General features: G+C 33.4%; 6 protein-coding genes and 5 non-coding genes across 18 annotated transcripts in view; 7 read left to right on the forward strand and 4 right to left on the reverse strand.

The window, feature by feature from the left end:
* Window positions 1-4511, forward strand: part of LOC123700670 — a 5417-nt gene extending 906 nt beyond the window's left edge. Inside the window, exons 3-5 of the mRNA XM_045647946.1 lie at window positions 1994-2124; window positions 3026-3181; window positions 3428-4511. Of these exons, the coding sequence (XP_045503902.1) occupies window positions 1994-2124; window positions 3026-3181; window positions 3428-3609 (469 nt within the window). The 3' untranslated portion in view covers window positions 3610-4511. The remainder of the gene's footprint in view (window positions 1-1993; window positions 2125-3025; window positions 3182-3427) is intronic.
* A 9262-nt stretch (window positions 4512-13773) lies between these two features.
* Window positions 13774-46623, reverse strand: LOC123700672 (chromatin-remodeling ATPase INO80). Its single transcript, XM_045647948.1, has 29 exons — window positions 46499-46623; window positions 46067-46312; window positions 45161-45366; window positions 44525-44719; window positions 43602-43693; window positions 43159-43354; window positions 42577-42714; window positions 42061-42257; window positions 39510-39708; window positions 38325-38504; window positions 37665-37920; window positions 37215-37361; window positions 36797-36937; window positions 36590-36711; window positions 35829-36121; window positions 35178-35395; window positions 34626-34732; window positions 33821-33982; window positions 33044-33203; window positions 32603-32730; window positions 29877-29966; window positions 29327-29404; window positions 28458-28616; window positions 27656-27758; window positions 27325-27407; window positions 19895-20009; window positions 15741-15875; window positions 14923-15102; window positions 13774-14093 (listed from the first exon to the last, which is right to left on the reverse strand). The coding sequence occupies exons 2-28, from the start codon at window positions 46302-46304 to the stop codon at window positions 14924-14926; spliced, it is 4317 nt and encodes a 1438-aa protein (XP_045503904.1). The 5' UTR covers window positions 46305-46312; window positions 46499-46623; the 3' UTR covers window positions 13774-14093; window position 14923.
* On the forward strand, window positions 20746-27066 carry LOC123700669. The gene is made up of 2 exons (XM_045647945.1): window positions 20746-21476; window positions 26167-27066. Exons 1-2 carry the CDS (start codon window positions 21179-21181, stop codon window positions 26979-26981), a joined length of 1113 nt encoding a protein of 370 aa, XP_045503901.1. The 5' UTR covers window positions 20746-21178; the 3' UTR covers window positions 26982-27066.
* A 3424-nt stretch (window positions 46624-50047) lies between the features above and the next one.
* On the forward strand, window positions 50048-65430 carry LOC123700664 (zinc finger MYM-type protein 3). The gene is made up of 20 exons (XM_045647924.1): window positions 50048-50310; window positions 50820-51283; window positions 51563-51804; window positions 52117-52294; window positions 52489-52629; window positions 52923-53093; window positions 53387-54655; window positions 54866-55142; window positions 55324-55432; window positions 55689-55797; window positions 56204-56839; window positions 57623-57787; window positions 59407-59648; window positions 60919-61129; window positions 61496-61621; window positions 62204-62325; window positions 62649-62787; window positions 63235-63334; window positions 63664-63839; window positions 64840-65430. Exons 2-19 carry the CDS (start codon window positions 50869-50871, stop codon window positions 63836-63838), a joined length of 4827 nt encoding a protein of 1608 aa, XP_045503880.1. The 5' UTR covers window positions 50048-50310; window positions 50820-50868; the 3' UTR covers window position 63839; window positions 64840-65430.
* Window positions 65431-72865: 7435 nt separating this feature from the next.
* Window positions 72866-97224, forward strand: LOC123700665 (tubulin monoglutamylase TTLL4-like). 8 transcript variants are annotated; one of them, XM_045647931.1, is made up of 17 exons: window positions 72868-73555; window positions 73684-74034; window positions 74619-74871; window positions 81631-81797; window positions 83194-83387; window positions 85158-85235; window positions 86098-86346; window positions 86639-86913; window positions 87327-87534; window positions 87818-87944; window positions 88311-88530; window positions 89286-89435; window positions 90592-90690; window positions 91329-91536; window positions 92045-92112; window positions 93372-93429; window positions 95754-95877. In XM_045647931.1, the coding sequence occupies exons 1-17, from the start codon at window positions 73179-73181 to the stop codon at window positions 95756-95758; spliced, it is 3087 nt and encodes a 1028-aa protein (XP_045503887.1). In that variant the 5' UTR covers window positions 72868-73178; the 3' UTR covers window positions 95759-95877. The 8 variants fall into 8 exon arrangements, with proteins under 8 accessions (XP_045503881.1, XP_045503883.1, XP_045503886.1 ...); XM_045647927.1 differs by lacking the exon at window positions 93372-93429 and having other exon boundaries at window positions 72867-73555; window positions 95719-97224; XM_045647930.1 differs by lacking the exon at window positions 93372-93429 and having other exon boundaries at window positions 72867-73555; window positions 95754-97224.
* A 984-nt stretch (window positions 97225-98208) lies between these two features.
* Trnaa-ugc lies at window positions 98209-98280 on the reverse strand. Its single transcript has one exon. It is a non-coding gene; the product is annotated as a tRNA-Ala (tRNA).
* A 1425-nt stretch (window positions 98281-99705) lies between these two features.
* Window positions 99706-100886, reverse strand: LOC123700671 (3-oxoacyl-[acyl-carrier-protein] reductase FabG-like). Its single transcript, XM_045647947.1, has one exon. It carries the CDS (start codon window positions 100771-100773, stop codon window positions 100012-100014), a length of 762 nt encoding a protein of 253 aa, XP_045503903.1. The 5' UTR covers window positions 100774-100886; the 3' UTR covers window positions 99706-100011.
* A 3815-nt stretch (window positions 100887-104701) lies between these two features.
* On the forward strand, window positions 104702-104773 carry Trnaa-ugc. The gene has a single exon. It is a non-coding gene; the product is annotated as a tRNA-Ala (tRNA).
* A 2156-nt stretch (window positions 104774-106929) lies between these two features.
* Window positions 106930-107001, reverse strand: Trnaa-ugc. The gene has a single exon. It is a non-coding gene; the product is annotated as a tRNA-Ala (tRNA).
* Window positions 107002-116258: 9257 nt separating this feature from the next.
* Window positions 116259-116330, forward strand: Trnaa-ugc. Its single transcript has one exon. It is a non-coding gene; the product is annotated as a tRNA-Ala (tRNA).
* An 881-nt stretch (window positions 116331-117211) lies between these two features.
* On the forward strand, window positions 117212-117283 carry Trnaa-ugc. Its single transcript has one exon. It is a non-coding gene; the product is annotated as a tRNA-Ala (tRNA).
* The last annotated feature ends 26896 nt before the right edge of the window (window positions 117284-144179 follow it).

The raw sequence follows: 144179 nt of genomic DNA on the forward strand, positions 1-144179 counted from the left end.
TAAGTAAATTTCGTTTTTGCGAAGTACTTTGTATGAAGTTTAATCTAGTTAGTACTAATCCTGCATAATATAATAAGCCGCTTATAAATTCAGGTTGCTGGGCTGAATTGAGGAAATCGATAAATTAGGGAAGTGACATGTGAAATAATTTATTTTAACCAAATAGTAGGTATGTTCTGCATCTATACTTCATTCCCAAAACTAAAATCTGTCTTGCCGCTAAAGTTTAATATAATAATCTAAAATTATCTCTTTCATCGCATAAGTGCAAACTATAGTAATTTATCTAAAAAACAAATAGCGTAGTTAGTCTCTACATCTCTATAAATTAGAACAAAAAGAAATTCACCAATTTTTATACACACAAAGAATCACTAGATAATATAAAAATGTGTTGTACACGCAATATTTTAAACATTTGTAGATCGTTAATAGTCAGGTAGTGTAGATAAACAAAGTACAATACATGACAGCTAGGTCAACAGGTTGGTACGGTGGGTCAACAATTTGCTCTAGAAGGTTCTAGAACTTTGAACTTTCTTACGTACTTTTATAATGTACTAGCGAACTATTATAGTAACGTATACGATAGATATACTTACTGATAGATATAGAGATAGATAAAATTAATATTGCAAAGTTATAATAATGGGGGAGTAAAAATTTAACGTTGCAATCTATGTAGAGGTAATAAGTAAACTAGGTTTATGAGTTTAGTTTGTTTTTACAAACTAACTAGTTTGTAGAAAGTGATTTCTGGACGTGATGTACTGATTTTAACATTATTTTACAAATATAAAGTGATATTTTTCCTTAATGACATTTTAGATTTTTTAATTAATTCTCGGACGTAGCTGGAGCAAGCGTTTAAATTTATGGAGATTGAAGGTACACGCTATCTGCTATGACTAAAAAAAATGAGTCATCCAATATAATGGCATCTAACTATATTCTATATTAATATTCCTAATTCAGATGTCACTAAAATTAATCTACTTATGGTGTCAAAACAAACAACTCGCGTCTTACATAACATTAGTGTTGCCACAATAAACCAGTTCTTAGTATTGAGGCCTGTACGATTAGTAAACATTTTAATATATTATTTGTTAATTCTAACGCATCGGTTTTATACTTTAACAGGTGACACTAATTTTCTAAGAACGTAAAAAACAAATAAAATAAAATATGTATTTTTATGTGATTCATTAAATTTGATTTGACAAATGGCGGTAGTAAAACAGACGTTTTAAAATATGTATGTTTATAAATTGTGCAAAACCTAATTAGACATTAAATATATTCAAAATGTAGACATACTGACAATTGTGAGATACGGAACCTCAATTTTAAACAATTTCTCCTTGAATACGTATGTATTAATCATAGGAACTAAGTAAATTTGGAAAATTGCTACTAATGTTTCGCAAGTAGGTGGCAGATATGATGATTGTTATCCTGTAAACATTTACCTACAAAACGATAAAATATCTAGCCAATTAGAAATCCACTCAGCATTATTAACTAAATTGGGTTAAGGGCTGCCTTATTACATCAGTCTTAAAAAAATTCTACATAATGAATTTTACTGATATCTCATTCGAATTTATGCCGACTTAGTATTTAAGACTATTAGCTTATCTTATTCTTATGTTTTATGCCATCGTGCTATTGTGGTTTTAAACAAATAAACTATGTAAAATCAATTTGCATAAATTTAAATAAAATACAAATTCATAAATATTGCAAATATTTTAAGTTTGGCTGTGAATCTACTAAGCTAATAAATTATTAGCTGATTAATAATAATAATTAATCATGCAATTTTCGATTTATTAGTAATAATAATTAATCATGCAATTTTCGATTTATTAATCGAGCGAAGCAATGCGGGTGAAACCGCGGGAGACAGCTAGTTGTTGTTTATAAGTAGGTAATACAATGTAGTTTAGTATTAACAGTAAAATATAATTTATATAATATATTTTCTCAGATCCCGTCGTGAAAAGCGAACCTTTGTATTTGACATGCACTGCAATTTCACAATCCGAGGTCAATACAGTATAATGGGCAGGATCTTACTCTTCAACCTCAACACTGATGGCAACGCTAAAATCAAAATCTGTAAGTAAATGCACATATTTTATCTACTAAAATTATGAAACTTAAGCAATTACCCTTTAAAATATTGTTACATATGAAAGTGTGAAATCAGGTAAGAGTAATAAATGACTTAAACATTATGAGTACATGGTCAGTGGTCAATGGTCATATTATTATGTACTTTTTTGGTTATATTGTTGTTGCATGGATTGGAATATTTTGATTATTTCAATAAAATTAAAACGTGCGAAAGATAATGTTCAATAACATAATACAGAAATAGCCTTAGAGATTAAAATTTAATTTCCAAGAAGAGAATAAAAAAAAATTGGGCAGGTACTCCAATGACTAATACATATTATATTAATTCGCAAAAAAATATTTGCTTCGGGTCATTATTAGCGAAAAGCAAACAGTATTCAAATAAATCAATATTACCATATTTGATGATAGTAAAAACGTAGAATATGGTGTGACTTAGCCTTGACTTTGCGTAAATGAAAAGAATAGTACCTACTTATTCATTATTTTATTTCTGCAGTTCTAAGAATAGAATTAGTTATATATTAAAATAAATTATTAAAAAACCTTTAAGTATATCATATCTATTTATAAAACAGCCTTTTTGCCGTCTATTGATATTATATATTTTAATATTTTTTTGAAGTAATACTTTTTTGGCGCGATGGAGAAAAATGATGAGAGTGAATTTTTACGATGTGCGCGCACACCAACACCTAAATTTAACAGCGTGAAGTTAGTTCTAGGTGGTATGAAAATTGATAACTATGTTCAAGTTGTATATTCTCGTATCTTTTCCATACGCCAAAGAAGTATAACTTCTAACGCGTGTAGGTACATAAGTACACACACTCTTTATTTTATTTTTTGTTGATGTATTAAACTTAAATTAATATTACAGGGAACCAACGTATCCGTCTAGAAGTATTCGAGAAAGTAGTAAAAGACGATAAAGGCGAAGGACATTATAAGATCAACTCATACAAGTACAAAGCTGACTATGGAAGCGATCTGAAATTGAACCTTACCAACCTGTTTAGAGGCAGCCCTGAAATCAGTAAGTTAAAAAAATGTTTATTTTAAGATTCGCAAAAGTCTAATTCTATTTAAAATTTTTAAATTAAAAAAAATACGTTCATTCAAAATAACATCTATCATTTTTAAATTGAGAAAAAAAATTAAAATAGTCCTATCTCTTCATTACGATCTGGACGAAGACAAAAATTAAAAATAAATTGTACGAAAGTGTAAGTTGCCAGCATTAAATTCTTTTTAATTTCTTTTTTTTTTTTTCACTATCTAGGCGCCAACATCCTCGAGGTTCTAAATTCAAATTCGCAGCTAGTCGCCCAAGAGTTCGGCGGGCCTATTCTGGACTACGCCATAGACTACGCAATGAACGTCACACAACGATTCTTCAGCACGTACACATACGACCAACTCTCACATGTGCCGCTCACAGATGAATTCTTCGAGAAAAGTTAATTTGAATTTAGATTTAGATTTAAGATTCGCTGTAGCCATGGATGAGCTTTGAATTTTTTGTTCTTAAATTTAGGTGACAATGTGGCGAATTGGTCAAAGAAGGTTAATGTCACAGATAAAAAATCTAGAAAGGCATTCTTTATTTTGAACTGTAATTTAATGAAGTAGTAAGTATTGATGATAATTTATTGTTAAAGCAATCGTTAAATTAAAATAGCAATAATTCACAATATCTATTGCACACAGTGTCAACGCATCTTTAACCCAAAAAGTCAACACACTTATGCCACACATTGCTTTGAAAGTGGAAGTTACAAAATAGCGTACAATCGTTTTGTAATATTGTTGTGATATAGGTATTCGACTAATAATAATATTGTTATTATTTCGTATGCAAGTGCAGCTGCAAAAATTAGCAATATTTGTGACACTGATGATGTTATAAAATACAAACGACGTTTTTTGTAATCTGTGGACAAATATGCATATTGCATAGACAATAGATCATGACAAATATGGAATGACAAAATTATCTCTCTACTAATAAATAAATAAATTATAATTGTTTTTTTTTTCTGAGTTATGAAATACTCTACAATTTATTTAAACATTCCATAGATTTATTTAAGTAGTTTTAGATAGAGCAAACGATCTTACTTCTTCGGTAAAACCATAATATCATCATAGAATATTCTCGAATATTCTACACCAAAGCAGAAGCCCTTTGTCCTACAAAAAACAAACCTCAATACAAGTAACGCAAGCGTATGACATAACTATTATTGCATACCGTTTGTATGAAGAACGCAACGCCTTGCGAAACAATGTCAAATGTTCATAGCTATCCAGTTCTGTAGTCCTGGTATTAGTTACTATTTAAGTATTAAAATATTAAAAATTAACTGTGTTTTATTTTATCAAGCACCTTTCTCCTAACCTCATCTTTAATCATTTTGAAACATTTATTTTGAGATATTCAAATATTAAGTCTAGGATATCATCTCTTCTAAAAATGTGACGTAAGTTTTTCCTCCAAAGTTTTCCACGGTGAGCCATTTTGAGTTTTCTTTATTTAATTGATGACTCTCCAAAAAGACGTTAAAAGAAGCCTTCTAAAACAAATATTGTACTTAAGTTAATAGTACAGATAACCTTGAGTAACTTCGCCTTGGGTAAGTAGGTACATGTTCAGGTAATATATTGGTGTGACATTTTTGGTAAAGTATACATAACCAAAAATGTCACAAATACAAAGTTTTCCGTCACATGATTGACGTATTAAGACTACATTACCTTAATCCTTGGAATTGGAGTTTGGAATTCATTAAAACTATCTTTAGTTTTCTATAAAGGGTCTCCCAAACCAATTATAAATACTTCGTCAATGTCAAGCAACTATTTAATCAACGGAAAACATTCAGGAACTAGGCTACGATTAGCACTTGCATGTTTTCATAACAAATGTCATTTGCCTCCGTTTGTCCGCCCACAGGGCGCTTTCGATATGAAAGTCTTGTGAAATATGTTTAGGAGACCTTTGAAATATCTTTAAGTTAGTAAATAAAAGACCTTACAAATCTATACTAATATTATAAAGCTGAAGAGTTTGTTTGTTTGAACGCGCTAATCTCAGGAACTACTGGTCCGATTTGAAAAATTATTTTTGCGTTAGATAGCCCATTCATCGAGGAAGGCTATAGGCTATAATATATCATCACGCTGAGATCAACAGGAGCGGAGCTACGCGAGTGTAACCGCGGAGCGCACCTAGTATTTTATAGTACCTACTCACGACACGAATACAAATTTCAAATCAAAAATCAACTAAAAATTTTAGGTTACACTTTCAACGGCAAAACTAAATAGATATCTCTCTTACACTTACAAATAATAAGAGATTCTACTTTACTTTACAGATCGCTCGTTTGAGTGTTCTTGATACTTGAGACCTTTGACCATTTTAAAAATGCATCAAAGTTATTGCCATATACTGATATACCTACGTACCTACATATTTATCTTTCTCATCTCGATTGTCATCTTAATGATTACTCATAGGTACTCCAGTACGGAAGTATACTATTTACCTACTTATAAGTTCACAAACACAACTTTATCAACCTTTCTGAAACTTTAACTGTAGTTTTTTCATTTACAATTAACTATAATAGGTATAATCATGCATCTAAATCAATATACGATATCTAACTCCGAAGTATGTCAAACACCAATAACCTTATTGCATATCCAATACATTTGCATATACCATAAATCGGAAATCCATTTCTTCAATAAAAAGCATCAAGCATTCCATTCCTCAGTACTTTTATTTAGGCTAACCGTAAATCAAATGAAATAAGCAATTTTCGTGACAAAACTCTGTCCTGACATAAATACGATCCAGATTGTAATGCCAACTTTTCTACCATCTTTTCGATTGTATTTGCTAGCAATCTGTTCCTGTCATCCGGGCAGCTAGTGCACGCGAGTTACCGATATCGTCTGTTAACTTTGATTGTGTATTTATTTTATGACTTTGTTTTTGACTAATAAGTCTTCTAGGAATGCTGGTGAACTTTTCTACAATAGATTGTGGAAATAGGTTGAATTTTGGCTTTGGCTAGCGAGCAAGCGTGACTTGTTTACTGATGAATTTTTATTCTACCTATATTTTTCAATTACATTATGTTTTCCGCAATTATAATAAACGAATAGTCGTACTCAGTATGTTTAAATCCTTATAATATTATTTGTTTGTTTGTTAGTCCTTCACGCAAAAACTACTGAACCCATTTTCGATGGGGGTAAAAGCTAGTTAGTACCTTTGATAAGTTTTAGATTTTCGGGCGAAAAAATAGTATTGTAATAAAATACGAGAAAATAGGTAAGTGTACACTTCATATCATTTTCAATAGAAAAAAATTGCAGAATTAGTCATCAACGAATAGTTATAACAAATCTAGAACAAATGTGACCATAATTATATATTATTTATATATTATATTTATTTATCATATGTGACCATAATTAAATAAAATATATAAAACTTATATATTTTATTTCCGAGACAAGCAAGCTCGGTATAAGCTGTACTATAGCTGGGTAATTAATTTGGAGAGTCTAATTAATTAGCAGGACGTGCACTGGACTATTATGCTGAAATACATCCATTTGTAGCAACGTATCTTCGCGTAGAACAGTGATTTATAAAATCTAAGTAATTAATTATTTTTGTACGCACTGTATAAAATTGTACGTATATTTTATTCACATAATATCAGAAAATAACTAGGAATCACAATTTAACTACCTAATCAAAAAAACGACTGTACCCTGTATGTATTTTGTTGCATTTCTTTATTAAAATGATTAATTATTAAGTACAAGTAGGTAACTATAAAGTAAAATCGAATGTAGAACCGTAGATATCTGAATCATCATCAAACCAAAATTTTCCGCATTCTTACGATAGTTGAGTTTGCCTACAAGCTTAATTGAAAATGGGATGAATGTTATCTAATACTATATGGGCTATGTGGCCTGAAATAAATGAATTTTATTTATTTATTATTTATTTATTCTATCTATACTATAATAAAGGCTAATATTATAAAGCTGAAGAGTTTGTTTGTTAGATCGCGCTAATCTCACGAACTACTGGTCCAATTTGAAAAATTCTTTCGGTGTTAGATAGCCCATTTATCGAGGAAGGCTATAGGCTATATATCATCACGCTAAGATCAACAGGAGTAGAGAACTGCGGGTAAAACCGCAGGGCACAGCTAGTCATTAATAACCATAAACAAAATCACTACATAGTAGGTATAAAACAAAGTGCTTTTTCTGTCTCTATGACCGCCCTATGTCCCTTTGTATGCTTAAATCTTTAAAACTACGCACAGGATTTTGATAAGATTTTTTTTAATAGATGGAGTGATTCAAAAGGAAGGTTTTAGTTTATAATTTATTTGGTTTTAGACAAAGCGGACGAAGGCGCGGGCGGTAAGCTAGTAGACAATAAAGCGCACCATGCACTTTCCCGCGCGATCTTCCAAAAGCCATTATGCAGTCCAGACCATATAATATTGATCCAGCTAAATTTACACTACATATTATCAATATTACAACAGTTTGCGGGGCTAATGGAAAATCTATAGGTAATGACCGCGCTTTGCATAATGTACGCAAATATATCAAACGTCTACGAGCGTCGCGACGGCTTTTTCAACGATACCGGTATAGAGAAAATGTTTTGTAATAAATTATAAGGCATTTTAATAGAGTTGCAGCAGAAAAGGGTTCAAACTTAAGAATTTATATGAAATAATACACATAATAATGAACATATTTAAGTATATTTGCAATAGTTTAGTAGGTAGTTAGAAATATTACAATGTAACAAATAAAACTGTTTAATTTTCCATACAATTAAATTATAATTTACAAACGTTATTTAATTATGAATACATCATGCTAATTAACTTGTTATTACATTTATTTCTTATTTAATGGGTAAATAAGTTATAAATAGATACTGATGAATATCTAAATAAATATCCACTTTTAAAAACCATTCATCGCTGGCTCCATCAACGTACATTTTTTCTATTTCGCATAATGAGGTTTAAATTGTTTTATCTCCAGGGCAGTTTTTTAGGTCTTCAACATTAATATATCAACATATGGCCATTAATCACCAGTCCCTCCCTCTGCATGAATATATCATCACTTTCGCACCCCTGACTAAAACTGACGTTATAAGACCCTTCGGATGTACCTCTCAAATCCTTGTCCATTATAATGTATAGTGATTTTTGAGGAAAGAACCGCACTGATTGTAGTTTTTTTACTTTATGTAGAGTTCTGTTAACTCTTGTTTAAAAAAATATAAGTAATAATAATCGTATGTGGATGAACATTTTGATAAAAGTATATCTATTATTTCCAATTGATAATAATTAAATATTTATTCAAAGGATGGATGGAAATAATATGCCGTTCGTTGTACCTACGTGGCTACGTAGTACATTACTAGTTCGATCTATAAGCAGTGAACGATTTTCATTACTAACACAGGCTTTAGCTTATCCAAATATATTATTTATTTGTATAAATTTTAAGTTTTCAGTAAAGTAATTCAATTAATAAGACACAACTTGGACACAACGAAAGAAGTCTGTTTACAAAAGAACGCTTTGCATAAAAAGTGATGTGAGTTCTTCCTAAAAATTTTATCGGAAATGACACATTACACCCCCGTAATTCGGGGCCATTTTAACGAGAGCTTCAAACATGTTTTTATACACAAGAAATCTTATGGAACCCTCGAGAAATGGAGATGCGAGTAAAACGGCGGAGGTTGAGTAGCGCGCTTAAAAACATAAGAGTCGGTAAGTCAGCAAAGCGTGGAATGACGGATGTCTTTACAAGCTAGCTGAGATGTCGCGCGAGCTGAGGGCTGAGGTGCTTAAAGTTTACTGTATTTTGCATATGTTTAATGTTTACCTAATTCCTATAATTTTAAATATAAAAAACCATACATAGCAATAAAAGTTTTATACTACTAAGCATATTTTAGTATGAAGAAGATGATTAAATTTAATTATATTGTCCAGCTATATGAAGATCCGCTTTGACATCTGAAATCACATGATAGAAACTTCAACAGTGAAAATTTTCCCCACAAATTAATAACAGAACAACAAATAATAAGTATCAATCATCATTTTATTAACTTTTGACTATATAAAAACGTTTAAACAAACTGCACGGTAACTAATTACCCAAGTTTGAGAACCCTATGCTTGTGCATGATAACATATCGTCAGCGCGAAAGATAAGTATCCTCTACACCCCAACGTTTTTTACACCTCAAATTAAAACCTCAGCAAAAAACGTATCCAATTGCACCCCACAATATGGAAATAACGCTAAAACGTGTGTTTCATTTACGTGACGATTTTGTTATGACTGATATTCCTTATGGCAAAGAGGGATAGTTAAAATAGATGCAATTGGATAGTTTTAACTTTCAAAAATGATATGTATCAATATACTATCAATGTAGATACATAAAAATAGATGTAAAGACTTCAACGCATGCATGCAACGTGTACATACACTCTACATAATATAAACAATTGAACAATTTCCTTAAATACTTACAAGTTACAATCATAAAATATTTTTTTTTCGGAATAAGTCCTGCTGATATAACATGTATAACCTTCGGCCTTCCTTATTTTTAATTATCACATTAATTGAATTTTCAAATATTACGTAAGATAGAGCATTGAATTGTTCTCGAATAAGATTAACTAGTGTACATTTTACATATCTCATGATAGTATAACATGGATCCTGGACTCATGGAGATATTTATAATAGTTATTGGAATTATACAAAAAGTTGTGTACCTACATTAATATAATTATTAGGTAAGTACTTAGATAATACTAAAACATAACTATAGATTAGAAAAATTTTCATGTACACATGTCACATAATATAACAAGATTGTGATTTATCTGAATTAAAAAATAATTATTCGAGCAATTTTCCATACTTCAGAAAAAAAAACTCAACCTAAAATTAGTATACTTAGGTACCTACCATACATTGTCATAAATGACCCGAACAGTCCTAAAATTAAACGGTTCATTAAACAAATGATCCTCCAGTCATCCACTAACAAGGTACAGGAATGTATAGAAAAACCTGGAATCCTCTGAACATCGATAGCTCGATGATCGAATGCAAGGGCGGTGTGATGATGCATTGCTGCAAAAACATTCATACTTTGTAACTGTCAACACGTGATGAATGTGACGAGGTGCTGAGGTGGAAAATCGCATCATTTGATTTATGCTAATGGTGTTTATAAATAGATAATGTTAAGCTAAATGGAACTCCTGATTTTGAAAGATTTTTTTTCAGGTTATCTTTAGAATAATACCTAAACTTGATATTCGTAGTCATCGTAAGGTATTATAAGCTATAAGAAATTTGATCGCGTCAGAAAATCAGTGATGAAATGATATTTGCACAGGTTACTTTAATGCAGAAGTTCAAAATACTTAGGCTATTATGTAAGACGTTTTAACTTTTACCCACATTACAAATTTTTTTGGAAGAAATTGATCCAGAATCCAGATTGTTATCAGTTATTTTGATTTGATTTACCGAAACGTTTTATACAACATGATTTTTAAACATTTATAAAAAGTGTTAATTCTTTTTTTATAATATTCCTTGCAGTTCGAGGATGGTTCTTATGTAGAGAAAACGTGATATACCACGGGCGAAGCCGGGGCGGACCGCTAGTTGTCCATACAAACGAACACATTACAATCATGTTTAATGAATACTAAACCTTATTAATCAATATTCCCACTCTAGCCTAGCATGAAGCATCATACCTTTGGCCAATTATATTCCACTTCTACGAAATTTGAATACGAAGCACAGCTATCCTTACAATGGCAGGTGTCATTAAAAGTTGCTAACGGGCTATTAAATATGAAATCGCATACCAATGTAGGAAACCTTGAACTTCCTGTTATTCTATTATGTATGGTTCATTCAAGGAATCACTTGCGACACGACTAATTTGTATGTAGGCAGTGCTTGGTGATAATGACCGCCATGTGACTGCGTGTGATACGTAACCACGGCTAAAATACATGGAAAAACATTTTTCTAGCAGATACTAATAATATTATCAAAATATCCACACTAATATTATAAATGCGAAAGTAACTCTGTTTGTCTGTCTGTTACTCAATCACGCCTTAACTACTGAACCAATTTGCATGAAATTTGGTATAGAGATGTTTTGATACCCGACAAAGGACATAGGCTACTTTTTACCCCGAGACATAGAATAGATTTTATTCCGGAAATCCCACGGGATCGGGAACTATGCGAGTTTTTCTTTGACTGCGCGGGCGATGCCGCGGGTGGAAAGCTATACTTACTTATAGAATAAAATATATAGGACAATATATTAAGGGCACATTTATTTTAATCTTCATCCGATATGGAGCACTCATCTCTGGCTTTGATTATTATGAGGTATTATTAGTTAATTCTTTAATGAATCAAAGTATCGGATAGAGAATATTATGAATGCTTTGCTTAATTTCTAAAATGAAACTAGATTTGATTTAAACTTTAAAGAACATAATTAGAATACCTAACTTAAAACGCAGCCTATACTTTGCCTGCTTGTTTCTGATGATTATAACGTAGACCTCTTAACTAATTCATATTAAGATTAATATAAAACGTTATAGTATCTTAAGGTATCCGGTATCAGCGTTCTGACCATCATTTTTCTTCATCTCTTGTCATTGCGTACTAAGACCCCTGTAGAACCCCCATCCTGTTACAAATGACCCACAAAATTTCGGGTCACGTTTTATATTAGAGAATCTTAACATAAAATATTATAGTATCTTCACCGTGTGTGACGCGCTTTATTCTATAAATTATATTACTACCGGTGCAAATCCTGTAAAATATTGTTCAGCTGTTTCAAGATTAACTAAATGAAACAGCTTAAAAATAATATGATTAAAGTAATGACCGCCGCCCCTTTTTAAATCATCTAATAAAAACAAAAATCTTTCAACCGCTACTATTTTTTAATTTTTGCACATATAAAAGCGTACTCCACACTAGCCAACACTATCACGTCGATAGAGCCGTTAAGGAGGTCATCTCATTAGGCGCTCATTCACATGCGACCCCACGCCTTCGGTTCACTGAAACAACGCATTCCCACATAATAACTCAATATACCTGTAATTGATGCTTTTACGTATCTAATCAGTGGTCTACATTGCACATGTAGACTACTACCTACTTGATTATGTTTACGTGTAAATGTTTATCCTATAAACGTTCTGAAAATTACTCTGATACTGATTTTATTCATTTCGTGTAATAAATAAGGAGACTTAAAGTATTTGGAAAAAGTATTCCATCAATACTTACAATCCGTACTTTACGTCACTTATTACATGACAAAAAAACGTAATATTTTAAGCTCAGGTGCTAAGGGGCAAAAATAGAAAAAAATGGAAATTTACATGTTAAAATGCCTTAGTCTTTGAGAAGAAAAAGTCTATAATTATTTATTATTTGTAACAGCTATTGCTTGTGAAATTGTGATTCCGAGCGGCCCGATCGGACCACGGCACAATAAATTTTCTATTGTGTCTGTGATTCCGGGGGCTGAGTTATTAAATTGTTTTAAGTCCCGAATAATAATGTCTAGAATGGAGCTTGAATGAAAATCAATGAGTGAAACGGATGTAGGTACTTTTATTTGCCCTATTAACACCCCAACAGCATATTTTATTTTAATTTAATTAATGAATTAGTCAAACAGATCGCCAAAGAATCGCGGAAGTATGTCGTGACGCAGAATTTGCGAGCAGGCGCCGAAGTGTGCGCGACGCATGCTAAAATATGCGTGTACTATTTGATTGCCTCTAAATCATTTCAATATATCGAGATGTATTCATATAATAAGTACACTACATATCTTAAGTGAGGCTATGTTCTTTGAGTTATATTTTAAAATTATTGAGGATTGTTTTTAACGGACTGAAAAATTTTAGAGGCTCACGAAAATCGTATTTGTAGGTTGTAGTTTGAGTTAAGAGCATTATATCAAGAAAACTTACTTCTAATTATTAAGGTTATCTAATAATAAAATAGAATACTGTATGAATGAGTTTAGATTGTACTTGCTTTTGCTCGTGTCTTCGCATGCATCGAATTATAAGAAAAAAACTCAAGAGTCAAGACTTAGGAGCAGTAGTAACAAAGACGCACAAAAGAAATAGATATTATATAAAGTGTGATATAAAGATTTTATAGAATATAGACAATAGAACGGCTCATTGTCACGCTCAATTACTAAAAACCAACCCAAAAACTTACAAAACTGTTAAATTTTTTTTCAGATATGTAAAAAAACTAAACAAATATAAGCTCTTAATGCGTTTCTTTCATAAATTGCAATTCTTATAATATATAATCTATACATAAGTAAGGGGTAAGGTATAAATAAAATCACATTTGAGTTCATATCATAACTTTATTATAATAAATTGGCAGTTGTTTACATCTTTCAATGCATCGTTCTTTGTTCTTAATTATCAAGTATCGACAGATCAAAATTGATTGATAAATATACTAATGTATAAAACGGTTACAATAATTTGAAACAAACATAAATGCGAAAAAATGGTTTTAAACCAAATGAATTTTACGTCCAACTTAAGATAATTCCTAACTAAATGATTTACAATTAATGTCGTTTAATAAATATAACAAAGTTAAACTTCGCCAGCTAATGTTGTAAATGAAAAAAATATGTACATTATTTATATTGTCATCTTTTTGTGTAAAATTAAAATCAAATTGCACTACAGGTGGGTTTCTGCTTCCACAGCATCTGACATCGCCACAATCTGTAAAAGATGAATTGATATGGTTAAAATCGATTAAATATATTAACATATTGCGCATACTTCATATAAGATAAGAAATGTGTGCGTGAAAATTTATCTACTACGGGAAGTCCGCAGATAATTTTTTCAAATGTCGTTTTTTAAGGTAAAAACGCCAGAACTATTTCTAAAAAGTATCAAGAACTATATAATAGAACTCGACTGCACGCGGTAAGAACTCACATAATTTTTTTGATCTGCTAAGTTCACTAACATTGATTACCCACCTTATGGCGGAGGTGCGACCGGCACAAGTAGGGGCTCCCTAGGCCTGCACGGTCGTCTCGCGGGAGCCCGGGGCGCTGCGCCCCGCAGGGATTTACACCTTACAGTATCTGCTTATAGACGTTACACACGCGTCGTTATGTTGCAGCCCACCACTCCACTACACCGATCTACCGCACACTCTTTTCACAGAGGGTAAATCTTGCATAGTTACTCCCCGGGTAAATCTTGCATAGTTACTCCCCGGGTAAATCTTGCATAGTTACTCCCCGGGTAAATCTTGCATAGTTACTCCCTAGCTTCCGGAGATGGGTAAAGTGTGAAGTCCTATGTCCCCGTAGTGGGGTAAGGGGCAGATGCATTATGCATACATCTGTTTCATTGATCGATTTTTCTTTAGGGACAAGTAGGTGATCAGTTTTCTGTGTCCTACCAGACCGAGACATTTTTTTTTTCTTCGTCTCCACCGGGAATCGAATCCAGGATCTCTCGGTTCTACGCTCACGCGTCCACCACTGTACCAAGGATTCCGGAGATGGAGCTGTAGTTATATCAGATTACCCACCTCAGGGCGGAGGCGCCAGCGGCACCAGCAGGGGCTCCCGGGGCCTGCGCGGTCGCCGTACGGGAGCCCGGGGTGCTGCGCCCCGCAGGCGCGGCCGGCCGGGCCCGCGCCGCCCGCGGGACGGGCACCCGCCCCTCTCCACTATCTCGAGAGGCATGTCCGACTCTAATAGCAATGCACCTGCGGATAGGAAATACAATTATTTATATTTCGTTATCATCAAATTGCGAAATTACTCGTATTACATTGATAAACTCAAACTCAAACATTTATTAAACTTATTATCGCCTAAGAAACTCGAGCCCGCGGCGCTGCGGGCATCCGCGCGACTCGTTCGAGCTTTTCATGCGATAATAAGTATTATGGTAATGAAATTAAAGTTAAAATTCATATGGCACTGAAACTGCGCTCCGCTTTGCTGCGCTTCGCCGCTCTTTTGGTGTGAGTTGACCCTAAGCGCGAGGTATGGGCGACTTAGAATGTAAATATCAGTTCAAGAAAAGTAATTTTTAAATAAATTGATATCTGAATAATTCATACCTCATTAAATAAACTTTTTTTCCTCATATTTCGAATTTATTTTTAAATTCCTTAGAGAAATAAAAAAATATTTTTCTTTGTCATTTTTTACAAACTGCGTATTTTTAAAAATTTTTATGATCATTAAATGAATGGCTTACATTATGATAAAACTTCATGCAAAGTTCTAGAGTGGTCATCGCAGTACTTTAAAATCTACATGTATTATAATGGCGAAGCGCGGCAATATCCCCAATGCCCCATTGGTTAAATTAAACCAAAATCAAGTGCGCACATACCCGCAGCAACAGCGGACGCGTTGTCCGGGGGCGCAGGCTCGGGGCGCCGCGCTACGTGTCTTGAACCACGTGGACGGCCCCGCCGCCCGCCTCGGGCTGCACGGCCCCATGTACCGCGGGAACTGCTTGTATATGCTAGAAATAAAGAGTGACATGATCAAAATGAATGTATCATTTGATGTTAAAATATGGCCTACTAGATTCCCGCCCGCGGCTTCGCCCGCGTTTGCAAAGGAAAACCCGCATAGTTCCCGTTCCCGTGAGATTTCCGGGATAAAAACTATCCTGTGTTAATCCAAGTTACCCTCTATATGTGTGCTAAATTTCATTGTAATCGGTTCAGTAGTTTTTACGTGAAAAAGTAACAAACATCCATACATCCATACTTACAAACTTTCGCCTTTATAATATACAGTGGTGGACGTTTAATTAGAAACAGTAACACAATGGAGTAGTCATCAAGTTTATTTAACATTTGTGTATTAACGTATTAGAGATTAAGCACTATTTCATATTTAATGGAACACCCGTTTATCTAGTTTTATAAGAAATTGCTTAATTTTAATCAAACGTTAGCTTAAATTAATAAAATTAAAGAACTTTGAGTGCAGTCTGATTTCCGAGTATTTTCAGTCTGAACAACAAATTAGAAACAGCATGTTTCGAGTGTTCTAAAGTCAAAACCTATTAAAATGTCGTTAATATTTTTTTCTTCTACAAATACTTGCACCATTTTTTAACCATTCTGTCTAAAAGTTTCTGAAAATTAATTATCTTTGCAGCAAAAATGGATAAAAGTAGAATGTGACCCATCAACAATAAAAATAATTTTAAGTTTACATTTTGACAAAAACTGGAGTTACACGACAATTGCAAATCATTTAGAGTGTTTGATAAAAATATATTCAATGCTATAGTTTGTTTCAAAGAGCATGGTACTTCTGATTAAGTGCCTAGAAAAGCTCGACCATGAAAAACTACTGCTCGCGAGGATACGCAAATTATTCTTCTTGCAAAGATGGATCCATTTAAGGGTTCCAATTCTATTAGGAAATATGTTTTTGCAAACGTGTGACAATCTCATACAATCTAAGCTTCGACGTTGTAAAGCCGTTGTTGTCTATAAATATTATAACAATCTAAAAACAACCCCATACTATACCTATACAGCCTTACTTATAAAAACTGACTGATCTGTTGCTTAAACACCTCTCAGTTAAACAACTCTCAACTCCTTAAACAATGATTAAAATAATCTTACTTATAAACCTCTCTCAGCAGTCTCTCAACTAAGTAACGTCAATATATTTTTTTCTAGTAACATTATCGAAATTAAACCCGCTATTCACTAAAAACTTGACTAAAAATGTACTTTTTGACAAATATGAATGGTAGACTTTATTTTGTATGACATTTAACTGCGAATAAACTTTCAAAATATAATTATGTCATTTCTTTGTTATTTAATTTATTATTTAGCAATTGTTGTACAGCTGTGATTTATGTAAAATTATGTTTAATGTTTATCATATTTGTACAGTGAAAAATCAAATAACTGAAAATGAGCATCAATTATTATTAATCCTCCTTGCAAAAAAGCAGGGAAGAACTTATGAAGCAACAACAAGAGTTGCATGAAATTACAATCCAACAGGAAAGGGAGACTCATGAAAAAAGGCTCTAAATACTTACTTTGGAAGAGGAATATTATAAGAAAACAATAATAAATTTACAAATATATGAAAATATTTATTTAATTATAAAAATAAGTTTCAATATGGCTGTGTTGATGTTTTCCCTTGTTTTTCGCATTCATCTTATTATTCTTCTACATTATTAGGGACAGTTGGATTTGTTAATTGATTTTCAATGCCTGTAGGATCTAGAAAGAAACAAAAAAAAAGAATTAAAATATGGATAGGTAGCATTTATGTATTGGCATTATTAAATATACTTTGTTTGCATATGAAAGTATTTTGCGTAAATACCTACCTTGATTTAAAATAGACTCATTAATTATTATTAGTATTGTTAAATTGTGCAAAACTGCACCAGCAATAATCGTGATCTTGATCACGTGGAGGAATCCTCACAACGTTTCATTGAGAATGCGGAATCTTTGCTTCCACACCCCGAAGCAACGCTCGACAGTTATAGTAATTATTCCTCGTTCGCATGTGACTCAGATCGTACAATATGCTTCCCAAAACTACGACCGGAATTCTTCTTCTTTCAGGTCCAGAGAATTCACGCTCTGAATATAAATTTTTTTTTTGACGCCTACGAATTCTAAAATCACGAAGCACCTGCACATCATTCGTAAAATCTTTACTCAAACTATCAATATCCATTTTACCAGAGTTATTTTACTGCGAAGTGAATAAAAACACCACAAAAACACAAATAATATACTCTTGGCAACTACAAAACGTCAAATGTTTGACAATATATCCGCCATGATGTCTCTCAAATAGATTTAAAACAGGGTCGGACGTTTCTTAAATTTTGACATTATTTAACTGTTACTTAAACACCTCTCAACACTGAATTGGGTTTATAAGTGAAAAAAACGTTGATCAACAGCTAAGAGGGGCTCTTAAATTTGAGAGACGTTTATAAGTAAAGCTGCTAATGTTTCCTCCATGCTTAACTGTTGATTTATTATTATGTATGGTTAACTGGACGACGCAATGAACGAATCCTTTGCCATCAGAATTGATTAAATTAATTTGTTTCGTCCCAAAATAAAACTTTTTCACTGGCGGACTGTCCACAAGCTTTCTTAGAAAAAATTTAGCAAAATCGTCGTTCCCTGTACTGCCTAATAAGAAGCTGTACTTTCCTGGCGTCTCTCACAAACAATTTTACCACCTGCAAATTGATCTCATCGACACATGGCGTGGTTTATCTTCGGAAAAAAATAATTTTATAATAGAATTTGAGCTTTTAAATGGATCCATCTTTGCCAAAAGAATCATTTGCCTATCCTCGTGAGCAGTGATTTTTCATGGTCGAACTTTTCTAGACACTTGATCAGAAGTACCATGCTTTTTGAAATAGACTATAACATTGAATATCTTTTTATCGAACACTCTAAATGATTTGCAATTTTCCTGTAACTCCAGCTTTTGTCAAAATGTAAACTTAAGAGTATTTTTCTTGTTGATGGGTCACAAATCTTACTTTTACCCATTTTTATTAGAAAGTTAATTAATTTTCAGAAACTTTTTTTAAGAATGTTTAAAAAACGGTGCAAAATGCAAATATAGCAAAGAAGAAAAAAATATTGGCGGCATTGCAACAGGTTTTGACTTTGGAGTACTCGAACCATGCTGTTTCTAATTTGTTGTCCAGACTGAATATACTCGGAAATTAGACTTCACATAAAGTTGTTTAATTTTATTAATTTAAGCTAACGTTTGATTAAAATTAAGCAATTTCTTATAAAGCTAGATAAACGGGTGTTCTATTACATATGAAATAATGCTTAATCTCTAATACATTATTATACACAAATGTCAAATGAATTTGATGACTACTTCATTGTGTTACGTGTTTCTAATTAAAGGTCCACCACTGTATATTAAATACTTTTGGAATATAAATCGCGATGTGCCTTACTTTCTCATATTTAGCCATATAAGCTATAAATTATTGCAAACCGCACCTTCCAAAGACGGTTTTCATTTCAATTAGTAGTCATCGATCAAACAATAATAAAACAAATATGTACATCTTTCTATTTATATGGAACTAGTGGTCAGCCCCGGCTTCGCCCGTGGTACATATTTCGCAATAAAAGGTAGCCTATGTCCTTCCTCGGATATCAAAATACCTCCATACCAAATTTCATGCAAATTGATTCAGTACTTTAAACGTGATTGAGTAACAGACAGACAGACAGAGTTACTTTCGCATTTATAATATTAAACCTAAATTAAAACTAAACTACTGAACCAATTTTCATGAAATTTGGCATGGAGATATTTTGATACCCGAGAAAGGACATAGGCTTTTTTTATCCCGGCAAAATGACGCAATCCCGGAAATCCCACGGGGACGGGAACTATGCGGGTTTTTCTTTGACTGCGCGGGCGAACCCGCGGGCGGAAACCTAGTTTTAAATATAAACATTAATTAAATACAATACTCACACGTCGGCATGCTGTGCGACACGTCCACCATGAGGTCAGCTTCATCATCAACTTGCAGCGGACTGCCCGGTTCCGACGCTGACTCTCGAGCACGTTTCGATTCTGTGGCTGCCGGCTATGACAAACATATACATTTTTAAGTCAATAAGGGCTGATTTTTCAATCCTTGGTTAACCAAACTTATTCATCGAATAACGTATTAAACTACCATTTCAAAAATGTATTCTAATTGTCCGTATATGACAGTTTACAGGTGACATCTTAAAATGTTCGTATAATACTTTATTGGACGGATAAATTCTAACCAAGGATTGAAAAATCGGCCCTAAAGGAAATAACTCTTCCTATAATACAGTTGAAGTACACAAAACAGTAAATAATTTCAATAATTTTAATACATTCCCCCCGCGCGCTTGCAAGGGTTAAACGCATTCGCTCAGCTGTTACTTTAAAAAATAAAATCTGTGAATATGTCGTACAAAACTTTGGAAAATGTTATTCGTGAGTTGAATAAGACTGTGTTACATCTGCAAGATAAAGTAACTTCACTAGAAACGCTTATTCTTGAACAGAATTTGATTATAAAAGATTTTGTTGAAAGTAAACAAATGCGAGATCCGACGGTACATTTGAGTTCACCAAATAAAAAGTGTGATGAGGAAGAGGGTAACTCTAAGCTGCGGCCACTTCGCGATGCTCGTCTTCGTGCGCTTACGACTATCAACGTCGCGAAGCCCAAGGTGCGAGCAGGGAAGAAGACATTGCCGCTCGCATCTCCGTCCCCACCGAGCGGCACTGACGGCGAGATCACCCCTACTACGTGTGCTACGCAAGTCACGCTGAAATCGCAAGACGCGTTCGTGGATGCCGATGGTCCGGACGACCGTAACGGAGTCGGGGCTACAACGGATTGGGTCGACGTGAGGCGGCGTCGAGTTCGACGTGAGGCGAGAAATGTAGCTCGTGGTACGGCCGCGCCCGGTTCGACGTCATTGGAGGCGTCCGAACGTAAAAGTTACTTGCATATCTATTATTTAAAAAAAGGTACTACAGTCGAACAAATTATAAAACATTTGTTATGTATTTGCCCAAATGATAAATGTTTGGTGGAACAATTGAATTCGCGTGGTGACTATGCATCCTTTAAGTTGACAGTTCCCACAAAAAATTTGGACACTTATATGTCGCCTATTCATTGGGCGGAGGATGTGCACATAAAACCATGGCGTAGTGGATTTCGCAACCGTAAAACGACACAAAACCCCTAAATTAAAAACTATTTGTATGTTTTATCAAAACGTGCGTGGTTTGCGCTCAAAATTAGATGTATGTAAGAATTCTATATTAAGTGAACAATACGATGTTTATGCTTTAACTGAAACATTTTTAAATAGTAGTGTGTGTGACTCAGAGTTGTTTCCTAACGATTATGTTGTATTGCGTAAAGATCGGTGTAATGATTCAGGTTGGGGTGGTGTATTGTTAGCTATTCGAAATTGTTATGATATAAAAAATATTTGTATTAAAAATTACTTAAGTAGTTGTACTGATTGTCTCGAAATTACAGTAGCCACGGTCAAACGCAATGGCATTAATATGTTATTATGTGTGTTGTATATGTTACAGTCAAAACCCTGAACCAGTCAATAACGTTATTGACCGGTAAAATCAGTTAATAAGGATATTGACTAAGGGCGTCGGTTAATATCCTTATTAACTGATTTTATCTGATTAAACCAGTTAATAACGTTATTGACTAAGGGCATCGGTCAATATCCTTATTAACTGATTTTAAGTCGAGAAATCTAGTCAATATAGGTTTTAACCGACGTGCCCAGTCAAAACTCATAAAAAGTTAAGGACGTTAGTGAAATTATACTAGAAAATCATTTAAAAAGGTTCATAAAACTTTTTAAAGTGCAATATTTAAGAGTTTTATGTTTTATTAATTAATTCGGGGTATTGTTTGTAAACTGCAACCGCGCGAGAATACGTGCCCCAAAATATTTTTGAAGATGGCAATTGTGTTTTAATAACAACTAGGTTTCCGCCCGCAGCTTCGCCCGCGCAGTCAAAGTAAAACCGCATAGTTCCCGTTCCCGTGGGATTTCCGGGATTGCGTTAGTTTCTGATTTGATGGAGTGACCTGCAGGTGTACTTCGAAGACTGCTACTGGATCTAATAGACGAGTAGAGCTAGGTGTGCCGAGTTTGGGCTTGTTTTGTTAGTTATGTTGAGACCTTACCTCCGGACTTGATGGAGTGACCTGCAGGTGTACTTCGAAGACTGCTACTGGAACTAATAGACGAGTAGAGCTAGGTGTGCCGAGTTTGGGCTCGTTTTGTTAGTTATGTCGAGACCTTACCTCCTGACTTGATGGAGTGACTTGCAGGTGTACTACGAAGACTGCTACTGGAACTATTATACGAGTAGAGCTAGGTGTGCCGAGTTTGGGCTCGTTTTGTTAGTTATGTTGAGACCTTACCTCCGGACTTGATGAAGTGACCTGCAGGTGTACTTCGAAGACTGCTACTGGAAATAATAGACGAGTAGAGCTATGTGTGCCGAGTTTGGGCTCGTTTTGTTAGTAACGTTGAGACCTTACCTCCGGAATTGATGGAATGACCTGCAGGTGTACTTCGAAGACTGCTACTGGAACTATTATACGAGTAGAGCTAGGTGTGCCGAGTTTGGGCTCGTTTTGTTAGTTATGTTGAGACCTTACCTCCGAACTTGATGGAGTGACCTGCAGGTGTACTTCGAAGACTGCTACTGGAACTAATAGACGAGTAGAGCTAGGTGTGCCGAGTTTGGGCTCGTTTTGTTAGTTACGTTGAGATCTTACCTCCGGACTTGATGGAGTGACCTGCAGGTGTACTTCGAAGACTGCTACTAGAACTAACAGACAAGCAGAGCTAGATTTACCGAGTTTGGGCACGTTTTGTTAGTTATGTTGAAACCTTACCTCCGGACTTGATGGAGTGACCAGCAGGTACTAACAAAACGAGCCTAAACTCGGCACACCTAGCTCTACTCGTATAATAGTTCCAGTAGCAGTCTTCGAAATACACCTGCAGGTCACTCCATCAAGTCCGGAGGTAAGGTCTCAACATAACTAACAAAACGAGCCCAAACTCGGCACACCTAGCTCTACTCGTATAAAAGTTCAAGTAGCAGTCTTCGAAGTACACCTGCAGGTCATTCCATCAATTCCGGAGGTAAGATCTCAACGTAACTAACAAAACGAGCCCAAACTCGGCACACATAGCTCTACTCGTCTATTAGTTCCAGTAGCAGTCTTCGAAGTACACCTGCAGGTCACTCCATCAAGTCCGGAGGTAAGGTCTCAACGTAACTAACAAAACGAGCCCAAACTCGGCACACCTAGCTCTACTCGTCTATTAGTTCCAGTAGCAGTCTTCGAAGTACACCTGCAGGTCACTCCATCAAGTTCGGAGGTAAGGTCTCAACATAACTAACAAAACGAGCCCAAACTCGGCACACCTAGCTCTACTCGTCTATTAGTTCCAGTAGCAGTCTTCGAAGTACACCTGCAGGTCACTCCATCAAGTTCGGAGGTAAGGTCTCAACATAACTAACAAAACGAGCCCAAACTCGGCACACCTAGCTCTACTCGTATAATAGTTCCAGTAGCAGTCTTCGAAGTACACCTGCAGGTCACTCCATCAAGTTCGGAGGTAAGGTCTCAACGTAACTAACAAAACGAGCCCAAACTCGGCACACCTAGCTCTACTCGTCTATTAGTTCCAGTAGCAGTCTTCGAAGTACACCTGCAGGTCACTCCATCAAGTTCGGAGGTAAGGTCTCAACATAACTAACAAAACGAGCCCAAACTCGGCACACCTAGCTCTACTCGTCTATTAGTTCCAGTAGCAGTCTTCGAAGTACACCTGCAGGTCACTCCATCAAGTTCGGAGGTAAGGTCTCAACATAACTAACAAAACGAGCCCAAACTCGGCACACCTAGCTCTACTCGTCTATTAGATCCAGTAGCAGTCTTCGAAGTACACCTGCGGTCACTCCATCAAATCAGAAACTAACGCAATCCCGGAAATCCCACGGGAACGGGAACTATGCGGTTTTTCTTTGACTGCGCGGGCGAAGCTGCGGGCGGAAATCTAGTTGTTATTAAAACACAATTGCCATCTTCAAAAATATTTTGGGGCACGTATTCTCGCGCGGTTGCAGTTTACAAACAATACCCCGAATTAATTAATAAAACATAAAACTCTTAAATATTGCACTTTAAAAAGTTTTATGAACCTTTTTAAATGATTTTCTAGTATAATTTCACTAACGTCCTTAACTTTTTATGAGTTTTGACTGGGCACGTCGGTTAAAACCTATATTGACTAGATGTCTCGACTTAAAATCAGTTAATAAGGATATTGACCGATGCCCTTAGTCAATAACGTTATTAACTGGTTTAATCAGATAAAATCAGTTAATAAGGATATTAACCGACGCCCTTAGTCAATATCCTTATTAACTGATTTTACCGGTCAATAACGTTATTGACTGGTTCAGGGTTTTGACTGTAACATATATACCACCTGGTTCTAAGGATGACTTATATTATGATATTTTTAAAATATTAGAAGAATTAAGTACACGTTTCTCATCATATAAAATTGTAATATTTGGCGATTTTAACTTAAATTCAGCTTCAAAAAATGTTATTTACAAATATAATAATATGATTTCCTTCAGTAAGTTGCATCAGTATAATACTATTACGAATAAGATGGGTGGAATTCTTGACCTTGTATTAAGTAATGCCAGTAGCAGGGAATTACAGGTAAGTAGTGACACACCACCACTTGTCCCCATTGACAGTTATCATCCGTCTTTGTTGGTGAAATTAGCATATTTAAGGACTTACAATAAAAAAATTTCATGTGTACGGTCTCGCAGTAAACTAAATGAATGGAATTTTCGTAAAGCAGATTATAATGAATTATATGCGTGCATACAATCATTGCGTTGGGATGACGTTTATTCCTGTACTAGTGTAAATAGTGCCGTAGATAGTTTGTACACACAATTATCTAATTGTTTCAATAAATGCGTCCCAAAAAAGAGACATTCTATGAATAGTTCACGATATACTTATCCGACGTGGTTCACTACGGAAGTTGTAACTAATATAAAAATTAAATATTTTAATTTAAAAAAATATAAGCAGTTTGGTCTACAGTATAACCTTGAAATGTTTAAATACTATAGAAGTAAAGTAAAAATACTTATCAATCAGGCTTATCAGAACCATATAAAAAAAATTGAAGCCAACATTAAAGACGATCCCAAGAAATTCTGGGCATTTGTAAAGGAGCAGCGGTCATCAAGTAAGTTGCGTATCGAATATGACTATGATGGTGTTAAAGTAAGTGGTATTGACGCCGCAAATGCATTCGCTAAATATTTTCAATCAGTATTTTTAAAAGAAAAACCAAAACTTGATTATAAGGAGGCTTCGCTTGTATCCGGCGTCGCATCATCACGTATTTCTATAGATTACATTTCAAAATCTGATATAAAGCTTGCAATTCGGCGCCTTAAAGCGCATTTGGCAGCAGGTCCGGATAATATACCGCCGTTCATTATTAAAGACTGTATATCAATTTTTATTGAACCTCTTCACTACATATTTAATTTGTCTCTCCGAACAGATACGTATCCTACCGTATGGAAAACTTCGCGTGTTACACCGGTTCCAAAGAGTGGCTCCAAAGTGAGCATTGAGAACTATAGACCTATCGCGGTGCTATCTACTTTTGCAAAACTACTAGAAATTATTTTAAATAATCACGTCTCACAACAAATAAGTTCTCGATTATCGGATTGTCAGCACGGTTTTCGTGCCCGTAGATCAACGTCAACAAATTTGATTAATTTCGTCGACTACGCTTCTAAAAACTTAGATCGTAAAAAACAAATCGATGTCAGTTATTTCGACTTTAAAAAAGCGTTCGATCGCGTAGATAATGACGTCCTTTTGCGCAAATTTTCTGTGATTGGTTTCACTCCCAGGCTGGTAAAATATTTTGCAGACTACCTCCGGGATCGTTTTCAATTTGTACAACTTGGTAGTTATCGTTCAGATCCATATGCCATCAATTCTGGTATCAGTCAAGGCAGTACCCTCGGTCCTACTCAATTTCTAGTAATGATCAACGATCTTCCTGATGTTATTAGTTCTTCCCAGTGTCTTATGTTTGCTGACGACCTAAAATTATATTTGGCTATAGGTAGTATTGAGGATTGTCAGGCATTACAAAACGATATAAATAGCGTCTGCGAATGGAGTAAAATGAACCGTTTAGATCTTAATGAGGCAAAATGTAAAGTAATGACTTTTACTAGGAGTAAGTCTCCACATCTCTATGGCTATAAAGTTTCGGATAGGATTGTAGCTAGAGAGAATTCGATTCGTGATTTAGGCGTATTATTCGATCGTACCTTAAGTTTTAATGACCACATAATTGACTTATGCCAGAATGCATATAAAGCCCTTGGATTTATTTTTAGGCAGACTGCTCGTTTTAATGACAAAACTGTTATCATTAGCCTTTATTATGCATTTGTACGTAGTAAGCTCGAATATAACACTATCGTGTGGAGCCCACATGAAAAAAATTACAAGTTAATGATTGAGAAAATTCAACGTAAGTTCTCAAGATGCCTTTTCCAGAAGATGTATGGATATTATCCCTACTTATATCCATCCTTGTACGTAACGGGGATGGTTGGAATGGATACACTGGAACTACGACGCGAGCGCGCGCTTATGGTTCATTATTATCTGCTGTTAAATAACAAAATTGACAATCCCGTGGCACTGGGGGCCTGTGGTGTGTGGGCACCGAGCTGCTCCGTGCAGTGGCGCTCGCGTCCGCTGTTCGCGGAGAGCCTGCTCCGGACGCGAGCCGCTTGGAGTGCACCCACCCATCATGCACTCAATTTGTTAAATAAATTTTTACGTGCTAAATCTGAAGTTGACCTATTTAATGTTAATATTGTATCGTTTGTCTCTAATTGTACCTTATTTTTAAGTCAGACTTTCTAATAATTGTTATCTTTGTGCGTTTTGGTATGTTTTGTACTGTAAGTCAAAGATGTATAAATGAATGAATAAATAAATAAATAAATAAATAAATAAATAAATAAATAAACATCATTATAATATTTTTTTTATCCATTAAGAACATATTATGAGAGAATGTTGTTGAACATCAATTTTACTTTCTACCTAGACGATATTTCATTATTACGTACTATTTTTATTAAGTGGTTTTCAATGAATACACATAAATTCAGAATATTGGTCCTTCAAAAATTTAATCCGTTTCGAAGGATAAATATTCTTATTAAGGCGATATAATAATAGCTAGTTAAAAGAATCTACTTACTGCAGGCTGCGCAGGCAGTATACCCAGCTTCCGTTTTCTTTCTCTTTCCTCCATCATTTTCTTCTCTTCAGACTTTTGACGATCTGTTTAGCAAAAAAATAGACTATAATTTTTCATGTTTTTCATAATGATAATAAAAGACAAACAAGAACCACATTTTCACAGAAAATATGACGCCGAGAAAGTATGATGTTTTATCTTTTCTACACTGCAAACATCACCATTTTATTTACTTAAAAAAGCAAACTTATGTTACCAATGCAATTACTAAATTAAACTAAACATAACCTAAACTAAGAATCAAAATTATTAAGTATAAAAAAGTACTTACATTTGAGTTCAATTTCTTCGTCATCGAGAAGCAACGACACCACTTCTTTAGGTTTCAGCGTGTCAGGCTTGAAGTTACCGCCGCTGATCACCATTCGTTGAATCTACAGATTTAAGACACATTTATTGTTTTTATAACACTTTTGTTACTTTAAAAAATTACATAATCATTACAATGGCAGAATCCGTCCCCACTGGGATCGGGAGTTGTCACTTGAAAAAAGAAGAAGATAATCATTACAAGGCTGCAATTTGGGTGAATTAGACTTAAATTAAGCAATTGTATTCCTAGTTCACAGTCAGTTCTTTGAATTCGAATCAATTTTGTCACAGCATCGCATCGGTCAATAGCCCTGGTCCACACATAGCGAACAGCCTGAAGCAGCTCATTCTATGTGGACGAGTGAGTGTTTATATTTCAAATTTGAATATATTTAAGGTACTGTTGTGCTAAATTTGATTGTAAAGTAAACACTATGTTACCCAATGACCTATTATACTAGTAGACGCGGCATACGCCAACATCATTGCACTAAAAAACAGCGTAATTAATACATACCTACTTACTAACGCATTATCACCAATACAGTTGTTCTCTCTTTCACTCTCACGCACGAGACATAATACATGTCTCACTCATGTACTTCGTAATAACAACTGCCGATTAAAATATAAAAAGAACGTCCAGCCACGACGCTGAATGGTGCGTGACTAAGTGAAACTCGGGCACTTAGCTGAGTTTTTTCTTGCCAAAATAGAGAGCGGGTAACGTATCTAGCTTTTTTATATATCATAGATGTTACCTCACTCTTCTCCTTGGCTCGCTGCAGGATGCGTTCCTCGATGGTGCCCTTGCAGATGAGCCGGTACACCGTCACCTGCTTGGTCTGCCCCAGTCTGTGCGCGCGGTCCATGGCCTGCTGGTCCACCGTCGGGTTCCAGTCCGAGTCGTAGAATATCACCTGCATTACAATATATTCATAAAAAAAAACGTGTGGCACTCGGGGACTGCCGCGGTACAGCTATTGCATGCTATGCCTTCAAGCCACACCTCCGTGCCTGTCGGAGTGGGGAGCGTGAGGTTTTTTCGTTACGGAATTTCTAGATTCGGTCCCCGCGCTCAAGGCCCGCGACAGAAGCTATGCAATAGCTTAAAATTGTAGTCAACAACAAAAACTACAAAATTTAACTCAAAAACAAACAAAAGCTAAAAAATTTCAACCTTATTCAAATGCATCTAAATCTGATTTACAGGAATATTTTTTTTTAATCGATAATGGTGTTATTAATCGTCGAAGGTTAAACAATATTATATGACTATAAGTTACTTAGTTATTTAAAAAACAAAAAATGGTGGGGGAATATCTTGTTAACTACATTTTAAACAGACAAAGAGAAAAGAGTCGTGGATTATGTTATTTTTGTTCAGTGAGTGAAGCAGTAACTAAAAAAAAGAGTATGTGTACTTATGTACACGCGTTAGAAGTTATACTTCTTCGACGTATGGAAAAAAATACTAGAATATACAACTTGAACATAGTTACATACCACCTAGAACTAACTTCATGCTGTTAAATTTAAGTGTCGGTGTGCGCGCGCATCGTAAAAATTCACTCTCATCATTTTTCTCCATCGCGCCAAAAGAAGTATAACTTCAAATATATAAACTCACAGTATCAGCAGCGGTCAGATTGATGCCCAAGCCGCCGGCACGCGTCGACAGTAAGAACACAAATATGTCTGTGCGAGCCTGTACAAATTGAGATACTGAATCTTAATATATATAAATCTCGTGTCACAATGTTTGTCCTCAATGGACTCCTAAACCACTTAACCGATTATAATAAAATTCGCACACCATGTGCAGTTCGATCCAACTCGAGAGATAGGATAGTTTAAACATGTAGGTACCACGGGCGAAGCCGGGGCGAACCACTAGTAAATATATAAATCTAACAGGTAATATAAAAGATTGTATTTGCGTACAAAATTGTATTCAATGTGATAACGATGGAAGATAAATAAGAGAGAAGAAGTTTTTAAATCCAAAGCTTTTACTAGCTAATCTACTTCTTCAAAGGCAATAATGAAATTATTAAAAAAAAATATGTAGATAAATATACAGATTTTCTTCTACTTACAATGAATTCATGAAACAATTCATAAATATTCATCAAAATTACAATAAATTGATCAGTTTAATTTATTTTATCGTACTTTACCTGAAAATCAGCGACCATATCGCGACGCGCTGAAATCTTACTGGAACCGTCTAACCGCATATACTTGTGTTTCCTATGCCACATGTATTCCTATAAACAAACATTGCTTTAGTATGAACAATAAAAATATTGTAGTTTAAACATACCTTAATTAACACTTTTAATTCCTACAATTGAAGGAAAAAACTAGAACTCAATTTATTTACTTTTTTTAAGTAACGGTTACCGGTTAGATATACTTAGCCGACTACTTTAAACTCTATTTTTAACCTCTTCAAATACACAGTTTAAATTAAACTTTGTATACTTATCAAGGAGATACAATGACAACACAATTATTATGTTCAAGTTTTTTTTTGTTTTACTGTATTTATTTACTTTGTGCCTTTTTTAGTCTTTACATGAATTTAAATTAATAAATAAGTTACACTGACTCGACTGACCGGTTGGCTTGGTTGGTAGTGACCCTATCTTTCAAGCCAGAGGTTGTGGGTTCGATTCCCACCCAGGGCATATATTTGTGTTTGCTCTGTGTCTGGGTGTTAAATATCTATATAAGTATTTATTTAAAATTATACACCACTAGTTTTTAATCAGTACAAAAACTTTAAGGACATGTTAGCGAATACATTATTATCATATGTATGATATAAGAATTACATAACGTCGATAAAAAGCAAAGATATAGTCATTTGTTTATTTAAGAAAGTCTCACTTAAATCATGGACACATTGCAGAGTTCATTCACTTATTCGTTGATACTTGATAGTATTACCTAACCTAAACAATAAAATATGAAACGAGATGTAGGTACTAACTGTATTTAATTTTATAAATTCTAATTTCCCCTTCATACTTCATCCGGGCTTAGGACCGGCAAAATTACTTTTTTAGAATTAATTAAATACGTAGGATGTAATTAGTAATTACTAATTACAAAAAAAACGAATAAGTATCAAAATAAAATAAGGTATTCTGTGTTGAAAGAAAAAAGGAATTTTGGCGTATTTAAGAAATTAGAATCAGCTGCTATTTACAATAATTATTTACCTACATAACTAAAAATATTTTTTAATAATTCACTTAACTAACCTTACAAGTATTTTAATTGTCCTTCAAAATGTCCACCACCATTGTCAATACACAGACGGGCACGTTTAATTAAATTGTTTTTTAAAGAGAGAAGTACGGTTTTTTGTCTTTTCACTTCGTCAAAAGCGTCCAAAATGCGCTGTTTTAGTTCTTGAACACTAACCGGCTCACTTTTATAAACACGTCTCTTAATTTCACTCCACAAAAAGAAGTCTAAGGGTGTGAGGTCAGGTGAGCGAGGAGGCCAAGCTACAGGCCCGCCTCGACCGATCCAATGACTTCTAAACTCCGCTGTTAGAAATTCACGAACCGCGCTATGGTAGTGCGGTGGCGCGCCGTCTTGTTGGAACCAGAGGCCTCGTAAATTTGCTATCGGGATGTCCTCCAACATTGATGACATCATAGTCTGAAGTAAATTTAAATAATTTTCACCATTTAGACGCCCTTCTATGAAGTAAGGGCCAACGATGTTATCATTTAGTATTCCTGCCCAAACATTCACACTAAATCGGTGTTGGAAAGAATGCTCCCTTGTTAACATCGGGTTTCGAATCGACCACCAATGTTCGTTATGCTGGTTAAATAGGCCAACACGCGTAAACAAACATTCGTCGGTAAATAACACGTTTGCTTCGGTATTATTTAATATCCAGTTGCAAAATGAAATTCTCGGTCCATGATCAACGGCGGTTAATTCATGTGATTTCCTAAAGTGATACGGATGTAATCCAGCCTTGTTGACAATATTCCAGGCACAGGACTGGCTGATATTAAACCGTCGCGCAGCGTCATTCGTACTCCGTCGAGGATCTTCTTCAAAATATGCTAATACATCGTCGTAAACGTTTTGTGACAACGCCGGTCTTCCTCGTCCTGTACTGTGAGATGGTGCGTGAAACGAACCGTAGTCAAGTAAACGCTGGTAAGCATTTACCACGGTTCGTACATTCGGCGGTCGAGCGTTCGGGTACAATTCTCTGTACATACGTACTGCTGCACTAGCGTTTTCCCCACTCAAAAAATACGCACGAAGCATATGCACATAATCCCGCGATGTGAATTGATACGACCGCGACATCGTGCCGGGATAAACGTAAACAAACGTGGCGAAAAAAACCAACGAAAAAAAAAACAACAGAGCAAGTGTTCACTTCCGCAATTAGGCACTGTTTGACGCGTTGGTAGTTAGGAAGTGGGGACTGAGGTGCGGCGCGGGCGCAAAGGGAAAGGGAAAGGGACGGGGTGAGTTATGACTAATGCTGAGCTTTGACGCGAGTTTGCCGGAATTTATCAATGGAGCTGTGCTGCGGACCTACTCGAAATCGTACGCTAGAAAATTACAACACAATACGTAGCTACCTAGTGTAGGTCATTGATTAAATTATAGGTTTAACAATTTTTACATATTTATGTGGACAATTTTGGGACATTTCTGTTTGTTAGTGTTTTTAATTATTTCTTACACAAATATGATTGGTTATAGATACTTAACGTCCTGTAAAATTTTTTGTACTGATTAAAAAATAGTGGTGTATATATGTATGTTTATCAGCTATCTGGTTTCCATAACACAAGCGAAAGCTCAGTATGGGATCAGATCGTGCCGTGTGTGAAAAATTTATTTATTTACATACCTCTAAGAGATCAATCATTTTGGTCATCTGACTGTATATGAGCACCCTGTGTCCGCGCTCCTTCAGTCTTTTCAACAACGAATCTAATACTGTTAATTTGCCCGCATCGCTCACTAGCTGATTTTTATCTGGTAATAAAAAATAATTATATTAATCAAATTAATAAAAATGAGTTGTCTATGCTTGTTTGTGTTTACCTCGTGAACGTGAAAATACGAAAGACTTTTTTCGTTTTAAAATTTTCATTCTAAAATGTTATGTATTTTTATACAGAAAAATAGTACTTGTTTCGGGAAAAAATATCGCATTCTATTTTTTTTTTACTTTTTTTTTTTTGTATTGTATTGTATTCTCATAAAAACACTCGATTTCTGCCCGCGCGAAAAAGTTTCACTTCTGACACGTGTGGTCACACGCTTTTTTTATTTATTTGTTCCTCACCCGGCACCTGCAAGCTCGCCCAGCCGGTGCACGGGCGCGCGCCGCGCACGAGGCGCGCGAGCGTGTCGCCGCCGAGCCGCGACTCGCAGTGGGCGTGCCGCTTCATGTGGTACGCGTGCGAACGGGACACCGAGAAGCTCTGCCGGGTTGGCGCGCACACCTGACAAAATATACAGTTATTAAGCAATTTATAAATAACTAGCTTTCCGCCCGCGGCTTCGCCCGCGTTTTCAAAGAAAAACCCGCATAGTTCCCGTTCCCGTATAATTTCCGGGATAAAACCTATCCTGGGTGGTTAATCCAAGCTACCTATAAGTTACCTATATGTGTGCTAAATTTCATTGTAATCGGTTCGGTAAAGAGTAACAAACATACACACATACATCCGTCCTCACAAACTTTCGCATTTATAATATGTATTAGTAGGACTTATATTTTATGAGCATTTCCCAAAAAAAAGCAGTGGTGGGAACCTCCGACTTCAAATCGTCAAGTCGGGGTTCCAAGACCAGGAAATTAACTGATTTTTTTTCAATTTATCTGCGCATGCAGGAAATTAACTGAATTTTCAATTTATCTGCGCATGTCTATAACATCACCACTGCTTTTACGTTGAAGGAAAACATCATGATGAAACCGAAATTCCGAAGAATCAAAAGTACGACGACATGTGACATCTGCCAACCCGCACTTGGCCAGCGCGATGGATTACGGCCTGATCCCATATCCCAGAAGTGCGAACAAAATAGGCTCGTGATGATGATGATGATGACTAACCTTTTGTTGCACAGTATATAAGAAAGTCGGTAAGGGTGTGGGCACATCACAATGTACGATCGGCGGACGCTCCACGTGCGGAAATTCCGCGGCTTCTATTGGCTGCTTCTCGACCGGTATCACACCACCATCTTCCGTCTTTATTTCGGTTAGCATTTCCGGCTAAAAAGTGCACAAATATTACATCATACAGATATAATTAATATAATTTATTAAAACTTAAAAAAAACGCTAAAACTCATGTATTGTTATTTTTTATTGTACGCTAAAACCAATGAGTGATAATAATAAATCTGTCCATTTGAAGTGGGTCAAAATCAAATATAAAGGAGTTGGATGCATAAAAATATAGTTGAAGCTAATAAAAGCGTGATAATAAAAGAAAATTTCATTGTTTGTTCATTTTTTGTAATGGATAAATTCAAAAGCAAGCAGTTTACCATGAAAATCCATAATAAGTCACATTTTTTATACTATTTCTGATCCATCAACAAAGATCCCTCATGTCTTGGAACAAAGAACTTTATCACTCTTCACTACATAGTATAAAACAAAGTCGCTTTCTCTGTCCCTATGTCCCTTTGTATGCTTAAATATTTAAAACTACGCAACGGATTTTGATGCGGTTTTTTTTAATAGATAGAGTGATTTTAGAGGATGTATAATATAATTTATTAGGTTTTAGACAAAGCGGGCGAAGCCGCGGGCGGTAAGCTAGTATTAAATAAAACCAAGGTTTTCATGAAATACTTATGTAAAGTCTAAAAATATACCCATGAACATAAAATTTATTTAAAATACATACCACTTGTCCACTGGCCTCTTTCAAATTCCTTGTTCGCATCGCTCTATGTTCTATCGTCTCTGACATATAATTTATCGTGTGATTTGTATGTGTATAGAATGGACCACCTATAAAAGAAGACCAATCCATACTAATATTATAAATGCGAAAGTAACTCTGTCTGTCTGTCTGTTACTCAATCACGCCTTAACTACTGAACCAATTTGCATGAAATTTGGTATATTTATATTTTGATACCCGAGAAAGGACATAGGCTACTTTTTACTCCGGGAAATAGGATAGGTTTTATTCCGGAAATCCCACGGGAACGGGAACTAAGCGCGGTCGATGCCGCGGGTGGAAAGCTAGTAGATAATAATATGTTTAACTATGGGCAGAATTTTATAAAAAAAGGAAGTCATTAGTAGTATAAAATATGAGAATTAATTGCTAAAATTTTAACAAGAGCTAAAAGGAATAATATTAGCTAAAGCATATCAATTCCCAAACACATTAAAAATTACCCCAAATACTACAACAATACTTTTTAAAAATTATACTGATTAAAATTACCTTCAATCCACAATGGATCTGTGAACAGCAAATCTCTCCACATAGTGGAATCCTGTTTCCTCCTCTTCAAGACATCACCATCGGGACATACCAATAACATATGTTTACTCATAACTTTGTCAAATTCTTGTGTTCTCTCTAAATCACTATCGTACCACCATTCTTGCCTGTGACGTAATTTTTCGTACTTCTCCATACTATCTTCTATGTGTAACATACTGAAATAGAAAAATGTTGGAAGTAAGAGATAAAGAGATGTCTAAGCGCGAGCTCCGAGGAATTTTAAGGAATGTTAATGTTCAAGTTAGAAATGTGTATTAGTCGATATTACGCTATCGATACTAACACATCTTAGAAACCAAGGTCAACACTAAACTGGGTTAGTGCGGGGTATGGAGCGACGATCGAGTGCGCAAACTGCCTTTTACTCATTTTTTTTTCAATATTTAGTAACTTTTTACAAACTAACCATTTCGATTTAAGTTTAAGATTGAAAAAGATGGGTTAAAAATATTAACTTTTCATTCTACATTAATATGAAAGTAGATGTTCATTACAAGTTTTACAAAATTTCTTAGAGAAAGGTGATCTATACACATTATTAACAAAATTAAGTTATGTACTACATATTATTATTACAAAAATACTCACGCATACAGCCACCCGCACACCATAACTCTATACATTTCCATTGGTGACAAATCCATGAACCGCATAAACGAAAAACACTTGTCACTATCACTAACACTTTCACTAACACTTCTGTGCACATATTCAGTTATCAACACACTAAGTTTATTATACAATAAATGTCGTTTTGAAGGTATGGAACGGAGTAGGATACAGTCTTCGGCAATAATCTTTGGTATATTGTAGTCGTCGACTTGCATCGCGAACGGGGATTTGACGTCGCGCCGCTCAAAAAGTTCTGGGTGATTGCATACCTGGTAATAAAGATATTGTTATTCAATTGAATATACACTAAAGTAGAAGCCATCTTAAAAAGGATGGTTTTTTTTTTTTTTTTTTTTGTAAGGTGTTTCTCAATGTTAGCCAGAAGGGCATTTTAACGCGGACGCGGGGGTGAACTGAAGGTTCACCCTGGTAGCGACATGCACAAGGGCGTCCCCCCTTGACGGGGATCTCGAACCTCGGCTTGGGCTGTCGCTTGAGTGGAGGAGGCCAGAAGGGCCCTAATCGGACGGGAAAAAGGATGGTACGATCATTTCATTGACGACGAAAAGGAAATAAAAATAATTATTTACAATAAAATGTAAACAGAGTATTGAAATTTAATTTTGATTTTATATTTGTGCAGTATAGAAAAATTTAATGCTTTCTTTTACTTTTGAGCATACCTTAGTTAGAAGTCATTGAAAAAAGAAATCTAGAAAATAATGTGTTACACTCACCTTCCTAAATTGCATAACTAAATTCATAAGATTTGAGGTAAAGTTTTTGTCAACATTATGTCCTGATTCCGATCCAATTGTATAATGTAATAATTCTTCAATTTTAATTTTCTTTTTTAATGCTGTAAAAAAATAATTTAAAATAGTGAATACACAATTACCTGTACTAAACGTATTTAATAGTAACTTATTCAAAATACTTCTTACCTATATACAATAATTTTTGCCTTATAGTAAGTGGACAATGCACCATAATCTCAATTTTGTCCGATAACTCATTTTCTACGTCTTTCTTGATTCGCCGCAACATAAACGGTTTCAATATCATATGCAGTCGCGATAAATGTTCTGTAAAATAAAATCAGTACTTGTATTCATCTTTATTATGAAATATTTTAGATTTCTCCGCTTTAAATATAATAAAGCGTTGAATGAAAGAGAAGAAAGTAAAAATGAAGAGTTGGCAAAAAAATATCTAATAGTTTTATGGCATTCATTAGTTTTTCGTATTTTTACCCAATTTCAAACATATTACAAACATAAGGCTAAGAACAAATTATTATCAACTCAATGTATATCAGTTTAATTTGAAAATTAAAAACATTTAAGATACAATTCAACATACTTTCATCAATAGTGCTCTTATTTTCCGCGTGACTTTCAATATCCTTAGAGAACCATTCGTTAAACTCTTCATGTGAGTCGAAAAGTGTCGGCATTATGAAATGTAGTAGCGCCCACAGTTCCGCCATACTGTTTTGTATTGGTGTACCTAAAATAAAAAATAAGTTTAAGTATTATTATACTAAGAATAGACGTGAAAACCTAAATTATGGTAAAAAAAAATATAAGTAAATTTTTGTACACTCGTGTAAAATCTTCGATCGATCTTACGTAAAAATGTTTTGACGCAACAATTCAATAAAAATCTTACCAAAAGTGGTTCAAACCAGTACTTCTATATAATCATATTTAACTTTAATTCTAATAGTTAAATGTTACATGTGTATAAATGTTTTTTCTTTCTTTCTTCTAATACACATTATAATTTATGTATATTTTATTTCATACTAACCTGACAACAACAACCGATTCCTGCAACTAAAGCCCAGTAACAACTTCCACCGCATGCTAGCCGAGCTTTTTATAGCTTGCGCTTCGTCCAATATCATATACTGCCAGGACACACGGTTCAGGTACTTAAGGTCGGAGACCACAATCTGGTACGATGTGATCACCACGTGGAAAGCCGCTTGCTGTGTGTGCAGGTCCTTACGTTCCCAGAACTGACGGAGGATCTTACGTTCGCTGGGACTGCCCCAGTATGGTACCTGGTGGGGATGATATTTTAGAGTAATGTGGCTAAGATTCAGTGTACAAGAATATATGTGGGAGATGGACTTTAATTAGGGGGAAAATTGGCGCTTATTACGGTGCTAAATATCTTAGCAATTACGACCTCAGTGGATGCAGCCATGTTTAAAAGTATATCTCTAATGAGACAAATAGGGGGAAAATTGGCGCTCATTACGGTGTTAAATATCTTAGCAATTACGACCTCAGTCATGTTTAAAAGTATATCTCTAATAATAATTTTTATTAAAGTCCAAAGGCAATGTGGATATTTAAGATTCCCTACTTGTTTTTAATTTATCAAAGAGACTGATTAATAGTATCCAAATTTAACAACATTTAAATTTAAATAAAATAAACATTCATAGTTACTAAAACTTACCACTTTAAAATCCGGTACAAATCTCTGCATTTCCTGTTGCCAATTATGAAGTGTAGAAGCCGGAGACACCACCAGGAAAGGTCCCCATACACCAAGTCGTTCAGCCACATGACATAGAAACGCTATACACTGGACCGTTTTGCCTAGACCCATCTCGTCTGCTAGTATACCACTGATACCCTGTAAGGAAAAGTAGGGTTAAGAACCTTTAGCTTACTAAGGAGTTTTTACGTAAGAATAGTATGTGAATAGTAAAACAGTTATTGATCAACATTGCAGTTGACATGTTACAAACATTGTACAAACTGTTAGATTAAATATGTAACTGGAGGGATTTACATTTGGTCGAAATTTATTTACTTTTATATAAACCAAATCTCACCTTAACCATCATATCACATGAGACATAATTTAACGATTTCTCGTTGACAGATTATAATATCCCCTACAATGCATAGGTTTGGTTTATTTACAAACTACAAAGAAAAAGGAGCTCTGTCAATTCCCAACCTGCACCTGACATGGGAAGATTAAATTTCTGGCAAAATATGTAACTGCAGTGTAATTTATTGCATTATAGTCTAACCAGAAATATGTATTGCGTTCAATTGCAGGTAAGTGTAACAATCTCAATCTATAAATTAATAAAGAATAGAAAAAATTCGATCACGAGGCGGGACTGGAACCCGCATCCTTTCGCGCCATTCCGGGGCGGATGCATCCGCTATATATACATAAATTTATATTTATAAAGCATTTGAATGCCATAAAACCAAAAATATAAATTCAATCTCAATCTAATAAAAAATCAATCACAATTATTCGACATACTAAAATCTTGTGAATCTCGCAAATCCGTAAAATTGTATCTACCTGTATTTACACTTTTACTGTAACCCCACCCGATCATACAAGTTAGCGAGCCAGCCAACGCGAGCTTTCATCGCCTCGCTATAGGTGGAGTTGAGAAATCAGTCGCATACGCACCTGGTCATACAAGTTAGTGGTCTCTTCTCTCAGAGCGCTCCCCATCCGTCTAGTGCAAGCGTGCGCGAGCTTTCATCGCCTCGCTATAGATGTAGTTATGACATTAATCGCACCTGGTCGTACAAGTTAGCGAGCCAGCCATCGCGACCTTACATTGCCTTTCTATGGTTAGAGTTGAGACATTTTTCGCTCACCCACCTGGTCATACAAGTTAGCGAGCCAGTTCATCCCTTTGAGCTGGTAGCCCTTGAGCGTGCCGCGGAAGATGGCCGGCTGGTCGTGGTCCCGTCTCTCGGAGCGCTCCCCGCCCGTGGCCGCGTCCAGTGCGAGCGTGCGCGCCCGGTCAGCGCGGAACGCTTCGCGCGCGTTGCGGGACGCGCGGGCTTTCATCGCTTCGCTGGAGGTGGAATTACAACTTTATTTATTTAACACTATTACACATATTTTTACAAAAAGGAAAAGAAAATAACAATTCTCATTTCTCATACAGCTTTATATGGATAGAATAAAGACACTGTAAATTGTAATCTACCAAAAGTGTGAGGGATTCTATAACCTGTAACAAAGTTTTAAACTAACACAGGCTTTAGTTTCCCCAATTATTCTGTATTATTTTAAACATTTTCAATAAAAATTTATCTATTTATTTATTACGTCTATTAATCGCGATAGGGATATGTTTTCGCCACACAATAAGCTACATAATAATCCAAGTTAAATTGAATTATTCTATTGTGAAGTTGTAGTTGCTTATGATTGGATTTTCACATCATACTTATCAATTCCATTTGTTCCCAACGAGTAACACCCTCAAATGTCACACTGTTACTCGATGGGAATGTTTTTAAGAAAAAATTCCCAACCAGTCACACTGTTACTCGATGGGAACTTCTTATTAGTAATTTCCCAACCAGTCACAATATTACAGTAGTTAATGAAAAGAAGAATTAAATCGGTTTTTACTTTTAAAACATTTATTCGTCTTATTGCTGGTGATTCTCCTTTGAACGTTTTATTCTTAAATAATTAAATAAAATTACAATACCTAAATACATACATACATACATAGACTCACGCCTGTATCCCCGAAGGGGTAGGCAGAGGTGTAATATTACACCCACATCTCGCCATCTATATTTAAGTCCCACGTAATAAGGGGGGGGAGGTACCTAAATACAATCAGCTTTATATAATATATCAGAGTAAATCATCACATTTTACAACAATTATCAGTTCTAATTTCTAATGTTAATTTGAACTTTAAACAATTTTCCAAATACATATAAGTAGCCATAAGTATGTTGTGACAATTAAAATTATGTATAGCAAAATAAAGTTATGATAAGCCGGCAACATCAGTTATCGCGAGTGTGTAATGGCGGTTATTTTCCATGCACATTTAATGTAAAAATAGCCCATCGCACAACAAATGCACTCGAATCTTGGCATAATAAACTAAATAAGACCATTGGAACAAAACACCCGAATACTTATTATGCATTTCTTGCACACAATTGAAGAAGATTCTTCTCAGAATACTGTCAGAAATGTTCTGAAACAACAAGGCAAACCGTCAAAAAGAAAACGGGGTAAGAAATCTATATCAAGAGACGAGTTTATTCAGGAAGTGCAGCTGGAATTAACACAAGGTCTTATTTTCAGTTGGCCATGCTTTGGAGATTTCACTAGAATTAAGAACTGATACTTATTGTAAAATGTGGTGATTTACTGTGATACATACATAAAGGTACAAACATAAGGTTGATTATATTTAGAAAATTCTTCTTTAAAGTTCAAATTAACATTAGAATTAATAACTGTTAATTGTTGTAAAATGTGATGATTTACTGTGATACAATACATATAGGTACAAACATAAGGTTGATTTTATTTAGAAAATTCTTCTTTAAAGTTCAAATTAACATTAGAATTAATAACTATTAATTGTTGTAAAATGTGATGATTTACTGTGATACATGCATATAGGTACAAACATAAGGCTGATTATATTTAGAAAATTCTTCTTTAAAGGTTCAAATTAATATTAGAAATAAGGACTGTTAATTATTGTAAAATGTGATGATTTACTCTGTTATATTATATAAGGCCGATTGTGTTTAGATATTGTTACTATGACTAAAACATTAAAATGAGAATTACTAGCAATATGACGAATGTTAACGTGTAACGTCCGTAATTAAGTAACTGTATTTACCAATGTTGTTATTTTGTTGATTTTAATAAAAATTTAAAAAACCGATTTAATTCTTATTTTCATTTAGTTCAACAGTGTGTTCCCATCGAGTAACAGTGTGACATTTGAGGGTGTTACTCGTTGGGAACAAATGATCAATTCATATACTAGAACTAAAATTATTTATGTAAAATATACGTGCCGTAAAAAATACGTGTGTAACGCTCGCGCGCGCTTTCGTCGCATCGCTCTAGGGTTGGTTAGATATTGATAGAATTAGGTTTATGTTCAGCAGTAAATAACTAAATATATAGCCATATTAATTATTATTAATTTGCATTCATTTTTAAGAAAACACATCATGGATAATTTGTAATGTGTTTATACATTACCCTCAAAGGCTGAAAATGCTCATTGAGCGAAAAAATATCTCACAATGTGTATAGTCAAAAAGATAAACATGACTAAATTCGTGTTATCATTCTTTAAATCATTTACGATGCATTCTGACAGTTCAAAAACCGACAATAATAAAGTATCAAAAATTATCAATACCTATCATAATTATCAATAGCAGCGAGCCTCGGGTCCCTGTCTTCGTCCAGTTGTCTCAATATCCTGTCCGCCCCGCTGTCCCCTTCGTCCGTGGTGTTCAACTTGCGTTGCATAAAATGTGCGTACAGTTCTGTTTGAGTTATCAGGAAGTTTAGCTTTCGACGTTGACGCTTGGCTTCCATTAATTCTACGTCCATCTGAAACAAAATGCATTTGTATCGCACTTTTGAAATATTTTTCTTTAAAATACGACATTTTATGGAAAGTGATTGAAACAAATTATGTATTATTTTACAAACATGAGAAAAATAATGTTCGAAAATTAATTTAAATTATATTAATGTGAGATTACATAAGTATTTTCAGGCAATCAGCATAAAAAAATGTATCACAAGGGCAGTGTGGACCTACAACTGACTGGATTATTTTATATAAAAGCTCTGTTGATATTGATAAACACCTCAAATTACATAAACACCTAAAATGTACAAATTAAAAAATCCTTATTATTTTTACCTTCCTCTGTTCCTCCGCTTCTCTTTCCATCCTCCTTCGAGTCTCTCTTTCAGCACGATCGTACCGCCGCCAATACGCTTGCATTTCACGACTCAATCGCTTGCAACGCCATACTGTTTCCTTCATGTTCTTTTGTGACTGTTCAATTAAAACAAATAATGTGTTTAAACTAAAATTTATTTACTATTTTTATTATTTATTACTACATAATAATTATACTATATATTGTAAACAGAATTATTACACTATAATTTGAACATTAGAAATTTGCAAGATATTCATTTATGAAATGGTTTGCAAATAAGGACTAGAAAAAAAGAGCGTGTGTGCTGAGCACATATTATGTAAGAAGTGAAACTTATTTGGCAATATTTAAAGGTACCAAAATGGTCACCTTACTCTGTAATTGTGTTGCCATGACGCGACCTTGAAATTTTACTCTTTATGCGCATAAAGAAGTTGAAAAAAAGACTTGAAAAAATTCTGCATTCTAGAACTCAATTCTGCTAGTAAATGATGTATTCTGACGATTCAAAAGTAGTAGAATGGAAAAATTAATAAATGTTTGAGTTTAAAACCCACCTGCATAGCAACATGTCTCCAATGCTTACTACACAACGTAGCTAGCCGTTTCCTCTGCAACATGAGTTCTCTATGTGTTGCTGTCCTTGCTCGCTGCACTTTACCCAATTCCTTTTTAACGAGCAGGAACCAGTGACGTTTACGCCGCGCTGTAAGCGCTTCCGGACTCTTGAGTGTGGAGATTTTCTTTCGACCCCTAAAAGCAAAGATAATAATTATTTTATATTTAAATAATAATAATAAGTGATTAATTATTGTCCATATTCATCAATATTCAAAAAGGAGTTCAATATTTTCATATTCTATCAATCAGTTTTGTTTTTACTAATTATGAATTTTTTTTGAATTTTTATAGAGATTTTGTAAAATATTTCTCTATGAGATTGTCACTGAAACAATATAAAGACCAATAATTTTTTACAAACATTTTTGTTTAAATTTACCTGACACCAGACTTTTCAGCAATGGTGAATTCATCAGTATCATTCTCTTCTTTAATATGTTTAACATGATCCTCCCAGTCTGTGCCATCTGGCTGCAAATTAAAAACAGACATTCATATTAAAATATTTATTCATCCTACATTAAATGTTAACTTATTTTTTAAATATATTATATTGTGTTAATTTAACTTTGTATTAGATGACAACATGAGAGCTCCCTTAAATATGTAAATATATTATTTTTATAATTATTATTAAAATGACAAAAAAAATAGATATTCTCTGAAATTTTCAGATTTCTAAATATTATTGTTGACTAGCTTCCGCCCGCGACTCCGTCCGCGCGGATGTCGGTCTTCGCGTGGATGGTTTATTTATCCATTTTGAGTACCTCTGACAATAACATCTTATAAATATCTATTGGACCCAATTCCCAAATACGGCTAGGCCTATAATAATACGCAACGTGTGTTCGCGGTTCTACGGAACAACGTCTATGGATAAAACTGAAAAATTAAGATTATTTTTTTTCTACATATTTTTCCAGGATAAAAAGTATCCTATTTTACGCCCAGGATAATAAGGTATAATTATACCAAGTTTCATCGAAATCGAACCGCTAGTTTTCACGTGATGCCTTCACATACAGACAGACAGACAGACAGACAGACAGACAAAAATTTTTTTAATCACATATTTGGGTTTGGTATCGATCCAGTAACACTCCCTGCTATTTATTTTTTCAATATTTTCAATGTACAGAATTGACCCTTCTACAGATTTATTATATGTATAGATGAGATAACCTAGTGGATGCGGGACAGACAGACAAACAGCGAAATATCAGTAATAGGGCCCATTTTAAATTTTTGGTATGGAGCAGTAAAAATATTGGTAAGACGAAGAAAAGTACAAAAACTTACAACATCACTTCCATCAGCCAGACCTTCTTTAGCCCTAACTTTTCTAGACTTCTGTGGAGGTCTAGACAAGCCTCTATCTGAGGGCCTGCCTCTTCTGGCTCTGGATGTCACCGGTGGAGGCCTATTTATACGTCTTTCTGGATAACGGTCAATAGTAGATAGTAAACCAGCTCCGTAATACATATATCTAGAGTTCTGTAAAAAAATGTTTAAATTGTTTTGAATTGTTGAAAATGAATAATAAGAATAATATATTTGTTATATACAAATATATATATATATAGCATAATACAAAATTAGGTGGTTAGTTCATTATTTAATGAAAAAAAAAAAAAAATTGCTTTTTGTGTTATGTACATAGTTTTCACGATTATCAGTTCTGTAGTATTGATTGTTCAGATAAATGTATGATTATATTATAGTAGATATAACACAATTCTTTGTAACTGAGCATTTCAAAACAAATATCAACCACAATCCAACCCTACAACTAATTTTTGCCTTACTTTTAATTTAAGTAATTTACATTAACTTGCTCAATTCTCAATACATAAACTGATAATGTTACAATGCATGCCAAAATGCTTACAGATTAGGTATTTGTTAATAGTTTTAGAAGAGAATATGTCAACTTACACTTGGATCCTTATAATAAGATTTAATATATTTGTTATGAAACTTTCTCTCTTTTAGTAAACATTTAATTCTATAATCTTTAGCAGCGGGACTATCATCATCGCTACTTGTATCTGATTCTGACGAGAGGAGGACATCCCGAAGCCACTCTCTTTCCTCACCAACTGATGACAAGTTGTACAATCGGAGACGATCACTCTGTCTCTCTAAAAACATGAACAAACTGTTAGTGACCAAATAAATAAGGCATATTTACATGATATTAAAAACTGGGGCCTTAGACAAACGTACGTAACGCCATGGAATAGAAACTGCTAACGCTAATTATTGACATAAGCTCATGACATTTTGGTAATGGTTCGATCACACTACCAACGACGCAGACGACCACGACCAAAGTTCCAATCTTGCCGAAATTTGTTCAAAATCAATATTAAAATCTCCCGTCATTCTGGTACTCAGGAATAAAAAAATTCGAGGTCAATTAATAAAAAGAAATAGGGTTTTTTGCGATTTTCGCCGAGACGGTAAGTTTATCATACAATCACCTGAACCAAAATTGTATATAATCTAATTATCTATAAAAAAGGTTAAATACATTTTTTTCTAGGAGCCACCGTTTCTATGAAAAACCTGTTTGTTTATCCATTGATCTCAAAATTTTTTTTTCCAAACACCAATACGACAGGAAATTCTTAAATTTCCTTTTTAATTGTGTTTTGCACAATTTTATTTAATTGCGACTGGATGAAAATTTTGTTCGTGGTCGTCGTTGTCGTTGGTAGGGTGACCGAATCCTTATGCAAAACATCATACGCTTATGTCAATTTCTATCGATAGCGTATTCTATTCCTTGGCGTTTTGCCGTTTGGCTAAGGCCCCTGGTTTATTATATTATAGCATTACCTTGTTTTGATGTGACTACACCATGCATTAGCTTGTCCCCTTTGGACAGTTCATTGCTCATTGATAAGATATCTGAATCTTCGCCACTGTCGCTTCCACCATCAGAATTTAGTATTCTTTCAACTTGATTCACAAATGGTCGGATATCTAAGGCGGCCTCCAAACGCTGAATATGTATAGGTCGAGCAACTTCATGTCTTTTTAATACGGTCTTAGCGACCATGGACTTCTCAGACATTTCAAATCCTGGAATGACGAGGAAAGTTAATCTTCCTAACCTAATAGACTACTACTTATACTTTAATACCCTTAAACGATACGGAACTGTTCAAAACAAACATTTGCGAATGCCGTATTGATATTTCATGCCTAATGTGCGAAATGAAGTACGATAGGACTAAGTATGTGAATATTATGAAAACTTTTACTCACACCAAATTTGGGTTCCCCAGAATGTTGGCACGTTGATTACTTAACACAAAATTCCATAAGATTAACAAAATGGCGAACGAGAATATTCGACAAATCGCTGTCAATGTCGCCGCCCAAGCGGCGCATTGGCGGCGCACATAACTACTCATTTCGTATTTGAGCTTGAAAAAACACGAACCCGCCATAACAACGAAAGAACTTTGACATTTGAAAATTTATTGTACAGGTCTGCCATTGGCTAAAATTAACAGTGACGTTTAATCTACCAATAAATGCAGTAGTATTCGTAGAAGAATCCAATAGAGCAAGAAGATATTTTACCCAGAGACATTTGCAATAGAAAACAAATGTCTACAGGCTAATCAAATAAGAGCGTTTTCACATTGTCCGGTCCGATATCGGATATCGGAAGCCGATAGCCGATATCCGATATCGGACACAATTTGCCCTTTCACATTAAAGTTTGGCTAACGAAAGATGAGACTGGCTTTTTATTTCGAAAATTTATATGGCAACACTTATAATTACGTAATTGTCATTAAAACCTCAGTTGTTGATGTGTCAAAGTGAAAATTATTTCCGCGTTTTTAGTGATTTCTAATTGAAAACGAGACGAAAACATTGAAATGCGACTTAAAAAAGGTTCTTTTTACTATGATTAGTAAATTTGAAAAGAAACAAGTTGAAAGAGATGTAGTTTTCAAGGAAAAATAAGAGTGTTTACGTGAAATATCTCAATGCATTGTTAAGTGTGACTTTGATATTTTGATACTATTCATTTTGATTGCATTGTTTAATATTTATTATTTTGCAGGTAACATGGATGATACCAATAGTCCAGTTATAAACTATTCAAGCAACAATAAAAAAAATTGAATGATCTGTTTCGTTCAAAATGTTTAAAGACACAAAATCAGTATCTTGACGAGATTTCTTCTATGACCGGACCATGTTATTCGTGTTGAAGATAGTATAAAAAACGAAATGGAATAACTGCAGAAATGGAAGGGTTCATAATAAGAGTCAGAGATAATAATAGTGATTCTTACTATTCACTCGCGGTTGAATTTTTAGATTTAATATGATTATATTGATTAAACAAACTTTAATTGTATTTTTATTGTGTTTTTTCTTGCTTTCATTCGGAGTTCTTTTTTGTCTATCTGTATCACTTAACTGTACTAAGTATATTACATATAACAATATTATAAAGATGAAGAGTTTATTGTTTTTTTTTTGCTCGTAAGAGAAAATAATAAATAAAAGTATTAAAACTATATTTCCAACTATAACCTAAGTTGCCATATGTTTATTTTTTGAATTTGCCGCCTTTTTCCAGTCTCATCTTTCGTTAGCCAGACAATATCCGATAATATCGTCCCGATATCATGAGTGTTGCCAGAAACTGGAAAAGTAGATATATGGAGAATTAAAAAAAACAGTGGATGCATTTATGTTACAAAAAATAAACTTTATTTTAAATAAAATAAATAGTAATAAATAAACTATGTTTTTCAAACCGGTTTAATCTGCTGACTGCGGAGTTTGGATTTGTACCCTCTGCAGAGTCAGAATCTAGTTTCAATATTCAATTTCATTGTGAGGCTTGTTTTTTTTATATGCTGTTTTTCTTTTTTTAATAATAGAACATGTTGTGTGGTCGTAGTGTATTTTAGAACTTTTTTTATATTAAATCATGTACGACTGTTATGTTCTTATACAAATAAAATAAAATAAAATTCAACTCAGTATTAAAGCGACGAAACTGGCAAATATAAATTCAAATTACATTTACAAATGTAGGTGCTGTTATCTACCACATAACAGTAAATTATCTACGTAGTACCACAGACTAATAATAATATAGCCATATATATAATCTAAGCATACGAGCCATGACAACCAAAATAGTAAACAAGCCAAACAAGCTCAAAAGTCGCCGCGCGTTCTTGACAAAATGTAAGGTCGCCGCTTTCTAATTCTGAAATTTTAGAGAAAACTAAACAAAATTGCGGTATTGTAAATTTTCTTTTCAATAAAAAGAGTTTGATTTAAAAAAATTCAACTGATAGATCGTAGTATAATTGTACATACAGTAAAAATAACTACAAAAAAGAAACCGACTTCAAAAACAGCTGGAAAAGTAAAATATAAAAAAGATTTGATATTATTAATTACTTAATATTATTTAGATGTGCTATTTATTATACAGGTTTGATATCGGCGCTAAAACAAAGCACTAAATCTGTGACTCAATGACAACAATACAATAAACAGCTTACAGCACAACAGTAGTCCAAGTAGGAAGAGGAGCGAGGCAGAATGAGTAAATAAAGATAAAAGACACTAATATTTCGAAGATACGGTTGAATTTAATAACGCAATATATTTTTGTTTACTTCAGTTCAGCCAATTGCCGTATATTATAGGACGGTATTAAAATAGCTCCCGTATAAATCGTATTTTTAATGCCTTTAAATACTTAAATGAATGTTTTCTTAATAAAAAGGTTTAAAGTAAATGAAAGGATTTTTTTTACATTTAGCGCCTAGAAATGACTGAAAATACACAAACTAGTGCTTTTTTTGCTGTTGGTATACTACCTTTTCGAAAATTGAGTTGGTAACACTGAACATTATCGTCCGATAGTTCACGGGAATATCGGTGTTGGCTCCGATATCCGATATCGGACCGGACAATGTGAAAGACAGGTACCTAAATCATACATTTTACTTAGCCTCCGATATCGGATATCGGCTATCGGCTTCCGATATCCGATATCGGACCGGACAATGTGAAAACGCTCTAACGTTCAAAAATGTATAATAAGAATTTATGATAATATAAACAAAAATAAATGAACAAATATGAAATATTTAAATATATTATAATACATTAAAATATATTAATATAATTTTTTATAATAAATGGATAGTTTATTTTTATAGAAGAGGATCTTATTTTCATAAAATTGTTATCCAACTAAGTTTTAGTGCTTCACTCTTCTCCATCGAAAAGAATACCTAGGTACTCTCAGTACATTATACATACTTTATTTATAATTAGTTACGAATAGACTACATAAATATTTGACGAAAATCAATTCCGTTCACATGTGAAACGTATTAGGTAAGTATCTTATCTTAGTTAAATATATTTTCATTACAAGACTTACTATAGTTTCCAGATTAAGGTTTTACCTTTACCTTCAAAGACGAAAATCAATTGATTTGATCATACGTATTTAATTTGTTGTTGAACCTCCCTTGTTTAATAATATTTTTTAATATAAATTTTATTAATTTCCAGAAATTAAACAGCAAAATCCGAAAAATAGCAACAGATATTATCGCAATTTTTTTCAATTATTTTAACTTTTTAAATATCCAAGAAAAATACGAAGAATGAGTATCAATTTCATTTTATAAAAATGTACACGTGTTTAAATTCGGTTACCATTGATTTATCGATACCAAATATTTAAATTTACATCACTATTAGCGATAAAGCTTCTGCCAAGCGTCACTTAGTGCCAACATAAGAGCGAAAATTGGCCTTTCCATTGATTGCTTTTTATTCTATGTGAATTACGAATTTGAAGTACCTACTTACTAGTATTTATTATCACACGATAAAACAATTACCGTAACAAATTCGAATGAAAAGCTTTATTATATACCTAGTTCAATGCGAATTATTATTGTAAGATGACGAGTTGACAGCTCCTTTCATATCCGCAATTGCTGGTACAGGTTGATTCCAAAATGGTGGTCGTTTGTTGTGCTTGTGATTTTTAGAATAACTGTGCATTTGTAAGTATTACCGCTAAAATGTCCCAATTGTTAAAAGAAGTATAGTTAAAACTATATATCTATGCTAAAACTAATGTATGTATTAGCTTTTCTTTTTTTCAGCTCGCATGAGTCTTGGACCCGCTAAAAAATATTTTTTGTCTATACTATTATTATATTTAAAATTATTTTGAAGTCCAGTTTTTAACTATAAATTTGAGAGTACTGTATCAACTATTGTACAAAGTTAGTTTAAAAACTATTCATCTTCCCATGTATATCAAATAAGCGCGGGATAAATATCAAGGAACTATTAGTACCGTTTTCATTCTTTTCCTCTGAATATCTATGCAATTTATCATTAGCATTAAAATAAAATGCAGTTTTTGTGAGAAGTACGATATTTTATTCTTCTTCTTTTATTACGAACATTTTTTTATATTTCTGCTTGCTACAACCATAACCTACAAATGTGCCGGGCGCGGCGGTTCTTCGTATACATTTTACACAAGTAAATATTCTTTTTGCAGATGTATATATCGTGGTCCATGTATACAAACTTCTAATAAGATAAAAAAAATGGACGAAAAGGAAGAAGTTGTTGAAAATTCCACAGAGGTGGAAAACGATACCTCTACAAAACCCGAAGAAGAGAAAAAGGAAGATGATAATGTTAAAAATGATAATGATGTAGAAAAAACTGAGCTGAAGGAAGAACCACCAAATACTGTTGACGAAACTGGTGATACAAAAATAAGCAGTGATGAGCAAAGTGATTTAACTAATCACACAGATCAAACAAGTGTAGAAGAAAATAGCCAAAATGATAAGCAAGATGATGAAGGACCTTCACCTGCACCATCAGATGATATAAATACAGCTAGTGAAGAAAGTGAAAAGGTTGATGAAGTGTTAAATGATGAAAATGAAAAAGATAATAAAAGCATTGGAGATATTGAACAGAGTAAGAATGAAAGTGATAATGATAGTAAAGGTCAGTTATATTTAGAATTAAAAGTTTTTTTTTGTATGTATAATCTCTTAAGCTGAATTGTTACAATTTGTTTGTTTAATAAGTTTACATAAAAAATGTTTATATAGAATAGAATTAATACCTTCTGATTTAAAAAAATACCCACCAAATCTCTAAAAGGAACTGATCATGCTTGAGATATTTTTGTATGTTATGAATTACTATTAAATATCACAAGGGATTGAAATAAACCTTTAATTTACTAAATCTAACATGAAAGTACTTTAATTTTTCTTTCAGCGGAAACATTAAAAGAAGAATCAACACCAGACGTAGGTTTACAAGGTACACAAGGGGGTACTAGCCAAGATTCTGAGGACACATTAAAAGAAACGCCCACGGAATCCAGTCAGGAAGAGGCTAGTGAAGCTAAAAATGAAACAGACGTAGACAATAATGGAGACACAGATAAAGTACAAAAACCTGAGTTTGAAACAGCTCCCAATGTATCGGTAGAGGATTCTCAAGAAGATCATACACAGGTCATTAAATTCAAATAGAATTACAGACTTGTTTCAGTTAGTCCATAAGCGTAAATTTTTTTAGGCTAAATCTCCATTGTTTTAAAATTCATTTTTCAATTCATAAATTAAGCTATTATAACTATTATCACAAAAAAATATGATTTTCAAAAAAGTCGAGTCCTCTATTCATTATGATGTTCCTATTATTATAAACTAGAATGTTCCACCATTAAATTTGGCAAGTCTATTCATTCATTTACCTGTTACATTATTACAAATACCAAATTAAAAAAATAAATGATCATACTAATAATCCTATTCTTGTCCTAGGCATTAGATCCATTTGACGCTTTACTGAAAGACACCACAGATGCTCAAGCAGAGACAAGCACACAGATGGCTGACGCTTCAACAAATATAGACGATGATGATGACCACAATGTAGATAGTGTTGATCATCATGTGGACAGTGTGGACAATGTGGATGGTGAAGATGATCAACATCCAGGTAAAATATATTTGTAAAAGATATGATATGTGGAAATGAACTTTATGAAAAACCTAACATAACATTTTCCTATGGGCTACAGAGTATAGAATGATAGATTAACGCAGTTCAATTTAATAATATTTTATCCAGTATAATTCATTATATTATTATTTTCGATAAATGTCTCTAATTATTTCTATCAATTTTTAAAGATGAAAGTGTATCAGAGTTGACAGAGGAACCAGGGGCAGATGAGGAAGTGTGCCTCCTTCCCGACACGGAGAGGGAATTGTCGGAAGAAGATAAGGCTGAAGCGGAAAAGGTTTTAGCTGAAAAACGGAAACAAGCAGAGGGTGAGCACTTATTTCTATATTTATCTCTCCACAAATAATTTTAATTTTTTATTTCTATTTACCATCCAATGGATTTAGAATTGTATATTTATGTCAGTTCCATTGATGATGTTCAGTATGCAAATAATAAAAAAATGTTGAACAAAACAATACAACAACTTATATGTATAATGAAACAGGAAGAATTTTATTAATAGTTCCAGTATATACATTTCTGTACCCATATATACATAATATCTATAACTTTTTATTGACTTAAATTGATATTTTCTTAAAACTTATTATTGCAATAGAAGCAGCATCAATAGCAGCGAATCCGAAACTCGAAACGGAGACACAAGACTCACAAACAGAGACAGCAGAAGATGCGACTAACGCTAATAGTCAAGCAGATGGTGTAGAAGCATCTGTGCATGAAGAGGGCAATGAGGATGGTAATGAAAATGAGAACGAAAATGGTGGAGGTATGTGTAAAATTATTTCAATTGTAAATTTTGTATACAAACTGTGTGTGTATTTGTAGTAGTGATCTGTAGGAGTAGGGTATCATTCAAGTGAGAGAATAATATTATAATGTAATTTGAAAATTTTGAATATCCTTAAAATCTCTACAATTCTCTCACAATCTCTATTTTTAAGTGATAATGTATATAAGATGCATAAAACACTGAATTTCCTTATAAATTATAAAATTGAAATTAATTAAGATGTACTTAGATCAATCTTATTAAACAATTAAAATATTGCGTATTTTCAGATAAGGAAAATGACCAAGAGGAACCAGCGGAAGCCGAAGGGCATGGCCCAATATCAATAAGAGAAACTGTCCCCATAAAAACACAATGTGAACTTTGTAAAATTTCACAAACATGCAATTTTTTCTTCTGCACAGACTCAGATGAACGAAAATACTTTTGTGGTGAATTCTGTGTCAATTCCTTCCAAGCTGAACATCCCGATCAGTATGTATTAATTAAAAACAAATATGTGATTGACGAAATAAACCCTAGAGATTGTATGTGCTCGGAATGTGAAGAAACGAAAACATGTTATTTCTTCTACAACTATGAAGGCGAAGATACTTATTATTGTTCCCTAAGATGCTTGCACAGCATGATGGCTGATGAAGTAGAAAAGTACACCTTTAAACGACGCAGGATTACAGTGGACAATGAAACACCCCCAACTAGTGAATGTTATTGTTGTAAAGAAACTAAAAAATGTAATTACCATGCTAAAAAGTATGGAGAAGATATATATATTTGTGATCAGCCATGTTTAAAATCACTCAATTTGCAAGAGAATGGAAGGTATTTAGTGTCAAAGAAACGGGCGTCACGCCATATACGAAGTAATCCCATTTCTGTTAAAACACAACTTTTAAGGTTACAAGTTATCAGTAATGCAACTGATAAGTATTTGGACGAAGCATACAAAATCCAAGCAAAAACGCCGGCCATGGTTGCAGCGGCGAGGGAGGAACGAGAACGATCGTTTTTAAGAATATGTAGCCAATGTTCTTTGATCATTAACAAGGATGAAAAAATGTTGACATGGGAGACTATGGACTTTTGTAACGAAGTGTGTTTGGGGCGGTATCAGAATAAAATTGGTTCTAAATGTGCGAATTGTAAGAATGTAGTGTTACATACGAGTTTAGGGAAGTATTGTGTGCGTTTCGGTTATGATATACGGCAGTTTTGTAATTCTGGATGCTTGGAAGAATTCAAGAAGGGGTTGAAGATATGTTGTTACTGTCAGAAGGACATTTCTGGTGGTCATGAGGGCTTCCTCGCTCCGGTGGGCGATAAAGGGCAGTTCAAAGATTTCTGTACGCAGAGCTGTATGGAGAAGTTTGACCAGATGAGCAAGAATCCGGTGCCGCAGCCAGTCTGGGCAAAGTGCGCAGTGTGCTCATTGGAAAAGTCTACATCAATAGAGGTGGAAGTCAGCGAAGATGTGTGTCAGAGGTTATGTTCTGACCCATGTTTTGCGGCTTTCAAATTTGTCAACAATATATTTCCAGGTAATTATCTTTTACAATGTTCTATGTAAAATATCTTAATCTTTTGAATAATTATCTAAAAATACACAAAGGTGATATTTTTTTAATTTCATTCTTTTATGTGTCAAGACATTTAATTCAACAACTTAGTTTTTTTGTGAATTATGTTATATTTTGGCAGTATTTCTGGAATATTTACAATATATTTTAACAATAGTTTAAAAATTACAGATCAATGCCGCTGGTGTAAAAAGTACTTTGAAAGAAAAAGCAACAACAGTTTCACAATATATGACGGATCTTCCCCTCACCCCTTCTGTTCTAAGTCCTGTATGAACATTTATATAAGCAATTCAAGGCATATAGTACCTTGTAATTGGTGTAAAGTGAAGAAATATAATTTCGATATGATACAAAAGATGCAACCCAACGGACAAGCAGTTATGATGTGCTCGTTGAACTGTTTTAATTTATATCAAGTTTCTATTAACGCTGTATCCTCGAGAAGGTAATTTTTTTATATTTTATACATAGTAAAATTTATTTCCAATTTTTTTTTTTAGAGTCAAATAAAAGAAATACAGATTATTATTTTATAATTATGAACTGGATGGATCTCTTTTTATTTTCTTTTTTACTAATGTTATTGTAAAAAAATTGTTATTATAATATATTTATTATTATTTCAGAACGAAATGTGATATGTGTAAACGGACTGCATTGGCGCAATACCATTTGACAATGTCAGATGCTACAGTTAGGAACTTTTGTACATACCAGTGTGTTATGAGTTTTCAGGTAAATAATTTATAACTAGAATTGCCTCATTATTAATATAACAGCTAGCGCGCAAGAGCAACTTTTGTCTCCGCAACTATTTTGTCTCTCCCACCCATGGGCTAGTAAAAAAGTGCGCGCACTTAGCGACGCAACTTCCTATAGAGTTGATGGGAGAGACAAAATAGTTGAGGAGACAAAAGTTGCTCGTGCGCGCTAGCTCTAATAGTTATAACAATATAATATGAAAGTACAATTGTTTTTTTATTCTAACCAGGGCCAATACTCGAAGCATGCGTTGCCTGTGGGCATGGGCGAACAAGCAGCCGATACAACTAAGGCAGTACCCACTGGAGTGCCGAGGCGAACGTACGCTAATAAAAATGGTGGGTAGTTTTGAATTTTTAAAATAAATTTGTTTTATTTGAAAATTATTCGCAGCAAATGTTTACATTTATATTTTCACACCTATAATTTAAATGCTGCATTATTTAGTTAATTATTATTTCTATGTATTAAAATTATTAACTCCGCTCCTGTCGGTCTTAGCGTGATAATATATAGCCTATATTACACGTGGGTAATGTAGCTTTCGAATGGTGAAAGAATTTTCAAAATCGGTCCAGTAGTTTATGAGCCTATACATTACAATCAATCAAACAAATAAACAAAGTTTTCCTCTTTATAATATTAGATAAACATTCAAATACCATCTATTATCTATTATGTATTACTATAAACATAACATTTATTTTACGTGATCATATACTTATGTCAAATATATTTCAACAGCTGCAAAGAACCAAAACCGCGCGAGCACGGGCATGCCTGTCATATCGAATGTGCAATCTCTAGCCACGCCTCCTGTGCTCGCACCGACGAGAGGCAAATCCAAACGCCAAGTGCAACCAGCTCCCGAACCAGAACCCCCACAAGCACCCAAAACACCCCCTCCCCCTCCCAAACCACCTACCCCTCCACCACCTCCACCCCCCAAAATATATAACCATGTTATAGTCAAAACATTACCCCCTCACGAAGTAGCGAATAAATCAACTATGGCTAAACCAATGATGGTATCAAAAGGAGTATCTTGCCGGCCTCACCCGTGTACTAAAGAATGCCAAACCGACCCGAGTTTAGAAAGAAAGGTCTTAATACCGGTCCCTGTACCGATATACGTACCAGTACCGTGTGCTATGTGGTCGCTACCGTTCCCCATACCCGTACCTATACCGCTGCCTATACCGACTCCAGTTTTCATACCGACAACGAGGAATTCAGCGAAGGGGATAATGAAGGAAATTAACAAGATACACGATAAGATGCCGACCGATCCGTTTGAAGCAGAATTGCTTATGATGGCGGAAATGGTGGCTGGTGATAAAAAGAAAGATCAGAGCGATTCGGATACTGAGGATGAGAATGGTAAGCGTTTTTTGTAATATTAAAAAAGTAAATAGTCTACATTGTAACTTGTTAATTTATTTTTAGAGCAATATTGAATTCCCATGTTTATAGTCGAGCCAATTTAATAGGCAACATTTGACGTCTATCAATTTTATCTTCGAAGAGAGGTAACCTGCTTAAAAACATCGATTAAAGCATGATTAAAGTGAATTAATCAATATGGATTTGAAACATTTGTCAATCGAATTTATTAATTTATGATGATTTTTATTCACAAGTAATCAATGCATTCGATTCTAGATGTCAGATATCAATTTTTAGAGTAACGTCTCTGGTATTTAAAAAGAAAAAAGGTTTATTGACACAAAATTGTAGCGACGTCAGTTCTTCAATTCAGAAATTGTTTATTATGTTAAGTATGGTTTATCAGTAAAATGAAATCTTAAAATTACTTGTTTCGGTCATTATTATTATAAATATGTAATCATAATTGAAAAAAGTAAAGCAAATGTGCAGTTCTAACAAAACGAAATATCATGCTATTCTATGTCGTCGTTACTAGGTTACGTTGTTGAATTTTGTTGAACTGTCAAATGTTGCCTATTAAAATGGCTCTACTATAGTTTATGTATTTTGTGTATATGATTTATTTATTATTTTTGTACAATGTGTGTAGAAAATTACATTATTAAATTTTTTTTTACATAAAAATGCATTGTTTGCAGTTATGACATAAGGTTATTTAAAAGACACTCAACATATTTCTTTAATTTTACTGACCAGTTTAACTTATTATCACAGAGGAATTCAGTCCGGTTACTGGCATGGACGGCAACAACGCGTTCGGCGAAGATATGTTACAAATGGCGTTGAAAATGGCCACGGAATATGAAGACCAGCCGGTCGATCTAGAATCCGCTATGACGGCCAACACTATCACGCCCAGCTCGCATCCAGGCATGCCAGGTAAATGATTCATGGTTATGGTTATTAGTATTTAATTTCTGTCTCTTATATTATATAAATTGCCCTTTTTTGCGTAGGATTTATACATTTATCTCCCTTCAAGCTGATTAACAAAAAAAGTATTTTTTTTTTCTGTTATTTACATAGTGCAATCTTGCTTTTTAATTTTAATTAACAGAACCTTAAACGTTTCTTGCCAGTTTGCTGCAATGTAAATTTTTTTATTATTCGCACAAATTTAGGGATCTATACCATTCTAGTTATCGCACAAATTTTACATTTAGACCACTTTCATACATGAAATCTGTAACGATACCTCGCGTTGAAGCGCGCAATCGAATGTTTTCGCACAACTATCCGACTTCATTCATTGGAGCCTTAATGGCCGGCCAGTCGAGTGGACTGGTCGAGGATCCTCCTATCGAAAGATGGAAGAATTCCACTTTCCTTTTTCCACAAAATTCATTTGTCGTACCCAATGAGTTACTATGTACTACGTACTAGAGAGGACATCACTACTACACTCTTTCTAACACGAGTTAGAGACAATCGTCTCAAACCAATATTTATTTGTTACATTGATTAGTTTTAATTGATAAGTTTATTCATATTTTTTTACAAGATAAACAATATTTATTATATTACATTGGTTGGTTTTAATTTAAAAGTAATAAGAGATTCGTCGCACAGATTTTGTTCGTGGCGTCCTCTCTACATAATAATACCTCAATGGTCGTGCCAGGTCACACCCCGGACAATATACAAAATTATTGTTTTGACAGTCACACTGCAGAGACTGCAAATGTGTGTGTTAACGCTTTATGGTTGGCACATTTGTGACTAGCGTAAAAAAATACGCGTTTTTCTGATGAAATACATCCATAAACAGCACAATATCTAACCATTTTCTACTAAAAACGATAATCACAAATCCAAAATAATAAAATTACTTTAAGTCAATTTGATTAATGTTGTCAATCTTCGTTGCGTATCGTCCTTGCAGAAAAGGACCATTTTTAGGCTGATCGTACGGTGTGAGGTGTTTAATTTTGGTGGGAGGCGTAGAGTGTCCGTTCTGTAGCGTTTAATAGCTACTATAGTAGAGCCATTTTAATAGGCAACATTTGACAGTTCAACAAAATTCAACAACGTAACCTAGTAACGACGACATAGAATAACATGATATTTCGTTTTGTTAGAACTGCACATTTGCTTAACTTTTTTCAATTACGATTACATATTTATAATAATAATGACCGATACAAGTAATTTTAAGATTTCATTTTACTGATAAACCATCCTAAATATAATAAACAATTTCTGAATTGAAGAACTGACGTCGCTACAATTTTGTGTCAATAAGCCTTTTTTCTTTTTAAATACTAGAGACGTTACTCTAAAAATCGAAATCTGACATCTAGAATAGAATGCATTGATTACTTGTGAATAAAAGTTATCATAAATTAATAAATTCGATTGACAAATGTTTCAAAACCGTATCGATTAATACACTTTAATCGATGTTTTTAAGCAGGTTACCTCTCTTCGAAGATAAAATTGATAGACGTCAAATGTTGCCTATTAAATTGACTCGACTATAATATGTATTCTGTGGCCAGGTCTAGAAGGCGAAGGCATGCACCACCACCACATGATGGTGCTAGAGCAGCAGCGCGCGGTGGCTGCACTGCGCGCGGGGCAGGCTGCCGGTGGTGCGGCGGGCCGCAAGCGCGCACCGCCCGCGCCGCCCGCCGCGCCGCGCCCGCGCGCCAGCAAGCGGCGCCGCGACCCCGCGCCGCCGCCGCAGCCGGAGCCGCCGCGCGAGCCCGCCGAGAAGCCCGACGCGAACATGTGCCTCAAGGTATACAAACAATAATAGGCATGACGACAGTATCCATAAATGATCGTATTAGTGTTTTTATGGGAAAATGTATAATAATAATAATAGTGACTTAAAAATCTTAAAAACACTTAATGAGAACAGATTAATGAGATTATCAATAAAATAAAACATTGAAATTCTGTAGTTGGCCATCTTGACTAAAACACGCGTGACGTCACGCTTAAGTAAACAACTCACGTCAGATGTATTTTGTTGTTATGAATATGTTGAAAATACGCATTTTTATTTATTTTCTATTGTTTCACGTATGCTTTATCGACTCAGAACAGAAATATAATTGCGAATTCACGAATACGTGGTTTTGGGGTTCTCCGCGTCAACTTTATACAATCATTTCTTATTATTTTCTCGCTTGAAATAATTACTAACACATTTTTGAGCATTATTTTAATGTGGATTCACACTGCAATACTGCACACCACTTATAAACTTTGAAATTCGTTTCTATAACACATATTAAATAAATATTTTTTTAATTTTCTTCGCAATGCATACAAATTACAAATAATTACCTACGTATTTACTAAAGAGTGACGTCACGCTTACGCCATGACACCTCCGAGCTGTTTTGGCACAGTTGATAAATATTTTTTGAAAAATGGCTTTTAACTTCGTTAAATTTAAGTATATTACCGAAATATAGGGTTTTTCTTGTATAGTAAACGTATACACACATTATGGAAGAGGATTTCAAAATCTGTCGTCATGCCTATTGTAGTGGCACAAAATACATTGATAAATTGAGCCAATTTCTTTTCTTTTTTGACTAAATAGCGTGTTAGTCCACAACCATTAAAACAAAATTGCATCAAAATCGGACTCTACTAGTCCGATTTTTTAGAGAAATATAACAACATGAATTTACAATCATGAACACACATCATTCTCGACGCATATGCCGTATCCGCTTGTTGTCTGATAGTGGGAAATTAAAAGATTAATAATTTTATAAATGATCGCTGATCCGGCTCGACATACTAAAATTATAATTTAAACACGATTAAATCACTCTATATGTACATAATCTTTTTTAATGTAAAGCATAAATACATTAAAAATTGTTATTAAAAATTTAAATGAACATTGTAAATGTTGTAGTTAGTATGAATTTAATTACAGTTATATTCATTCAATTGTTCATTCATTCATTTCAATTGCCTCACAAGATTGACCTCGAATAAAAAAAAACTTAAAAACTTAATCATTAAATTAACAATTACGTTCACAGTACACATTCGGCGTAAACGCATGGAAGCAGTGGGTTATGACGAAGAACGCGGAAATAGAAAAGAGTTCCATACGACGGAAGCCCTTCAAGTCTGAGATCTTACAGTTAACAGCTGATGAGCTGAATTATTCGCTATGCCTGTTCGTCAAGGAGGTGCGGAAGCCGAACGGCAGTGAATACGCGCCGGACACTATTTATTATTTGGTTTTAGGTAAGATTCTCTTTTATCTAAGGAATAGTGAATACAAGTACTTCGGCTAGACCAAAAAAAAGTCCTGTGAATTTGCCTGCAAATGTATAGATAAAAAATTATTGCAAAGAACAACTTTGAAGCACCACACTTGAACGAAATATGTATTTGTATTTTATTAATATAAGAAGAGAGATATTGTTATGAAATCAATATATTATAATATATAAGATAACTAGGAATGCCGCGCAGTTAGTTTCACCTATATTATTGTCAAGTTGCATCTCTGTTTAGTACTTTTTGAGCCAATTCCTGTACATACTTACATACAAATCTTTCCTCTTTATAGTATTTGCATATAGATTTGATTCGATATATTTCTTTCAGGTATACAGCAATATTTGTTTGAAAACGGTAGAATAGACAATATATTCACGGATCCATATTACGAGAAATTCACGGACTGTTTGGACGAGGTGGCGAGGAAGTTCTCTGTGTTATATAATGACTCGCGTAAGTACAGTATTACTTGTTTTTACATATTAGAGATAATCGTTATTTTTTGCCATTTTTCGTTTACTTTTTTTCACTCAAACTATAGATAACTATTTCTTTAGTAGCGCAATATTATCCTAAAACATATGTACAAAAATGTAGCCGAATAATTTGTTCACTTTAGCTGACTTATATTTCTAATCATATTCCTTTTTAACGTGCCATGCCAGGATTGTTATGTTTAAGAAAGTATTAATGCATATATCGCTAATCGAAGGACCACGTTGAAATGATAATAAATGTAACAGAAATTATGATTTAAACTTGGTTGAATGTCTTTACAAACATAATGGTTTCGATATGAAGCTTTGCCACACAGATTTAAAAAAAAGCGTGTGTGCTGAGCCCACGTGTCAGAAGTGAAACTCCTTAGCAAGATTAGATATTCAAAGATACCAAAATCGTCGCCTTACTCCATGACATGACGGTATTTCCATGAAGCGATCTTGAAATTTTTCTCTCAACGCTCCTAAAGCAGTTTCACTTCAAAACTACGTATAAAGTATTATATAAATTAAATTATTATTTTTATTTGAACAGAATACATAGTAACGCGAGTGGAAGAGGAACACCTATGGGAGAGTAAGCAGCTCGGCGCGCATTCGCCACACGTTCTTCTATCTACCCTCATGTTCTTCAATACGAAGCATTTTAATTTAGTTGTGAGTTTTTCCGTTTAAATTTTATTTATTAAAATAGATTTAGAAGCAATAAAGAAATAATAGTTATTGGAAGCAATGAAAGACCATTTTTTTTCATATCTGTATGATATATGATTGTTCTTATATTTTTCAGAACTTCATATTATGGAAAAAACCTTTAATATTTTATTTTTATTGATAATCGCTATAGTTTTAATTACTTTGTTACTTTCTTGGTTGTTTATAAACTCATATACTACTTCGATTTGGAAAGCTTAGTAATATGATATTTTGACTGGTTTTACATTTTTAGTGCAATTAAATATGTTTTCACCACTTTGCAGACGGTAGAAGAGCACATGCAACTATCCTTCTCGCACATTATGAAGCATTGGAAGCGGAATCCGAACCAGCCGGGGCAGGCAAAGATACCCGGCGCTAGGAATGTGCTGTTGCGGTTTTATCCGCCGCAATCCGCTTTAGGTAATTATTTTTATATTTTAGTAAGAATTTTAGTAATCATTCCGTTTAGCAATACTCAAAGTCTAAAATCTAAATAGTGCAATTTCTTTCTCTCTGTCTTTTTTACAAATTCAATGCTGTATTTTGTATAGAAGCAATTTTTACAAATGAAAGTAATGAAGTTGGTTTTAAGTAAATTGTGAATCAACTTATATTTAGGGCCGATTTTATTCAATCCATGGTTAAAACTTATCCGTCCAATAAAGTATTATACAAACATATTAAAATGTCACCTGTTAACTGTCAAATACGGACAACTACAATACATTTTTGAAATGGTAGTTTAATACGTTATTTCATATTTGATGAATAAGTTTTAACCAAGGATTGAAAAATCAGCCCTTATACAGATAAAATTTTGAATAATCATAGATGTCGCTTAATTTTTTATTATAATTTTGTCCACAGAAGCGAATTCGAGAAAGAAGAAAGTGTATGAACAACAGGAGAACGAAGAAAATCCACTGAGGTGTCCCGTAAAGTTGTATGAATTTTATATCTCTAAATGGTAAGTGTAATTTTGTATTTTTGATGAGTACACATTCAATTTGAATGTGCACTTTACAATGATAATAATATTTTTAAACACTGCTGAACTCATTTTCATGAAATTCGGCACACATATAGAGGTTTACTTGAATAGATAGTTTTTATCCCGAAAATTACACAGGAACGGGAACTATGCGGGATTTCCTGTGTGATTAATTGATTGATTTGATTATATACATGTTAATAATAGTTTTAAATAATCATGTAAATCGGCGTTATGGTTTAGGTTTTACAAATACTTTCATCTTTAATTCCTATAAAAAATAAATATTTAAATAATATTAACAGTCCGGAATCTGTGCGCACACGCAACGACGTGTTCTACCTGCAACCGGAGCGGTCGTGCGTGCCCGACTCCCCCGTGTGGTACTCCACGCAGCCGCTCAGCAGACACGCGCTCGCCAAGATGCTGCACCGCGTCAAGATGGTCAAGGAGATCAATATTGCGCTGCTCACCAGCTAAGGTATACACGGGGTGAACATTTTCGACGGACCCTGGAGGAAAAGTTTGAAAGTTAGTTTGTGAAGTGAAATTTCGAATATCTTTGAATGCAGTTCTTTTTCTTTTTAAAAGTATGGGAACGTTTCCTTTAAGGAAAATATGCTACCGTGAGTATTTCAAGTACTTTTCCTCTTGGGCCCATAGAAATTTTCCACACTGTATACAATGTCAGAAGTAGATAATCCTACTAATAAATAAATATTTCAGGACACGGCACAATCTGATCCCATACTAAGCTTTCGCTTGTGTTACGGAAACCAAATCGCTGATAAACATACATATATAATTTTAAATAAATTCATATTATATAGATAATTAACACCCAGACAGAGCAAACATGAATGTTCATCACATGAATATTTGCCCTAGGTGGGAATCGAACGCACAACCTCTGGCTTGGAAGGCAGGGTCACTAACAACGAAGCCAACCGATCAGTCAACTCTACTAATATTATAAATGCGAGTGTGTATGTTTGTTTGTTTATTACTGCTTACATTTGGAATATAGTCCTATAATACTGTTACTGTAAAGATAAGACAACTCTATAAAGATGTAAACTTCGCAACTGGCAACACGTGACGTAGGTATGATGACGTTGCACAAGAGCGCGCGACGTTGCCAGCTGGTGTAGACGTGCCAACAGGCCTGCGACGTTGTCAGTTGGCGTGCGACGTTGCCTGATAACGCACAACGTTGCCGGCTAGCACGCGACGTTGCCATCTGACGCGCGATGTTGTCAGCTCGCGCGCAATGTGATGCGGTTTTTAGAAAGCATCGCGCAAGACTGAGGCACTAACTTTCTTGTAGATTGTTGCACAACATGTCGCGCGCCAAATGTTGCCTAGTTACTTAAAATGTAAATTCACTTTCATCGAAATTCCTTTACAATATTGTATTGAATATCTATTCTCTCCAATTACAACTTATTGTTTACCAAATTTAATCACGAATCTTGTTTCAGATTACACATACGAGTGTTTTGACGGAGAACATTCGTGATAGCCTGAATATGATAGATTATGTTCTGGATATGTTTCAATAGTTACAAACGCTGTGACGGTGACTCGTATTGTATAGTGCGCTCTGTGTATTGTTGTGAAAATTACAATGTATATTTTTTTACTTTGTATATCAGCCTGCTGAACGGACAGCTAATGTTAATTTAAAATTAATACATAGATTATATCGGATCATTTTATAACGTTGCAATTAATGAAATTTATGACCTTTGTGTGGAAATGATTTATGTGCAGATGCGACTCAATCGATGTATATGAAGAATAATTTGGACTGGACATATTGAAATTCGGGATTATGATTATAGTGTGGTTTCGAAAAGTATTTTTAATTTGTAAATACGCAAAGCGATCGTCGTTTATTACAATTAGAAATGTATAGGTGCGATTTTGATTGATAATTTCTTCGAGAAACCACTTATTACATGTATGTAATATAAAATACAAATTTGTATGGTATGTAGAAGTAAGTGATATATAATTCCATTTTTTTTTATTTTTAGAAAATGAAGCACTCGTACAGTAATATAACATTCATTTAAGGACGCTATAACGTATTTTTACAAAAACACGCTGTTTTTCGGTACCATTTTAACTTAAAGCAATTACACGTGAGAACATAGTAATATCTTTATTTAAAGATAATATATTCAGCTCTACGTTCATCTTATAAAAATTGTACGACGTCATACAAAATTGTCGCTGAAATACGTTTTTTCCATCACAATAAACGCATAAAATGCAAAAAAATGGGGTCTAAACCGGTACCATTTTAGGAAAATTAAGAGCCTAATCTATCTTCTTAACTATATCTTATTGAGGGATATATAGTCCTTTATATATGGTGTAATTTTTATGAATCTAAATCAAAATTTTATTTCAATAATGAGCTAAATTAAAAATACTTGTCGATTTCTTCATACATTTTGTTCTCGCGGTTCGTCAGACCGCGCTCAGAAGCGCTCTTGGAAGGACGGGTGTATCGCTCCTCGTGCCAAAAATAAAAACGAAATAAAAAAGATTATTGTGCGTGCACTGTCTTTTTCGTGATTTGAAATATTTGATACTTTTTATGAGTAAACTGTATAAGTTTCATATTCCCATTATTTGTAATTTAAAATTATGTTTTTAAAATTACCTTGCCTGAGATCCTCTTTTTTTATGGGTTGTTGAATAGATTGGTGGGGTAAAACAATTCAAGATGGCGTCGATGAAAATTTGGCTTTTTTTCGTGATGGGTGTCATTTTCATAGTTTTTGGGGTAGCTATTACCGAATATGAGGTCAAAACTGAAATCCAAGATGGCGCCGACGAAAATTTTACATCTTTTCGTCATGGGTGTCATTTTCATGGTTTTTGGGGTAGCTATTAACGAATATGAGGTCAAAACTATAATCCAAGATGGCGCCGACAAAAATTTTACAACTTTTCGTCATGGGTGTCATTTTCATGGTTTTTGGGGTAGCTATTAACCAATATGAGGTCAAAACTGAAATCCAAGATGGCGCCGACGAAAATTTTACATCTTTTCGTCATGGGTGTCATTTTCATGGTTTTTGGGGTAGCTATTAACGAATATGAGGTCAAAACTATAATCCAAGATGGCGCCGACAAAAATTTTACATCTTTTCGTCATGGGTGTCATTTTCATGGTTTTTGGGGTAGCTATTAACCAATATGAGGTCAAAACTGAAATCCAAGATGGCGCCGACGAAAATTTTACATCTTTTCGTCATGGGTGTCATTTTCATGGTTTTTGGGGTAGCTATTATCGAATATGAGGTCAAAACTATAATCCAAGATGGCGCCGACGAAAAATTTGACATCTTTTCATCATGGGTGTCATTTTCATGGTTTTTGGGATAGCTATTAACGAATATGAGGTCAAAACTATAATCCAAGATGGCGCTGACGAAAATTTGACATTTTTCGTGATGGGTGTCATTTTCATGGTTTTTGGGATAGCTATTAACGAATATGAGGTCAAAACTAAAATCCAAGATGGTCGTCGAATTTCAAGATCGCGTCATGGTAATACTGTCGCGTTATGGAGCAAGGCGGCGATTTTAGTATCTATGAATCTCGCCAAAGAAGTTTCACTCCTGACACGTTTTCTCGGCACACACGTTCTTTTTTATTTTATTCTCTTCGTTTAAATGTTTTAGATAAACTTTATTTTAAATAAAGTTTAGAGAATATATTTAAAGAATATATTTAAAGTTACTAATATCTGTCAGAATATTAACATGATTGCCACAGAGTTGCGTTTTATATTAAATTTCTAAATATGCATTTCAATGTTCTTTAAAATTGTTTTTTTTAAGACTTTCTACAAAACTGTGGTTGTTAACGTTTTTGTTATTTTATTTAAATTTACTTTAAAGGAGTAAGAAAAATATACCTAATTATCGACGGTTACATTGGGGATTTGGTAATAGCTGTCTCAAAAACCTTGAAAATGACACCCATGCCGAAAAGATGTAAAGTTTCGTCGACACCATCTTGGATTTTAGTTTTGACCTCATATTGGTTAATAGATACCCCAAAAACCATGAAAATGACACCCATGACGAAAATATGTAAAATTTTCGTCGGCGCCATCTTGGATTTTAGTTTTGACCTCATATTCGTTAATAGCTACCCCAATAACCATGAAAATGACACCCGTGACGAAATGATGTAAAATTTTCGTCGGCGCCATCTTCGATTTTAGTTTTGACCTCATATTGGTTAATAGCTACCCCAAAAACCATGAAAATGACACCCATGTCGAAAAGATGTAAAATTTTCGTCGGCGCCATCTTGGATTTTAGTTTTGACCTCATATTCGTTAATAGCTACCCCAATAACCATGAAAATGACACCCATGAAGAAAATATATAAAATTTTTGTCGGCGCCATCTTGGATTTTAGTTTTGACCTCATATTGGTTAATAGCTACCCCAAAAACCATGAAAATGACACCCGTGACGAAATGATGTCAAATTGTCGTCGGCGCCATTTTGGATTTTAGATTTGACCTCATATTGATTAATACTTATTTAATAGCTACTCCAACTCCTTGAAAATGACACCCATGACGAAAAGATTTCAAATTTTCGTCGGTGCCATCTTGGATTTTAGTTTTGACCTCATATTGGTTAATAGCTACCCCAAAAACCACCCACATTTGCAAATGTGTTTGCTACTTAGGAAAAGTTCATATTTAAAGATATAGGTAATGTGAATGTGTGGTAACGAATTTAATTTATTTCATTCCGACTGTTTCTCGGAATAACATACATTTACTAAGAATTGCTTACAATGCCGGGTTTAATATATTGCCGGTAACATATAATATTATGTATGATAATAATTCTTAAAAAAGTATTTTATACATTTCTTAAAAAGCTTCGATATTGTATACAATAATACAATTCATATTCAAATTGTTGTAAAATAGTCACACTTTTTTAAGTTGGTTGAATACACTAAAATACTTATAAGGATCGTACCTACTAATAATAGTAACAAAATGAATTTTTAAAGTTCCCAGTAATCTTCTGGAATCAATTTCAATAAAAATATAAAAAAAATAATATCAAGTATGAAGATGGTCTATAAAATGGAATGCGCTATGTTTACGTGAGCGCGATGTTCCCGCGAACCACGTGGCGACGTTAGATACCTAAATTTGAGTAACGCAGATTTGTGACAGCGTCCTTAATAAATTGAAAATATTATGTGACAGATAGAAATTTTTATTTTATTACTATGCTAGGGAAAGAGTCAAGATTTCATATATTATTTTAAGAATAACTGCATCAACTTTAAGGTTTAGGTAAGTTACTGCTGTGTAAAAAGAATACTGATTCTCATAACATTTGTTTTATTTCTGTTTTTCCTTCTACATAATATTATAATACATATGTGGCACTTATTTACTTTATTACTGAAAATATTATATGATGAAAATGAATACTTTATTGCATACTAAAAATCAATAACTGACTAATTGTTGCTATCTATGAAAGACAATAGTTTCAAGTGTATGAATAAAACTATGGGCGGGAACTAACATGTTTTTTTTTTTCGTAAACGCATTTCAATATTTTACTACCCCTGCCTACTACTACCTGACACAATATCAATTGTATACACATACGTGGTATTCACACACTTAAACGCAAAACTTATTTCCATACACACAACACATGCACATAACAGAAATGAAAAAGGTAACCGAGGGCCTGCCTTCAAACAAGATTATCTCTGAGAAAAGCATTAAATGTTAAAAAGGTGATATAGGTCTACCAGAATCTGATGGCATATTTATATTTAAGAAATAAAAGATTTTCATGTGGCAATTTTATTTGACAACTATCAAATTGGTTGTCAAATTATTTGTCTTTTTTGCAGTTGATGAATAATTTTTAGGATTTTGTCTAAAAAATCTTCGAAAATGTCGAAAAAGCCGCTGCGATCACAAGCAATAGGTGTTGTTTATAATATGTATAGAAAAACATTCGATGAAAAAGGGTCAAACACATCACAATTTTCAAATTTGAAGATTTTATTGGTACATTGGACTTACCCGTTTTGATACTTTAAATTAAAATAATATTATATGTAGGTAACTATAATATTGTTTGTTGATTAGAATATAATTTTATGAAAACTTATTACAGGAGTTTCCAATACGGCTAATAGTCAAGTCCAAGCTGTCCAAGTCAAGTATAATGTGTGTATGTTAATACTTACGAAAATAAACATAGTTTTATTTTATTTTTTATTTTATTTAATAAAAAATTATGAGCAGTTTTGATCTACATATGATTATATCGATATTTTCACATGGCATACTGGTAATGAATAATATACAAATATAGGTATGTGTTAATAGTAATATGTATTACCTGTATAAAAGTAATATGTATAATTGTATATTATACATGTAAGTATGTACCTACATAATATTAAGTGGATATCTCATTATTAAGTACAGTATTGTCCATTTATGTAATGTGACAAATGATATTGAGGACAAAATAAAAAATAAGCAGTATCAAGATCGTTCAGTCCATTTTCCCTAGGGTTGCACACTCCAAATTTTGATTTCCCTAATTGCCATCAGATTCTGGTTTACCTATAACTGCCTTATTTATAAAGGATGCATTAGAACACTACAATTTATACCAAAGACGTAGGTACTATGATAGTTAAAAATATTTAAGACTTCAAAAATGAAACCATCAAGCACGTATTAAGAGGTAGTCTACATTACGATGATATGTATGAAAATTTTAACTTGCGGTGTTTACACTTTTACGGTAACGCATAACTACGCACACTATGTTTTAGTTTATTTTTTAATACATTAAATCAAGTTGCGTATTATTAATTAATTTATTAATATAATATAACCTGCTGATTTCTCAAGCAATGTGTCCCTTATTTTGTTTGACCATGGTCACCTTAATAGAAAGAGACAAGTTGGGGACCTACTTATGATATATAAAAAAGCTAGATACGTTAGGTACCCGCTCTCTATTTTGACAGGAAAAAACTCAGCTAAGTGCCCGAGTTTCACTTAGTCACGCACCATTCAGCGTCGTGGCTGGACGTTCTTTTTATATTTTAATCGGCAGTTGTTATTACGAAGTACATGAGTGAGACATGTATTATGTCTAGTGCGTGAGAGTGAAAGAGAGAACAACTGTATTGGTGATAATCAAGGTGATAATGCGTTAGTAAGTAGGTATGCTTTAGGTATGTATTAATTACGCTGTTTTATAGTGCAATGCAATGATGTTGGCGTATGCAGTATGCCGCGTCTACTAGTATAATAGGTCATTGTTGGGGACAGGTTTTTGCGCCATGGTGCACAGTTTGCTTTGCTGATACTAATTTTTTTTTATCTACAAATGTACTCAGTGTATATAACTACAGATAGGGTTTTACAAAGTAGTACATAATTGAAACAGATATTGAGTATAATAAATAAATCATTATATCATAGTTACGTAATTGTAGAAAGTTATCAAAGAATATTTATTTATATTCAACCTCCTAAACTGCGCTGAACAAAAACTGTAGTACAATGACTAAGTATATCCATTTAATTAAATTCTAAACTACACTAATGATGGTCTTGTAAGGCCTTAGAGCTAGCGCGCAAGAGCAACTTTTGTCTCCGCAACTATTTTGTCTCTCCCATCAACTCTATCGGGAGTTGCGTCGCTACGTGCGTACACTTTCTTTCTAGCCCATAGAGTTGATGCTGTGAGTTGATGGGAGAGACAAAATAGTTGCGGAGACAAAAGTTGCTCTTGAGCGCTACCTCTTAATAAAATCGTTGGCCAAAGAGAATTTAAACCACTGTCTTTGGCGACTGCAAGGCGACTGGCGTGCCTTGTACCACTTGTTCTGTGGCAATCTTGGTGGTAATGTACCCAGATTATACTCTTTGGTACCCAGTATCAACCCGTAGATCAACCACATTCCAAGTAGGTACCAACATAACGGCAAAAATAGGCAAGACGGCGATCCATATCACAGATTCATATACTAAGTTCATATAATATTTTTCTTGTTTTTAATGGATCAAATTATACCAGATTAAAAAATAATTTATCAATATTTTGGAAACTTGGAAAGAAATAAATCAATGATTTAATATGAAAATAAGAAATTTAAATCAACTTTCTACCACGACCTTAGAGTATATATTACAATAGTATAGAGCGAGTGTATTGCACAAATTGCCTAGTGCGGATCGTAGGCAGATGAGCTATAGATACTATATAGATGTGTGTGTGACAAATAGGGATGGGTAGGTATCAATTGCGTGTTGAACTATCGATAAGTTATGTAAATAAATATGTATCATAAGTAAATTTTATGTTCAATAAGTTATTAAAGGAAAAATATATGAATAAAGTATAAATATGTAATTTTAAATTTGTTTACCAACTGAATAAAGTTTGTTTATTCCATTTGAATATTAAATATTATATAAGAAATTTTCTTGTATTAATTATAAGTACTTTAAAAAATATGTTTAATTGGAATATCAGAAAAACGTGAGTACTTTTTAAATAATAAAGTTAATAAAATAAAAGATCGGGTTTAGTGCTATTTCTTTAATAATAAATCAAACAATAATAATAATGTTTTAAAAATGGTAAAAAATATAAAGGAATAATTAATAATTTAAAATGATAATATAATAAATAATATTAATAATTTATTTATTTAATTTTATCCATTCTACTATCAAAATCTTCAAAATCCATTTAGCGGTTCAGAAAATATATCGTAACATTACATACTTTACATTTACACTATAATACATTCCCATTCATAATATTAGAAAGTGTATCATACAGAACACACCACAAATTTATTTATAATACATTTTTAAAAGAGTTTTAATTTTAAAATATAGTTCTTCTTTTAAACTTTATATCGAGTACAGCGTTGGTCAGGTCACATCACTACGATCACGTGACGGCAGTGAGGCGCGCGAGCGAGCCTGCGCGTGTCCGCCTCCCACCTGCCCTTCACCCCCGCGATGCTAGATTTATTTTCATAAAAATAAGTATAACAATCGACTTACTGATGAAATGTGATAGTGGATTTCGATTTTGTGTATTTTCTAGTATCGTTTTTGCAAGATAGAACTACACATTTCACCATGTTTATTCGTAAATATGAAAAAAAATCCAGAGCAACGCACTTCGTGAGCACTCAACCACGACTGCGAGCGCTCGCGGCGGGAGCGTCGTGTTGTTCCCACCTGTGCCTACTGTTCCCACTTGGTTGTTCGCACTCTATAGATAGTATATATACTCTAAGACCACGACATATAAAGTTAAAGGCAACATTGTGAAAAATTAAAAATATTTATTATTTGTGATTATGTCTTTTTTGTTTTTTGTCGATCGCCATTCGCCATTGAACGAACCAATTTCGTGAATATTGTTAGCGCACTTCACAGAGCAAGTAATGTGCCCTTTGGCCCTAATAAACATTATATAAGTAATGGCTTACTTCATTTATTAGGTAATGTCAATCTCGTGATTTTCGTTTATCCTTCGAGGTTGTACAGGTGAATTTGTAAAAAGAACATTTTTTTTTCAATTTTGGCGGGATTGCTGGCATATTGTTTTGTGGATGTAAAACGGCGAACTGTCAGCTGTCGTCGCCTGGCCTCCTCGACGCCGTCCCTGGACGTGCATGTTTCAAGGGTATTTTTCAGCAAAATTAACAGTGCATTAGTGAAATTTCATGTGTGGTATGATCCATGTGGAGATGTGATAATGCGTCGTGGATAGATGCGGATATGGATGGCATGCGATCGTGCTCAAATTACGAGGCCGGTTTTGACGCGTGTGATCCGTTGGAGTCAGTGTTTGAGTGGTCAGGGCGAGGCCCAGCGAGGGTGTTGAGGCGGCGGTGCCGCAGTGAGGGCATCGAAAGATCCCCTCACGAGGATGCAGTGCGCGATACGTGTCGATCTGCCGATATCACCCATCGCCACCGCGTTCTACCAAACAAGAGTCACTTTACGATAAACAACAGTCACGATTATCGAATCGATAGATTCCATTACGAATGCACATTGCCTGCGGCTGAAAACGGAGACTACGTAATGGCTCACGATTACGGTCGTCATCATGGGTAAATTACAACATTTCTTAACATAACCTAATTTGAAAATAGTTTATTAATTTGAGAAATCATGCAAGGTTGTGTGTGTTTATCTAAATATTAGTCATTCCATGATTTAATATAAACATTGATTTTAGGTCTCAACAAGGAAGGTCAACATTTCATAGAACAAGCCCTACAAGACCTATAGTTGTAACAACACTGTCCAACTCAAAAATTGAAGATAGCCGTTTACCCAAAGTTGAAGAGTTGTTTGAAAAAGTAGACCAGGAAATGATGGAAGTTCAAATGGCAAAGCAACCTTTGAAGTCAATACTTAACAATCCTTTACCAAAATCTCCTCCACAGGGTATATTGAAGAAGCCAAAAAACAGAGTATATCAAGACAATAAGTCAGTAGAGGGCCGAAGGCGACAGCGAGCTTCTAGTGAATCTGATAATTTTTATTGTAGTTTTCATATAAGTTCACCCATGCCTGGATATGATAGGTATGTTTTTAGGTTATATACAGATGCTTGCATTGTTTTTATTTAAACTGATAAAATAAATACTTAAAAACTTACTGTTTTATCACAAAAAACTTTAGACAGGGTTTAACTTTAAGCGCGGGATCTCTTTAATCTGGTTTTGTTGTATTTCATATAGATAGTTAGACAACTATTAGAGCGGCCGAACACGGGCGGCTCAAGCAGTTAACGGCTGAGCGACGAACAAGGACTGCTCGAGCAGTCAGTCGTTGACTGCACGAGCTGTCGCTACAAACCGCGCAGTTGGAGGCTTGAAGCGCTCGCGACGGCTCGAGCAGTCCGTGTACGGCAGTGGATGAATGTCCATAGTTCACCGCGCGGTCACGGCTTCGAGCTGTCGGTCTCAACTGCTTGAAGCGGTCCGTGTACGGCCGCCCTTAGAGTGACAGATTCCTGTTTTAAAGTTAGACTATGTTCAAATTGTTTTGTGGTAAGATTTCTCTGTAAGATATTATTCCTTTATTTCTACACATAATTAAATTTACATATAGAGTAAGTAAATAATCCTAAATTGTGTAATAAATAGTTATTTAATTTATTTTCAGCCAAATGTCATATTTGACCAGCAACATGAAGCGTGCGAAAGACAATTCAGGCACAGGATACTCTTATGGATCTGCAGTTGCTGCTCTTAGTTCAGTTCCAACCAATAAAAGCATAAATTATAACAAAGGTGTGAGGTGTTCATGCAAGGACCAAGTTATAGTGACGCCAACGGACGATGTGTACAAAATGCATGTGTTAAGGACTACAGCAATAAACAGTGATACAGTGGATGATATAACTGTTGTTCCTACGGTAAGGATTTTATGATTATCAGCTTGTTGTATTGTTAATGGGGTGAGGATGAATGCATATTTTAATCCAACCATAAAAAAAATACTTAAGTGAAACTTCTTTAGGCATGTTGAGAGTAAAATTTCAAGGTCGTATCACGGCAATACCGTCACGTCACGGAGTAAGGTGGTGATTTTAGTATCTTTGAAACTTCTGACACATGTGCTCGACACACACACTCTTTTTTTAATATTTATTTCTCTTAATTATACATAAGAAGATGTAAATTATTATTCTGAGAATACCATACTTCAAAAGTTTATAATACACTAGCTTACTGCCCGCTTTGTCTAAAACCTAATAAATTATATATACTAAAACCTTCCTCTTGAATCACTCTATCTATTAAAAAAAACCGCATCAAAATCCGTTGCATAGGTAGTTTTAAAGATTTAAGCATACAAAGGGACATAGGGACAGAGAATGCGTCTTTGTTTTATACTATGTAGTGATGATATTTGATTTAAGAATTTAGTCTGATACTTTGATATACTTATGTATATTTTATTTCTGTGGTTACTTCCACTTCCATCACATTCTCTTCAGTTTTTGCAGTAGCTTGGGAAACTAGATACTTGTGAATTTCAAAACAGAAACTTTCTTGTGTGTGGTTTTTTTTTCAAAATAATATAAAAGAAAATTATCAAACTTCCCATATTATATTTTAACCATTTGTAATTCTCAGTTTTCAGTGCCTTTTACATTGGTTCTTTCAAAAAATTCAATAAAAATGTTTTATGCATTATAATTCAATGGCTCAGATATGAATCGGTTATCATAATGCTGGGTCAATGTTTAGATTAATATTTATTTTTATGGTCCAACTAGCGGTCCGCCCCGGCTTCGCCCGTGGTACATATTCAAGTTTTCTCTATCATCCATCCTCGTACTTCAAGGAATATAATAAAAAAAGAATTAAAGTTATCGGTTCAGCTGTTCTAAAGTTATGCGCTTACCAACACATTTTGGGATTCATTTTTATATTATAAGATATAACACATAAAAAACCACTTCAAATATTTAAACTTACAGGATAATATCAATCCAAACTCAAATATTATTTATTCAACTAGACTTCTTTACGAAGTACTTCTGAATTATCACAATTATACATCATTTGCAATATTATATCATTGGTCTTCACTTCATCATCACTACATAGTATAAAACAAAGTCGCTTTCTCTGTCCCTACAGCCCTTTGTACGCCTGAATCTTTAAAACTACGCAACGGATTTTGATGCGGTTTTTTTAAAATAGAGTGTTTCAAGAGGAAGGTTTTAGTATATATGTAATTTATATTATTAAGTTTTAGACAAAGCGGGCGAAGCCGCGGGCGATAAGCTAGTTATTAATAGAACATTTTTCATATATGCTATTATTGTTTAAGCTTTGTCTTCACTAACCACTGAAGATGCATTCAAATTTTTGCATGAATGGATCACATTATGTAATAAACCACTGACCTGATTACAAACATTTAGCATTGTAATGCGACACGGTGCTAACATAATCTACAGAGTAGTACAGTATTTTTTAAACACATGAAAAAAAAAAAAGTTGCCTACCGATTTGTAGTGATCATTTTCATACATGAATGTTTTCGTATTCAAATGTATGCTACGATAGACATATAGTTCATGTAATGTACGATTTTGGAAGGATAAATAAATTCCAGACAGTAATATTTTATGGAAGTTGATACAAAATAGTTGTTACGAGTATGTCTTTATGAGGGTAGGTGCAGCGTTTTTATTTAGCTCATGAGTTCTTTATACAATATGTAATAAGTTATAATTAGAACACTTTCAAATTCCTTTCCTTCGTTCCGCGCTGGAACTTTAGAAGATTTTCAAACTCAATTCGCACGCAGTGAAAACTCGTTATAACGAGTTGCAATTTATAACTTTTGTTTTTAAGTCGATTTCACGGGTTTTCGCGCCCCGGCACGTCCCAGTACGAAGCTCATTACGGCAAAGGACGCACCGCGTCGTGTACGACGTGTTTTGCGATCTTATCTAACAGATAATAGAGACTAAAGTGGGCTATCCGAGATTACATTATTGTGCGTAATAATTATTATGTGATACGCGGTTTCGCACGTCGTAAATTATTGTTTACGCGACCGCATGGGCGCATCCTCGAGTTTTCGGAAGCGGTGGAATTTTTACGAAGATATTTTCGTTACGCGATGCTGAGTGTTGTGTCTTACAGATAATGTTGAAATAGTGACCATGAATGCTTCAGCATTGGACTGAAATAAACTATTGTTCTAATTTATGACATTCTTATTGGTGTTTATGTGATGCCGTCGTTAAAAAAGATTATTTTAAAATTTTGTCACAGTGTAAGTTATTATAAGTGTTATACATATTTGATTGTTTCGTTAATACATTTATTTATTCTTCGCTATTTTATAAGGAGCGTGTTAACTTAATAATAATAATGCAACAACTTTGAATTAAGTTTTTTTAAAATTATAAGATGCGTAACATTTTTAACGTATTTGGCTTGTGAAATTTTTAGGGTAGCGCGCTAAATTTTGTATTTTCTGGAATGACTTCTTGAAATTGCATGAAATTAGGATTTCCGGTGCAAAATTTCTAGTCGAAGGTAATTTGTGAACATCTTTGAGCAGTTCCTGCAATTGTTGGCTTGTACTTTACTCGGTCACTAGGGCATTGGTGTATGTGTGCGAAAAGCCACATAGATTTATAGTTTCACGAAAAATATAGTAGAAAGAAGTTATAATTTTTAGCTCGGAGTTGCAAAAGTTTGTCAACTTGAATCGTAAATTTGGTTAAATAATGTACTTATTAAGTGAGTAAAAATAATTTTTATTATTTACATACGGAACCAATTATAATATTAGGTACCTACTTTTACAAAGTTTTATTTCTTTGGTATAAGGTATGCTCTTTTAGGGATAACAGAGTTGTGGAAACAAGACTGTAAATTTAATTTAAACTCGATAGCTTCAATGTAATTCTTTCAGTTCATACTGATTCATTTTCATGAAGCTAATAAATAGTTACAACTTTCAAAGAATTTTATTAAAACTTTTTACGTAAGTATCTTTTCCTTATGATCTCTAACAACAGTCATTATTTACGATACATAAATAACATGCCAATTTATTTTAAGTCTATAAGGAAATTGATTAAGAACAATAATAATTATTTTTTTATCAATGACTGCGTTTTTGGAGGCAACATGCGATTAATTTATTGACGATTAAATAAAAGATACTGCAATCGGTGACTAATAATTTCAAGCCGTTGACAATAAAACAGATAAACACAAAGTAAATTAAAGATTTTTTTTTATAAGTAGGTATATAAAAACTTGATAATATATTTTATCCTGTACAATGTAATATAATTATATTTAGTTATTATTACTTACTATATTACTTAGTATTCTGGCTCTCTTAAAAAACCAAAAACAAAGTGTAAATACCATAGTTGGTTTTTACGCAAGGTACACATTCATTTTTAACGACTTCAAAAAGGAAAGAGGTTCTCAATTCGCCTGTTTTTTTGGCTTTGTTACTATGATGTAGTTATGGTGATATGTTAGGATGAATAATTTATTTATTGTGATTATCAGTTTATTATAGGATAAAAGAACGTAAAGATTAACTTTTGGTGCAATGTCAGCGCTAATTCAGCAATGCGACAGCAATAAAGTTAATACATACTTTATATTCAGATTAACCAAAAAAAGAGTGATTTATTGATAATAAATACTTCTTAGTTTTTAAGTAGGTACACTGCAGAAAAATTCGGAATTGGTAGTGGCCTGGATGAATAAGTTTTGAAGTTTGTGGGTTAAATGTTTCAGCATCAATTTATGTCAATTAACAGCTCGACTCTACATTTTATTTACTGGTTTTCGCCACTAATAGATGGCTCATTTAATGGGAAAGATCAAGTTAGATCCAAACGCTGCTGGTACTAATTGGACAATTCAAATTCATACTAACTTAATGCTTGAAAATACTGAAATATTCGGATAATATTATTCTTTACAATAGACAAGTTATTCGCGTTTTATCTGTGTGATGTACAAATAGGCTAATCAATTATTATTCATAAGATAAGATTAGTAAGAAAATTATCTAAGCGAGAATGATTCAACGTTTTTCTCTCAATTGTTGAGAATAGCATATCCTTAAAATAAGTTGGCTCTTACGAATCATCTATTTCTTAGCAACCTAGTCATCATTTTGGTACCTAAGTACTTAAATAAACTTGAGTCGATAGTTGGGTCGATAAATTAATATTCATTCAATGTTGCATGCTTGATATTTTGCTCTATAAAAAGACTCTATCTTCAGTCTAGGACTCTAGGCCCTTAAAAAGGTTCTCCGAAGGAGCCCTGAAAGCAGCTTTTGTTTGTTTCGATATCTAATAATAGTAGCGCCACCTTTGTATATAAAATTTGGTGGGATGTCCCTTTATAATTGTTTCTTGGCGTGTGTGATCATTCTAAAATAAAATACCGGTCATTTAGACATGTATTACTAATCAGAGTGGCAGGTCGAAGTGGGGGCACCGCAGGAACGCCTCATAAAATCTATTTTAACCCGGCTTTATCGGCGATCTAGACAATCGGGTGGCGAAATCTATTTTATTTAAAAAGCTCGTTGTGCTGTGCCGTAAGGATTTGTGGCACCAGCCGACGGGCGCCATGCCAAGCACAAAATGTCAATACGATGCATTAATACTGCTACTAAACGCCGCTTGAAATACTTAATCGATCCGCGATCGCGTGCAGTTGGTTCAATATTTTAAAATTACTCGACTGGAAAGTTGGGGCTTTGTCGATATGAACAGTGCGTGTGAAATACTATATGTTTGCCAAAATTGAGACAAGTGTGCTCGGAGTAGTGCGTTTTCGTTTTCCACGTTTTATTCTATTTCAGTGCGTCCCAATTTTGTGTTTTTGTTAACCTTGTGTCAATTCTCACGTGGCAGGTGTGGAGGATACATCTAAGGTGGCTTGATTGAAAATGTTATTTTAGACGGTAGGCTTACTGTAAGAATGCTGCTACTTTATAGCAACATTGTTCAATCACATTTCCGCTAATGTTTAATCTTCACACCTTATAAAATGTATTGCATTTTTATGGCTTTATCTCTATTTAATAGATAATATCGTGATGTACATTGTATTATGTTTTAGTTGAATATGTGTTAACTTAATATGAAGTGTTGGTATAAGTAATACAAGATTGTTGAAGCAAATATTGACGATATGCGTTTGTTTTGATTAATAAATTATCTACTTCATAAAAATTAACCTTGAATAGAACGTAAATGACAGCGAAAATCATTCAGATTTATCAGATGATATGCTATGCGTAACATTCATTTACTCTTTGATATTTATTTTTAAATCTTACTGCTATGCTGAACAATGTTTACGTCTTTATCTTTTAATTATTATGTTTACAACACCTGGAGTTGCTAAATTATACGTGTAATACGAACAATAGAGAATTACATTCGTTAATCGCGTAGGCTTTGAATCTTGTTCACATATTGACGAATTCCACTTTACTATATAATAAAAAAAAAACATTCACAAAGAATGACTAAATTTGAAGAATAAAGGTTGTAAAATCACGTTCTCAAATCTCAAAGCACGTGGTTTAATTTGGTGCGAATATATAAATCGAGTAGGATTGCCCGTGACATTGAGCACGCGGCTCCGCAGTTATGTAGATTAGTGGACACAGCTGTTTGCGCCATTCTCTGCTCTTAATCCATGAACAGCTCAATAAAAATCCGGTATGTGATTATATTATCTACATCTGATGGATGTGTGCTATGTTTTGATAGGGGATTACGAGAATTGACATGTAGATTTTCGTAAATTGATCTTTTGATCGTGGTTAGAATAATGTTTATGAAAATGTAGAGTCATGGAATATGTTTTTATGTTCAAATATTTTTATTCCAATAAATACAATTGTTATACATTTGTATAAATGTTTATTAATTTCTTAGGTAACATGTCATTTCTTGAATAACTATTTATTACTGAAATGCTTGGATTACACACAAAATTGTTTAAAGCTCAGCAAAAGAGAAATATCGTCTTCACTTGTAAATATAAATTGAGAGATATTTTGCTATATTCGAATCTACTTACACAATGAATAAGACATTGAGAACTAAATACATCGAAGCATTAGGTACAAATTCATCCCATGAATAAGAAATTGAGAACTAATTTATACATCTAAGTATTACAAATTTAGCTAAAATCTAAAGACTAGACTGTTCCGTTTGAATTATACACCAACTAACGGTTTATAATCTCAATTCGCGGCACACCGTCACGCACGGCACGTTTGCTGCGAAGTGCTCTAACTATCCTTATTACATTAAATTTGCCAATAAATTGTATTTTTAAGATACAATAGAAGCTTAATAGTGAGTGTTATCATAGCAATAGTATCAGTTATTTGATCTTAGAGATTAATGTAGCAAACAAGACGTAATAGGCGGGATTTATCATCTATTCATATCACGAATTAACAGTACCTATAGATCGCGAATATCTGCTATTTGTCGCGAATAAAAAATACTTAAATTTAAGCTATTAAATTAACACAACATACGTATTTCTCCCTATAACTAATACATCACCATAAAAACATAAACCGAACCTGAAAAATATAAAAAAATAACAAAAAACATCAATGTTTTCAGCCCCGCCAGGACACGCCCACGCGGCCCGCGGTGAGCCCCGCTCTGCCCGTGAGTTCCGTCACCGCGATACCGGCGAAAAAGCCCTCCAAAAGTAAAAAGAAGGCGAAAACGAAAAAGATGCGCTCCAATAGTAAAGTCGACTGCCATATCATTGAGGGGGAGGAAGAGTAAGTGTTTGTTTTTTTAAGTATTTAGTTTGGTGTACGGGTTTTTGGTAAATAAGTAGTTTGCATTTCAGAGGGGGTTATCGATAAGTCTTAAAGCAGCACTTATTTCGGCGTGGGAAAGACAGACCTATACGGCCTCATAGGTCTCTTTCCCATAATAAATACTGCTTTAATCACCCCTGGTTATAATCTAAAACAGTTCGAATAGACAGAATGTGCACATTAAACGTAGTTAGTAGGATAAGTATTTGTACATAGTTTTTATTCCAGGCCTTTATCTATTACTCTGTAGATCAAACGGTAAATAACAATATATGAAGCTTATTTTGTAATATTAGTGTCCTTTGTATAACGATTGGTATGTTAATTATTAAGAATAACTTGACTCGAAGTTTAAACCAACAAGGCATGTAGAAATACCATATGTATTTCCGTTTACTAAAAGCGGCGGCTATAAAGGGATCAATCACTTACAAACATGATTCACCAGACAGCTTTCAATGTTTGACTGCAGTCAAGCACTCCTTAGCTGTAATACAAATATTATTTTCCTGACATTAAATGGTACCCAATCTCGTCATATTGAAAAGAAATAGGATTCTCTACCCTCATAAATTTCCATTTTTTCGGGTACACACAGAAGCATACGTCTAGTCTAGACAGAATCTGACCTATTTTTCGTTTGATCTTCTTTACCATAAAATAGCCAGTTAAAATATTTATTCCGTTTATAATTTAAATAACTGCGAAATCCGCACTAAAATCTATCCGGTCTAGTATACATTTTGACAGTAATTAACCTTATTTATGGCGTTTGCGTATTCAAACTTGTTTAGGATTGTGATATTAATACGTACGGTGGGGGCGTTTTGCAGAACTCTAGAAAATGTGTAAATCTTGTTAAATTATAGCATGCTTCTTCCTGGTTCGCACAAATTGATATTTAAAACCTAAATCAGAATATTTTGTTGGCGGACGATTCCAACCTTAAATACACAAACAAAATCATTTGTTTTTTCTGTATCAGAAGATTGTATTATTATGTGCTAACCCGCGTTAAGTAGACTACAGGATCAACAGGTCGCGCGTGTATTTAATCTATTCATGATCTCAGATAAGTAAATGTACTAGGGTACTGAGTGCTAGTTTACTATCACAGCGTATCACTGTTATGAATAGAAATTATATAGCTCAATCATTTCGCAGTTATTAAGTATCTTTTATCTAAAAAAATGTAGTAAGAACTACATAACTACATACTAAGTTTTTGTACATAGCCAACAGATAAGTAAGTACCTGAAAAAAGATTTCAGATAATACTTACCTACCAATGACACAAATTAAACCTCCATAAATAGAAAAAAGCCATTGTTATAAAGATGATATTAATTTTCAGCTCACACAGCCGGTCCCCATCACCAGACGCAGTCACGGACTCATGGCAAATGGACACAGACATTACAGACATAGAGAAACTAGAGAAGCCCCCGCCCAACGGCACGAAGAATGTTCTAGATCAGAACTCGGTCACGAAGATCACAAATAAACTCAATGGGACTGTTATGTCGCCGAAGAAATGTTTGTCCAGAGGTATATAATGTTTTGCTTATTTTTTTAGAGATATAGATATAGCACACGTGTCAGAAATGAAACTTTGGTAAGATTCAAAGATACCGAAAACCACGACTTCAGGGTTTTTGCCATGACGCGACCTTGGAATTGTACTCCTAACTAGCTAAATAAATTTCACTTCAAAAAATTCAATTAAAAACGTCCTGCATCTTGTAAATATCTATTTCCTTAATTCATGTCCCATTAATGTCTTCAAATTGCTAATATAAACATTAAACATAAAAAGAAAAGCCATTAAGAAACTATACACAACGTTTGCCCATTAAATCATATCAACTAATAAAACATTGATCCGACATGATGAGATAATAAAGTCACATGTTATATGACGATACATCATCATAGTGATATAATTTGCGTGTCGAATTATTCATTCATTTGTACACGCAATTTGGCAATCTACAGTTTTCTCTGTGACGTTTTGATTTCACGATGTGAACGTCACTAGAATGTTACAGTTCTCCCAAACTAATAATGCGCATAGAAAAATTCGTCACTGTTCGGCAACTGTCATATTCCCCGAGCCTCCGAAGACGATATGTTATATAGAGTGGTTCAATCTATTTTCTTCATGCATACTTTATTAGAATTATGAGTTTTATTGCAATTTTATGGTAAAAGAGAAAAGTAACGAAATTTGTTTCAATAATTTAATGTAACTTAAAAGCGAGGATAAGCTACACGATTGCGAATACATATTTGTTTTATTGATTTACTTGGAAAATTCTATACTTAGAACTATTAAAGTATCTTTCTGAAGCTGGCGTAATGATGAATTTATGGAAGCTTAAAATAAGACAAAGTTTATATTTAAAAAAAATATTTTCAAACACTGGCTTACATTTAAATTGTAGAAATCTAATCATTAAAATCTCAGTCCAAAGGATTTACAAAATCAGGGATTATGTCTATTTCTGATATCGTAGAATGATCAGAACTTTCATTATGCTCTTATTAATTTTCACTTTCCCCACTGCTATCTGCTACCTGTGTAAATAATCATTTTATCGGAAAATTCAACTTTGAAACAAAACTAAGAAGGGTATGTAACAGCAACTCTATATAATTCCATACAGAGATAATACGTGCGGTCACCACCAATATATAAAGACGACTGACGGATTTTTGAATTTTTTGACTGACAGGCTACCGTCACCTACCGCTCGAATTGTTTTCGATTGTGTATGACTCAGAATTGAATCCTATTTCTTTCGAACAAGGTGCAAGATGCCAGTGCATTGTTTAGGGCACTTACGATTCAATGATTCGGGGTGATTCGGGTGTTTCTGGAAATACGATAATTAGCGAAGATCTGCATGCGCATTATTAACTTTGGAGTACTGTAGTAATGTATCGGCTAATTTATCAGTGTAAATAATGCAAATTATAAGAACTTCCATTTGTTTTTTGAAGTTAAATTTATACAATTATTTTTTCGTATCGGTGAACAGGTAATTTGAGTAACTATTGAACAAAACACTTATTTAATTAATTTATTAAGACCCTAAATCTACTATAAATGATGGCCTTGCGTTATTAGTAGTAGAGGCTGAATGAGAAACAAATCTTACATTTTACACATTGCTATAAATTGAGGTTTATTTCTTCAAATCATTAAAACATGTGTGAAAAACGTTCTGGCCTTAATTTATTTTAATTGTTTCAACATTGACTTTACATTTTAATTCGACGGTAATTTAAAAACGTAAATGTTCACTTAATTTTCAGAAAAGACGAGCCAAGATCAATTGTTTCTAACAGCATTGCACACAACTAATCCTTTCAAAGCACTGCCGTCACGCAAAGGTTTACTTAAAATAACTTAGTAACTTGGCCCATTATATATACAGTATCTATAGTATATTCTAGATTGTTCTAGAATTTATATTAGCGGAAATTAGTAGTTTTTGAGCTAAATATCGCTCAGTTTAATGATGATGGTAGAACCTAGTTTTCGTTTTAGTTTTAGGCTTATATTAGTGGAATTAGGACGTTTATATGTAGCTTTAATATATTTTGTTCGAATTCTATAGAAGTTGATATGGATTCGCTAATTGTATTATGCATTTTACTGTTCCGTTTAGGTTCAGACATACCTAAGTATTGTATCTAAGTATGTTTAGTACCTAAAATATTTTGATGTTCAAAATGTCTATCGACTGACTCTGATGTTCATACTAAAACAAATTGTAGTATCTATAATATGGTTGAATAAAAAAGTAGAAGTTCATAAGTAGCTATATAACCGACTTCAAAAAAGGAAGAGGTTATCAATTCGGCCGCGGCGGTATGTTTTTTTATATGTATGTACACCGATTACTCCGAGGTTTCTGAACCGATTTACGTGATTCTTTTTTTGTTCGATGCAGGATGGTGTCGAATTGGTACCATAAAAATTTTATTCGGATAGGCCCAGTAGTTTTTATTTTATTAGCATTTTTGTCTGTATTTGTAAATGTTGCAAGTGCAAGTGAAGTCGGTTGTTTTTAACCCAGTTATTCTTGTCTTGTTATTCAGTAACTATCTTTGACTGATACCATTTTTTGTTGTTGTTACGATGGTATTACAAATTATGGAAGAGATGAATTAAAAAAAAAAAGATTTTAACTGACAATAAATCTAAATGTTATACATGCATGAATAATTAAAATAAGCATTCATTTCACAGATTCACCACTCAACCTCCCAGAAACTCTAGGCAATTGTCTTCGCCCATCCCTGTTTCCACGAGTACCGCCATATTTAAAGTTCATAGCCCACGACGATACGGTACCGTTGAAAGTTCCCGCGGCTATACAAAAACATTTAAAATGGAAGCTCACTACAATCACACCGATAGTTGTTAAGAAGACGTTGATGAATTCTGGCTTCCGATTGGTCAAGAGCGAGTGTGATACGGCTGAATGTCCGCAGGAAGGTATGTTACTACTAACTACACACATTACTTATTTATGCTGCAATGTAATTACTACAATAGACTATTTTATTATTTTTATCTTCCTGTGAATAGGTCATAAATCTCAACAAACTAAGTTATTGTCAGCATTGTTGAGACAAAAAAAATAATCTCGGTTTGTCTGATCTTTTAGTCTTAAATATCCTATACTGGGATTTTGCATTATTATTATTATTTTTAAATTACTTACTATTTTATCATTAATAATGCTCGAATACCAAAATTTAATTTAAATATGGAAATGCCATTTCAGAAACAGTAGAATGGGTCGGTATTTGGGGTAAGCACATGAAATCGTTAATGTTTAGAGCAATTAAAGACGGTCAGAAAATGAACCACTTCCCCGGCACCTTCCAAATAGGCAGAAAAGATAGATTGTGGAGGAATTTACAGAAATTATCAAATAAATTTGGCATTGATGAATTCGGTATAATGCCCAAAACGTATGTGCTGCCTCACGATTTGAAGCTATTGAAACACGACTGGGAGAAATACGCGGCAAATAACGAAAGGTGGATTATTAAACCGGTAAGATATGTATTTTTTATGAGTCATGATCAAAAATGTTATTTATCGAACTAAAAAAGTATTTAAAACTTGCAATTCATTTTTGTGTATAAGTAATGACCACGGAAACGTCGCCGTATAGAAGTGTATTTAGTTTTAAGAGGCCCTCGGTTGAATTATTTGTTTTGAAGCTTTTGTGGCTTTGATACTAATAAATTTTGTTACAAATAATAATGAACTAATTGGTTGGTTTAGCTTTCTTGATCCGAGAAAAAAAATAGTCTATGTTGTTCAGAAAAGATTTGCTTTCAAATAGCTAGTTAATAATTTTTAAAAACGACGCAGAAGTTTTGAAGTTTATTCATTATACACAAAAATACAAATCATCCATCCATTATTATAGATATAAAGATAAATATTAATTTTCCTTTCAGCCTGCGTCAGCCAGAGGCACAGGTATAAAGGTAGTGTCACGCTGGGCGCAAATACCCAAGAAACGACCCGTTGTAGTCCAGCGCTATGTGTCCAAGCCTTACCTGATCAATGGTAGCAAGTTCGATTTGCGGTTGTACGTGCTAGTCACGTCTGTACATCCGCTTAGAATATATTTGTATAAGGACGGCCTCGCGAGGTTTGCTTCAGGTATGGTTTAATTAGAAATTATAGGTTTTTTAACGGATTTTATTCGGGATTTAGTCATTGAGAAATTAAAATTTTGTGTAAAAAAAATTATAAAGCGATTTACGCGTTATATAAAACTCAAGAAAATATTACGTATATTTTATTTTATACTTTTCCTTATTTTAATAAATGAACTTTTTCCTAAATTAATTAATTTTAAAATAAAATGAAGGTAGTTGAAATTAGTTATGTAAGTTTTTATGCTGCAAAATAAGAAAAACTTATTGATTGTTTGATATTTCAGTAAAGTACAATTACGAATTAACATCACTCAACGATAGATACATGCATTTAACAAATTACTCAATAAATAGATTGTCCAAAAACTACACGCCCAATGAGGACTTTGCGGCTTGCGAAGGACATAAATGGTAAGTGTTTTTAGTTTTTAATTATTATTTTTTTATTTTATAGTTTACGTATGCGTTATTCACTCAACAATTAAAGAGCAATTGAGTTTTAAGTTGAATAAAACAGTTTTTAAAAATTAATATTAAATCACTTATTACTGTTACTGTTCTTTTAAAGAATATGTTCTTTTTCATATTTTGATAGTTATCATTGTAATTATTTTATACAGAAGTTGCGTCTACATAATATCGGATGACAGAGTTTTGTTAGTTATAATTTAACAAAAAAATACATTTTTCCAAAAGAAACATGACTATATCCACATTAACAAGCACATATATTCACATTAAAAACATTCTAAAAAGTAACACACCTTTTCTTTCTAGGACGCTCCAAACGTTGTTCCAATACCTAAAGACTGATAAGAACGTAGACACGGACGCGCTATGGGCATCCATAAAGGATCTAGTAATAAAAACTATTATATCGGGCGAGGCCAGTATTAGTTCTCTAACGAAGGCCAATATAACATCTAGGTATAATTGTTATGAATTGTTCGGTATTGATGTGCTGCTCGATGAGGATTTGAAACCTTGGTTGTTGGAGGTAAGTTCTATATTTTTTTTGTAGTATTGTATTTTACTTTGCTTAAATCTTTTATACTAGTTGTTCATGCGATTTTGTTTTTTTCGACAAGAAGCGTAATAATATTGTAATGCATGTTATATTCTACAATTATTAGAAAGAAGAACTTAATATAATTTTAAATTAAAACAAGATACATCGCTTGAACTAAAGAATTTATAACATTAAATTATTCACATAATTTATCTGGTTCATTTGTTTCTTTCAATCCTTATTGAAGTGAAACTTCTTTATCGGGGTTGGACAAAAATTTAGTGTAACATTTTTGCGTTACGCCGTAGGCGTGACATTTTTGCGTTACGCGCCAACTTTTTCTTATCCCTAAGTTTCACTTCTTACGTGTGTACTCTAGTACACGCACACATTTTTTTATCTAGAGAGAAAATTGATGTCCAGATAAACTTATGACAGGCTTCATAATTGTAATCATATATTACTTGTTCAATGTTCAATCTGTATTAATCCAAAACATTTTTGAAGTGAAACTTCTTTATCGGGGTTGGAAAAAAAATTAGCGTAACATTTTTTCGTTACGCGTGACATTTTTCCGTTACGCGCCATCTTTTTCTTATACCTACTACGCGTGATTCGACGTATTTCTGTAAAGTTGCATATAGTAATTTATTTTTTGAAAAATAAGATCATAAAGAAGTTTCACTTCTTACGTGTGTACGCACACATTTTTATATTATTTTTAATTTTATCTATAATTTTAGGTAAACATCTCACCCAGTTTGCACAGTGCATCTCCACTGGACATTCACGTGAAAGGCCCCTTAGTTTCCACAGTACTCAACATAGCACAGTTTCAAGTGCCCGTTAAAACTAATATAGAAATGCTGTCCAAGGATAAACCTCATAAAATGGTGAGTTAGCTTATAAATGCATAAATTAGTAAATAAAATATTGATCGACTATGGAATGGTATGATTTCCATATTTGATTCTGTTATTTAGTCCATATTTAACTTGACTTCACCCTAATAATTGTCTGTTGTATTATAGGTCTACCAGAATCTGATGGCATATTTATATTTGAGAAATAAAAGATTTTCATGTGGCAACTTATTTGAAAACTATCAAATTGGTTGTCAAATTATTTGTCTTTTTTGTAGTTGATGAATAATTTTTAGGATTTTGTATAAAAAATCTTCGAAAATGTCGAAAAAGCCGCTGCGATCACTAGCAAGATGTGTTGTTTATAATGTGTATAGAAAAACATTCGATGAAGAAGGGTCAAACACATCACAATTTTCAATTTTGAAGATTTTATTGGTAAATTGGACTTACCCGTTTTGATACTTTAAATTAAAAAATATTATATGTAGGTAACTATAATATTGTTCGTTGATTAGAATATAATTTTATGAAAACTTATTACAGGAGTTTCCAATACGGCTATTCTTCAAGTCCAAGCTGTCCAAGTCAATTTTATAATGTGTGTATCTGTTAATACTTACGAAAATAAACATAGTTTTATTTTATTTTATAAAAAATTATAAGCAGTTTTGATCTACATTATCATTATATCGATATTTTCACATGGCATACTGGTAATGAATATACAAATATAGGTATGTGTAAATAATAATATGTAATACCTGTATAAAAGTAATATGTATAATTATTGTATATTATATATGTAAGTATGTACCTACATAATATTAAGTGGATATCTCATTATTAAGTACAGTATTGTCCACTTATGTAATGTGACTATATATATTGAGGACAAAATAGAAAATAAGCAGTATCAAGATCGTTCAGTCCATTTTCCCTAGGGTTGCACACTCAAAATTTTGATTTCCCTAATTGCCATCAGATTCTGGTTTACCTATACTTGGGGTAATTTTTACTTCGTGTCTCGATTAGAATCGATTTAATTGGATATTATAATATTACTTTCGTTTCTGACAAAAATTGATTTAAGAAGTCTTTATTATCAATTTTACAGGTTATTAAATGCCAGGATATTAATTTAATGTACTATGTAAAATTATAAATATACGTATTTTTATTTAAGGCCGGTTTACCATACGACAGCAGATTGTACACGGTATATTTATCAAAGGAAGAAAGAGATAAACATATTATTTATACAAATATGGAAGATCGTGATATGGTAAGTTATTATAATATGTTTTTTGAAATACATGTTTAAACGGGATATGTTTTTTATATGTTATTATTATAAACGCGAAAGTTGTTGTGGATGTTTGTAACCTTTTCTCTATTGAATTTTATAAGATCTGAATAAAAATAAATTATAGTCTGTATAAGCACATATACGTCTTTATGCTAGTGAATCTTGAATAAAGTATGTATACAGAGTGTTCACTAACTATGACGACAAAAAATCGCACATGTGATATCCGTAAGATAGAAACACATAATATATTTTGTAGTTGATTTGCTCAACTAAATTCTCTTGTACAAACAAGGAAGAAAATAATAATATATTGTATACATTATGTAAGGACTAAGGTTATTTATACTATATGAATAGTTATGTATGTGCATATAATATTCATTTAGTGTATAACTCTTTTTTATTCTTTTTTTATGATTTTTCTAATTTCAGTTCAATTAAAATTAAATTTTCAGCCAAATTAAATTATTAATACGTCTTTCTCATACCATATATCTACTTTTCATTGTTTTTTGTTATATAGTGGTTGTATTACAATAAAGTGTAATAAATAAATAAGAAAGCACCGGACACCCTATAAAAAAACCTCTATAACAATTAATACTTTTCAGTACCTCCGAGACATTCTATCAACCCTCACACCGGACGACGTGCGTCACCTCATACAAGCGGAAGACGAGTTAACACAAACGGGCGATATGGAAAGAGTGTTCCCTACAAAGGATTCACATAAATACTTGGGCTATTTGGCCGGCCCTAGGTATTATAACCGGCTCTTTGACGCCTGGGAGACGAGATATGCTGATAATCGAGATCCTGGTAAGGTTTTGTTAAATGCGTTGTCTATTGGTAAAGTTGCTTTGTATTTTTTAGGCTGGTTGCAGAGCTTGACCGACCATCAGTGCGTACCGTCGGTCCTGACGATACGCATCAACAAAATGTATGAAGATGACACTAATACGCATGACAATACGCGTGCGTATGGTCGGTCTAGCTATGAAAGGTTTATATTTATAGGTTTTATCACGATAAAATTGTAGGCTTTGAAAAAGCCTAGCATTTAGTATAAATGTTATATCACAGTGTCCTTATTATATCGTTTGTAAACTTTAAATAGAGCTTTAAAAATAAATTTTAACAACGTCACAATGTTTGTCCTCAATGGACTCCTAAACCACTTAACCAATTATAATAAAATTCGCACACCATGTGCAGTTCGATCCAACTTGAGAGATAGGATAGTTTAAATCTCAAATCGTTTAAGAGAAAGCCGGCGAAGCCGCGGGCGGTAAGCTAGTAAACTAATAAAAATCAACGCACATTCCAGGGCTGGAGCTGCTCCGCAACCTGTGCGACATCGGCTACCACCTGGAGGTGCCGCCCGTGCCACTGAAGGTAAACACTCTGTCAGCACACACCGCCCCGCCACTCTCTGCAATGTCAGCACCGCTCGCACTGTCAGAACTGTCAAACTTTTCGACACCGCTCGCACTGTCAGATCTGTCAGAACTTGCAATATTGTCAGCACCACCCGCCATGTTAGAATTGTCAGCGCTGACAGCACCGCCTGCACTGTCAAATCTGTCAGAGTACGCAGCACAGTCAGCATTTTCAGTACCGCCCGCGCTGTCAGATCTCTCAGAACCGACTAACCTGTCAGATTTGTCAGAACCGACTAGCCTGTCAGACATGTCAGCGCTGTCGGCGGTGGTCGCTCTGTCAGCGCTGTCGGGGCTGAGGCGATGCGTGCACGCGTTACTCGCTTTTGTGTCCCTGTTGAGAGCGCTCGTGTGGTTGTCTTGATGTTTGCGTTTTTGAGGTTTTATTCCTTTTATTAGTAAATGAGTTGCACAAAAAAAAAGAAAAACAAATAGGCTGAAATGTGATATTGAGTCATTTATTATGTTGTATTTCAAGATTAAAAAGCCGGGTTTTAAGTTTTATAATAAGCGATTGATTGAAGTGTAGGTTAATATGATTTTATTTAAGAAACCTCATAAATGCAATCATTTTAAACACATCGGGTGACTGTGGTTTCGGGTTGAGATTGTTGTAAAGTAAAAATAGCATAATATTATAGATATTTATAATTCTAGACTAGATACAACAAAAATATTTAATTTCTAGTAAAATGAAAACTATTTTTACTTTACTAACGACTCTTTCAGTTTTCGTCTCTTGCGTCCAATTCCATATACAAATAATTTATTTAATTTTATATGTTTATTATTATTTATTTATATTGGCTTGCTCTATACTTAATTCCCATTGGTTCTGTGACGTCATATCTTCTATTTATATTAATATTTATTATAATAATATATTTATGCTGTTACATTTATAATTGCACATTCTTTATAACTCGTCCAATGATCCTATTTTCAATGTTTTTTTTGCTATGTAAATTTCAAAATTTATATTTTAATGATTTTTTTATCCAAAGTGTGATAATCTTGTTCTTTTTTTTATAAAATCCTGTATTTGCACCAATTTCGTATTTTTTTTTTCAAAAATTTAATATCCGACTCACACAGACAGCTAAAAATTACTATTTCCTTGATTTACAGTACTAGGATTATTTTAATGTGTGAAATCCGTAATATTTTCATTTATTGCCTTTTTTAACATAACTTTTGATTACCGCTGACCGTCAGGGCAAAGTGACAAGCGCGATTAGGAGAACGTACTTGGGTTGTAAGCGCGTCGCTCACAGTAAGTGCGTAGAACGGAACGCAACCACAGTGTGGCCGAGACCAACTGAGCGACACTTTTGTTATCTGTATTCCGAAACTAGTGGTGCCATAGTCAAATATAGACGTTTCAAACTTAGACATAGACTCCGTTATACGCTAGAAAAAAGTAATCTACGCTAGGTTTTTCAACTGTTTTAACATTGTGTGCTAGATATTTTCAATATTGTTTGTCGTTTGCATGACGGGAAATTTTAATGAATAAAATTCCTATTGTATTATTAATGTTCCCTTCAACGATACATGGATCTGTATTTTTTATTAATTGCTTTAAAATTTGTAATTGATTTAGCTAGGTGTGATTTTAACGTGTTTTATTTAGTACAGTAAATGACTTTGAATTTTACCTCGTACTGTTAGATAATTTTTCGTAGTAAAGTTTATTGTATAGAAAACAATTTTAGTAAATAAACTAAAATTGATTTGGTTTAAACATAAAATATATCTAGTCATTGTTTATCAGATGCGTAGAATAATGAATTATAGATTTGGTTAAAGTATATAGGATTCATTGGATTCCATTCGTAATTTATATTTAAATATCATTCACTGCCATACTATGATTAGTTTAGAAGAGTTAATAATATTAATTAAATAAAAACGTTGAAAGATTAGGTAAAGTTACAATGTAGCCGCTAAAATGTTGTTGTGTGATTGTTTTTTAGTCGGCCAAGTATTGGGAGCTAGACAATGTTTGTGAAATTACTCTTTTATTATCCGCATCCACCGTCTGAAGGTAATTAAACATATTTATATGTTGATAGAAAAGTATATGTGGTTGTATTTTACGGCGCTTTTGAAATATGTTTTATATCGCGTGTATAGTCCATTTTTATTTGTATATTTTTATGTTGGTATTAAACGTATGTACGTATTTATATTTGTATTGTTATTGTTTTATCGCTATTCAGCTATATTTTACTATCATTTATTTTTCATTTTATTCGTTATAACATGTCTGTCGCTTGAATTAACTTCCCAAATAACATAGCAGTCATTATATTCAACTAATGCTTGTTATAATAAATCGTTTATCTGTGCAGCTATATAGTTTTGATTTTCCATTATTATTTTCGTACTATATCCTTTTATATTAACAAGATATTTAATACTAGATATTCATAAAACTTTATACTGCTTAATATCCTCCTATTTTTCAATATGTCACATACACAATTACTTACATTCAAACTCTTGCTTCAGACAAATTCACCTTGCTTTTGGTGGAAGGTAATAATTTTATTCATGTCATTTTATTATTTTGCATGTGTGTCAAAGTCCATTTTATACGTGTAGAGTAATTAAATACAGAGGCAGTATTAAATGGATTTTTTTCATTTATGTTGTAGTCGTAATGTCATTATCCGTAACACTCCTCACGCTTCCCCAAGTCATGCTTCACACTTCAAATATTAGATCTGTAAATTGTCACCTACTCGTAATTCTGTTGTATATTACTTTCACAAACAAATTTGGTTTACATTCGTTACAATAGTTACCATAGAACAAACGCTATATAACGCTTTAGAAATATTTTTAGTTGTACATATAGTATTGTAATTGTTAATTCTATTACATATTTCGTTTCTAAAGCGGCTATGAAGCGATTCAGTAAAGCTCTGCCCAGAAAGGCGATTAAGCGTACGTTTAAGGTTACATTGATGCGTAATATAGAATTCGTATTTTTCTCTGAATATAGTGCTTCCATTAAAAATAATATTTGTTTAAAACGTAATCAATGTAGCCCCAAAAGAAGTAATGTATGCTACGCTCGTACTGTTGTACCACGTTCATAAGTTACGAATACCTGCGCAGTAGCTCTGTTTTTATACGTGTGTGCTCTACGTGCTCCCAAACTAAATTAATTCAAATGTGTGTTAACAATTTTACCCGCATTTTGATTTCTAATTTTCCATGAAACATTTCTAACCAATCAATTTTCTTGGAACACAAGATCCTCTTGATTAAATTTATCTTTACTAAAAGCACTATTCTCCAAACCTTCTTTCTTTTAACGTCAAAGTGTAGATTTCTTGCTCATCGTAGTCCCGTAGGTAATTTCGCTCCTGTTAGGTCACACTTGAACTTTACCGTAATATCTAAATTCGCCACGTGACTAGTAGAGTAGACTACCAACTACTGCGCAGGTGATATCCTGTACGTAACCATAACGTCGGTGCGACCGTACGCCGGGCAGAGTGTAATGGTGCCCGCTCCCCCTCCCCTCCCCACCCCTCCCGCCGTGTTGTAGTGCGCGGCGGCTGAGCTGAGCGCGTTGGATTGCAGAATGACGTCGACGCGCCGTCGCCCGCGCCCTCGCTGCCCTCCCGCGGCTCGCTGGCCTCAGTGCCGGGCCGCGCGTGCTCCGAGGTGGTCGTGCCGTGCGCGCCTCTCCCGCAGCTCCCGCCCCTCCCGCCCGCACGCGCGTGACACAGACCTCAATATGAATAAGAAGAACGATAATGTTGAAGATGTGCCTGAGCAAAGGGAATGTTCCAGTGATTCTTGAATATGCAACGCAGTCCAGTTATTCTACGATAAGAAATCTAATATAAAGATAAAGAACGACCAGGATTGCAAACAAATACCATAGTAGACCACCACAAGCATAATTATACATAAAGTCGACTAATAACTGAACTACATATGCAGTGCAGTAATTATCCCAGCTTAATACAAGACAAATGTTTAACTACCCACTTTAAAGTCTAATGATGACCCCAGATGCTTAATTAATATAGTATAGTAACACAATGATACTCCAGATGATCTTCCTGTATGATGTATTCCTATAACTGAAAACCGTATTTGAGCAGCGATAACGCAACGAAAAAGAAAGATCTTCAGCCTTCGCAACCAATAAGAAGAATGTTCTAGAAGGATTTGATTCTGATATCGGTCTCGCTCAACGTTGCCGTAGCATACGCAAGCCAGGAGATGGATAACTTCAATCCCAGCATACTCCATTCGCTTTTATTTTAATGCATGTTTTTAGAAACTTCTAGTTTTACTACAATGTTTTATTTGGTTTAATGTCGGATAATGTTGACTATTGTATACCACGTTTGAACTAGAACGCATGACATGAAAACTTTGAGTTCTTAGTTTGAAAAGTTAAATAGAGATTTGTCCTGCGTCCTAGTTCCTCTTAGCCAAGAGCTTATGTAAGATTGTTGTGAAATTTTAAAATAAAAGGTACTTGCAAATTTCAATCTAAATGTATATTGACATTCCCTAATAAAAATTATATGTTCATCTTTAAAATAATAAAAAGTGTAAAATCGAAAGAAAAAGACAAAATTAGGGTAAATTTAAGGTTTCCTAGCTTGAGTGTAACCCGAAAAAAAATCTACGAATGCTTAAATTTATTAGCGGTTTTACAGTCGATAAAAATTGGAATGTCGATAGTTAGGTATATGAGCACAAGTTGATTTTCATTGCTTATAATAATTTGTTTAACGATATAGTCAAAGAATAATGTACCTTTTTGAAAAATTGTTTTTAACTGTGCAAAGATAAATGAAAAAATATCCGTTGTTCCTATTCTTGTTTAATTAGTAGAGCGAAAAGTAGTAAACACATTTTAGTGAACACACCCCTATGGTTCGAATAAATGTGTATGTAATAAGTTCGACCACTGCAAATAACTAGTTAAGAAAAAGAATAAATAAATTTTGCTATAAATTGATTATGAAGTAAATATAAAATAATAATATTTAAAAAAAAACTAAAAAACACGCTTTTTATAGAAAACCGAACTAAAAAATAGAAAATTTTATCAAATTAATGTATTGTCATCGGTCCTCAATAAATCTACAAAGTTTGAACGAAATCTGGCCGTTTAAAGTGGGTCAAAATCGCGCCCAAAGAAGTTGGTTACAGACAAACATACAGGTGAAGCTAATAATAAAGCGTGTAAAAAGACGTGTGGCACTCGGGGACTGCCGCGGTAAAGCTATTGCATGCTATGCCTTCAAGCCACACCTCCCTGCCCGTCGTAGTGGGGAGCGTGAGGTTTTTTCGTTACGGCATTTCTTGATTCGGTCCCCGCGCTCAAGGCCCGCGATAGAAGCTATGCAATAGCTTAAATAGAAATGATAAAATTGTCTTAACAAATTCTAGGCAATGAGAATCAATTTGTTAAAGTATGTGTTCAATGTACACCTAGTGTTGCTAGTATAGTTTGTTTGATAAGTATGTGATGTCGACAATCGTGTTCGGAATTCTAATAAAATTCTAGTATTGAACTCTGCCTTTACAGCATTTCTTTTTAAATTAAATTCATTATAAAATTTCCAAAGTATGAATGATCTATATTATTATTATATAAATAAATATTCCTATTTATATAATAAGAAAATTCAAATTTATATTAATTTTTTGTCAATTTCATTTATATTAATTAATGTAAAATCTTCGCTTTGTGCCTATCCTTAGGAAGTTTAATGTCATGTATGTCAATACTTTTTAATAAGTAACTAAATTTTTGAGATGTTATTTTAAAATTTGCCGACTTCATTTGTAATTGTAACATTCCTGGAGTTGGTGGCATTTGTTTTATTATATTTCTCGTATATTCTAAATCTTAAATGATATTTTTACTCAAGCTGAACAAATTTTAATATTAAGGTTATAAAATTGTACTTTAGTGTCTGTCTTATTTTGATCTGATTTTAAGAGATTTAATTAAAGAGGAAATGCCAAAAAATCAAGTTGTTTATTTTTAGCATAATTAAAAAAATGGAGATGCCGGGGATCGAACCCGGGGCCTTTCACATGCAAAGCGAACGCTCTACCACTGAGCTACATCCCCGATGGAAAATTTTGCATAAAGTACTATCTGTTGTTTAAGCTTATAGATACGTAGTATATTATTATTAGTCTGTGCATATAGCATAAAACTACGACGATGAACAATAAAACACTTGACTATATTATGCTTTATCGAAATTCTAAGATACAATAATTGGTACAATGGAAGGATTTTTAATGGTTCAAAGCAAAGACAATCTAAATGTTCCGTGTATCCGAAATAAAAGTCTTAACGCTGCAGTTTGAACGATGATTTTTGCCCATGTTTGCATTAAGATACGAATTAGTTAGGTACCTGCTTTTTTGTAATTTTACATATTTCCTATTTGCCAAATAGGTAAATGACGTACTTACCTTATTAATAACATAGAATATACTTTTAAAAGGTTAATATACTTTACCCACACGGATTCACATCTTTATCCAACTTCATGAAGACGTCCACGAATATTCGACGAAGGCATACCTACCTATATAGATTATAGAAATCCGCATGATTACATATGTGAGATCTTTCTTATTCACATAAACACTATAATATTTATGAGCAAGATAACGGTTAAAAAAGACTTCTCAGCCAGGCACTACTGTTCAATATAACTTAGATCCATTAGTTTGTCAATAATAAAAATGCAATAAATTCTCACTAAGTGCATTTGTGCAGACCATAATTATTGAATATATATGAGATATATCAATATCACTTTTTGTTAGGATAAAAATATTCTTAGTACTTAGTCTTTTATATTGCTTAGATGTGTATCTTAAGATAGACATATTAGGAACTTGTATTAATTAATTAGACCGAGTGTTTTTGTTAGATTCTCATAACTCTGGACCGCTTAGAACAGTGTTTCACAAACTGGGGTCCGCGAGTTTATACCAGGGTTTATGTCCGCAGACAAATTACGAAAGCTAGTATTGATGGAATAATCCTTAGAGCAAGGACTAAGGAATAATCTGTCAAATGATGGGTCGTTCAGCTATTTCGAATAAAAAAACTTTAAGAAAACAATAAATTTTTAAAATAATATAATATATATTGACTTAGTTAGGCGAATAAGTTTTTTTGGGGGTCCGCCTTTGGAAAAGGTTGGGAAAGGCTGACTTAGAAGATGTTATCAAAGTGGACTGAACGTAATTTATTGTTTATCAGTTCAATAATAATTGCTTGTGTACATGTACGTTACATTCAGGAACTTTTAAATATCACATTATACCTTCTCATGTATGATCGATCATAACAACGCTATTTTGTTTTCGAAATTTAACAATGTTGTTTTACGAGTCAGTTTAAATACGTTTTTGTATTTTCTAAGATAACTTGAACTAGGTAAGTAAGTAAATCTATAGGACTTGGTAAATATAAAACTGAAAAATAAGAAGAGTTATATATGTAATATAGGGAAATAAAATACTCAGTAGGTAATATTTAATCTCATATAATTTAATAGAATTGCAACAAGTTTGATCATTATTTCGAATCTAACTAATAGGTAATTAGTAGTTTAGTATAAAAATAAAATGCATTTTAAATAGGTAGATAAAGTTAATGAAAATTATGTTTTTTGTAAATATCTATGACTAGAAAATATAATATCTATGACATTATATAGGTACATAATTTCGTAAGTCGCTTATAATAAGCGACTTACGAAATAATGTATTGTCGCGAGTGAATAAAGAAGGAATACTGCCTGAGAAAATATAATGGTATGACATAGGAAACATCCTAAACCAATAATCGACCACCATCTATGGGATAACAACAACCTGTGATGCTTTTTGAAGCATCGCTCGCTAGATAAGCTATTAAAGAGGCAACCTCATTCGCTTCCACTATCTTCTTGAGCGGTGTTCCTGATGCTACATTTTTTGCGAACATATCTATTTGGTCTTCTGTTAAGCCGATATCTTTTATTATGTTGGTTTTTACGAAACCAGGATTGACGGCATTAACTCGCACTCCGTCCGGCGCCAACTCTAAAGCGACGCATTTAGTAAATTGATCCAAAGCCGCTTTTGACATATTGTAAGCTAAGGAGATAGTGTTAGGTCTCGTGCTTGTGATGCTGGACACGTTAACGATGCATCCCTTACTCTGTACCAGATGAGGAGTTGCTAGCATCGTTAGATGAAAAACGGCCCTCGTATTTACGGACATTATTTTATCATAACTGGCCATATCCGACTTTTTAATCCCACCCATTGCAGTTACGCCGGCGTTGTTAACCAACACATCTAGTTTTCCGAAATTTTCTATAGTTTCATTAATAATTCTTTCCAAATCTTCATCGACAGTAACATCAGCCACAATCGCGTGTGGTTTTATTCCTTTAGCCTTTTCGCAATATAACGCGATTTTCTTCAAATTATTTTCTTTGCGGCCCACTAGCACCAGTTTCGCTGATTGTTTTGACAAGTGGATAGCTGTTGCGGCCCCGAGACCCGAGCTAGCGCCAGTTATAAGCACTACTTTATCGTTGAAATCCATATTTAATAATTAGGAAAGGTAATTTAACAACTGTTATAATAAAGGTAGGTACCTAGGTACTTTATATGTAGGTATAGCTAGAGGCAAAACAAAACACTGTCCAACACTCTTGATGTATACTGTAAACAGTATATCATATGATCACGTAGTCGAAATAGCCAATAGGAATTTTTTGAAGTTTAAATTTGTCCTCGCACTCGTCACCAAAACATTTTAACAAATAACAAACGTCAGCTTGGTGCCTTGGTCAGCTCAGCTGGCGTCCCGACTCCCGCGTCCTGCGTCATCGAAGTAACGAGTGACAGTGACAACTGACAAGTGGAAATTTGTAAAATGAGAACCGCTGACCTGATTCGTTATTCAGAGCACTGACCTTAATTTCTTATCACAATCATGCCACAATAAGCAATATTTTGTGCCTCTGTTACACGGGCTGCATTTGAAATACAATAATTAGGAACTAAATCATTTTCTTGGAATACATTTATTTTTGACTCATCATTGCATTCCTGAACGCGTCTCAAATTTTTTTTTTATTTCACATAGAGCTAGTTATTAAAGAATACTTTTTTTCAATATACCTACACGTAGTGTATGATGACGGATGTAACTATTTATAATATTACCCAATTCACTTAGTTGTAAAATTCTATTCCTTTTTAGTTATCATATTTACACTGATAAGTACATTGTTTATTTTACTGAGGCAACCTTGGAGGTGGCATTACTTACATATTTCCTTCGAAATTGGCGCGCTATTTAAATTTAAACAATATGGCGTTGTAGCTTATTTTAACATTAATTATTTCGAGTACCTATTTATAATATTGCTTATAAATATAAAGGCAGGCACATGTTACAGATATGTATGATGTATGTAAATTAAGTTTAGGTTATGACGTAAGAATTTTATTCGAAACGAAAAAGATTTCTTTGAATTACCTACAACATTTAAACATAGCTCCTATTTCCTAATCAATATAAGTTCCATAAATCATAATTATTAATTCTATAATATAAAAATGAATCCCAAAATGTGTCGGTAAGCGCATAACTTGAGAACGGCTGAACCGATTTCGTTAATTCTTTTTTTATTATATTCCTTGAAGTACGAGGATGGTTCTTATGTAGAGAAAACGTAAATATGTACCACGGGCGAAGCCGGGGCGGACTGCTAGTACCTATATAAAAATGAAACCCGTTTCGTGTAGTCACGGCATCACGTGTGAACGGCTGAACCGATTTCGATAATTCTTTTTTTATTAAATTTCTTGAAGTACGAGGATGGTTCTTATGTAGAGAAAACGTAAATATGTACCACGGACGAAGCCGGGGCAACCGCTAGTTATTATATAATTTCTCTTTTCTTGTTTTTAATTGCTAGATCTGTAATCTTTGATTGACTTAATTGGAGTTATTATAAGCGGCTCTTTTGTAGAGCTTGCAGTTTGCTACTAATTTTTTACAAGAAATTTATTAATTTTAGTTGGTGTAATATTGCGTTCACTTTTACAAATTCAATATCGATAATCATTAATTTGACTTAATGGTAACGTTAATTATAAATTTCAATTTCATAATAGTTAATAATATATAATATTATATGTATTACAAATAATGTAACATAGAAAGTACCTATAGTGAGTTGGGGTAAGACCGGACGGATTTTAGACGTATTGAAATGGTCTAGCAAAAGCCCGATTTTCTCAGCACTAGTTCAAGATTTACTACTTAAAACTGATGTAAATGACAATTCATTTAGCATCGCTTTGCTCTACAATAAGTTTGTTCTTATAAACTCAACAGTTTCTGATTTTTAAAAACAAAACTTTTTATGATTATGGTAAAAAAGTACTCTTCAGGGTAAGTTCGGACATACTTTTAAATGCACTTCTATTGAATATAGCATAAGGTCGATTAAAAAAATATATCCGATCTTTTACGCTCTAAAATGATTTTGGAAATCTACTTTACAGACGTGCGGCTTGTCGGACTAATTACTAATTAAACACACCTGTGTTGTAACTCTGGTAGATAAATACCTTACTATTTTGTTAATATTAATAATTGTAAAAAAATATTTGTGTCTATTATTTTCTGGATATTTTGCTGAAGTAAAGATATAAGTAAGTAACTTTATTATGCTGTAATTATTAATAGAACATTTTTGTGTTTTGCATATTAGAAATTGACGTAATATTCAAGCCAATTGAACCGGATCAACCCGAGTTGGCTCGCCACTCGATAATGTTACTATATTGCCATGACCATGACGTGATCTTGAAATTTACTATCAATGCGCAAAAGTTTCACTTCAAAAATTATTCCTCTTTGTAATATTAACTAAGATATTGGGTAGGTACCAAGATTATATTCTCGAGAAAAGAATCCTCTTGTTCTCGTGAATAATGAATTATTATGTGTTGATAGCAGTAACAATATAATACATTTTTTCAGCAATCCACATACCTACTGTTTTTATAGCTACCTAAGCTTGCCTGTTTTGCAAGGATTAACTTACAAACTGCTCGACTGATTTAAAAAAATCCTATAACATGTGTATAACCTTTGGCAGAATTTATTTAGATCTTTTTATTGAGCGAAGCATACGTTTTTTAAGTACGAGAATAGGAAATAAGTATTTCATTACAGTAAATAACAATCTAAAATAACAGAAGCCAATAATTATTCCTACTTCCGCGCTTACGAAAAAATATCTAAATAATATGTCTTTCGTTTTGGTTCCTATACCTACAACTAGAATACCTATATTGTTTCATTTGTTTATCATAGAGTCGTGTGGAACCGGCAGCCGACCTCCCTGGCTAAACTAGCGCTTTACGCCATGATTTACTGAACTTATTTGATTTATCGAACAAACGTGACCATTCTATATTTCGTATTGTTTATAACTTGGGAATCTATTGTGTACGCCAATTTATTATAATGTTGACAAGACGGCTCCAGTTTTCGTTGCTACACGAATGTTCGATAATCTTTTATTGAAAATATTGTTTTGGTTATTTTTATTTAAAAATAAATAGGTTTGGTGAGAAATATTTTATTTGTATCTATTTATTAAAGGTTAATTGGGTTGACAATAAAAATAAATTAAAAAAACCATACATTCCATATTTGAATTTTAACTGCTTTTATATTTTTTATTTATTTAAGGTCACTGGACACAAACTAAACAGTTGTTCTAATTACAAATTGTATAGCTTTGTGATTGAAGGTACTGGTACCTACTTACCGGTACGACACTTTTGAAAATAAAATACTGGCTAATGTCTATATGTACATAATGTTATGAAAATCAACTCATTTTATTAACGAAATAACAAATAACATAAGCATTTATATCAACTTATAACATGGTTTAACAGTAAGCAGCAGTAAGTCGTATCTAAATCATTCGGTATCCATTTCTGGGGCAGGACATTCATTCAAGATCACATTTACATATAAAACATCCCAATATATCAATTCGACCACGAATGCAATTTGTGAATGGCGCCCATAAATAACTATTTCCCGTTTGACACATAGCGACCCTTCACAGAAGCGGGCAACACCGTTCCGTTTTCCCGCTATCGTTTGACAGATGTGTTTCGAATTTGAAAACCGGAAGGATTCGAATCCGCCCAAATCAAGTGTGAAATTCAATTGAGCGGCAATAAATTTTGACGGTTTGAAAAATGCAATGCTCTCGGGTTTTGTATTGCTTTGATTAAATCCTGAAATGTGGCAAATATGTCACGTATCTACGATTTTATAAGTTAATATTAGATAGAGAATATCTTTGTAGAAATCAGGTCATAGTATAATGCCTCTACATAATATAGTAGTAGGTATTATACTATGGTATAAGTTATAACCGTATAATATAAGTGAAATTAAAGTAAATTGTTTTAACTCCTACACGTATGGGGATGTAGCTCAGTGGTAGAGCGTTCGCTTTGCATGTGAAAGGCCCCGGGTTCGATCCCCGGCATCTCCAATCCTTTTTTATGATAGAAACGAAACATTAAAACGTTGAATTATGTAATAGCTGGTACCTATTAAGTTCAATGATCACTAGGTTTTTAGTTTTATTTTTTAATTTCTTCGAGGTGAGTGTACAAGTGTAGGTAATGTAATAACATATGCAATATTTAACTGTGGATGTTGGTATGATAAGTACGTAATAATATATTATGTATACTATCTGTCACTTATAAACGACAAGAATTTCTATAGAATAAAAAACCTAATAATGTTAAATTAAATTTAAAAAATTGCATTATTGATAAATGTTGTCACTGGTCACTTGTAAACCCCGAGTTGCGAGGTGGTTAAACCTGACTTGTACCTAACATTAATTATTTAATGTGTATATAATAATGAGTTTTAAACCAACTAGGAAAACGTTAATTTGTCTTAACTCTACATAAAATCAACTGTTACATACTTTATGCTATCCAAAGCTAAATCTCTCGTCATTTATAACGTTATTCTTATCTCTGCCACGTTGCAAATCATTTCCCACGAAAAACGTTATTTTATCTGTAGCATTACATAATCTGTGGTTCAGGTAAGCACGTAAGTGTAGGTACAAATTGTTAGTTTATGGGCCATTTCGCGGCAATCGGCAGATTAGGCTATCCATCAGCGAACAGTTGCTATACATCGCGGAAACGGCGCCATATACCTCTGTACTGCAACATTATGCTGAATGTTTTATTCGAAACGAGTACGGAATAAGATACACTATCGAATTATTGTGAATGTATGTTGGGCTTGTACTGTTTTAAATCAGCCAAAAGTATCATTGGAACATTGGAAGTTTCCTCTCTAGTTTTTTGCTGATTTAAACATATTACAACTGGAGTCGAAACTTAATAACCTATAGTCCGCACACATGACACGATCCAGGTTTTGGATGTAAATCTATATTTAACATAACGACCAAAATTCAAAAATTAAATACTTACATAGGTGTACGAAGTATAGATTTAGAATATATAAGTCACATCAAAATAAAATTCCGTTAACTTATCTTCTACATGTCTATAATTGTTAGGAAGGTAAGTTTTATATTAAATTGAAATTAACAGATAGATAAAAATTCGCTGTACCAGTTGATATAAACGTAGATCATATTTAAAATTATAATTTCAGACTTCATCTATACTTATACAGACTCATTTTCCGAGAACCAGTACAATCGTAATTAAAGGCAAATGCCCGAATTTTTCTCAATTTCCCCGCGATCCAATAAAGAAATGCAAATGAGGTGTGGCTAAGAATTATTGCGTCAACCAGGGTTGTACCCAATGTTATCGATAAATATAAACAGATGGAGTTTCTAACTAAACGTATAAATTCATTTAGTTTTAATAGATCTGCTTGTATAATTTTTGATGTACACTGTAGTACTCAATTACACTTTTAAAATAATCTAGCAATTAATTGTGATTTCTGAATGTTACGATTATCGTTTCATTCTGATAGATTTTAGTAGAGCAATTCTTAGCACTTTTGTACCTAATACATTGTTTTATACTTACATGTAAGATGTAACTTTAACGTGTACAAATTAATTTAATAGTAAAATTAGCATAAAGGAGCTTGAGAAATATGTAGGGAACATGAATGATGAGACACGATAGAGATTTTAGGATAATTTTTATTTAATACGGTAAATTCAGTCACTGCCCAGAATGAAAGGCTAAAAAAATTTCATCGATAAATCTGTACATGACTACACCGTCCCCCGTGTACTGTAAAAAAGTTTTTATAGCTAATTCCGTACGTCGCATTAATGGACCCGTCGATACTTGTAAATGAACTTCAGATGACTCCGCCATTGTTTTACTGTCTGTTTGCAGATTACATTTGTTTACGACTTTTATAGGGTTTTTTAGATGACGGTTGGAGTGGTTTTTCAATGCTTGGACAATCTCGATCAACGGTTGGAGTGCTTTTGGTTATCTGGGTGCTCATATTGCTCATAATACGGATAACATATACATAAGCACACATTACATATAAGTCTTTACTTTGTATCATTACAAAAATAAAGAATTACAAGTCTATTATTTAATTTATAGTACAGTATTATTTAATATATAGGTAACTTAGTAAGAAGGTACTAATACCTAGTAAAAAGTTATTTGGAGATGCCGGGGATCGAACCCGGGGCCTTTCACATGCAAAGCGAACGCTCTACCACTGAGCTACATCCCCGATACATAATTAAATGTAATATCATAATCTATAATATTAATTATGGTAATTATATTTATCTTCAAGTACTTGACATTATAACAAAGGAACCTAATGAACATGTGGTTTCATCTATTCTTTGTGTTAAATTAATATAATGGACTATTCAAAGACAATACTAAATTAATTTCCCTTAAGATTATAATCCTAATTTATACATGAGGTAACTTGTATTATGATATTTTATAAAAAGACCCAGATGAATTTATAGACGTTTTCGCGCGAATAAATTATAATTATAAACACAACAATATTGACTCTGATTAAAAAATAACCAACCAGTATATCTTTTCTAGTTTTTTATTTTCAGTTATATTAAATTAAACTATGTTAAAAAAAACAGTTATTAAAAAGCTTGCAATTTTGAACATGTATTTCAAAATTCAGTCGGTAGTATTTGAAAAGTATTCCCATAAATTTTGACCTATTTTTAATTACGATGCCGTACAGCTTACCTACAATATACAGACATTTTAATAAACTCATTATTCCTTATATGATCGGATTCTAATTATTCAGTATGAGCATTAAATCATAAGGTTGTCAAGGGGTCGGGAAGAAGTCGACTATGATGGCATTCCTCTTGCCCATAAAAATATCTTCACGCACTAAATGAGGATTAAACCCCATTAAATGAGACTCAGTTATGCTATATTTTAGGACGATATTTGAAAATTAAGTAGATCGGGTAAATTTCATTCAGAATTTTCCTCTAAATGAAAGAAATATAAGAACGGAATTTGATTTTTCTTGTTGCATTTCTGCTACTTGCCGTAAGATGTCGCTAGTGTCTAGAGAGGCTTCTTTTTCATGGTTCTTTATAATTTTATTAAATGAATCGGTAATAGATTTTTCCTTTCAATGATAAATAATAATAATTTATAAATGATGTTTTACCATTTAAACCTAACCATAGGGCTAAGTGGCGTGCCATGGGTGAGACCTACGTCCAACAGTGAACGAACACAGGTTGAAAGAGAGAAAAGAGAGTTTTACCATTTTACTTTTTAATAGATACATTTAATGCAAAAGCTTTCTCCTCAAAAGCTAAAACCTAGAATTACGTATCAAATGCATCTATACTAAAAGTATAAATAAGTTTCACTACAGACTACGGAAAATTTACTTAATTAAATACAAAGTAATGCAAAAAAAAACAAATATAGTATAGGTACTATCAGCGCGTCATAACAACTGGTGCTTCGCAGTTTCATTCGCGTCACGTCGTGAGGGCGCGCACCGTACGCTGACGAATAGTTACTATAATATTATTGTTTTAACGTAATCTTTAATATAAATAATAAATATTACTTTATATGTATAAGTAGGTCTATAAGTTAGTGATAAGGCTATTGTAGAGATCGTGGGTTCGATTCCTACGACTGAAATTAAATTTTAAGTCATTAAGATAGAGTTTTCAGCTAGCTTCACAAAAGTTTTTTTTGTTTAATATGTTCGATATGTTATATTACTGAAAATGACCTTTAAATAATATAATATCACTTGTTCTATAATAGTTATCTTTATTTAAGGCATTTTGAAAAAATAAAGAAATAATTCTCGAAGACTTCAACCCAGATTTTTAATTGTTCCTGAAATAAAACACCGAAGATATCTCAATTTTTATTTTCAATAAAGACACGTATACATTTGTCCTTCACTTATTGTTTACAAATAAATCGTTTTAAAACCGTCACGATAAATGCGATATTCGCTACATTATTGCTCTATAAAATATAGCTTTAACAGAATAAAACATGGTGTCTGCAGCGAGGGTGTATCGACTGAAACTTCTATAGCTAAGGTATAACGCAGCCGGTAGCACGTACCTCCTACGTGACCAGCATCCACAGATACAAAAAGCGAAAAACAAGATGGAAATACGGAAAATTATTTCGGAAATAAAATTTCCAGCCAACACTGGAAAATTCGTTTATGAATGCGAAAGTTGCACGGTTTAATACTCGCTAGGTATACATGGGGGGTTAGACAAGTGGCTTTCTATTAGCGTAACGTTTGATAGAATAGATTATGAATGTATGAGATTGACGTAAGCTGTCAATACATTTATCTACAGCTTATGTCAATCTTATACATTCATAATCTATTCTATCAAACGTTACGCTAATAGAAAGCCACTTGTCTAGGGGGGCTGGCTCGTAAACATTTTATGACTTTAGTTTTGAATAATTTTGAACTGACGTGAATACGTGAGGGATTACTTTGTCATATATTTTGGTGTAAAAGAGAAAAGAATCATAATATATACACTTACCGAATAATATTGATAATTTATAACTCAATAACCCATGGCAATTTTTACGATCTTTATTTTATTCCATTCCTCAGCCTAGAATATCTGAATAATTAAAAAAAAAAAAAATTTTTTTTTATAAGGAAAGTAAAATACCGAATACTGGCCGATTTGGTCACGTAACACAAGGGCTGTGAAACGTGATGAGTCCACCTTGCATTAAGGGAAGTTTGGATCTACCTACGTCTGTTTTATGAGATTTCAAACAATTAGGTCTTTCCCTCATTCTCTTTTTACACATTGAAGATGGTATCAAGAAAATAAAGGTGATACATACTAACTTGCATTAGAGTCTTAGTGCAAATGTCTAAACTATGATGGTTCTTATCTACTTATAGGTAAATGGGAAAGCCATTTTTATTTTCTGTAAATTTATTCACATAAAATCTTTTCCACATCATAACAGTTTTTCCCATATGAGCAGATAAATGTTGTTTTTTATTATTTTAAAACATAAATATTTTTTTCCAAAATACCAAGTTTTTATCCAACCACTCACTTTTTATCCAAGATGTTTGTAAATTGTAACTAATGGCAAGTGACCGTTATTGCGTCTTGGACAAACAAATTGTTTTCTGACGAAGGGACGGCTACTTTTTGTGGAGAGATATTAAAAAAGTACCTAAGTGTGATTCTATTGCCGTAACGACACGTGCGTGGTCAGTGTATGAGGTTCCTAAACAGGCGATAAATGGTTACTATAATATGAACTTACAATTAAAAGACATGGAAAGTTAATACACTATTTGTTTATTATTTATTGTGTATTCATCAAGCTTTTTTAGCATGACCATAATATACATAATATATAAGACCTAAGTGTATAATATCTAATCTCCTCATTCATCGCACTTACACTCTTAAAATGATTTGTCTGTCTAAAGTTAAATGCTGGACGGTGTATCTTAAATATATAATAAAAATATTTATTAAACTTTTAAATAACTAACCTAAACTAATTAATCACAGAGATTTAAGCAAACACTGATTAAGTTCATAAAATAGTGCATGTATAACAGTTTGTACAGAAACTAAATATAAAAATACTGAATAAATATACTTACTTTTTCTAATACTTTCCAGAAAATGCCAAATATTTTACGCTAGTTTCCTAGCCTAAACTAATGTAGCAGAAGGGTCCACTTGCATTTGGCGTCGCAGTAAATCATAAGTAAGCCGATTGTTGATGACGAACGTATTGCCATCACCGCGACATCTCACTGCAATCTTGATTTATGATCGTTATTTATTGTATAATTGGACGTATCTGTTTGAATCTTGTGTTTTATTGATAGGTAGAATCAATTAGAATATTGATATGTGTGGTATAAACGGTTTGTATGGTCCTATTCTGATACTAGAGAAGAAATCCTTTATTTTTAGTCGGTTACAATACGTATAACTAGGTATTACTAATATAATTAATGTAATAAAAGTCACTACATATACATACAATAATAATAGTGATGTAAAACGTATGATGAGGTACGAAATCCTTAAACTTACATGTAGAGCAAAACTTACCAAAGGGCTTATAATTAATATTCAAATAATTTGCAATGGCATAAAGATGTCTGCAGCTGAAAATAAGAAAAGATTTCAATTTGTATTGTTAACAACAATTATCATAAAAGCTCGTCAATGCTATTTTAAATTCAACGAACTTTTTAATTGCTTCTGACGTTAATAATTATTTTTGTCATTAACCAAATTTAAAGAATTATAGCCTTTGTAAAATTCTTTGATCATCGTATTCAATATATTCCAATTTAAACATAAAAACGAGCGTACCGTTCGCAAATTCCGCCAAATACTTCACACCTATCTCCCATAGCTATCAAACGTTCAAAATATTGTTTTGGTATATTGTTCTACTTTTTACAAAGATGGCGAGCGTGCACGCCAGCTATTCGAGGCTTCGATTCAGTATCGATACGAAAGAATTCCGCCGGCTATGCGACGACACAATGTCATATACAAGTAATTGTATATAATTGGTATTTCTCAAGAACAATGACTCGAAATTACCCTTTGAGTGAAATAATTATGGTGATTTTTTTGCGGACGGTCCCGATCGCTTTGACAAAAGCCGGTGTCGATTTTCCGTTTTATTGCCGATTGTGTATTGATTATTGCTTTAATGAGTAGTTTATTAGAGCTTTTATAGGTACGGCTATGATATTGCTTTTTCTTTTGCCTGTCTATTAACTGGATTTCAATTAATGTTTTAGGTAGTGTTAATATTAAAAGTATGAAAAATATGTGGTCTTGTTTCATTTTCTTACTGAATTGATAATAATAATAGTCATTTAGGTAGCTTATAAATTAATTATTATTTGAGATAGGTACAGACTACAGACAAGTTGCGCAAAGTGGTCGCTAAAATCCGTTAAATACATTATCCTTGTTCTTATTAATGACTCAAGTCATATTACCGAATCTGAGGAAGACTCCAAAGCCCATAACTACAGGGCGGTCTCGTAATAAATAAACTCAATAAAAACACCAAGAGGTCGTTTACATTTTTACAATATCACGATTTAGATGGCCCGAAGCTCGTACAGAAGATCGCAACTCAATGGTATGCGAGTTTTTGTCTCCACGCTTTATGTCAGCCCCCCACTTGCAAAGGCTTTTTCCATTTTATTTAACGAATCGATGAATAAGAATAATGTATGAAAAAGTGTCTGGTTGTGATTGAATGCGGACTTTATCTCGAGATTGGTAGATAGCGCGTTACTTGTTTGAGTTACGGTGCTTTGTACAAGCGCCCTCGACGTGCTGTTTTTGCACTGTATTGCAATATTTCTCATATTTAGCTGTAGCTGCTAGTCTGTAGTAGGTTGGGACTTGGGTTATTAATAGATTCTGACTTAACAAATGAAACACAAGATGTAAAACAACATATTTATTTCATTAAAACTTCCACAAATTGTAACATGTCTCTTAAAAGTTAAAACCTAGGTATTAAATGTATGTCCATAACATAAAATCAATAAGAGAATAGGTATTTCAATTTTATAGCGTGCTCTGCGTGAGCAATAGTTTCAGCGTGAGCTTTTTATAATTTATTTATTCATATTATTATGCAACTTTCATCCTATACTTTATACTTTAATCTTTGGTAAAAAATATCAAAAATTATATACTCGTGAGTGATCTCCATGCATCACAATAATAAAAATTGACACAATAGGCATGACGAAAGATTTTGAAATCCTCTTCCATAATGTGTGTATACGTTTACTATACAAGAAAAACCCTATATTTCGGTAATATACTTAAATTTAACGAAGATAAAAGCCATTTTTCAAAAAATATTTATAAACTGTGCCAAAACAGCTCGCGGGTGTCATGGCGTAGGTGTGACGTCACTCTTAAGTAAATACGTAATTATTTGTACGCATTGCGAAGAAAATTAAATAAATATTTATTCAATATGTGTTAGAGAAACGAATTTCAAAGTTTATAAGTGGTGTGCAGTATTGCAGTGTGAATCCCTATAAAAATAATGCTCAGAAATGTGTTAGTAATTATTTCAACCGAGAAAATAATAAGAAATGATTGTATAAAGTGGGCGCGGAGAACCCCGAAACCACGTATTGTGAATTCGCAATTATATTTCTGTTCTGAGTCGATAAAGCATACGGGAAACAAAAGAAAATACATAAAAATGCGTATTCTCAACATATTCATAACAACAAAATACATCTGACGTGAGTTGTTTATTTAAACGTGACGTCACGCGTGTTTTAGTCAAAATGGCCAACTGCAGAATTTCAATGTTTTATTTTATTGATAATCTCATTAATCTTAATGTTTTTTAGATTTTTAAGTCACTATATTTAATTTATTTAGTATACATTTTCCCTTGAAAACACTAATATGATCATTTATGGATACTGTCGTCATGCCTATTATATGTACATGTTTTAAACAATGTGGATATGAAGTTGGCAGTGACTAAATATTACAAGTGGAATGAATATAATGATATCGGTACATTCTAATGATAATATGTTTCAAAGAATGCAGTAAAAGCAGAAGTACAATTATGAAAACAAGTTGTAGAATTATTTTTAAAACATTTTTAATTTTTGTGAAAAGTTATCTAAACTGAAGGTCGTAGTTACTTTACATATAGTTGTCAGACGTTTAATCTATACTAATATTATAAAGCTGAAGAGTTTGTTTGTTTGTTTGTTTGTTTGAACGCGCTAATCTCGGGAACTACTGGTCCGATTTAAAAAATTCTTTCGGTGTTAGAAAGCTCATTTATCGAGGAAGGTTATAGGCTATATATCATCACGCGACGACCAACAGGAGCGGAGCCACGGGGATGAAACCGCGGGAAGCAGCTAGTTGCTGAATAAATAGAATAAAAAGTAAAATCTGGGTAGGTACTTTTTTTTTTTTTTTCAGCAAACAACTTTTGTTTTAACCTGCAACATGAACATTGAGTACTTAAAATAATATAAATCTGTTGAAATATTATAATATTATGCGGTACCTATTGAATTTTAAGCTACCTATTTATCTATAAGTTATTTCTTCCGCTTGTTTGTGTTAAGTAAATATCATTAAAAATTAATAAAGTTCACCGAGAATCAAGTTAATCGTTATTAATATTTCTTTTATAATCTGACTCCATTGTCACAACTCACATCTCTCACATCAATCTAAGATAAACACAATATACTGTACGTAGTATATATATCTGTCAACTGTGATAATAATCAACTAGCTTTCTAACATATGAATACTTGTCAACCGAACGTATTGCAATGTATCGACTCATCCAAGGTCCCTTAATTGCATTAATTGGTGCATCAATAAGCCCAACATTATCTGATGGCTTTTAATTAAACCGTTCATTAATTACATTATAATTACCGGGGACAATGACGCCAGCTGACGGCGGGATGCCGAACTAACGACCGCATTGATCGCCGATCGATCAGTGAAAAGTGAATTGACAAAAAGTTTATTGCCCTTTTTCTCTAAACGTATGCTTTAGAATTATGTGAAATTGGATAGGACGGTTGGGGATTTTTATAGCTACAAACTATGGTATAATGTTTGTGGAAACATTTAGATTGTTTCCGTGGTTTTGTGTTTAGTGATGTTTGTAATTTTGTGTTCGAAAGACTTCGAAGTATTTTATTTAAGTAGTTTAATTATATCATTCATTTAAAGTATCATATGTCTTTTTAATGTTAACTGTAGTTTTTTTTTAATTATTAACATATCTACATCAAATCTGTTTGTTTGCTCGTATATGGTCATATAAAGGTGTTATAATACAGTCATGTCATGTCATCATATTAAAGTCATGATACAAATCGCCGTCCTCGGAGAATAAAATGATAATCGCCATTATCGTAGTTTTATTGTTATGCGATATTTGAAGCCTACGTAGCCTAATACATCTATACAATTTTTTTTTGTATTTTTTCTCCTGTTATCCACAAAGTTATAGGATATTACAATTGTATTCACTGCTTTTTCCCAGAACATATTCGTACTAGAAAAAAAAGATACTTAGTAATATGATAGTGAAAAAGTTTCTTCACTCTTTATGTGGTAATAACTTTTACAATAATATTCTCGGAAAAAAGAAACGGCGAAATAATGACGAACGCCTATTATCATTTTATTCTCGTAAAAATATGTTTTGGCGCCATTCGTATGATCATGTACATTATGATCACGATGTAGATCAGGAAGACTGATTTTAATTATTTTTTAGTGTCTTAATTTTTTATGTAATAATAGTTGATTACTCTAATATTGTTTAAAAAAAAACCCAGAATAAAAGTTCATTGGATATTATCCATTAATGCATATGTCCAATATAAACGAGAATAAAATGATAAGTGTGTATTAGTAAATTTACATTTCAGTCAAATGCTACTAACTTTTTAAATTTTAATTATCTTCAGTTCTCTTAAAGTTATTAAAAATATTTTAAAACATAATAAAAGGTTAAAAAATTAGCTACCACTGAGCCTTTTTTTATATCTCTACGTCTATTGCTTTGCGAGTTATAGACAATTATCGGTTTTTTATTTCTCCTGAAAAGTTGTGTTTTTGCTGTTATCATTTTATTCTCCGGGGACGGCGATGTATTCTTGCAGCTTTTAAAAATATGACGAGCTAAGAAAATTTCTTCACCATAAATCATAAAATATGAATATGTAAAATATAAGTTTGCAGGCGCAGACCGCGGGTCGACGCGTCGGTGTCGCGCGACGAAAAAGTCGCCGCGCTCGTCGTTCTCTATTGACAAGACATTGACGGATACGGCGAACGATAGGGCTGCCGCAGGGCTAATTTTAGTACTTTTTGAGGTAGAAATAGGTTGATGGTAAATTTCTAAATCAAACACACATTTTAATTATATAATAGAAGGAAAATACTTACTTACTTACTTCAACGGCGCAACGACCCAAAGAGGATCTTGGCCTCCGACACCAACGATGAAACCGACGGGGCGCCCACCGATCGGCTTGCTCATGTACATTGTACACCCTCTTCGCAGCGCGATCGTTTGGCATGGCAATAGAAGGAAAATATCAAGACAAATTTATTTTATTAAAATAGGTAAGTAAGTATATGAAATGAAAAAGCTCACTCCAATTAAATTACATTTTTAATTTAATTTTGATGTTGGGGCTACAATCTGTATGAGAATATTAGGTACGGTGTGCAACTACATGTGTATTTGTTTAATACTATGAGGCTACTATGAGGTAACCATTAAATAATTTTCAAAACACCTGTGAAACACTTGTTCATTAGGAACCTTTTGTTAAATATATGTACTTATCGTGTACTTACCTTAGGTACTTTGATAATGCGGAAAGGTTTTATTCAGAATCATATTATATCATATGATATTATTGGGGATGTAGCTCAGTGGTAGAGCGTTCGCTTTGCATGTGAAAGGCCCCGGGTTCGATCCCCGGCATCTCCAGTTTTTTTTTATTCTACCTACATTTATCTAATTAATACTTATTTTCTATTTATTCTTATTAACTGTAATTTTTGAAATTCATGGTAGCTCTTGCCCATTATGCCTAATCGTATTTCTCTTACCCGCCAGCCCTATCCTAATATACATGGTAGAAGATACCGACTTGACATGTTTACGGGCCAATTATTTGTATGGATGCCGCCGCAATAATGATTTCTTGTCCGTCCGTCCGTCCGCTTCATACATTCGCGCTTTTTCTCGCCTTATAACAAAATACCTTCCGTTGTTTGTATTGGGTGCGAGGTATCGATTAAGAATCGCTTCAAGGCTATATTTGGAGTATAACTTATAAATGAGAGTGAATACGATATCTGATTTAAGAGAACTTGCTTCTGACTTTATAGTCATAAGAACTATTATTGGGTCTGTATTGTTGAAGATTAAAATATTTAAAAAATTGGTTTGAAATTAGTGTTATTATAACAATTACAATTATAAGTAGGTATAGTGTTAGTATAAGTTGTAAAAATTATGTATCATAAATTTTGTTATATTTTAGACTCACAATTTTTCAAACAATTTTTTGTGTTGTGTTACATATTCTTAAAAAATATTATTAAGTACCAGTTATTATAGTGAAATCTTAGTGAAATAAAGTTGGGAAACGAACGTAAAAAATATTATGATAGTACCGAAACATATTTCAGTAGCTACTAATAAGTCGGAAAATGCGAAGTAACTATGATTAACATAAACTCTACATACTTACCTACTTATTATGTTTTAAATAATTATTAATTTTTACATTCCAATATTTGTTCAGATTGCTGTAATTGAATCATAAAGAGGATTAAAAATAAAATTTCAATACCTCTAACATCGGGGATGTAGCTCAGTGGTAGAGCGTTCGCTTTGCATGTGAAAGGCCCCGGGTTCGATCCCCGGCATCTCCAACTTTTTGATTTAGCAATTTTTTTTCAATGATTTATTTCATATATTATACATATATTTTCAAACATTAAATTTGTAAATTATCTCTTTGGAGATTCTCTACACCTACCTATAAGAGTAGTAGTCCCGAATCTATCTTTGTACCAGATTTCTTTCAGATCCTCACCTGTTTTTCTGTAAAATAATAACAAACATAGTTCTTATAAACTTTCACGTTAATATTAGTATTATATTATCTGTGATATTAGTAAGAAGTAGAACAAGAAGTTTTAATAACCCAAAAGTTGGCTAAAAACACACACTCAGCATGGCACGGTTTGGATCGATAGAGGCGCGTGACTTGAAAGGTAATCCAAGTAATCCGCACCTTGGCTTCGCTTATACAAAGACTGTACCTACTTCAAAGGAAATTCTGATCGCCAGTTTGAAGGTAATTAGTTTATATCACCATCATATTTATGAATATCATTTATTATAAAGTTTTACGGAAGTTTTCTGAACTCTTAGAAAATTTTGGTATCAATTTTGTTGTAATCGTAAAAATATTTCTGGGTTTGAACTGTGAAGTGGTGAAATTGGAAGTCTGTTCAATTGTTTTTGATCTCTAGCTTCTACTATTTGTGCTTTTGAGAGTGAGGGCCTTTCTTTGTTTGCTTCTGGATTGATCGATTGTTGCTCTTCTTGTTTCAGTTCTTTTTAGCTGGACCTCCTGAAAAAATAGAGACATATTTCAGTAGATCAAATCGGCACTTCGATTAAATTGACGAAAGTTCTTTCTTGCGGAATTAATGGAGGATTAAAAGTTATCATTTTATATGTGGTGCAGTAAAATTTTGATATTTTGTAAATTTGTATCTCGGATGCATTTTAATTTTTAATTTTATTTTAGATACATATAAATTATAAATATTTATTACGATTTACTGGCTGAAAAATGTTCTTATTATAAAATTAAATTTTCATAATCTTTGCAAAACTCTTCAGTGTTAGCTAAATCTCATTTCCTTAGCCAGCCTTATCGATTGCCAAGTACGCACCACGAATACGAAAACAGCAACGTATGTGAATGCTCCCCTATTCAATATTACTGTTATAGAAATAAGGTCGCTTTTTCTTTGACCACTTGTAAATTTAAGTTGGTCTTAATGCGAAAGATGTTAAGTCTCGTGCACTTGTGTTAACTCTTATTGTCATGAGTATAAGGTTGATTTTCGATTGAAGTAAAATATAATTTTCATGATAAAGGAGGTCGGATACCTTGAAATATTAAGAACTTCCATGATCAGAGCTTGAGCGGTTCAGAACTTTGAACTTTGAAAAATAACTTATGCTGTGTGTTTTATAATTTACCTATATGTATTTTAATATTGAACTTAAACAGAAGTGTGAATTCGAGTGTGTTTTTTTCATAAATATCTATCATCAAGTCTCTTTATCTAGCATCTTAGCTGGGAATGGCTTAGAAGAAGATACTCGGCTCTTATTGGAACCAAATTGTGTTTTCTATAGGTTTTTAAATAAAGTTTAACAACAGTCCTCACGCTTAATATTGTTAAAAGTAAATACATAACTTTTGCCCCCAAACTTTCTTCCCTGCCTCCCTCAAGTTTCAACATATCCGTACATGATTGTCTCAAGAGCGACCCTAGTGATCAATGCAATTGTATAAGTCTTGAAAGCTTGAGATATCTGGGCGTCACAATCGATCAAATGTTCTCGTGGAAGCAGCAGATCGATACTGTATGCTCTAAAATCAGAAAATTAACATTTGTGTTTAAACGCCTCAGAGGAGTCCTTGATATCTGTTACCTAAAAACTGTTTACTATGCATTGATTCAGTCTGTTACCTCTTACTGTATAACATCCTGGGGAGGCTGTGTCAAATCTTTGATGATAAGACTGGAACGAGCCCAACGGGCTGTCCTCAAAGTTCTCGTTAACAAACCTCTCCGCTATCCGACCAGCGAATTATATGCTCTTTGCCAAGTTCCCACCGTAAGACAATTGTTTATTCTCAAAGTTGTTCTGAGGAAGCACTCAGACACTGTGTATGACTTGGACTTTATAAATACTAGGCGCAGAAACGACAGAGTATGCGTTATTAAATATCGCAGAACAGCAATAGCTAGTCGCCACTATCTTTTCATAAATTCGTTAATCTACAATAAAATTAATCAAGTCCTCAATATTTACCCACTCTGTCATTATAAGCTAAAAACCATACTCCTAAATTGGCTTCTATCCCTCTCGTATGATGAAACTGAACTAATTATTAAAACCACCATCTAAACTTCTACATTTCTCACTCAACCTCACAAACTCACATAATCTCACTCTCGCATACTCACACACATAACATTCACACACTCTCTCACAAACACATACCTGCACATTTTTGTCTTTTTAATTTTGTATAAGTAAATCGTCTTACTTACTTTTATCATTACTTTGTGTTTCTGTTTTGGAGATATGAATGTTAAAATTTGATTAGTGGAACTACTAATGTTTGGAGGCGGGCGTTGGCACCTGTGCCGCAGCTTATTTAAGCTTTTATGGGTGCCATCGTGCATAAAGTTTTTGTAATGTGTTGTTGTGTTCCAAATAAACAATTTTGATTTTTGATTTTTGATTTGACAGTTCTATTCATATTCGCGAGCCAACAAACAGCCAAGCCTATTCTGAGTATTCAATAATTAGTTTGTATATGTTACCTGGTAAGGTTCAGGTGGACCTAAATCGATTTCTTAATTCTTATGAAATATTCAGATAATAAAATGACCAATATTTTTATGTAAATCAGATCGCTCTATGAATTGAATATTATGTTTAATTTTCAGAAGAAAAAAGATAACCAATAAATTAAACAAAATCTTAAAGAAATGAATGTATCCTTCAGTTTCTCGACATTCTCATATAAAACATCATACAACTACCACCTAGTCTACAAGAATAGACTATAGATAGACGTATAGAGCAGTGCGTTCGCAAACTGCTACGTGACAAAAAAATCTACGTCGTAGCACCGTAGCGGTGTTGTAACGCGTAACTAATTTATCGCTATCACTGACCTAGTATTAGCACGTTATCAGAGCCACGCCCAGCCGCTCGCCCACGCCCTCTACGGCGGGCCAATCACACCGCTTCGGTTACTCGGCGATACTATAGCTGTTCCGTTCTGACAGAATATGACAATTATCTCGCTAATTTGGCGTGTCTATAGTTGATGTTACCTATGGTTTTGAGATGAGTTTTGGATATAGATAAAGCTTTCTTTAGTTACAAAAGAAACTCTATTTTTATTAAAAGTCGAAAATGTACAGGGTTTTAATTCAAATTTTAAGTTGGTAGAGTTTTTTAATCACGTGCCAACTTATGTTCAAATTCACACAATATTTTCAATTATTAAAATTTACCGTTACTTTCCAGTGTGTCATACAGTCATTGCTCCAAGCAATTATTACAAAACCAGTATAACGTGAACCCTCGCCTATATAACGTTGTTTGCTAATATTTGATCTCAGAGGTCAGGTTACATTGGCCGTCGTTAGCTCAAAATTGCTGCGACAGTTACATCAAGGTTAGGTCATGTGTAGAAATGCCGTGAGAAATCACGTGCCATTACGCTGTCCTGTTATTTTTAGTGCCGGCTAATTATTTTAATAATGCTTAATTTGATACTAAATGCAGAACATAATATCAAAAGAACGTCCTCTCAAATCAAAAGATCTACGTTCGATATCATATTTTGACAAATTTATTCTTCGCACGTTTCCATTTTTCCCTAATAAAGTGAAACTTTCCAAAAAATGTTATTCGTTAATTTGTACATTTTATTCGTGGATCGTAAAAAAACAAATCTAAAAGCAAATGTGTAGTATCAATGCCCTACACAATTTCACACTCGAAGCGAGTATTTAGCGAAAGTAATAATTAGGGCTCATCCCGATATCATTGTCTGTGAACGTGACAGACGCCCGCGTCACGTAAAGGTAACCCAATTACAGGCGACGTGACGTTCAGAAATTCGACAGCACGCCCCGTCGAGCACTTGGAAGCTTGTTTCGTATGCCTCGCGTACGCCGGGGCCGGTTCTCGCACACATCCACCGCACGCCGTATAGTTTTGATAGCAGATCCTCAATGACCGCTGGACCGACAGACTCTCCACACGTGTTTTTGCCGTGGATCGCTCTATCGAAATGCATGTAAATAATGCACGCGCGTGCGTTTCGGAACGTATCGGTGCGCGCGCGGGAAAACTTTGGCAGGTGACGTTTGATTCGCGCGGATTTGTTTTTTTTTAATCGGCTGACTGTGGTGCGCTTTGACTGGAAGGTGGTTTTTTTGGTGATTTTTAACGAATATAGTGTTTGTGATTTCATTGAATTCATGATATGGCAATGTGAATGAAAATGTGTCTTTAAATTTTATTCGACAGAAGTTTGTTGTTACATTTTACTGCATAGTTCCGTTTTTATTACCGTCGTTCTCGTAAGTAAAGATGAAAAATGTTTGAGATGAAAACAGTTTAAGTAGTAAAAGACTTAAAAATGTGAGTAACGCAAACTCTCGCGCATTAAAGCGTTCTCAAACAGCTGTTATTGCTTTACAAACACGAAAAACCCGTAATTTCTTGAGGTTAACACAACATTAGCGCAATAAACTCTTAAGCTGTGTGTCAACAATATCTTCACTAATAGGTGCCGATAGGTAAAACAATCGATTGCGTGGACGCTCTGTAAATATATCAAATGTTCTAACCTTCGCCTTATTTACACTTGTAGGTATGTGGTTTAAAGTGTGCATCTCAGTTTACACCTTTTAAGAATTTTTAACTTGTACAATATACCAGACTGTAGATATTTAATTTTGTTTAAGGAATCTACTTTTTCTGAAACATGAAACTAATTAAAAGCATAAACAATTGCAAAATATATAAATTGATGAAATGACTTTTAAAAATAAAAACAATTCGCTACTTACACAGAAAATACTATTATTGCGAAATGAAAATATAAAAATTCCAAGAAGATATTTATAATCAGAGGCGGCTCGTGACAAAATTTTATGGGTGTTCACTTGAAATAAAACACTGAAAATACATGGTGTAAATCAGTACAATTTAATAAAAAAATTACTTATAAAGGAAATGCATACGTCTTTCTTTTTGGTGTGCAATAATATCTATAACTTGACACAATCTATTAAGCTTCGTAAAATATGTCTGTTTTCATCGACACGGTCATTGAACTCGCGTATTGACTTTCGGTACGCGGAATCTAATGCTTTACGAATGTCTTGTCGTTCGATAGACGCCAATTGCAGTTCATTCAACAAATGGTACCTACCGAGATTGTGAATGTTTTTTCATCTTGATTGAAAGATGAGCTAAGTCGTCAACGCCCGTTTCAGTCCAAGCACTCTCACCTCCGCCGGCCGCGCCCGCTTCAAATAATAGACACGGAAAACAAAATAGTTTGTTGCTTTCATGTTCATCACAACCACACAACCACGGTGTTTTCACATATTGTTCGGATTTAAACACACGCGTATATGCTTTCGTTTTTGTCGTACATTTTTTCGTAAGGTCAAGTTCAGGCCGTGGCGGTCCCTTAGCTTTCAATTCAAGCCGAATTTGTAACGTTTTAACACACTTTTTAATGAACGCCACATTATAATTGTCCATTTTAACACTCACAAGTAATACTAATAACTACAGGCTATTTCAACAGTCAACACGTACCTTATGATTTTAATTAGAAAATTCCCGAATATACATTCGCGCGCGTGCATTCAAGTTGACTAGAGTGTTTGTTTATACAGGCAACATCGCGCGCCAGGTGCCAGGGCGCGCGGTAAAAACGAACCGGCAACGTTTGCGGGAGCGGCGCTCCGAATTTTGCTATTTTTTCATAGAAAATCTTCTGTTTCACGCGCAGGACTCTGACAAAACTATCTCTTTCACTCCTATTGGATTTCGTATTAGAAAATGTACTAAATATTTTTTCATTGGAGCGCAATCGTGAGCGCTCCGCTACGCGCGTTTTATAATACCTACAGTATTATACCTACAGGTGTATGGGATGATGGAATGATGGATATATTCATTGGTATTGCCGATAGTTTTTTTTATTTTTACGATTACGATTGATTTTAAATAGTAATAATTAATATTAATAATGAAATTAAGGAGTATGATTTTATTATAATTATTTATGGGAGTTCACTGCACCAGCGCTCCTTAGGGCAAGCCGCCTCTGTTTATAATAAAAGTTTTTCCCAAAATTCAATCCAATAAGAATTATGTTTCTACGTCTATTCATAATCAATTCTTATGCTGGAGTCTAATTTTGAAATAAACTTACGCATGCTTAACAAAAATTATGCTTTACAGAAATAAGTTAGTGAAGCCATAACAATTTATTAATAATAATTCCGTACACGTAAAATGTAACACAATCAGTATCGAAAACCAAAAATGTATGTGAAAGTGATAAAACATTAAAAAAACAGATGTAATTAAAAAAAAAATACAAAATGGAGCACCCTGGCGGTTTCGCGTCATCGCCGTGGGCCGCCATGCTTGGGCATGGCATGCATGGCATGATGCAGCATGAGTACCCGCCGCATGCACATGCGTCCATGCCGATGGATCTGCATGTACCCCAGGCTTTTCCGTACTATCGGTAAGTAATTTTATTGAAGTAGATTTATTAAGGTAGAGATAGATGAAAATATTAATATTATAGTTTCAGCAGAGACAGATAAAATATTAATAGTTTCAGTATTTTTATGACACATTAGAATGTGAGGACAATTGGAGATTACACCACTATTATTAATTATTATATTATATAAAAAGTTTAACTTTCGTCAGTACCTAATCATATTTATTGTTGAAAATTTGTTGTAAGTAATTTGGGAAGTTGAAATTTAGATACATGGTGGTTATCAATTATAAACTCTCCTCAACATTATTGTATCTATCATTATCTTTCTAATAACCACATCATATAATGCAATAGCGATCAGTAGAAAATACTTACAAATTACAATAATACCTCGTTGTTAAAAAAGAATACCTATGTTATATTATGTTAAAAAATAATATGTTTATATTTTAGTAAACACATTATCGAAAACAAGACTTTTTATCTCATAATTACATTAATCTCAATTTACAATATTCCCGTAGGTACCTAGATTTTAAAATTTATTTAGAATCTAATATTTGCTGACGATTCCATTTCGATTGACTTTGTATCGGACAAAGTCAATCGAAATCGAATCGTTTCGGAAACCGGACATAGCAATATATAATTATGTTATCTGTGGTCATCCCGCGCAAATGACACGTTTCCCGCCATAATTTTGGGTTCCACAGATTACAGTATCGGTTCGATCTGATGACATACGAATGGCAAATCAAAGATTCTTTTTTAATCAGAATGGTCATAAAATATAGGTTTCCGGACTTTTAAATCTTGAGCTTATGGGAAATCGAAATTCGTTGGGATAAATTTGGCGCCGATTATTATCTGATTCATGCTTATTTTCAGTCTTTTGTTCGTTTGATATATAAGACAATATGCTCTTTCTTTCTCAAGTATGGTTTTGTATTGGCATTCATAGGTTTAGTTTTGGTTGCATTTTAGTTTGAGAGGAAGAAATAACTTTAGAGCTTTGCATATACCGCTCTACCATATTGTCCCATTAGGAATATTCTTCTTTCATAAACTAAAAATCCATACCTTTCTCTGTCTATACTCTATAGTTAGATTCAGCAGGTAAACACAATTCTATCAAATGACACATTTATTTCACACACATATTATATATTTTACCACACATTTATTTATGACAATAATTAAATTGCTTATTGAAAAATTATTTCAGATACTCTAGATAAAGATTAACAGTGACAGTACTTTATGATAAACACATTATTTTATTATAAACTCGGGATGGATAATTATAACTATCATAGCCCTTGCAACTCGCGTAAACACTTGCTAAGAAAGAACAAAAACATCTCTGATGCGACTCTAGAAAGATTTACGAGTGCACCACAAACAATTACAGGAATGATTAGATAAAAAGTATCGTGACAAACATAAATCTACTTATATAGTAATAATGAACATAAGTAAGGTAAATGAGTAAAAATCAATAATCGAGAACCACGCTTGTAGCCTGTCGGTGCATTATGCCATGCGAGTGTGGTGCAAAAACTCCGCAGGACGGCATGCAGGCCTAATAACGAACCATATCGGACAGGCCGGGTTTTTGCACTCCATTTTGCCCTGTACACAATCAGCTAACTGCTAACCTCAGCCCTTTAATAGAAAGTTTGAGATTCATGTGTTATATGAATTGTGCTGTTTTAGGTTCAGAAATTTGGTTTTGTTTTGTTGTATCAAAATTGTGACATAATCGTAATAGATAAAATTGACAGCTGTCTAGCAAATATTCGTTATCATCATCATCAGCTCATACGCACCCACTGCTGGGACACGGGCCTCCTATTTGGGTACAGGCCATAATCCACCTAGCTAGCCAAGTTCGGGTTCATGCCATTCTTCGACATGGCAGTTTCCTCACGATGTTTTCCTTCACCGTTCGAGCAGTGGTGATGTTACAACATGCGCAGATAAATTAAAAAATCAAAGGCATTTTATATACACATTCATTAGATATCTTCTCTATTCTAGACAGTAATCGGAACTATGCTATCGGCCTCTGATCTTCATTTAAAGAGCCTGTAGTCTGTAATTATTGATAAATCATAAGTATCATTGAACTTGATATTATGTTAACTCCTTATGCCTGCATCACTACATTAAGGTGGGAACTTTAATAACCCGATGATGATTATAAGACTCATTCAGGTGTGAATAGTAAAAAAAAAATTCCATAGTTACTATAATACGATACTGAAATCTGATACCGTATTAAAACTTTTAAAGCTTTATGAATAACTAGCGGTCCGCCCCGGCTTCACCCGTGGTACATATGTATTTCGCAATAAAAGGTAGCCTATGTTCTTTCTCAGGGTCTAAAGATTGTCTGTACAAATTTCATCAAAATCGGTTGAGACGTTTAAGCGGGAAAGCGTAACAGACAGACGATAGAGTTATTTTCGCATTTATAATATTATAGTAGGGATTACAATTGAATAATCATCTCATTTTAGAAAGTTGAATCCAAGTCGAAAAACATAATTTATGAAAACTGTTTATCTATAACACTGCAACTGTATGAATGACTGAAGCTGCAACTTTAAAGGTGAGTTTGATGCAAATTAAAAATTGTCTTCATATAATTAGGGTTTCTTAAAATATTATTAAAAAAATATAGTTACATCCATTATTGCCAAAATTATTCGATTGTATTGATTTCCTAAAGATTTTTCACATTGAAAAGATCTATTTTTAAAGACAAACAATTTTATCAGTAAAATCTCAACGGTTCAGTCAGCAAGAAAATGTTGATGTGCTTTTTTCTATAAATAAAGCGAGTCTTTAACTGACTAATTGTGGCTTACTTTACGAGCCACGTTAAGGGAATTAAAAGCCAATTGTGAATAGTATTGTTTTTTGAACTTTGGATTTATTATAGCAACCACTCTTTAGCGTACCTTATCCGTTTTATGTACTTGGATCTACATAAAAATTTATTAATTACCCACATTGTTGCTGAGAAAATAAATATAGTGGATTATTTAATTACGTTTTTAGTTTACGGTTATTGTCTTTTTGAAGGTTGGCGTAAATCGGCTTTTTGTTGGGAAGTGTTTTCTGGTATGGTTTATTGCAGTTCCGCTTTATTACTGCGAGAAATAAAAATGTGGAAGTACGAAAAAATACAAAAGGAAATAGCTCGTGAAGAGCGTTGTTTATTGTTTTTTTTAATTAGTATTTATTAGTGGGTGTTGTTTACCTTTTTTGTGTTAATAAAATTGCAGGTGATATAAGGTGAGGTGTAATATTGTGGAGTAAATTACTTAAGCAAGTGATTTTTATACACATAGAGAGATGTATTAAATAAATAAGATTACTTAGCTTACTATATTAATTGCAAAACACAAGTCCTTAAATATTTTAAGCAGTAATTTATAGGTAATTAACACCATTTATTGCAGTAATTTTATTTAGTTCAATGAAACAAATGATCATTGTTAACCCTAGAAAGATAATCATATTGAGTAATACGGGAAAGATAGTCATGCGTCAAATTTACGCATGTTTTTTAGTTAGCTTTAAGTCGCGGTATATTGTTTTTTTTTCTATAAATTGTAAGTTATTATATATTTACAGTTATGTTAGAATAATTAATATTACAAATAATTTATTTTTAATTATTTTTATACATATAAAAAAAACGAAAACATTAAACGTCTGCTTTAAATCTACAATTCTTGTAACACGTATTATTTCCAATAAAAACTTATTTTTGGCCACAATTATCAGACTTTTTTATATCTTATATATATATGTTGTACATATACTTATATAAAAAATAGTGAGAAACAAGTTTAGCACATATCAACGTATGCTCACGACATAATATAACGATGTTACATTTTTTGCAGGAGGAATTTGCCTTTCGTCATATTTCAGAAGGACAAATCGTATAGTAAATACGTTTTTTTTTTACGGAAGGCCTCCTCAGTACTTTCTTAGGATGTACCAGATACTTCATTTGGCAACAACTTGGAGATATTATCACGCAAATATCTAATCAAAGCTGGTGATTCTAAACACCCACGCATAAACAAAGAAGACGGTTCCATGCTTCTATATTTCATGTTTTTTTGACTCGGATGTTTTTGTGCTTTGATGTTAACATTGTGGCTATAAATTTAATATGCAATATCCAAGCAATTTTATTGATTCCATAAAATAAAGCCATTGGCCATCTCATTGTCTTACTACTATTGAACATCAGGGAACACATTCGGTCTAATGCATCTACTTCGCCTTTTGCTTGAATGTAATATATCATCTTTGCTTTGTACCTCATCGGGAAAAGCTTCTTCTGTGTCACTTTGCTCGTCATTTTCAATTTCGTGGTCCTCCTACTTCCCTATCGGTTTCTTCACAGGGACCCTCATCGCTTTGCATAAGAGCGGCTAGTATACAATATTCTTCCAATTTTCTATCCCCAATTGTTTTCTATATTTGCTTCAATATGTATAAAAATAAATTTTTAACATAAGTCACAATATACAGTAAAAATAAGCTAAAAAATATTCAAACTACCATAGAAGTCAAAATCTTAAAAGTCACGGTAAAGATAATCATGCGTAATTTTGACTCACGTAGTCGTTATATTTCAAAATTGGTTACTCTAACTTTATTGAGACGTATACCATAGGGTAGCTCTTAGTGACTTATGAACTGTCCTATAAGCACAGTTATGGATTCGCGACATTTAAAAAGATAAAGCTATATTTCGAAAACGCAGGAGTCATTTTGACGCAGACTATCTTTCTAGGGTTAATGAAAATGGTCAAAAACAAAATATTGATCACTAATAGTGAACAAAGGTATTTATGACCTGGCTGAAAGCTAGGATACCTATTAAATAAAAATCGTTTATTTGCTTCATAACACAATGTACGTGAGCTTTGAATAGGTACAATAAAAATAATTGCATATTATAATAAATTTAAACACATCCAAATATTGTGAAAATGGCTTTAAAAGTTGCTAGCATATCATCAATGCATGACTAATTTTATAGGTTCTAACCATATAACTAACATAAAAATAAATATATTTAGTCGAAATTAAGATAGAGTCGCATTGACGTGGTTCATTAAATATTAATGATAATTCATCCATTCGCTAATCAACACCAAAACATAATGAAGCGGTTGCAGACACGAGATATCGGAAGAAAATACTTTAAAAGTCTAATATTTGTTTAGGAATTTCATGGCTAAAATACTCGTCGAAGGTTAACAATTTATGCGTATACTTATTTATAAGTGAAGATAGAGGTAGAGAGAAGTCTTTTCTAAGGAGATTTCTATATGAGGTAAAAAAATATGTTGCTAACATACCTATATACCTAAAGACAGAAATTTTTGGTTCAGTAAACTGCATCACTACACATAGTATAAAAACAAAGTCGCTTTCTCTGTCCCTATGTCCCTTTGTATGCTTAAATCTTTAAAACTACGCAACGAATTTTGATGCGGTTTTTTTAATAGATAGAGTGATTCAAGAGGAAGGTTTTAGTATATAATTTATTAGGTTTTAGACAAAGTGAAAAATATATTGAAAATGTCACTAATTAAAAATTTAACGTTCAACAATATAATTGAACTAATAGGTACTGTTTTACCAAGACCGTTGTGAAATTTGATTAAAAATTCCCTATTTTTAGTTAAGGTACTTACATTAAATAGTGTGAAGTATTTATTAGGACCAAAAGAATGTTAAAATATATTAATAATTCATTCGTTTATTTGGTTAGTACGAGAGTATTTTAAGTTGTTTGTAAATAGCTTAAATATGTGAATATTAATTAGCCGTATCTCATAAATAATTACCGTCAACGAATTTTTTGTAAATAATGTACAACACTTTTTTCTGTATTCTATTTGTAAATAAACAATCAGTTTGCAAATTTCTAGGGCAAATTTAAACGAATAGTGACGTAAACAAAACAAAATGTCTTACTTTTATACATAAAAAATAAATAAATAAAAAATGTGTTCAATTTTAGCTGTTAGACTTATGGCTGATTTTTCATTCCTTGGTTAAAATTTATCCGTCCAATAAAGTATTGGACGTAGTACACGAACATTTTAAAATGTCACCTGTAAACTGTCATAGACGGACAATTAAACATTTTTGAAATGGTAGTTTCATACGTTATTCGATGAATAAGTTTTAACCAAGGATTGAAAAATCAGCCCTTAGCTATTAGAATAGTTATTAATTAGCAATCATTAGATTGCTAATTAATTTCATATTAATGAAGCTACCAATTGCACTTACAAAACGAAATAACAAATATATGAACTCAAATTTACTATTCACAACAAAATAGTGGTTGTTTCTTCTGTCGACAGAAAAGCGTTTCCCTTTTCAAACCCATTGATACATTCAATAACAAATAAATTACTAAAATTAAAACTAGATAAATACTCATTAGTTTAGAAGAACTGAACCGTACATACATAACTTTCAATTGGAAAAAAGTGAAAACTTTCATTATTTCTTGTAGATGATGACCATTTTTAATCTGGAACATTTAAATTATAGACAACTAGCATTCCGCCCGCGGCTTCGCCCGCTTTGTCTAAAACCTAATAAATTATAATATGCTAAAACCTTCCTCTTAAATCACTCATCTATTAAAAAAAACCGCATCAAAATCCGTTGCGTAGTTTTAAAGATTTAAGCGTACAAAGGGACATTGGGACAGAGAAAACGACTTTGTTTTATACTATGATAGTGATAGTGATGATAACTAAAAATGTTTCTAGTGCATTCTACGAACTGCATAAATAAAAGTCATCTATATAATAGATTATTGAACTCATTACTCGCAACTCAAATCACTTCTAAGCCAATTTTTTACTTCTGCTTCGAGAAATTGCTAATAAATACAGAACTAAAAAGGTACTCCACAAGGCTGCACTTTTTACACATTTTACAAGCGTACAGAAGGAATTTATGTTTGGATCAACAAAAAATATCGTATAAAGTAAATACAGCCGCAAATTTATCCATCGTATCGTCTCCGTGTCGGGAACCGATCTTGACGGAGTTATCACTCTATTGTGACTGCAATTTACTGAAGCACTGGGGTTTTTTTGCCATACTAGGAGAACAATTTGCGTTACTCAGCAATAAAAATAGTACTACCATATGTTTTGATAATTTATACCTTTTTGCGGCAGCAGCAAAAAGGCACACTAATAAAATAAGACCATATCGGCAGGTGACAGTTTTTATGTGTAAAAAATTAAAGGGATATAGTTCTTATGGATAAGTTATGTGAACTTTTCTATATGTTACTGTTTTTGTAAGCGTAGCTCTTCTCTTTTTAGCATTTTAGTTAATTGAAATAATTATTGTATTAGCGAAGCCGCTTGTGGTCAAACGATTTGATATCATTTGTAATGGACAGTTAGTATGCCGTTTATTATAATACAAAGATACCTTATATTGTAGTGAAGATCATTTACATTCAACATAAAGACGAGATTCATCATTAAGCAAATAACATATATAATGACATGATTCGTTAAATACTAATAAAGGTAAAATATGAACAACAAACAATCTCTGTTGATTTATATTTATCGAAATCAATGTAACTGACAATATATGTAACCTTTTAAATATCCAAATTGTTTTCAACAGATCAAAGATGTATCGCAAATGAACTAGACCACAACATAAATAGGGACAAATTGTATACTGAATGCAACATTTTAATTGCCCCATAGAAATTAATCAGAAGCCCGCTGTCTGCTCCCGGATTGCCAGCTCAATGGTGAGAAACAAGATGGAGATAATAACTAATCGCCCTATTCAACTACATCGATAGTTGTGCAGCGATTTAGGGACATTTCACGTATTCTGCACAGATTGCTGTTACGATTGGCGAATCGTGATAAATGGGTATTGTATTTAAATACCGAGTCGGATGAGATCTGAGACTATTTTGTCACAGGTTTTTGGACTATAATTGAGCAAAATATTATTGGCTCAGCTTCTCATCATGATTTTTTCGAGAATTTCTCTTATTAAAATAAAGGGATAAACTGGGGCCGTATTTCCAGAGTTTATGTCGTGAATTGAACATCAAAAATGGACATTTAGGATAGGTACCTAAGAAATCTTATTGACAAAAAGCTGAAGCTGCCTCTAGGTCCACGTATAGTATAACGCCAAAATTCTTTAGAATGGGGTCTTATTTTGAACACCGAACTATCCTAGCATGCACAGATATGAGAAAAAATCCAAGGATACTTCCCACAATTAAATGCTTTTTTATCCTATTATTATCTGTAAACCTTATTCCAGCAGTATATGAATTCTGCCGAGAAATTCAATCAAGCAACGGTAAGTAATGACGCGTCTTCCACCGTCCACAACTTGTTTGTATAACCATTGAACCACGTAATTAGGCAAACCAAACATTATTTGCTTAGCTTTTCCCATAGTATTTCTCGAAAATGTGATATTATATTTGTTTGGAGGTAATTTGATTAAAACCTGCTTTTTTATTTGGTTTGCGTGTGGTGGTATGAATTTTCAATTCGTATGGTAGTTTGAGAATTTAGAAAATCCCACAGGAAAATCCCAACGAAAGAAGATACAGAAACATATTGCAATAGAATAGATCCATTATTTTTGCTGTTCATAAACTAATAGATTTAGTATGTGGCAGGAAAGTGGCAAACAACAATGCTTAAGGCTATTTTAATAGTTTAATGCTTCTTGAATAGTCCTACACTTTCTGAATATTTCTAGTTACTATAGTTAAGGACCGCGTAATGTAGCAAAAATTAGGTATATCAAGACAATAAATTTAATATAATTTACATCAAATAGCAGGAACAATTTATGCTGTAACTTAATTCGCAAATAAAGAGTTTCCCAGATAAAAGCTAGCATTTACAAATTGAAAAATTGTCAAGCCGTCTCCCTTAGAATAAATTTTCTTTTCATAATTAGTTCACGGGACTCTGTAATCGCCGACATTCCTTGAAAGGGGCAAAATAAAAAGTGCGAAAAGAAATGTTAACGGGTGTAGGGCAATTGAAGGGGCGCTGGACTTAGGATAGAATTACGAAAACATTAGGAACAGGGGATGAATGGAGCTGTATTGCAATTTTATTTTTGTTAGTTTAACGATTTGTTTAATGATCACCGATTCTGTTCGTATTAGTTTTAATGCATCTCGGTTACCTACTACCTATTTGTTTTAAGATATTTTCCGCTGATATTTGCGTCATATGTTTTGTCCGGTGATTCATTGTTATGTTATTAGGTAACTATACGTCTAAGCAGACCCAAAAAAAATCAGCATATCATACTATTAGATTCACTTATTGTAAGCATGCAATGAATGAATTATTTACTTTATCTATACATATAATAAATCTTTAGAAGGGTCAATTCTGTACATTGAAAATATTGAAAAAATAAATAGCACTGGGGTAATACGTATGTTACTGGATCGATACCAAACCCAAATATGTATGTGATTAAATAAATTTTTGTCTGTCTGTCTGTCTTTCTGTCTGTATGTGAAGGCATCACGTAAAAACTAACGGTTCGATTTCGATGAAACTTGGTAAAATTATACCTTATTATCCTGGGCATAAAATAGGATACATTTTTTTTCCCGGAAAAATACGTAGAAAAAAAAATCTTAATTTTTCTTAATTTTTCCGCGTGGACTGAGTCGCGGGCGGAAGCTAGTTGGTAATAAATACAAACATCGTCACATTAAAATAGAATATTATGATATTATAGAAGTTTTGAGAATTCTAAACTGTCTCTGTAAATACATCTTAATATACTTATATTATGAGTCATACATGACATGGTTGCACTATAAAATGTTTTTATACACGGTATCTTCTCGACACCATTTTTAGTCTGCATTCGGTAAGTGCACATTGTAACATCAAGTCAAATGGGGTGTGAGAATTAAAAGTCGCTCAGTGTTCCGTCTGCCGCGTTTATTAGCCGTTTTGATTATTGGCGGACATTTTGCAAGCGAGTTGGGAAAACGTGGAAGTAATGGCCGACCCGGAAGCGTTTTGGCGAACAATGTTTTGGATGTTTTTATCTTAAATACACATATAAAAAATTATATTAAACTCATGGGTGATAACCAACAAGACATCTTTACTGTTATTAGATGTTCTCAATATTATGCAGAAGATATTTCGATTTTATACAATAATGTGAATAATACGAGTAATATATTAATAGCTAAATGTAATCTCTAGTATGTCTAAAATATCAAATTTTAATTAATACGACACAATATTCGAAATTTTAACGCACATACGTTATCTAGAACTAAAAACGCTTCAAATAAAACGAGCCTGCACTGACTTCACATTTTATTTATATCCGCCATTACTCTTTACACGGCAACACCGAGAAAAGTCACACTTTATACAGTATTTGTTTTATTGAATAAATAATTTTATCATCTGCGCCGAGCCTGTGGGGTGTGAAGACAAATCGTCTGACCATGGGGGGTGTTGGTGCTATGTATAATGTGGGCTAGCCTTAAATACGAGTGACTTATTGAAAAACTGGCAACATTGTAGCTGCCAGAGACAATATTAAGATAGATAACTCTATCTGGCTCGGGATTTTGTGTTTTTAAGTGTTCTTTTGAGTTGTAAAGGTTTCGTTTCCTATTGCAATACAGATTGCATTGAGCTTTATGGTTTATTATATGTATATATAGCTTTATATAGTGATGTTTTTTTGGTACAGATTAAAAATTAAAAAATTACCAATAATTTAGGTATACAAAAATTTATTGAATGTTATCTACATTGCAAATCCGATTGCCGATCCGGTTTGTTTGGCGGTATACCGCCTCTGTTGCTCTTTCATGCATAGCCTTTTTCAAACGATGTGGTTATTTAGGTAAAAAAAGGTTATCAAATAGGTAGTGTTGATTACAGCTTCTAATAAATATTTCTATAACTCAGGCCCCGGAATCACAGACACAATAGAAAATCTATTGTGTCGTGGACCGATCGGGCCGCTCGGGGCTCAATGGGTTAATAAATTTATCGTACTTCCACTTTCCATTAAGTTGTGTCATGAATGCTATTAATTAACCAAATAAAAACATAATGTTAAAAGGTCGTGACATATTCGGTAGTACATTATCTTATTTACGACTAAATTATTGGTATTTTCACGGCAACACCTTTAATATAGATAGCAAGTGGACCGTTTAAATTATCAGAGTAACATAAAGCATTACGTATCTCTTGGCTGTAACAATATCTCGTTATGTATTGACTAATTGAATTGCTGTTTTATGAACTAAGATATATTGGTAAATAATTAGGCACCTACCTATGGGCTAAGTATTCTTAGAAATTTAAACGGAAAATATCTTATTTAAGTAAGTATGTACTTATCTTTTTTAAATCTTATCTCTTCACACATATCTGTAGTATTTGTGGATGTATAGGTAATTAGGTAGTAATCATCATTTAATTAACAGAGATATGTATGGCGCATAGCTTTAAAGTAGTTAAGTATAAGAAACTTATAAATAAATGAACATAATATTTCTTACCTCATTACTCGAAGGATCGATCTATTTTTGAAATCTTAGCCTATCGATTAGACACAACAATCTGCAATCTCCTCTTTCATCACCGAATATACCTAAAGTTATATTAATTCGTCTCAAGACTTTAAATTATTGACTAAATTCTTAATCAGTTAAATTAAATAATTTTCACAAATTAAATCAATTCAAAGGTACCTACCTAATGACCATTTGGAGGTTATGTGTCAAAACATTTGAGTTATGGCGCGCCTGCCGCTCGAAAATGAGAGGATATGTTACGTTCGGATTCACGCTGCGAATGTCGTGGCTAGCTGCGTTCTTTATTTGTTTTAATTTGTAACTGATGGGTTCAGTTACTTCTTGTTTTTGACATGTCATTTTATTGCTTTGTAATTGAATTAAATTATACGCCATTTGTTTTACTATTTTTACTGTACGTCTGTTGTAATAATTTTGTGATATTTTTATTTTTTATTTACGGATGAAGAAGATAATTTTGTATGCCATAATCTTATTCAAATAAAAAATAAAAAATAGACGTCATCCACACATCGCTTTTTATAAGATTAAATTAGAATATACCTAATGAAGAGTTTAATGTTTCAATCTAAAAACATAATAGATTAAATTCAAATTCTTTCACTTACAAAACCTTTCACTTTTATTACAAAATTTAAAACAAGTCTCGTGCTACAACTCACAACAAATAAATGTCTACAAAATAAATATTTAATCAAACAAATTCCGTATGTATCTGATTTCGCCTTATTTATTATCTTGTTCGTTATCGCCTCGGATAAACTAACAAGGGGTAGGCTATATTTAATTACTCCAATCTTAACTTTATGCGCTCAGATTGTGATGGTAATTAGGTCTTTTAGAAACCCGCTAAGTGCCGTTTTCGTCGATTTGTTCCAGATAAGCCGAATCAAAATTTATATTAAAAATCCATTTAGGTAACGTGCTGATGTATTTGTTGGCTTCCGTTTTGTTTTTATATTGTTTGATGTGTTATTCGGATTCTTATCCGTATGTTTACTGATTGATATTTTTTAAGTGTGCTACACCTTGTTTAGCAGTGTTTATAATAACAATAAATAATTTTTCTCTAATTTTTATGTATCTATTATTTTGTTGTTTCCCTTCTGAGAGTGAGCAAAAAAAAAAAATTACAGTCGAAACCGTTTACTTACCTAGTTAAATAAATTATATAATAATACAAGACATCGAAAATTATCCACCATTTGTCCACCATTTATCCATTTTGTGACTGATTGATGTAAAAAATCAATCATATGTGTCATTGGAGCATTCTCATTGCTCCAATGACACATCTCAGATTTAAATTGCTATCCGAATATATTATTATGAAAAAAATAAGATGCTGGCTGACGAACGAATCGATTTTATTCCGATTGAAAAATGATCGAATCGCATTCTAAATTCAAAATTTATCTGTCATCGAAATGAATCGAAATCATTGGACAATTTTGCCACCCGCAGCCAATCAAATGCAGCGATGAGATTCGAAACATGCATGTAGCACAAATGCATGTGCGATAGCGATTTTATATGATGGACGATTTAAGTTGGAGTAAAGTGTTTACGTGTGTGTATTGTTTTTAATAATGTAAATAATTTAACATTTCTTTTTTTACTTTACTTTAATTATTGTATCTTAAAAATTATGCGTTCTATTAACGGGCATAACATATTTTAAGCTATATAGTAATAAATATTTTTTTAAATGTATTGACATAACTTATTATGTTCTAGAGAACTGAAATGTTCAAGTTCAGGATTTTTATACAGAGAGAATTCTCAAAAAACGTTCACAAAAAAGTAGTCGTGTATGACTTGCACTGCACACAAAATGGTCGCCCAGAACGCCGCCCTGTAATTCCAATACTTACGAACATTACCCAGGATGGCGACTATTATAATGTATTATGGAATATTATTTTACGACTATGGCTCCGGTGCGCATTATGGTATCGCATCTAAAAATACCGCCGTATTTATGGTGTTATGGGGGCAGAATCGATTATCGGCACACCTGTCGAATTGACATCGATATTTTGGTTGTTCGATGTAAACAATCGAATATCGATAATGATACAGAGTAAAAAGAATTACTGAAAGGACTAGGTCTCTACTTTGTGGTACTACATACAATTTACGGAACGCAATCGAGTTTGAAAATAAGCAAAGCTTTTACCATAAATAATGACAATTAAAACCAGACAACTAAGCCAGACAAGTTATGTAGGTACTATTTTAATATATATTTTTTATGTACTATTGTACCTACTATTGTAATATATACTCCAAGGTTATGCCGTTGGAATTATTTGAATATTTATGATAATTGTTAGGGTTAATTAAAATTTATTAGCTACCTATAGAAATTTAACTCAGATTATAATATCCACTGTGTAATCAATATTTTTAGATATGGAAATAAACAACTATTTCAGTGACCAATTTACTTCAAAATTCAGCAAGGATCGTATTTAGGACCTCTTAGTAACAACGTTCATAGTTTTACCACTTTATCAAACACAAACTTGACTTTTAAAGAGACTAATGAATTATAACTCTACAGAACCTCGTAAAGTTAAACTATCTAATAACATAAATAAAAGAGCGTGACATAGGGGGAGTTATAGCCCACCTGTTAATTCATACATAATATCATGGTGAATAATACCTTCATTGTAAGGGAATAGTTTTAATAACTTAATTCACGTTCATGAATATTAATTGTTATTGCTGATTTGGCACTAGATAGTAGGTTAATAGTTCCTACTTGAATGGAATATATATCTCTGTATTTTTTTAGACCTATTTTTTAAGCTATTGCATAGCTTCTATCGCGGGCCTTGAGCGCGGGGACCGAATCGAGAAATTCCGTAACGAAAAAACCTCACGCTCCCCACTCCGACGGGCGGAGGTGTGGCTTGAAGGCATGCTATGCAATAGCTTTACCACGGCAGTCACCGAGTGCCACACGTCTTTTTAAATTTAACTTCAAATTTAAATTTCAAATTTTTAACGGGTGAGTAGCAGAGTATTCTAGTAAAGTCTAATGGACACAATCTAATCTAGAAAAAGGAACTTACCTCTTTTCTTCCTGAAATATTTATCAGAATATATGTATATATTACAGTAATAAAGTGATTTGTCATGTTATATAGCAATTAACAACTGCGTGACCTTTCCTAAATCCGAAAAATACTCAGAAGTGACAGCTTCATAACATCACAGTCACCGTTAGATGGTGTCCATTTATTCTCACGATTAAACCAATTCTAAGGATTAATATATAAATCTAGTTTGGTCCGGAATGCGAAAATATAATTAAAAAGGCGAGTAGATATATAAAATACTTTGATATACCTACTTTAGAATTCAGATTATGTATTGGCTTCACAAGACAATGTGGTTGCATAGTGAATCACACTTTTGTGCATTATTATAAAAAATGTACAATGATAGAGTAATAATTATTGTTCATTGATGCTTATTTGTTCTCTACATAAACTTAAGTTGCAATAAGTTTCCGCAATTTTGGTTCTCCATCAGTATAATGGCAATATGCAAAACCGGCCATGGTTTACATAGGTACCTATTCTATCAGGGCGTAGGTATCATTCAAAAACTGGAGCATGTTTTTTTTGTACTCATTGAGCATTCATTAAATTTATAACAAAATATCTCAAAGGAAAATTCCTAAGCTTTTTACTGTGATAAAATGAAAATGGTAGTTTCTGACCCTACCTAAGTGTAAAGTATTTTCTATTACGTAGTGGTATTTGCTATTTCACTTCAAAGCTTCGTGAGCAAGTAACTGAATATGGACATGTCCATGATGACACCAGTCGACATTGAACTTCTTTGAATTAACTGCTCACTAACCATACGATAAATACGTAAATTTTACTTAAGAACCAATTTAATTCCGTGAATAGCAAGCTTTATTTCCAGAATAAAGCTTGCTATTCACGTTACAAACCATAGCTCACCCAAGAATTCCACATTCAAATATAATAATCAGGTACAGTCCAACGCAAATTCGAAAGACATGAAAACGTACAATCGTGTACAAATTTCAATGAGATGTAAATGTACAATCGCGCACATTGTTGGGCGCGAGGTGTGAAAGGTTATTTGTGCCGTGAATTATGAGAATTATATCTTCGACTATGATTTTACACTTCAAGCGGAAACTAGGTGGAGATTAGTGTGGACGTGACTTTATGCGATTTTTTTTAATAAATTTAATTAAAAGCGATTCACGGTCCATTATACTATTATGTTAGGTGCTAAATAATAAAAATTGTGTGGAACGTCGTGAACACCATGTTGAAGAAACATGTTTAAATGTGTTAGGCAATTGCATTAGTGTAATAAAGTTTATCATTACTTAAATTATAAATGCAAAATTGTTTCTTTCCATGTTGCAGGGGAAATGTAACACACTTTTTATGTCTGGAGATAGTTTGGTGGTTAGACAGTGGCGGTAAAAAGTAGCCTATATCTACTTTTTACCGCCGTGAAACATCTTTAATTATGTCCATGGGAATTTCCTTTAATCAGGCGGGTGAAGCCGCGGGCGAAAAACTAGTTGAATACAGTAGTAAATCTATATGAGATTCTTATTTAAATTATTGTTCTAAAATTACCCATTCAACAGCTCTTCAACCTGGATCTTCTATATAAAGCGTTTATGGATTGAAACTGATAGCCAAGTTTAAGAGCTGTATAATCAAGACAGATGTTTTTCGTAAAATTGTTGAATTAATTTTACATAAACATGTCGAATATAGCTAGTTTTCATGAAGATATGGCCGGAGTGAATGATACACATCTGAGGTGCTATTATTCTATGCTAATGTATCATTTTTATTCACAGTTTTTATATGTAATGCAATTTGGCGCAAGGAATTCCATCGATACATGTGTTTTCTTGATAAAAAACGTGTGAAGTTATAAACTATGTGCTATAGTGTGGAAATGAGACAATTAACATATTAATTCGGTGAATATTTATGTGGCAAATACCTAATTGAATGATTAATTGTAGCTGGTTGGAAATATGTTAATTTTTTTATGTGTACTGTGATATTAATTTAATGTTATTAGGTTGTTATGTTTCTATAGAAACATTAGACGCTCACTAACTCAAATTTAAAAGCAGCTTTAGGTGTTTAAATGTGTAAATGGATATGTATAATAACCCTGGTTATTCCCTTCATCTTCGTAGAGAAAAAATAATACGTAAAATATTTTAGTTTAATAAATACATGAAATACTAAAGCACCATGTCCACACTAACACCGTCACTCGCGGCCGGGATAATAACCCGGTTCGTAGTGATTGTTTTTTCTCCACTAATAAGTGGTTGGTGTGAGCGGCGGTCGTCGATACTAAATTATTGATTGTATGTAATGGCGATCGAATCGCACGTTCGAACGATAATGTTGCCTAATGCTCGGATAATAACAAAAGCTCGTTTTGGTGATTCATGCGAGTTCATGATATCTGAATGAGTTAATTTACGTATTTAATATAATATTATATTGATGATTTTCACACTATTTTATAATTAACTCCTTCTAAGTATGGATTGATCTTGCCTGGATTCAGTTTTATATAAAAACGAAGGTCGGTATTTTGTTACTTACTATTTAAAAAATAGTTATCTTTAATAATATCACACTAATATTAGCAAGCTGAAGAGTTTGTTTGTTTGAACGCGTGAATCTCAGGAACTACTGGTCCGATTTGAAAAATTCTTTCGGTGTAAGATAGACCATTTATCGAGGAAGGCTATAGTCTATCATCAAGCTAAGACGAACATAAGTGGAGCAATGCGGGCGACACCGCGGAGCACAGCTAGTCGATATTATATAAAACAAACCAATACAAAATAGCTTTCCTACCTTCTCTAAGAATACTGTAGGATTATAGAAATATTATCTACCAAATTGGTTAATTAAGAACTTTCCTAAAAAGCCACCAGCATACAAATCTGAAAATTTCTACACAACAAACGCTCTGCAATTAAACTCCATTTTCGGGTGCGTCGGTTAAAAATAGCTATCCGCTAGTTAGCTAACAAGGTGTCGGGTATCGCTATCTCCACAGATAATTTGCTAATTGCTTTCCTCTGTAATCATATACGGCAACACCGACCACTCAACTGGCAACACTCAGTTATTTGTTTTATTAACGAGCGCTAACTGGTATTATTTTCGCTCGCCAGGATCTAGTGTTTGGTTTTGTTAGTGTTTAAACGTGTAGGAAGTTATGTTTGCTGAGTTATAATGTACTAGCTTAAGTTCGCGGTTGTGTTCGCGAGGTAGTGAGAAAAAAATCATAGAAGACATTTTTAAACAATTGAAAATTCGATCACGAGGCGGCATTTGAACCCGCGTCTTTGGCCAAAATAAATCGAATCACTCCTCGTAATCCATTTTTTTCTAATCTTTAAAAGTTTCTCATTTATAAAGCATTTAAATGCTAGAAAACTACTTATGTAGGTACCTATAATAAACGTCGTAGATTATTCTAGGATCTGATTTATCGCTATCGATAATAGCGCTATCGCGAAATCGACAACTAGATTTTGACGTGACAACGTCTTATAATTCGATAAAGCCGGCTGCACGCACGAAAAAACATGACTCATGCGGCGTTACCTCGCTCTGACTCATCTGAGGCGTTCCATGTAAAAGCTTGAAGTGCGAGCGAGAGCGCGGAACGAGCGACAAAGAAGCACAATCGGACGTTGTCACGTTCAATTATCGTCAGTAAACCGACTTTACAGACAACCAATTTTTTTAAAATATCATTATAATCCATTATTTAATTCTATAGGTAATATTATAATTATGAATCTAGATTCTAAAGTAATAAATCTTTCAAATTGTAAAACATACTTTAATACAGGTGTAATAATTTCAAAGCTGATCTACACAAACAGACAAAATTCGCACTCATATTACACTTATCCACTTTAAAGTACCGCTGAGCTATTAAACTGTATAACGACTCAAATATCACCTAAATTAGACAAAGTAACACTAAAGATGTGAATTTCGCGTGAATTTGGAAACGATTACGGTGACGGGGAACAAACAGCCAATGTACACTGAGTACATATTGGTCTATGCGTCAAAGATTAGAGCTTTGTAGATGTGGCAGGTGGAGTTGGAGTGTTATTTTTTTTATGTAAGTATAATAAATTAATGTGATGCATATTAAAAATTAAAAATTGATCTACATTCTATAAACCCTAAATAGTAAAATAATAGAAATGGATAGTTATTTTATAATAATGTAGAATGTTAATTCATATATTCAACACACACACACACACTCGCTTTTACTCACGTTATAATGGCACTGTGTCTTATGGAGTGGAAAGCGTCGATCGCCTATAGCACAGGTCTAGTACCTAGTTTAGGCGATTGTCGTGTCTCATTTATGTAAACTTTTTATAATGTGGGTCTAAATAAATATTTTTTCATTTTCAATTATTTAACAATGTAAAACTAATATTTTAAGTTAAGAGGCCTACACCACCGAAACTAGCGCCACCGAACATTTTATTTTTTTACTCCTTAACCAGATCAAATTTTAAAAATCTAGCTCGGTACTTTGCTAGTATATTACTTGTAGTATTTTTGGTATTACTTTTCACTATTCTAACTGTTCATTATTCTAGAGAACTTTTGATTACCGCCAAAAGTGGCCACTTTTGGCGGTAATCAAAAGTTCTCCTAATTTACCGAATGCAAAATAATGAAAAGTAATACCAAAAATACTACAAGTAATATACTAGCAAAGTACCGAGCTAGATTTTTTAAATTTGATCTGGTTTAGGAGTAAAAAAATAAAATGTTGGGGGGGCGCTAGTTTCGGTGGTGTAGTCGCCTTAAGATAAAGCAATCGATAAAATTGTAAATGAAATCATTTCTGCTCGAATGAGGGATTCAAGTAGGATAAATCGCAAGAAGAGAGTATTTAAATATCAATATTTTTAATAAAAAAGCCTAGTTAAATCAAAAATTAACATTATACACAACAAGTATAGCAAAACACTATCAGTACCTATCATAGCATTTTATATAAAGATGTGAATATATTATATTGTAGTCGATGGTAGCGCGTCTACAACATGAAATATCTTTAGTCTATGCTTAGAAACTGGTCTTATAAAAAACAAACGTGAAGTATTTTGCCGGTAAATCGCGTTCTTACTCGTATACTCAATAGGTTTATGAGGAAAGTGATCGATACGGTTCGTAGATACAAACATGTAATTTATATAGCAGAAGAATAATAGAGGTAATCTGTCTAGATTCTAGGCAGAAAAAGTGCGTTTTTATTAGCACAATCGGTTCATTTACTCTCATAAGCTGGTGTATAAAAATAAGCCCGGAATTCATGAAATGATTGTATATGATATCGAAGAGAGACATCAAGACATTTCCAATTCCAAAATAAGTACTTATTAGGTATTATAATGCCAATAAATATTTATTAAATAGATAGTCCAAACTATATTATAATCGGGATA

Source organism: Colias croceus, chromosome 20 (genome assembly GCF_905220415.1).
Source record: "Colias croceus chromosome 20, ilColCroc2.1".
Classification (NCBI taxonomy): domain Eukaryota; kingdom Metazoa; phylum Arthropoda; class Insecta; order Lepidoptera; family Pieridae; genus Colias; species Colias croceus.

Bases quoted from the DNA above. Each gene is read 5' to 3' on its own strand.
- LOC123700669 (XM_045647945.1), top strand. From the start codon at position 21,179: ATGTTTTATCAAAACGTGCGTGGTTTGCGCTCAAAATTAGATGTATGT. The intron at 21,477-26,166 runs GCAATGGCATTA...TGGCTATAGGTA, and splicing joins TACAGTAGCCACGGTCAAAC to GTATTGAGGATTGTCAGGCA.
- LOC123700665 (XM_045647925.1), top strand. From the start codon at position 73,179: ATGTGGAGATGTGATAATGCGTCGTGGATAGATGCGGATATGGATGGC. The intron at 85,236-86,097 runs GTTTACTTAAAA...TTCATTTCACAG, and splicing joins AGCACTGCCGTCACGCAAAG to ATTCACCACTCAACCTCCCA. The intron at 89,436-90,591 runs GTGAGTTAGCTT...TTTTTATTTAAG, and splicing joins AGGATAAACCTCATAAAATG to GCCGGTTTACCATACGACAG.
- LOC123700664 (XM_045647924.1), top strand. From the start codon at position 50,869: ATGGACGAAAAGGAAGAAGTTGTTGAAAATTCCACAGAGGTGGAAAAC. The intron at 57,788-59,406 runs GTAAATGATTCA...TTCTGTGGCCAG, and splicing joins CTCGCATCCAGGCATGCCAG to GTCTAGAAGGCGAAGGCATG. The intron at 63,335-63,663 runs GTAAGTGTAATT...TAATATTAACAG, and splicing joins GAATTTTATATCTCTAAATG to TCCGGAATCTGTGCGCACAC.
- LOC123700671 (XM_045647947.1), bottom strand. From the start codon at position 100,773: ATGGATTTCAACGATAAAGTAGTGCTTATAACTGGCGCTAGCTCGGGT.
- LOC123700672 (XM_045647948.1), bottom strand. From the start codon at position 46,304: ATGTCTGAGAAGTCCATGGTCGCTAAGACCGTATTAAAAAGACATGAA. The intron at 39,709-42,060 runs GTATTGATAATT...TTCCACCTCCAG, and splicing joins GCTATTGATAATTATGATAG to CGAAGCGATGAAAGCCCGCG. The intron at 36,938-37,214 runs GTATGTTGAATT...TTTATTTTACAG, and splicing joins TAAGAGCACTATTGATGAAA to AACATTTATCGCGACTGCAT.